Raw genomic sequence first — 144,179 nt, forward strand, 5'->3', positions numbered from 1 at the left:
TATTATTATTAATTAGCTTAAATTAAAAGCTCTCTGGACCTAGTGCATTGGCACAATTCCACGAATTAAAAAGAATGTGTTTACTTCTCATGTAAGTGTAGAAGGACTTAATCCCTGTTGCTTTCAATATACGAAGAAAGTGTCCAACTTTCAAATGATATGCTACCTAAAATGCCCTATGCAACATAATGTAGTATAGAGTCATCATTTCAGGTTACCTAAAGAACACTTTCGTTTTAGCAAGAAAGGAAGAAAATAGAAAATACTGAGTTTTAACCTAATAGAAAGTTTGCAGATTTAAGGGAAAGTGCACAGAGTTGTTGGATATAAAATGTAGTTCGGATTAATGGAGTAAGACACCGTAAATAGTTTATTGTTTGAAATATACTGGGAGTGACCAAGCCATTACATATGGAAATATCGAAAGAGATACGTTAATGGTGTTAGTTGCAAACTGTTTTAGAAATGAAAAATTTAAGGAAATCTCTAAAACTGATATCACAGATCCAAGTTGGCTGACTGTTAAGTAAAACTGCTAAATCTGAGTAAAGCAAAAAAAAGTATTAATGACCTGTGTTACAGTTTCAAACATATCATTCTCATATCAAAACTACGATAGAAATAAATTATGAATAAAAGTGAATTCACAGTTCTGGAATACCAACAAATGATTTTCCTAGATGTAAATTTCCGGAAAACTTTTTTTTATAAGGCTTTAGATTTATTATTTTGTTTGTTTATTAGCTTCCCCATGCCGTAAACGTCGCCAACTCCTAGAGGCCCACTTGCCGGTAAATGACGATCGTCGCTATAGCGACGCGTCGAAGGATTGCCGCTAGTGTGCCACTAGTGGCAGGGTTTCGTCGAGTCAAAGCAGATATCTAGAATCGGGGGTATTGGGAAGAAAATATTTGCAACCCATCGAATTGACGGCAGAGGAAGATATCGAACTAACGGACAACGAGGAAGTTGAAACAATAATTAAGAAACTAAAAACTAAAAAAGCTCCAGGATTGGATGGTATAGTAAATGAGATCTACAAAAATAAAAAGGATATTTGGACTCCATACCTAACAAAATTGTTCAACACCCTACTTAAGAAGCAGATATTTCCTTCGTTGTGGAAAGAATCGAAATTGCTAATTTTGTTAAAAAGTCAGGATAAAGATTTAACAGAAGTGAGTTCTTACCGTCCAATCTGCCTTTTGAGAAACATCTCAAAATTATTAGAAAGGACAATAGCAAATAGAATTCGACGAAAGCATAGAAATATCGAAGATGATAGTTTACAATATGGTTTCAGAAAAGGCAAATCTACGGAAGATGCCTTAAATGCATTTGTGTATCAAGTTAAGGAAAGTAGCATGGAAAGAAAATATGCACTGGCCCTGTTTTTTGACATAGAGGGAGCGTTTGATAACTTATGGACACCATCTCTCATTGAAAGGTTAAAAGAGCTAAATTTATCACAATATTTAGTAAATATAGTTAGGGATTACTTCTTGAATAGACAGATCATCATCCATGAAAACCTGGGAAATATCAAAGTTACTGCACAAAAAGGATGTCCGCAAGGATCGATCTTAGGACCATTTATGTGGGATTTGGAATACCAGCCGTGTTTAGAAAGACTAAACCAATTAGAGGAAACTGAATGAGTAATTGCTTTTGCTGATGATTTGGCTGTAATAATCTCAGCAAACTCTAGAATAGAATTGGAAAGAAAATCAGCACGAATTATAAACGAATTACTTGATTGGTGTGGAAAGTCTAAGCTAAAAATCTCTGAGAGGAAAACGAAATACATGATTTTTGGAAGTAAATTATTGAGAGGACCAATAATTAAAATAGGCAACAGTAAGATCGAGAGGGTATCAGTATTTAAATATTTAGGGATTATGATAGACGATAAACTGAATTTTGGAGAGCATATTAATTATGTTACTCAAAAGAGTCATAAAGTAACTAATAAACTCATTTCATTGGCTCAAACAAATTATAGGCTACCGAGAAAATTAATTAAGACTTATCAGCAGGTAATCCTAAGCGCCTCGATGAACTATACTTCCAGCGTATGGGCACATTGATTATTAGAGAATAACTCCTTAAAAGCAAAAATAAATCGCCCACAAAGAAACCTTTTAATTCGGCTCATTGGTGCTTTCAGCACGACACCGCACAGCGCGTTGTGTATTTTGATGGGTTTCAAACCAATGTATTTAACAGTAATCCAGAGAGCGGCAACATATTGGTATAAAAAAGGAAATTTAAATAAGACGAAAGAACTTTTAGGGACCAAAGCACAAAAACTCGATGAAATAGAAAGACAAATTCAACAAAAATGGATACGTTAGCGAACTAAATTAAAAATATCTTTAAAATTAAATACGTTATTCTCATCTCAAGATATTTATTATGAAACATTCATTCAAAGCAATTCGTCTTTTTGAATGTGTGATGTTATTTCCAAAATATTAAAGCAACATCATTCTTAACATATTTATCAATGTCCTTGGTACTTTTCGTAATTCTTCAAAGAGAATGTTTCCTGAGTTAGATTATGTATATATGTACTTGTACAGTATATATATTTATATATGTTATCTCTATTGAATTAAAAAATATGAAGCATGTTATATTTTCGTTATGTAACACTATAACGGAATGGTTATTAGGTTTTCGGAACTTCATACTAATAGATCAACTCAATTTTATGGATTTATGTATATGAGTATATTTAAATGTTTCGTGTAATTTTACTTTAACATTATTTTTCTTATTTTTTCATAAGTTCTTTTATAGGTATTGAGATTCTCGTAGGCATGGTCGTTAAGACCTAGTATTGTAGAAAAAAAATTCGTTAAGTCCTAGTATTTGTTATTCAACTTGTTACTGTTTGCTGTAAACACATAAACTACATGCACACAACCTACTGTCTGTAATTAATTTTTTTGCTTCGCAAGAGATCACAAAGCAAGTTGGAGAATAATAAGCATAGGAAAATAATAACAATTTATAAAGTTTGTTTCCCAAAACTACTTGCAGGTGGGAGGGAAAGAATAAGGTTGACACGACATAGGTGAATTTGTTTCTTGAGAAAAAAATATAACATTGCATTGCGCATCAAACACATGTAATTAACTTACTTGCAAAAGAATACTTAGTTAATGCTTGTAGTCTCAAACTGTATAAAGTATTTAGTACAACATTAGTTTCCCATTAGTATTGTATGAGAAGAAAATATTTATTAGCAGACACATAAGAAATAGAAGACAATGGATTTGGTTATTTTGCAATAACCTGATTTTTAAATAAAAAGATTAGATGAAGTATAACAGTATAATATAAAACATTTCTCGATTTTTGTAGACTCACTGTTGCCACACTTGGTACAATTGTACCACATTCAGCCTTTTTTGTCATTCAACGGCCCGTGGGTACCAAGTTAGCATTTTCAACCCCTTTTGTGAAAAAGTTGGTACAATTCTACCCAGTTCAGCACCATTTAACAATATTCTTGTCAAATTTTCAAAAATGTCAGTAAGACTCTTCCTACATCTCTTTCTTGCGATGTCTTTCAGAGAAGGTTCTAGGACCCTGAGCCGGTTTTATATTTTTACAAATGTCAGTTTACTTACCATAAATTCTTCTTACAATCTACTATCCTGCTTCGGTCGTGAAAAAAGACAGAATAAGTGAAATAATTTATATTTTAATATTTAATTATAATATACTGTTTACACAAGAACTCGGAGATGATTGATTTGTTCCTACTTTTATGTATTTTTTCATATATGGCCATAACACGATTTTGGTGTATTGGTCACTTTGAAATAGAGGCGTGTTTTGTTTCCTTACAATACATACCGAAGATGATAATTGTTTTCCCCTTTAATTTGCGGCTTCTGTTATACTTTCTACGAGCGGGAAAAGTTCCATTTATTTCCACGGTTGTTCGGGATCCTCTTGGATATTTTTAAAAAGTAATTTTTAAAAAGAACACTTTCCTTATTTGAACTCTTGGAAGAGGGGGAGAGTGTTCTATAGCTTTGCCTCTTTTAGTTTCGTGTTATAGAGCCATGTACTACACTGTTATAGGATTATGAATTCGGCCCTTTTTCTTTCAATTTGGTACTATTTTTCAGCCCACTCCAGAGCTTGGACTGTGGCAACACTGTGTAGACTACTTCGTTTGGAGTTTAAAATCTCTTTAACCTGCTATTATATGGTAGGATGGCCTACAACTTAATGTGGAGTAATAACCACTTGACTTTCAACCAGGAATCGAATGCTGGATATCTCTCACATTCTAGGCTATTAAGTTCTAACTTCTTGAAAACAGCTTTATCATTACGATCAGAGATATTTAAAATATGTTTGACACTAGAACAAAGGAACTGTAATTCTTCAGAAAATCTTATGCCAATTGCCATGGTAATCTGGTAAAACGAAATTACAAATTAATCCTAATTCGTCCGTCAAGCATCGTGTTTTTTAATACCCTATATATATAAATCCTGATATAAGTGATCTAAGAAAATGTTCTTGTAGGTCCGATCGGACCCACAATTTCTAATTCGTCGAATTGACGTTAGAGTACTTGTATCGTAAAATGCTGTCTCTACTGTTAATGAACTGTAGTGTTTCTATTACACATAATATATGAGAAATTTACACTGTAGGTTGTGGTCTTTGATATTGGTTATTAACGCCGTTAGGGGCGCTAAATACCAAGTAACAAGCATTTGCTGCTTTTGTAGACCCGATCGGACCTGTGTTGCTTTTTCAATGACATGTTAAAAAGTTTAACAATGGGTTCATTATTTATTCTAATTTATTTTCACAAGATGTCAGTGTCCCTGTCATTTGCTGAATTTTCAGAAAAGTCTAGATCACTATCACTGCTAAGATGAATATATCCACACTTCTCACTTCTGCACATGTAGTAATAAACAAATAACTTTCTAACAGAGTTGCCAGTTCAACTGTAATTTATCCCCTTGCCCATAAACAAAATATACACACGTAGGTCCGATCGGAACCCCTACTTTTATGTACGCGGATTGAATACCTTGCCTTAGATTATGTTTCAACATTAATATTATGTTTAAAAAATATGAACAAAACAAGAATGATGTAAGTAAGTACACTTGGCACTCTACCGGTGAACAACAAAATTCACCATTGGCAGCTAACGTGTTAAGATCTTTTCAACAAGCTCGAAACCATTGTTCTACCTCTAAGAATAACGGAGCTAGACAATTTAATGTAGAACTCACAGTGACCGACTATCTTTAAAAATGAGCGCACCAAAATCACTTATGACGTTGTAAATGAAAGTAAACAAAGCTTGTATTGCCAAATAATAGTTGCAATATTCGGGATGACTTCTGTTATATTTCTATCATAAGTAAGTGTGAAATATCTTACAGAATGCTCTTAAGAGGCAGATATATGTTATGATTTTTTCAAGAACATAATATTTCAATACTCAAAAATATTTCTTTATTTAATGATTCAACTGATCCATATTGTTTTCTTTTGAAACAATTTCTCTTCAAAATAAATATTCAAAGAATAAATTATATTTTCGCTTCAATTCTTTGAGGAAATGTTTTATGCAAAATACTAGCAGAACTGCTATCAAGTCTTCTGATGTATAGGTTATAAAGCAATATATGTATATGATTGTCTTGTGAAACAAGATGTTTATAATTATAAAGTGAGACAAGTTAACCTTCAGCCATGAAAATCATCACATAGCAAACGATAATTCTTAGACAGAATAATAATTAATGAGCGTGGAACTCCTCATGACACTGTTTATAGTCCAAGCTGTTCAGTGTCATCGTCCTCATCTAGAATGTGTGAACATTTTTCACAGCCATGACAAACACAATAACCATACATTTTCGGACATTTTAAGCCACTCCTTCGACATTCACAATTTCGTTCGCAACCAGGCTTACAAGGCATTTTCAGGTGCAGGGACATTTTCACTTGGAATAAGTTTGTAACGACCGTCTATTAACACCCATCCCCAATCCGTTGATTATTAATTCACGCCGTTTCACTGTTGAACCTGGTGATAAACTCGGTAGGAATGTTGCTTTGTTCCAGCTGATGTTGGTGGAAGTGAAGATAAGTCAAATACTGACTTAACAGACAGTATTGCCACAGTTCTCATGTATTGACGGTACCTTGCTCAATCCAGGTTATCATTTATATCAAAGCCATATAACTCTAGAAGAAAGGATTTTCCAGCATTAAGAATTTATTCGTAAATTGCGTCTGATCTGTTAAATACACTTACACGTTTTCTTAAAAGAGAGTCCTCTCGAAATTTTCTAAAAGCTAGTTTTTCCTCTCCTAAACGGCCAGAAGTTGTATCACACCCAGTTGCAGCATGGAGGAAAAGAATATTAGAAAGAAATTCTCTGAGGCTAGCTTGAAGTTTCCTCTGCTGTAAACTTTGTGAGGATTGTCTCTTTCTCCTGGTATTAGCTTCCAAACTTCGAAATCTACATCAACATGTGCATCCAAAAAACTAACAAATCAGTGTCTTCTCCTACAAGAACTGAAGATACTACGCTACGATAACTGACGTTGAAATCGCCAAGAAGTATGTGTCAGTGGAAGCATGAAGAACCTTAATACTTTTTGTTGATTTTTGCCAGAAACAGTTCTTTTGCCACAATCGATGGTTTGAAATCGTAGATTATTTTCTCCTTTGCTGATTCTTTACACCTTCGAATCTCGTGCTCTTCATCTTTCGTGCGTGGACCTCAGTAACCATCAAAAACGACATTAACTCTGTATCCGTAGTGTTGCAGAACATATTTAACATACTGAAAACATTATCTGACGGAAGTTGGCAGCGCACATCACGTTAAATGATGTAACAGAAAACTTCTGTCGTTTGTATATACGGCATCTGATGTTAATATCTTCTCGAAAGGAGCAAGCTCCCCCAGAATAGGATCAATACAGATTTCTTGCCTTTTCACATTGAACCACCATCAAAAAGAGTAGTTGCTCTTGTGGCCAACTCGTACCTCAAGTATTCGGCCAACTCCTCATTGCTTTGCACGACACATAGAATAAGATTAAAAAGTTGGTTAGGGTCAACTTCAACATCTCTTTCTTTAAATTTTATAGTTTTGGCTACAGTTGCAAGCGATAGAACCTTGTCTTCTCGTTTCAGATGGACGTCACTAAAGCGTTGACCCACAATTGATTAAATCGCAGCTGCACCTAGATCTTGGGCTCCATCACAATTCACACTTTCATCGACCAACAAGCCAGTTCATATGGAAACCAAAAGACTTGATGAGGTTTTAAAACTGTTGTGCGAGTGCAGGCAGGTCACCATTTCCTGAAGATCCTTATTGTACCTGGCTTTCTGAGATTCTCTCAGTTCCAAGTGTTGTTCGGACGTTGTAATGAAAACATCGGTGAAGGTTTCGACGGGGTTTATAACATATGCTGATGCACGCATTGCACAGACACAGCGCGCAACCACATTTTCGGCCATTCCTCGACCATGTGTTAATCCACTTGCAGTCTTCATCGTACGCACTTACCCTTGTTCGATTGTCATATCTGTCCATATTCCTGATCAAAATTTTTCTGTCCTTCTAATTGTGAAATAGCTATGCCTCACAAATTTGTCAAATTCTTCAGGACTCATGATTGTTTCTAGTTTAAGCATTTGTTGCAAGTAAATGTGGGCAGACTTTGCATAATTGAAGTGGCCTGCAGCATACAAGTAAGGGATCAAACATTGGTCGCTATAATGGTGAAGGTTCCAATCACCTGAACGTTCTGCTCTAATGAAGATACGCATAATTGTAACCGTTTCGAAATATTGCACCCATAGTTTTCCGGTCTGATTTGAGACAGATACATTGTGTAATGTTTCGTGTAACATATTTTAATGTCCAGTAGACACTCAAACGTACTTATATTTTCCTGTGACAATGTACCTCCAAATACATCTAAGTGCACGGTTTCCAGTCTAAGATATTCATTTACATTCAATTCATTTAGAAACGCCTTTGTAAGGGAAACCTCAGTCAGAAAATTCGCAAGAATAGAAACCGAAACGCTCTACTTCGGAAAGTAATTAAATCTCCTTTGACATTTTCTGGCCTCATAGCGTTTTTTTTTTTTTTTTTTTTTGTATTCTTTTTTTATTTGTAAATAATAGAACCTCTATTAACTAGATTTTATGTCACGAAGTGTTAACAATATTTGAGCTTTAGCACCATCTTCTGTTCAGCTAATACAGCGTAATAGTAAATTGTGGCATGCTATAACTGCTAGCTCAACATAAAACTGATTAGCTGTGTTAATTTTAGAGATAGAACAATGGTTTTGGGCTCGTTGGAAAGACCTTGAATCACCTAATAACGATTACTTCAGAACATTGTCCCGTATGCAATTCCGTTTGAAAGTTATTCACAGTTATTCAGTTTAAAGATTGTGATACAAATTGAAGATACACACTCCTTTCACTTTAAGACGCCATATTTACAGACAACAATAGTGTATGACAATAAGTCGTTATAAATAATGATCTTGAATCTATTCGGAGTAAAATGAAGCAAGAACGAAGTTTCTACGTTAAAATATCGAGAAGATACGACGTTTTAAAATTTAAGGGATAAATTCTGTTTTCGGCCATCTTGATGACGTCATATCTTGGTTTCCCAAAATGGGACTTTTTTTTAGGACTTTGAGTGTGTTATTCAGAACAACAATCTGAACATCTCTGCCAATTTTCAACTTGTTACTATAAAATTCTGGGTCAAAACCTAAATGCACTGAACTAGTTGTAGCGGTTATAAAAATCATTTCGCAACTGAATAATTGTTGTGATTTATGTGAGTGTCATAGCGTTATAAACTAAATAACAAATTATATGGCCTATTGAACCCGAAATTTCAATACCGCGTTCACAAACCTCCCCACTGACTTCTATTCTGGATCCAAGTGGATCAAGTTTCTATTTTGTATTCTTATTTATATGTCACCCTTCTTAATATTGTCCTTCCATCTGCGCCGAAATCTTCCTAATATTCATTTTCCAGTTACGACTTTGAAAGCGTTCCTACTTTCTTCCATCCTGGATAGATGCCCTGCCCACCTGAGACTCCTAGATTTGATGGCCCTAACCAGTGGCGTATTTAAGGGGGGCTTCCGGGCTTAAGCCCCCCTCGAAATCTTACTTACTATAGTAAAGTATATGAAATATCTTGCAGAATTTTCACATTTACAGGCAAAGCCCCCCCCCCGAGTTAGCAAAGCCCCTCCCGAAACAAAATCGTAAATACGCCACTGGCCCTAACAATGTTTGGTGAATAGTATAAATTATGTAGTTCAACGTTATGATGTTTCCGTCAGTCCCCATTCCTGGTCTTCTTGGGTTCGAATACTCGTCTCAGGATCTTGTTTTCAGATACTTTCTGCCGACGTTCTTCTTTTAGAGTAAGCAACCATGTTTCACAACCTTGCATAAAAACAGGCATAATTGTCATTTTCTACATTATAAGCTTCAACGTCCTCGACAGAATTCGCTACGACAGGATATTTAGAACTGAATAATAACACGAATTCCCTGCTTTTAGTAGATATTTAATTTCTTTGTGAGTATGGTTTTCCTATGTTGATACCGATAATAGATATTTGAAAGTATCCACTATATCAAAAGTATTATTTGAAAGCTTAATGCATCCATAATTTGCAGTATCTTAATGCATCCAGGATTCCGAATAACTTCCATATATATAGTTTTCTCTGCATTTACTTGTAAACTTATGTCCCGGCAAGCGTTTAATAGAACCTCTGCATATCTTTCTATGTTCTATCATTCCCTAATAAATTTACATAATCAGCATACGCCATAACCTGGTAAATACCATTGAACTCTAGACCCTGGTTGCTATCTTTGATTTTCCTTATAACATACTGCACGACAAAGTTGAATAATAAGGGCGACAAGGCATCTCCTTATTTCGGACCATCCTCGACGTGAAAGCTCGTGGACCAAAACTTTCCTACCTGGACTTTACTTTGGCATTTATTTAAACATGCCTTAATTAATCTAAATAGCTTTTTCGGTATTCCAAATTCTGTAAGAATGATGTACACTATTTCTCTCCTAACCAACTAGTGAGGCTCATAGAGTTATTAATAGTAGTCTTAATTATACCCAAAACACATATGTGTCCTGAAAATGTTTTCCGATGTACTCTATAAGGTACGCTGTGTCATAAAAGTGTTCCCTGGAGTGCTGAGGAAAGTGGTCCTGGTAAAGAATGATTTGTTCAAGAGCGGATAACAGTAATTGATTTTGCTTCTAATTATCTAATAAATTATCTATATGGCCTATAGCATCTTGTTCTGAAATTGTAGTATATTTTTTTTTATTTCTGTATCCGTATCCCCAGGCCACACGTGAGCCTCAATTTCGGGAAAGTTTGTTGCTGTATAGACCAACATACAAAATGAACCCCGAGATGCTGTTTCCAATCTACTAAATATCTCCAAGACAACTGACTAAATTAGAAGAGTAAGACACTGAACTCGATTATAGAGTACTTTAGAAGAAATTATATAAATACAAGAGTCTAAACATATTTCATGACACTATTAAGAAGATAGAATGCAACTAACATTTAGTTATTAATCTATTTAACAAACTCCTGAATGTAGTATGTAGAGCAGAATTCTTTCTGGAAGTATGATGTAAATTTGGTCCTTCAGATCTGTACAAAACCGAAGAAAAGAGATGCAAAATTTCAAAACTGTTTTCATATTTTCGTGTTTCACTAATCAAGTGTGTTAAAATAACTTAATTCCCTTTTATCGTATAAAGTATCTAAGAGAACCAATTATCCTTTTAAAAACATATAGAAATTCCCAGATGTGAATAAAAATGTTAAGTTTCAATCAATTAGTGTGAGGTTATGAAAATGAAGAAATTTATGAGCAAGAGTAAACATTCTATTGTTCCCTTACTATTCGGGATATGAGGAAAGAACAATTAGTAAAGAAAGAGTAGGACCCCAACATATTACCAGTGTTTAGTTATATTATTTTTAAAGAATAACCCACAATAATACTGAGACTTATTCGGAGTCGTTATTACGTGTGATTAAGGTCATATTAAGAGTTTAACAAACGATTCAATCATGCTGTAGTCAAAAACTTAGTATGACACTAATCGCTAGGAATAATGACTGAATAAGGCCATTATTTTTCTAAGGATGATTAACTACTGGTAATATGAAATGTACCCTACGACTACAAGTTACACTTGCAAATTTGGGGTGGAAAACTCAATGAGAAAGAGATAGAAAGACGCATATGGCTATGTTCTTCAAGGTGTCTGAAATAAAACTCACGATTCGTTTTTATGTTGTGTAGCGCCACCAATTTGTGACTCGGGGGTTGGATTTGACAGTGAAAATATATGCATATAAGAAGAGGAGAAATATCCAGAAGGACGGATATTAGTGGAAATTGATTGAAGTTCAAGGCCCTTTTAGCAGTAACACTGTTTGATACGTGGACCTGCTGCCCAATGGAGATCTGAACCGCGTTCATTGTCGGGAATCAAAATCTGGTTTCCCACGCTAGAGGAACATGCACTAACAAGAAGTTTACGACGCAGCTCCCGACGGATATTAGTCTCAAATCCATAGTTTTCCTGATCACTGAGGTGCATGCTGATTTTCCCGAAACTGTTCAAGTCTACATTTACCTTCCATCATCATGGAGAGATGAAACACAAGTCGAAAATAATTAATATTATAGTCAAATAATTTAATTTAGGTATTAATTAACCAATTGGTAAAAGATCAGAGTTCTGATAACATTTAACCTCAGTTTAGACAAGAAGAGATACGTCAGTTAGCCCAGAAACTGACAAAAGGAACTTCAAAAATGTTGCTCTTTGTCGTTTATTTATTTCACTCATATGATTACAAATTTATCAGTCATGTTCTGACAGCTAGAGTAGCTGACTGTGACATTGACCACAAGCTTATAGTAACTATTATAATAAGATATTATCATTGTGAAAGGAAATAATTTCAGCACCTGAAAACATAGAAATTTAATTTAAATATATTAGAAGAAAATTAGAGGAGGGTTAGGCGAATGGGAAACATGATTAAAATGTCGATAGGGTCCCTTATTTTGGAAAGGTGACAATGTATTGGTGTGAAGACACATCGTTGAAACTAGTGATATTTATAAGATCACAGCAATGAAAAATAGGAGTGTACGGCCAATCAGGAATGCAGAAGACTAGCACGGAAGAGGAAATAGGCAAAATTGCCTTGGTTACAAAATCCGAACAATTGAACTGGAAAATTTCGCTGACATCTGATGCAGTAGCTCAAAAACTTTTGGAACAAGCAAACATTAATTTTGAAAACTAAAATTATTATTGAACTGGACGAGAAGACCCGACTTTGATTTCCGGTTCAAACACATATACTTCGGGTTCCACGTTAATCTATCGGTCTATGTCTAATATAAATGTCAAAAGGGACATTAAGCTCAAAATATCCATAACGTAACACAGGAAAGTACAGCAACATTACTTTAGTAATTAAGATACGTATATCACATTCGAACGTCTAGCAGGATACAGATTCTAGCGTTCGTTTTACTCTCCGGTTTCCTCTCTTTCAGCCTTTACTTGTATAAATAAAAAGTAAAATTTTCAGTACTCTTAATTGTACATGGATAATGTCACTATTAATAGCATTACCATTTACTGTACTTTAGAAACATGTATAGTTCATTTCAAAATGACACGAAAAATACTGTTTAAAGAAATGATTATGGTTGATTAAGAAAAAGATTATACATAGCCTTACCAATAAAGGGAACGTATCATCGCTAATGATTGAGCTATTATTTCATGATGATACCCTTGCTAAACCCTATTCAACATTGTAACCAGTAAGTAATCAATTGTGGAAAGTCTGGCATCCAGAACAGTCATATATTTACCTAAGCGTCTGATTTACTTACTATGCAATTTTGTAGGATATGGTTAGCACTTTCTATACTGGTTATGTAGCCTACGTAAACTATTCTGCTTGTAGCAGGGTTTGCATCCATTTTGCCTCTCTTAGCGAATGTTAAGCTTTTCTATATGACATACTGTGCGGTGTCAACTGTGGATTTTGCGACAGGTCAACTACTTCAATGAAGAGTAGCAATCTATCGTACACCATATCCAGGCATGAGAAATCAAAATCATATTTTTATAACAATATCTTATTGATAATTGTTGCGTATTGTAGTAAAGCTCTTAAAAATACGAAATTTTACAAATATTGTGTCCACAATATTTTTAGTCTAAGCTTAACAACACAATAGGTATCTACCAACACAATAGGTCTACCTAATCCTAAAACTTTTATACTGATAAAAGCAGCAAAACAAAATGAAAAACAAACAAGTGGAAAATATTTGAATGAACATAAAATGGTAACATTAAATAAAAACATAATGGAATAGATATATTCTTACATTAGGAATCATAAATCAAATGAAAAAATAACTTAACTACAAACATGTACTCACTACCCCAGGTAGAAATGTAGAAATGTTTCCAGATAGAAATGTTATTTGTTTTCAGGAAAATATAAAACTTCACATTGCTAATGTCAGCAGTAGACAATTGTCCGATTAAGCAGAAAGCATTGATTCACTGCTCTTTTCAAGTACATGTCTTATCTATTGGGACAGTGATTAAAAACGATTGAAGAATTAATCCATTCGTTCAAGAAGTTCTTTGGCTTTCGTTTTCCAGGGTTTTAACAGCATGGTATATATATGTGTGTTTCTGCTGCCGTTAAATAGCCCATTTTCTACTAAAGTATTAACTTGACAAATACTACATATTGGTACGTGATAGTTACATATCCTACTTTCATGTAGAGAATATAATCTTACCAAACTAAAAGTTATTAATTATGAGTCCGAATTACGCTGACAGCAAAATCGACGTAGAGCTCCTAAATGGCTGAGCGGTTAGCGTACGCGACTTTGGGGTGGGAGACCCTAATTCGATTCCCGGCAGGATCCCAAGTGGTTCGGATTCCACGATAATCAATAGGGTCACATCTCAAATAGCCTCGCTTCTGAAAAGAACGTTACACTCAAAATCAACTCAGCTCAAAATCGACATAACGAGCTGTTATAAAATACTAACTATCCAACTTTGGAGTAACTACCCAACACCAATACTAGTTATATTAATTACATAAGCAACTCAAAATAACAGTAATTTACAAATACAGTTTCTACAACTACTACCAATGTCTAGATATCTGACTACCACAGCAATATATTTCATTCATCTAACTAGGTTTAAAAACTTTTAAACAATTTCAATCCATTGAAGATCTGTCACCATTTCTTTCACAGCAGAAATGTTGCATAATGATATAATATACTAATTCCTTTTAATCATTAACGGGGATAAGTTTTCGTGACAACGCTTTAACTTCACGCTGAAAAAATAATAATATTAAAAAAGCCGTACTATTTCCTGTTTTTTTTTTTTTTTTTTTTTTTTTTTTTTTTGTGAAACATTCCAACTTTTCTTATTATTTGAGGTTGAAGCTATTCAAATCATAGGAGAGAAATAAATTACCATACAAAAATAAACACACCTTTATCGCGCATATACTTGTGACTTTAAATTTCGTCTTCGCTAATAGATGACAGGCATGACAAAATATATAATCTGTAGAGGAGTTTAAATCAAGATAATATTGTTTCTATAGATTCTTGAGATAAAAATATCGAGTGATATTGTTTATTAGCGTTTGTATGTCCAATTTTACTAAAAGCAAAACATTGGGCTCCATTTTAAAAAAATAATCTTGCATCTTCTTTTATTCGTTGAAATGTTTGTCTTGAAAGTTCAAATTGTGAAGCTTCGAATTGGTTACGTTGCAGATTTTGAGAAATATAAGTAGTTTTTTTAGAAAGGCATAAAGGAACAAATCATGTTCATGCCTTGAATAACATTTATTATGATGATTTTAATAAATTTTAAAGTTCAACATTTTCATACGAGGTACAGGCACAACTAAAAGTATACCTCTAAGTCATTTGTAAGATTACGGCAACCAGTTGCTGGATGATACGGTTAATAAACCGGTATCACCTGAAAAATTATTTTACTTCTCTACAATCATATCGAAATTTTCCGTGTCTATTTTACTACTCCTGCAATGCACGACCTCTTTAAGTCTTTAGAATAGACATAACACAAATATTCAAGTATTTGTTGGTAAGACCTTCTTCTACAATCACTGTTAATAGAACATAAGTTTTCAATTTATCATCTTCTAGTGGTGATATTACAATACAGAATTTAAGTAATTTTTTTGAAACTTCAATTCTTTTAATGGAAACGTGTTCATTCGAGAACAAACATGTCTTCTAGTAAGAACATAGCAACGTGACATCGCACTCTTTTAGAACAATTACGTCCATTTAGACAGCCCCCCCACCTTTTCAGATTCAATCAGAAATGGTCTCAATCGTTTGTACATCGTTTGTACAGAAATGTGCAGGCGAAATTTTCGTTTGTACACAATTAGGGGCGCCGCCAGAACGAAAACAAAGTGGGGGGGCTGTCTAAATGGTAGCCCCCCACCCTTTCAGATTCAATCGGAAATGGTCTCAATCGTTTGTACATCGTTTGTACAGAAATGTGCAGGCGAAATTTTCGTTTGTACACAATTAGGGGCGCCGCCAGAACGAAAACAAAGTTGGGGCTACTATTTAGACAGTCCACCCACCTTTTCAGATTCAATCCGAAATGGTCTCAATCGTTTGTACAGAAATGTGAAGGCGAAATTTTCGGTTGCACACAAATGGGGCGCCGCCAAAACGATAATAAAGTATATGCTGCCTAATTGGTAGCCCCTCCCCACGTCCGATTCAAAAGAAAATTATCTTAATTTTTTGTACATCATTTGTACAGTAATGCGCAGGCGAAAGTTTTGTTTCTACGTTATCAGGGGCGTCGACAGAACGAACACACATGGGAGCTGTGTAAGTGGTAGCCCCATCATGTTCGATTGAACCACAAATTGTCGCGATCGTTTATACATCGTTTGTGCAAAAGTGTGCAGGTAAAATTTTCGTTTGTACTAAATAATATACGGATGTGAGTATTTTTAATATTTGACCTAGAATTGAAGAAAAGGGTTGGGGATTGCAATTACTATAATTATGTATATATCTCGGGATTGCTCAAATTTAGAGATATGAAAGTTGTTATTTCGACTTCACATTTCAAATGTTAAACCAGTGTATCATGGTTTAACGTTTTCTGATACTTAACCTAAAATGCAAGAAAGGGGGTTCACTAAAATGCTCACGAAATTTGCGATTTTGGATTTTGGATTAATTCTATATTAAAGACTCAGGATGAAGACAAAATATTGCGCACAGTTGCACGTTGGACCATCTGCTAGTCCTAAGATAATAATAATAATAATAATAATAATAATAATAATAATAATAATAATAATAATAATAATAATAATAATAATAATAGTAGTAATATTATAATAGAAGCAATTAACTTTGAAAGTACTGGTTAGCGAAACATTAAAAAATGTGTCATATACTATGGAGTATTTACTAACAAGACATGGGATGCAAATACAGGGGATATACAAAAAGAGTGGAAACACCTGGTATAAAAGATTGAGCCATTTCAAACACGATTTGAGTCTGAACATGATGGTGTCGCTGTGGTCACCGGCACATCTCTTGAGGTAAACAGCCTGGCCAATCGAACAGAAGGGCCAATTACAGTTCAACGACCAGTCCGTGCAGGTTATCGTGAATCATGTCTGAACTGATAGTTTCAAAGAGGGGAAATTATTTGTGTACGTATTGTGGGAGTTTCCGTAACGAAAATAGCGGAAATTTTTAGTGTATCAAGAGGTACAGTCTCGAAGATCATGTTTGCCTACGAATGTTTTGGAAAAACCGTTTCAGCGAAGCACCAGCGTGGGCGCAAGTGTGCGTTGCGTGACAGAGACACGCACATTGGGTAGGATTGTGACGAAGCAGATCACCATGGCGCGAAAAGTCAATGCTGAGCCGAATACTGTGCTTACAAAGCCTGTTAGTGTTAAAACAGTCAGAAGAGAACTCCACAAGTAAGGAATTTATGGCAGATTTTGCATTCCCAAACCGCTCGTTACTATTGACTATGCTGCAACGGAAACAGTGGTGCAACGCCCATAAAAACTGGACAATGGAGAGGTAGAAGACTGGCATCTGGTCGGATGAGTCTTCCTTTACATTGTTTCCAAGTGCTGGTCGAGTTTACGTGTGGAAAACGCCGGCACAAGCGTACAATACAGACTTCTGTTACCAATAGTGATGATTTCGGCAGTTTTGGTGGTCCAGTGATGATTTGGGCAGCCATATGCTGGTATTCTGCCAGACTCATTATCACCTTGCATGAACATGTCAATGCCAAGGACCAAGTAACCATTTTGAGTAACCAGCTGCATTCCACGATGCAAATCTTATTTCCAGATGGTAATGCCATGTTCCAAGATGACAGAGTCCCTGCTCATACAGCTCACATCGTCCAGAACTGGTTCGATGAGCACAAATATGAAGTGTCGCAACTTCCATGGCCCCCAGAATCGCCACACCTCAATATCATCGGGTCCTTGTGGTCAGTTTTGGATACCCGCTACCCACCACCGTCCTCTCTATAACAACGTTCCGCTACTTTGGCGGAAGAATGGTATAACGTCTCTTTGACAACCATACGCGACCTATATTTCTCCATTCCCCATCGACTACAGGGCGTTCTGCACACGGTCCTACTTGCTATTAGTGAAGGTAATATGCATGAAGGGAATCCATATTTTTGTCCATCCCCTGTAACTTTTATTCTTGAATTTGAAATTTAGTAAAAATGATAAAAAGGTATAATCTGAAGGAAAATATACGGAACTGTGGGAAAATATATAGAAATAATATTCAATTGAATAATTGTTGCTTCAAATTTATTGTAACTTAAAAGAATGTCTTAGTGAATTTTTGCTCCATGTTCGATTAAATGAATGTACTACATTCATAGATGTACAATATGAACACAATTTAATAAATAGATAGAAATTGATATGGATAAGAAATGACGTAAATATTAAGAATAATTTTTAGCTCCCGCCGTATGAATATGGGAGCTTATAGGTTCCTACCAGATGTTTTGTAGGTTTGTCTATCTCTCTCTTTCTCTCTGTGTGAATGTGATGTTTTATTTCTCCGTAAATACTGATCGGATCTGAACTAAATTTCATGAGCAAGTCAATAGAATATAGCTATATTTGGTACTTCCTCTGACCCTTCTATGGGTGCTGATATGTGTGTATACGATACTCTATTTCTTGGTAATTTCAGATCTAAATCAAATTTGGTGATTAGGTAACCTAATTAATAAAGATCGCTATATTCTGCGAACCCTCTCTGACCTCCGAGGAGTGATGGGGGTTACATGTAAAAGTAATGTGTCGGATCCATAGTTCAGAGGATCTGAAAAGAATAGTGATACTTCTGATGTCATTTAAATACCATTTTAGCCCCCACCGTCATGGGGGTTCAGAGGGAGGAATAATCGAAAACAGACGATATTAGTGTCGAAGGAACAGTTTCCAGGATGACTGAGATGAATAGTGACAGATTAAATGCCGTTTTAAGTTCAAGTTCAGCCGTTATCGACATAGAGTGGCATATAGAAATAATCAAATTAATGTTCAAATGGGAATAATAAGGACCAACACAGTTTGTGTTTCACGCTTTGCAAATCGAGAGCTTCTGAGTTCGGTTCACAGACTGTCCCTCAGCTTCTACTCTTTCCAACTACGGTATTTTTAAAGTCCGTACGTGTTTCACCCACTCCACTTAATACATTTACAGTATATTGACGATTATCGGAATAGGAGATAGCGAGAACTGGTGTTTTGCAATCTAGAGTTCTAATAATAGGTACCATTTTCAATCTCAGCAATCGCTATTCAACCGGTTAACGTTGATCGCTAAACTGCAAAAACAGTAATACACAGCTGTAGCCCAATCCTCTTTCTTGCTTTCTAGGCTAAATATCAAAAAACGTTAAAACACGATACACTGGTTTAACATTTCAAATGAGAAGTCGAAATAACAACTTTCATATCTCTAACTTTGAGCAAATCCTGAGATATATACATAATTATAATAATTGCAATCCCCATTCCTTTCCTTCCATTCTAGGTCAAACATTAAAAATACTCACATCCGTATATTATTTGAACCACTGATTGGAAAAAGGAAATAAGTACAATTTTTTGCGATTTTAACCTGAGATAGCAGATGTGTTCCTTTGAGATAGTTACATCGTTGAGTAGAAAATAGGAATGTTTGGGCAACTCTATATGACCAATGTAGAAGACAAAATATCTCGCTGATTAGAAAAAGGAAATAACTACATTTCTTATTTCCTTCTTCCAATCACTATAGGATATCACCACAACGGTGAGACTGTGTGTATGTAGACAACCATTAGAGCCCTCTGCTGACGTTACGATACTTCGCATTGTCTTTGCATTGCACAATATATAGAGAAATATTTGGCCCAATCAGTTACAGATTTACGTGTTTTCAGTGATACAAGTGGTGATCATACAATACCAAAACTGGAATCATACAATGACATTAATGCTTTTCAGTCTGATCGTGTCATAACGCTTTACCACTGTACAGCAATATTTGCCTGTCAGAGGTCACAGTTTTTAACATGTGACCGAAATTTTGTTATAATCAAACGAGAACTCAAACGACACAATCGCATTTATTTACCAGCACAGTATAACCACATGATTACGAATGCAAGAAATACTGATACTCCATTTCAGGTTTACGAAGTTGTCAATGAAGAAATCTTAGATTTTAAACATTGGTGGTAACCGTTTTACAAGAAATCTTCAGGTAGCATTGTGGACAAAACAGTGAAATTCCAAGTAAGTAAATAGAGACACTGTTTATAAAGCAGATTCTCTAGGTTATGTGCAAGCTCATAAGTTTATCAATGAAGTAAGAACTGATATTTTTCGATTACTCAAAAGTAATGTCACAAACGTTCCACTGCCAACGTCAAAGGCATACGATTGGCAAGTCCCGATCAATCAGAAAAAGATAAACGATTCTTCACAAATCATCAAATGCATACCTGACCAATACAAAAAGTTTTATAGGATGATTTGTTCATGGAAAACGACTGACCAAGAAACTGCAGAAGACGAAGATGCAGACGGATAGGACCCTATGTAAAGTCATTCTATTTTGACAACGTATTTTGCTACGTATTTTTTCAGCTGTCTATTGTATTACTTTTCTTGCTGTACGAATAACATGTGCTTTACAAAAAAAAAAAAAAAAACGAACGGTGACAATAACAGTGTTAGAAGCCTAACATAGTGAAGTTCGGATACATATATCCAAGATTAACATACAACATTGTATTCAGCATGTATATTTTCATAGCTTTCTATCATAAACTGCACATTACATGCCATACACACAATTACAATTGCGTCCAACTCTAATTGATTGGAAAAAGGGAATATTTTTTCCATTTTTAAGCTTATTCAACCCATTGCAGTGCTGCAATACAAGATTCTCCTTCTTGTCTTAGTGTCTGTTAGTTCTTTTGCTACAAGTAATCAATTATACACTTTTTGCAACAAGTAAAAACAACGCCTCGGGAAGGTTTTTTAGCGATTTTGAAAATTTAGGTCTGATGCACTTATTCCCTTTTTCCAATCAGTGATTCATTTAGTACAAACGAAAATTTTACCTGCACATTTTTGCACAAACGATGTATAAACGATCGCGACAATTTGTGGTTCAATCGAACATGGTGGGGCTGCCACTTAGACAGCTCCCATGTGTGTTCGTTCCGTCGACGCCCCTGATAGCGTAGAAACAAAACTTTCGCCTGCGCATTACTGTACAAATGATGTACAAAAAATTGAGATAATTTTCTTTTGAATCGGACGTGGGGAGGGGCTACCAATTAGGCAGCATATACTTTATTATCGTTTTGGCGGCGCCCCATTTGTGTGCAAACGAAAATTTCGCTTTCACATTTCTGTACAAACGATTGAGACCATTTCGGATTGAATCTGAAAAGGTGGGTGGACTGTCTAAATAGTAGCCCCCACTTTGTTTTCGTTCTGGCGGCGCCCCTAATTGTGAAAAACGAAACTTTTGCCTGCACATTTCTGTACAAACGATGTACAAACGATTGAGACAATCTCCGATTTAATCTGAAAAGGTGGGGGTTGGGCTACCATTTAGACAGCACCCCACTTTGTTTTCGTTCTGGCGGCGCCCCTAATTGTGTACAAACGAAAATTTTGCCTGCACATTTCTGTACAAACGATGTACAAACGATTGCGACCATTTCCGATTGAATCTGCAAAGGTGGGGGGGCTACCATTTAGACAGCCCCTCCACTTTGTTTTCGTTCTGGCGGCGCCCCTAATTGTGTACAAACGAAAATTTCGCCTGCACATTTCTGTACAAACGATGTACAAACGATTGAGACCATTTCCGATTGAATCTGAAAAGGTGGGGGGCTAAGACAGCCCCCACTTTGTTTTTGTTCTGGCGGCGCCCCTAATTGTGTACAAACGAAAATTTCGCCTGCACATTTCTGTACAAACGATGTACAAACGATTGAGACCATTTCCGATTGAATCTGAAAAGGTGGGGGGGCTACCATTTAGACAGCCCCCCCACTTTGTTTTCGTTCTGGCGGCGCCCCTAATTGTGTACAAACGAAAATTTCGCCTGCACATTTCTGTACAAACGATGTACAAACGATTGAGACCATTTCCGATTGAATCTGAAAAGGTGGGGGGCTAAGACAGCCCCCACTTTGTTTTTGTTCTGGCGGCGCCCCTAATTGTGTACAAACGAAAATTTCGCCTGCACATTTCTGTACAAACGATGTACAAACGATTGAGACCATTTCCGATTAAATCTGAAAAGGTGGGGGGGCTGTCTAAATGGACGTCAATTCTGGTTGTCTAGTTCTAATAATTAAATACACATCAATTGGAAATGCATTTCCATAAATGAAGTACAAAGATTAGAAGTAATTGCATAATTAGTTTTACATTTTTATTTGAAAAGCTAACACTGTGAATGATTTGTAATACATTATTAAAATTTTAATCGCTATTCTGAGTTCGTATTTTAATACATGGTTAACATTGAGAGAAAATGTGCATTCGTAACATGTGCTATAAACATTCTATTAAATGTTATTCTGAAATGGTTTATTTTCCATATTTGAGAAAGAACATCTCTTCATGCCACAAGAATTAGTTCCTGTGTTTGATTAATTCTCTAATTGCCTTTTTATACTAATTTGAGGTCGCTCAATCCGAAGAGACTAATCTCTCATTTATCGGTAAACAGCGTCACGAAAAACATGCCCTCCAAGTGGAACTCTCTAGTAGCATTAGGATAATAGGAAGGGTGCCCTTTTTAGATATATATCTAATTGAACTTTGCAAACTAGTTTCTGAGTGATAAATTCAATGGATCTACATTTACACTTATCCGTCAGTGGAGCTAAGGGAAAATTACCTTAAACTTGAGAATCTTTGTACTACCGCTTATGCCAATACAGTCGTTAATAAGCCCATGTTTTGATAAGTTTCTAATTACGATTTTAAACTAATTTTGAGGTCATTGTTTCAATTAAAGTGCCGTTAAACGTACCTGTCCATGCGATTGGGCAAAAAATGACTTCAAAGTTGGTTGGAATATCCCATTGCATTATTGGTAATAGAGAAAAACTATATTAGGTGTATGGTTCTACAGGTCACACACACATACACACCACGGATACACACACACATATATATATCGTAGATAGATAGACATAGATAGATAGATAGATAGATAGATAGATAGATAGATAGATAGATAGATAGATAGATAGATAGATAGATAGATAGATAGAGAGAGAGAGAGAGAGAGAGAGAGACACAGAGAGAGAGAGAGAGAGAGAGAGATCTGTGGCTTGGGTGTAAAAGTTCCCAAGTCATTTTTTTGGGGGGAGGAATGATATACTCTTCAGTTTTAACGTCTATAAATCGACGTTTTCTTGTGCAAGAAGAGCAAATGTCAATATAAAATAATATGGAATATATACCATTCATATTAACATTTGCTTTTCTTGCACAAGAAAATATCCATTTATAGGCGTTAAAATTTGACGAATATCTCATTTTTCCCAAAAGGTTACATTGGCCTTTTAGATCCAAGCCACAAGTTAGAAGGTAACAACACCGAAAAACTTTGGAAGGCGATTTCTCATATGAAATGGAAGAGAAAAGTCCATCATGCGTTCGTTTCGCTGCTACCAGTGAATTCTGAAACATGAATACTTAGACAGAACGCATACTACTTTCTGTGTAATTCCTTAAACCGCTTGAGATATGTTCTGTATTTTCTAAGGCAGGACGTTTTGAAACGAGATTTTTAGAATATTTCGTGGTTCATAACTCTTAAAGGAGACGTGTTTCAACCCATGTTTATTAGAAATTTTGTCTTTCATTTGATATAAGAAATCACCTCACAAGTTTTTCGGTGTTGTTACTTTCCACTCTGTATATATACTTGGGAGATTTCGGAGGTGATTCCTGACATCAAGATAAGAAAGAAACTATAGACCAACCTGGGTGCACAAACGGTTCCTTTTGAATTATAGGCTGCCGAAAACATGAAAAAATGAACTAAAGATCCATAGCTCGGAAACTATGGGACCTACCGTAGTCGGGCCTAGACTTCACTTAGGAACTAGTATGAGACCTATATAAATATCCATGTTTCAGAATCCCGTGGAATTTCCACAATTTTGGTAGAGATAGTTGGTGAGTAGTTCAAATCATATGCCTGTACCAAAACTCCCTCCATAAAAATTGAGTATCTTACGATTCTGAAACGTGGGTGTTTGGATAGGGCACATACTGTTCCTAACACAAGTCTTAACCTTGACTGACTACTTCAGGTTCTACAGTTTTGGAGCTATGGACCTTTAAAGTTCATTTTTTCATGTTTTCAGCACTGTATAACTTTGTAAGAAAGCATTTGTGCACTAAGGTTGGTCTATACTTTTTCTTATTTTGGTGTCATTAATCACTTCCAACGTTGTCGATTTATTTGCTATATATATATATATAAAATGCCCATGAAGTCCGGTGCTACCCTGTGTATCTTCAAAACGACTACGAATATGGGCAAAAGCATAAACAAGGGAGCTTGTATTTTGAGCTATAAGAGATCCATCCGAGACACCCCGATATAAGAGTACAAGGGGTCAACTTGAAAATTTCAGATGGCAAACTTGATTTAATATGTCGTTGGAACGCTTTTGGTAAGGGAAATATTTTGCCGAAAGTTTCAAGTAGCTATATTAATTTCATCTAAAATGGCGGGCTTCACATTTCGTGTCCATAAAGAAGGTTTTTGCCCTGTACCTCTGCGAAAAGACTGTGAATATGAGAAAACGCAAAAGCACGTCCATCTTTATTTTAAGGAGTTGCAATTATGTTGTAAAAGTTCCACCCCATACCTTTCCCCCAAATATGGGTACGGGGGTAAACTTGAACATTTCTAATGACAAAAAGGCCGAGTAATTTGAACAGGACAAAAGACTCTTTGCTGTAAGTCTTACATTTGCTAGGTTGCTGACACCTAAATTGGTGGTGAAATCAAATTTCGGAATGAAGGCCTTTGGTGACTTTTATATATCTATGGCTTAAAAATGGGGTCTTACTACGTTTTTGTGATTTGTAGGCAGGTTGTAAGTATCGTAAATACGTTTGTAAAACGAGAAATGATGATTATTGCCGGGAGATTTTGTTTCTGTGCATGTTGCTCCTAGTTTGGGATACGGATACCCATTTTGCTGTTATGTTGCGCGCTTTACGAAATTGTTATGCCAAATTGGGATAAAGAGTTACGAAAATATCGACATCAGAAAAAGAGATCAGTATTACCGGAGTGTAGAGAAGTCTAGACCAGTACTCCTATTTGGGGGGTCTGGGGTGGAACTTTTATAACACACAATTGTAACCCCTTAAAATAATGACACCCGTGTTATTGCATATTCTCATATCCGCAGTACTTTTGTAGATACACGGGGTGGCAACGGACTTTATGGACACCTTGTATAAGTACCGCCCAAAGGGATATGTCCTTTATCTAGGATGTGAAGTTGACAGGAACTTTCGTTGTATTTTCATAATACTATGTCTATTAACCATACTATCAAGAAAGGAGAACCTAACTGAATCTATAAATGCACTTACAGCACGATGCTACTCCTTTTAAGGAAATTTATAAAAGTTTCTTATAATACACACTTGAAGTAACAGATTTCATATTGCATGCGCTCTGTTTCAGAGTAATATCTCAAATTGAATTTGTACTCTACCTTTCAGAAAATTATTTCAATCCCTTATTAGTCAAGCTAAGTATTGATTCCTTACATTATTACGAGATGGTTTGTTTTAATCGAATTTTTTTTAGCCCTCCATCTACTTATAATTAAAAGAATAAGTAATGTATTTATTAATAGTAGATCAACTAATTATACGAATTCAATTTTGTGAATATAATCAATGATTACCTACTGTAATTGAAAAATAAAATCAAACATGCTTTTAGGGCGTTCAATCAAAAGCAGCGTACCGTTACCAATTCTAGACAGTAATGAGTACGGAAGTTGAACACTTCTCGAAATTATAATTGCGCGCTTGAATGTTCATAGGTGCCAATATTTTCAGCTTGAGAACAAGACATTCGCAGTAATAGGAGAAAAAGGTATGGGAAAAATAAGACGACTTCCGAACACAGCTCGGAGTCACAGTCTGGCCTGAAATAATCAGCTTCTTTTTTGATACTTAATCTAATGATACTGTTACAACAAAATAGTGCCTTAGCAAATGCATAAAAGGTGGTTCTAAGTGAATCACACAAGATTTTTACTAGGCCTACACAAAACCGTTAAAGAAACAAGGAGATTTTTAAAGATGTTCGTACAACTGGAGGAGAGCTTTGTTTTTTCAATAGATATACCTATTAAGTTGTTTTTCGTAGGATTTAATAATTTCTAACAGGTTCGAATCTCACTGGGTGATTTTATTTATTTATATTTTGTGACTTTTTCACTTAAACTACTCTTATCGTAAAGTTTTATGGTATATACTATATTTACACGGGAGTGATTGACAAATTTCTAACCAGTCTAAAATGACAAGTCCCAGAGTCTGTAAAACCTTTTCCTTATAGCCTATGTCAATATGATTCCTCCTTAGTTCAAATCACTTCTTACATTTAGCTATAAGATTTTCATAAACTTAAAATAAATCCAAAGTTCTAGAGCTCATGAAATAGCATTACCACTACTAGAACATAGTACATTATTATTATTATTATTATTATTATTATTATTATTATTATTATTATTATTATTATTATTATTAATTTATGTAATAGGAAAAAGATTAGATGGTACTAATATTTTGAAACATCATTTTATTTCTTAACAATTTGATTTGACGTTTCCTAAAAACGTTTTGTTGTTATGGTGTATCTGGCCAATTTTAGGGCCCTAGTCACGAAGATCTCAGATTTTATTTTTTGCACTTAAAAGCCTTGGTAGTCCTTAATATTATACTACAATCACGCATTGTTTCCTAGAGAGTCTATCATAATAATCCCCTCTCAGTTTCATAAAATACTTACAAGCACTTTACGTCAAACAATCTCACATGAGCATTTTGGGAGAAGAGATTAAGTGTATTTTATACTGCTTTCAAACCTATTTTCTCTGGTTCAAAGCCCTCAGGAACGCAAACAATTTCGAAGGGTAATTTACTTCTGGGGACGAGTTTTCTTCCAATGATTTTCTAGAAATTGACTCATGCGATTTTGTGAGATTTTATAATACATATTTCGTTAGTAACCTTACAAATAGTATAATTTCTTTGTGCTAAAAGAATCTACGACACTAATTTGTTTTTGATATTGTTCAAGTGATTTTGTTTACATTTCGCAAATAAATACTCCATTAACAACCATACGATATGGTAATTCAATTATGATGAAATTACCTACGCGGAGTAGTGTTTTCTCTGAGTGTGACTTTTAAAGAACAATTTTCTCAATAACTTGTCTTGTCTTTTTTTCATATTTCATTAACAACTATAAAATACTCTGCAAATTATTTCTTACAAAATAGCACAGGTATTAATCTACTCTTGATGATGAGTTTGTTTTTTGAATAATTTGTAAAAACGACAAAGAAATATGGTGGTATTGCATAAATGAATACTATTTTATAATTGAAGAGGGTGTGTAAGAGGGAGGAAAAATCGGCAAAAACTCCTCGTACACCACTAGCCGTCAGAAGAATAAAAGTGGGGAATCTACCTCCAGATGATAGGCACTAGCATCGGACGGCTGTCCTCTGAGGTAAAAGCATATTTATACAGTAAGGAATTGGCAAGATGATTTTCTAAAAAAGAGAGACTGGTTTTGGGAAGGAGATTAGGAGAGTGATGGTAATACTTTAATCACGACGTCTGGGCGTATAGCTGTCATTCCTCGATGATCAAGACTGGTGTCCAAAGGCTCGGCTCCTTACTCTCTCAAAGGCTCTAATCGTCAGCTGCTCTCGAACCGTTGTCGAATTTCCCTCTTGTGAATCAGACTCTCGTCCACTGGCCAGATGCAACAGCCATCCGCCAGCTCCCGATGCAACTCCAACAGACGCTTCCCAAAGCGGAAGTCTCCGGTCCTATTTAAGGTCGGGCCCAGGGTTCGGCGACTATTACAGATGAGACGAGAAGCGTGTCCCAGACGTCGCGAGAGGTGTGGTATGAGGTAGTGGGAGGAGTCAAGAAAAGGTCTCTCACACATTTATTACAAAACGCAAAACAATTACTTACATTAAATCACATTTACAAAGTGCTGATTCAGCAAAACACAGAACAGTCGTTCGTGGTTCTTAAAAACATTAGTCCACTGTTACTCGTTTCTTGCGACGTAATATAAACACATAATAGTATAGCAAAGGTCTCTGTCCTTTCCTGAAATACACTAAATACCTCAAAACACAAACAGCACACACAAAAGTAGGCAACCCACATCATTGTTCACTGATAAATGTTTTATATATATATACAATCAATCAATCAACGATATATCGATCAGCGACAGTCTTTAATGTGCGCGCCAGCACAGACACACAAATCCCTTTACATTATTCTTATAATGGTGCATACATCACTCTCATTTGGTTCTCCACAAAGGACTGTTTACTCTTAGAGTTTTTTTTACATATTTTAAAAATACAGCACACAGGATTTTATTATTATTTTTTAAACAAGTATATCATAAATAATATAACGTACAGCATAACATGTTTCGTATCGAAAAATTACAAGGCATGGTTTACTTTTGAGAAAAAGTTATATTTCGGTGAAGTTTTCCGAATTTTGTTCACAAGAAAATGTTTCATTAAGTGTTACAGCACAATGATTTATTTTATGGAATTGGAGCGAGAAAGTTAAAGTGGTGACTCCTTCATCTTATTTGTATTGGTTTTGACTTTTACAAGTTGACAATACAAAATTATTCAAGTTCATATTCAAGTCTTTCGCTTTCTAGAGTTATATGTTATAGGCATGTGCACATACCAGGTGTGATCAAAAACACGGCGAATAATTTTATTAGAAACAAAGTATTAAGCTTACATGGAATTTGATTTAATCTCCTTCAGGTGAATAATTTTATTAGAAACAAAGTAATAAGCTTACATGGAATTTGATTTAAGTGAATTATTTTATTAGAAACAAAGTATTAAGCTTACATGGAATTTGATTTAATCTCCTTCAGGTGAATAATTTTATTAGAAACAAAGTAATAAGCTTACATGGAATTTGATTTAAGTGAATTATTTTATTAGAAACAAAGTATTAAGCTTACATGGAATTTGATTTAATCTCCTTCAGGTGAATAATTTTATTAGAAACAAAGTAATAAGCTTACATGGAATTTGATTTAAGTGAATTATTTTATTAGAAACAAAGTATTAAGCTTACATGGAATTTGATTTAATCTCCTTCAGGTGAATAATTTTATTAGAAACAAAGTAATAAGCTTACATGGAATTTGATTTAAGTGAATTATTTTATTAGAAACAAAGTATTAAGCTGATATGGAATTTGATTTATCTTCTTAAAAGTACTGTCCTAGGCTAGCTATGTACTTATTCCGAAATTTAACCCATGAGTGTAATCATTTCTTGAAAGTTTCTTTTGGAAGGGTGTTCAGCTCCTCTGTTGTGGCCCTTTCAATATCAGGAATGATGTCGAAACTTTTTCCTTTAAGCACGGTTTTAATGTTTGGGAAGAACCAGAGGCCACATTATTATATGCCTGAAGAGTATGGTGGATGTGCACAGACACGAATAATTCTTTTGGGTCAAAAACTTCTGTTTGTCTGTGACGGGTGACGAATTTCACACTCACTCTTCTCATTTCCAAACTGGTGGTTAAAATGCTTCGTACGGATCCGTACGAGATGTTTAGTTCTTGGGAAGCAATCGAATAGTTATTCACCTGTTATTAACCTAATAGATATTGGACGATCACCCGAATAGTTTATTGTAATTTTTGTGCGTTCTCTTGTTTTGGAGATAAATGGACGTCCCGAAGGTTGCTCGATTCCACCGACTCATTTCCGCTTTTAAATAGCTCATACCACTTGTAAACAGTCTTCAGAGTTACAGCATTATAGTCATACATCAATTTTCATGAGCTTTTTTAACATGTTCTTGCAACTTCAACCAGAACTTAATGTTCACGCATTATTGATGCATTTTTGATCAAACCTTTTAATTTACTTTGGTAGCTTGCTCCTTTCTGACGTGAGGTGTCCTACGTGTTTGTGGAGGACAACGCCCATGTTCAAGACTTTCAATATGGTTTCCCCGTTTCTCCCAGGTGTTTATTCCACCAACTACTACATAATCATGTCCCTACTTTAATTGTCCGTCTTCTCTAGCATACACGCCATAACTGGAAAACAGGAAACTAGTAACGGCATTTCATTTTTGAATTCAAATGTCTATTATAACCAAAACTAGGAACGCATGCAAGAGCTGGGACCTTGGGATACGGATCACATCCTCGAAAGTTGACTTTTCTGTAAATTTAGTGTAATTTAAAGGGCGATATTAAAACTTTGTTTTATGGCCATATTGAATTTAGACATTCGCGAAAACTTTTGGACCCGGGCAATACATTTCTGGGTAAATGCCTGGCTGAAGTTATGTATCAGAATAAGCACGTAACTTTAGACATAACAAAACCAAAACGGCCCTATTGTAATGTCATGAATTTCAAACATTCATAAATATTTAAGGATTTATAAACCACATATTGCAAAATATTTATTGCAAATATATCTTTTCCGGTTTCTTAAAATGAAATATATTTAATGTACAATTCTTTAATATACTGTTAAAGTATAATTATTCTTTAATATAATTATTATTAATTTAATTAATGTAATGTGCAAATTATTTCTAAATCTGTACGATTTCTATCAAGTGTTGTGTTTGTATCTATATAGGCCTAATTTAATTTTTCTTTTAATTTTCACTTTTATTTACAACATTTAATAATAGAGGTCAGGTCATATCAATCAAAAATTTCTACGGTATTTCATATTATTCAAGTTTTTGTTGTATAATTTCTGTTTAGCTTAGAGGATGAGGAGGACTGAAAATACATACCGAAGAAAATGTTACGAACTTTAATAAAGTACATGAAAGATATTTTGAAGGAGTATTTAAATTCAACTTGTGCAAGCTTGTTAGGAAGTATATTCCTCAAAACATCACACAATCATGATATTTACTGAATCTTTCACGGAAGCATTATCAATATAAACTAATATTTGAATAGGGTACTGCAGGTCCGTAGCCAGCCATATGAGAGTTCATCAGCATATTATAGTTCATTTGCAAGCCTACCGTGAAAAGTTTAAGGGGGCCAGCAGAAATTTAGGGGGCAGGGCCCTTTAGACCCACTGGATACGGGCCTGGGGCGGTGTATGGGCGAAGTATGTCTGTGTCTTAATTTACTTTCCTACAAAATAGATAATTAAAGATGCTTAATTGTGCATACCCTGTAGAAACTGTTTGTGAAGACTCAATGACGTACCGAAGTGTGTGTATTGTGGTCCGGACACCGGGAGTTTCTAACTTTGGTACAAAGTGTGGTCGCATGAGAACTACAGGAACGTAACTCCATTTTCCTAGGTTTACAGGCGAGAGGACAAAAATATTATTTTCTTAGAAAGATATGCTTTTAATAAAATGGTAATTGAGCTACAACAGATGATTGACAAGTAGAATATATGCTGTTACGTTACATTTATACCAAGTGGGGTTTCAAAATTATGTCCAATCTTGAAGAAAACGAAAACCGCATTTTTTGGAGTTACGTTCCTCTAGCTCTCATGCGGCTGTATTACCTTTCTCTCTCTCTCCGTGGAGTGTTTTTTTTTACTTTTCGTATTCTTAGTTTCTTTTAGTCTCAAAAAGTGATGTCATGTTAAACCAAAGTAATCCGATAGAAAAATTATATCAATTTTTAAATGGTATCCCAAATTACCTAAAGTTTACAATGCATTACAGTATGCAATATGAGGCAAAGCTATCATGAAAGTTTGAAAAGGCAATTGTAAGTAAATAAACATAAATACTATAAAAGTAATTATTATCAATAATTGGAAATAAGTTTAAAATAAATCAGATGTGTAGTTATGGTGAAAAATTATCCAAAAAAAAATTATGTCTGCAAACCTATTAAAAGATTTGAGCTTCAAACCAAGATAGTGGATTTGAAGATGACACCAATGGTGGTAAAATAGATGAGATACTATCTCTATTACCGTCGTTCGAAACATACGGTACAAGAAACCATTGCTCAAATTGTGACTATAAGTATATATATTCATGCTGAAGTGTCAAACTCGTGATTCTTTACTACAATACGATTACTGGAACACGGATATACTTCATCCATTTGTGCCCATACAAAAATTATTTTTTCATTGTTACGTAATAATTTCGTTTTAATCACCAATACAAATATTTTGATACATTTTAAAGTTATCTAAGAATACATAGATTATCTGTAGCTATCATATTTGTTCCAAAATAAACATCGGACAAATAAACAATATCATTCGGGTCTTTAACGATTTTGAGTAACAAAGTAAAATCTGTAGATAATGTTGCTACCACTCCCAAATTTACCGGTATTAGCCATGACATCCAACAATGTATATTTATCCAAACTGGATTCAAAATATTCTTCATGAACATAGTCAAAGTGGTTGTCAGTCTCCTCGGATATGTCTCCTTCCGTCTTATTGTGTGTTATAGAAGAAAAATCTCGTCCAGTTCTTTACCAGGAGGTAATGTGTTTAAGATCGATGACACATTCCCGCGCTGGATGGCGATGCTGATACGTTGGAAAAGAAATGCAGTAATTCGGGGGTCACCAGTTTTGATTGCTATTCGATGACCAACTTCATTAATGAAATTAGATCCTTCGTGACCCCAAGACCCACTGGTTTCTATTGCTACTGTTACAAACCAATATTTGTCCAATAGGTTTGAGTATTTTAGTCTTTTGTCTGATTCTTTGTGAGCGGCGACGAGACCTGCCTGAATCGAAGAATGGGGTAAGTTGGAAGGAGCAAACGTATCGGAACATGTGAAATCCCAGACTAGTGCTTTTCCATTTTTCCACGGTACCAAGGTCATGCCATCAGGCCTTTTACCATCAGAGCGGCAACAACCATTTGGTTCTTTTATTGAAGGAACTCCCGTTTAAACGAGGGCTCTACAAATAATGTCGTTTACAATATGATGTCGAGATTGTCTTCCCGCACTTTTTTTACATGAAAGGCCATGTAATCCTTTATTATCAACATGTGCGTTGCAAGCAGGACAAAAGAGAGGCTCACAAATATTAACACCTAAGCGCAGAGCTGTAGCAATACGAAAGCTCTCATTAGAAAGATGTAGGCCTAGTGTGTGAGAAGGTAGGGCTTGAAGCCATGCTCCGTTTTTGGAGGAAGAGACAGCTAACAGCCTGGCTTTGTCATCTGGGTTATTAGTTGATGATAGGAGTGAAGATAAACGAAGTTTGACTATAGGTTCATCCCAAACAGACTGAACATGTCTTTTGTCGATAGGTGGGGGATCCATTCCAACCAGACTAGTCCATTTATCGGTGCACTCTTGTACATCTCGAATCGAGTCTAAGTCAACCTCCTGTTGAAGAAGAGATCCAATTAGTTCTCGTGAGCCATAGAATGATGCGAGGAAAGAAGGTATGGCGATATCCATGGCTCGACGAATCCCAAGGCCTCCATTCTCAACTGGTAAGGAAGCTTGTAACCATGAACTGTCTTTCAAAGAACAGTTTAGAATGGATTCCAGTCCTGTTCTAAGAGTGTGGTCGAATTTGTCAAGTAATTTATCATCCTGCCAAGAAGGGGAGCAACGGAGGAAATACAGTAATCTTGGAAGTGAGAGTGAAGCTCGTAGTAAATAATAAGCGGAGTGTGCAGAAAGTTTTGACAATTGAGAAAAGAAGAATTCTAATTTTGATATCTTGTCCAATAAAATTTTGCTCCTTGATTCGGTAGAGATGGCAGCCCCTAAAAGTTCCGCATTGGTAGGTGATAAGAGTTTGATACCAGGTGCTACTTCGTTAAACTTTTCATAAAGGTCATGGACTTCATCAGCTCTGGCGCTCAGGAAACTCACTTCACATTTGGCAGAGTTAAGAAACAATCCAATCGATGAAGCTTCTAGAATAGATGAATAATTTTATTGTCAATCTATAGACCATTAAGGAATCTAATATATAAATACCGAAATATTCATAATGTAAACATCAATATTTAAGTGTCAGTGTTATTTCTTTCAAGGCAATGTCTCAGGTTTAACGTATGTCACTAATCTAAATATATATTCTTCAAAAGATGGTTGTCCTGTTGTTAGCGGCAGGCTACTCTGATTCGAAATAATTTAAATGACTTTATTTACATTTAGTACTATCTATCCAGCACTAAGGAAACAAACATCGATATTTCTCTCTATTTTTCCTCTTACCAAACGGGCAAAATAAGTAGTATACGTAAAGCTCAATACATTGCAGGAATTACTAATATATTGTTCCAGAAAATTACTTCATTATTGACTTAATAAAGTAAATTAAGTGTGTAGCATAAATATACTTATCTTACATTACGCTACATTGTTTACAATCTTGTCTCTTTCCTCCTAAGGTTACTATTTGAAACGATACATAGCTTGAAACCTGCCTACATTTTTATTAGCTTGTGAATAACAAATAACAAAGTCTGTATCAACAAATAAAAATCCTGATGCCCATCTCCCAATGAAACTACCAACAAATGAATGCTAAGGGCCCCAGAGAAGGCGTTACGTTCTGTGACCTGCCCATCTTTGGATGGAAATGAAATTGCCCTTAAAAATGTAGTTTGAAATGGCTAAAAGCCATTACTTCAAGGCAAGGGTGCCGATTCCAGGGGGCCCGGGCCCCCCAAAGCTTATGTGGACCCCCGCATTGTATTTATGAATATACAAAATTTGATATAATTTGAATGCATAATTTGTCTTAATATCCTCATATATGCCTTCTGCATATGAATGCCGCACCCCCAACCCAAATTTACAGAGAAATCGGCGCCATTGCTTCAAGGAGCAATTGCAAGAAGATGACATAACTTGACGATTCTGGGTTGCAGTTTTCTCCTGTTACCTGGTGACGAGGTCACCAAGTATTTCTTTTCTGTTTTCGATGACGATTATATTAGTGATGGCGATGATGACAGTCTCAGTTAGTATACAATGCAGTAACATATTGTTTTCAAGTGTATGTGTTTATAATTTCTGTACAACACGAATCATTACTTATTTTTAATTAGAGTCTCTGAGGGACCCCACGGTATTTTCGTTGCTATATTTTTCACCTCAATGCACAAAGGATTAAAAGAGTATTCTATCTTTGTAGCACCAAGTAAACTTCATAAGAATGAAAGTAGTTTTCGAAGCTAGAAGATGAAACTCCTCAATGGCTGAGTCTTCATCAGTAACGTTTATTTGTATGATCACTCATACCTTCAACAGAAGGGCACCAATTTTAATATTTTATTGTTTAAAAGAGTATTCCTTCATTGTAGTCCCGTGTAAATTCTATAAGGATCTGGCGATGTCTCCGGAGCGAAACTACGAAACGTGTAAATGGTTGATAGTGTTCATACCGCGATTATGGATTTGACTACGCAGAACTGCAAGATATGAAGAATTATGTGAAACAATGTTGTAGACTGGAAGAAGACAGTTTGTTATAGCGTTTCTTTTTCAGCGATAAAGGCTACCGAACATCTAAATATCAAAGTCAACCTTCAAAATTTAAGAAACTGGAAATAGAAAATCTACATATAAATGAAAACATAAGCGAGATTCATCGAAAGTAAAAGCATACTTTCTTATTTATGCAAGAAACATTTACGGCACTTTATATTTTTCGCAAAACAGATAGATAGCTCCTTGCAAACAGTTCCTTGATTATCTCATGATGCAAAGTGAAGGATGTTAGCGTCTCTGTTTCACCTAATAAGACATCTATATCCATTTGACAACGTAATCGATGCGCTCTTTTCAATTTTCTTTTGTATGTTGTGTCTTGAACGTCTATCTGAACGGGGCCGCGGTGGCTCGGTGGTAGAGCGTTCACCTCTGGTGCTAGGGGTCTCGGGTTCAAACCCTGCTCCCGCCAAGTGAACTTTGTGGTGGACAAACACCGTGTGCGTGGGTTTTCTCGGGGTTCTTCCGTTTCCTCCTACTTTCATCATTCCACCATGTCATTCATCTCTCATCATCACCGTCTCCTTTAGCCTAACCGGCATAACCGTGGGACGTAAAACTCAAAAATTTCATATCAGTTTTTCTATCTGAACAATTATAATAATTTTAGTATATAAACGTTTGAAAATATAATCACTTATCATTGTCCTTTAAAACAGAAAGTAAAAATATTGCTAATAATGTTTGTTTCCAGTTAAGAAATGATTTTGAACTTATATGTGAAGTAGAAAAGGACATCAGTGAGATTACCGAGTTTATTCATTTTGTTTCCTTTTATCTACTTACGTTTTTAGTGTTCCTCAAAGAAAATATTTAATTAAATTCGAACAGTGCTAGGATATACTACATCCATGTGTATCCACATAAAAATATAAATTAAAGAAAGCAGTATGTCAAAGTTATTAAGTAGAAAAATTAATAAGAAAATATTTATAGTATTAAATGCAAGAACGTGGGTTTGTAAATTAAGGACGCGTTTGGATTTGAAACATATTGCCCTTAGTCTCTCAATCTCTTTCACAAAAAATAAGGTTTTGTTTGAAGATAGATCTTCTATAATTTAGGAAGTGTTTAAGACTTAAACCCCACACATATAATTATTTAGTACCATCTATGAAACTTTTGACAGGAAATCTCTCACACTTTTTTTTATGAACAGCATTGTGTATTCTAGGGTGCACAGCATATATTTCTGGAAAGTGTTAGGGCAAAATATTGTTTGCAAAGCTTGCTATTTTAACTGCTATTATAATTATTATGGTCATTATTTTTAATTTAGCGGGCACCACTGTTATGTATCTGTAGAAAAAATACCTATGCGTTGGTTTCCCACCTACTTTTACTATTACTTTTTAAAAATAGAATGACCAATACTAAATGAGGGTACTAAGTATTGACTAAAATTGTCATATGTACACACTAAAGTTTTTACGAATAGACTGTTATAGTCTATTCTACCTGAGGTGTATCATATACTAAAACAAGTTAAATACAATCTGCACTTTCGTATTATCCCTCTTTACATTGTGCATCCTTGTTCCCACGTCGATTTTGCTCCTATGCACCATGTACAATTGTGGAAACACATTGACAATTTCATCTTTATAGTTGTCTTTTTCTTTCTTTTATTGCAGAAAGAACAGAAACCCTTGTGTACCGAAGAAGAAACGATAGTGAATATACTACAAAAGATATTATTTTCGACAATAGATGTCGCGGTTAAATGCGAATTGCTGGGTTCAGGTTATTGCGAAACAAAATACAGTACATTGCAGAATGTATTTTGTAAGAGTCCATTTTAACTCTAGTTTTCTAGTTACTAGTGTATTTTATTCTTCTAAAGATATCTATAACACCACTTTCCAAATGTAGATTTAAGTCTTGCAATTCTTTTTGCACAGAGATCATTAGCGTTTGTACTCCACACTTGTTCTCTGGATTCTTTAAATCGGCTCATTGCTTTCTCGCTGAACAATGCTATCCGAGCCAGAATGTTCTTTTTGGAATAAATGACAGATAACCGGAGGAATTAAATAAAACTGTCATAACATTACCAGAACAGTATCCTTTTAACATGAGAGAACAGAAAGAATTTATAAAGAGATAAGATAAAATTCATTACTTTTTAAATTTATATTGTATTTAGTATTAAAAGTAACACATTTCAATATATTTCTGACTAAACTAGTAAATGAAATTTGTAGGTTCAATAACCGTATTTCTACATAAATAGTGGTTGTAAAGCAGTCACATTGAAGTCTCAATAAATAATACTAAATTAATAGATGCATTTACATAAAATGTAAAAACGAAATTAATATACTTATACGCATCTCCCAAAGTAGTTTAGTAAGTAAACGAATTTAGCAAGAGAGTTTCAGAATCAGATTAGTTGACTTGACTTGAGTTTAGCTTCCCTTTCAGCAGCAAGACTATATGAGACGTGAACTTAATGACTGACGTGGAAAGCGAACCACATGATTTCCCGCCGGAATGCGAACCCTGGTCTTCTGTCCTAGAGGGACATGCTAACTTCTTATCCACGAAAAAGCTCATAATAATATTTCCAAATTGTTTTTAAGATGGTGGTTTTGAAGATGATAATATTGAATTTATTTGCCATAAATTACCACATACATAATATTGTGCAACACTGTTTATTGTAGATCAAAATGTGTTAATGCATTAAAGGATATTTTCCGCTAAATTCTTAGCCAACGTTCAGGCAGTAACATTTCGCACAACCAGAGACAAATGTTTAACATTTACAGATGACAATATGTCATCCTTTAAGAGTAGAGACTACTAAAGTACAAAGCTGCGACACCTGTTTTTAAACCATAAAAATTGAAACATTAGGAAAATCTCAGATGAAACCAATTTTGAGATATACCCTTAAATTAATAAGACTTTATAGTTTTTTGGTCTATCCATTGCAGCATCTAAAATAGGTAAGTATCAGTCTGATAGTATCTACAAAGTCCTACTAAATACACTAACAAATGAATCCGAACTTTTGTTATAAATCTTATATTTAGATATGTATTTATGACGCCAAAATTGCTGAGCACTAATTTTTTCCATTATTTATATAGGTATAGAATCAACTATTAGCTTATTTGTGGTGCATGTAAAATTTCCTGGTCTGAGAATTGAGGCCATTGGGATATCTTACTGTGTTTCCATGGAAAATGTCTTTACAGGCTAACACAGTTGCTCTTAGGCTTATATCTGAATATTCCATTACAGAATGGGAGCATTATAAGAGAGAATAAATAGAGAATTATTGGTTAATGGAATTGAAGATTGCTTAATGGAATTGAAACGAAAACCAGATAGAGTAACTTGAATTGTTTATTTTAATGATACCGTGTTTCAATTATTTAAATGTCTCTTAAGAAGTGAACATCACAATTTGTTATATACAATTATAATATTAACTTATGGAATATAGGTAATATAGGTAATGCTAATTTTATATATAATAAAATTTAATTTCGAAATGAATGGGATATCTCAGTAGATTAAGAAATCACATACTATAAATGCTTGTTTAATTTCAAGGAATGCAGAAGAAGTAATTCGTCATATAAATCAATGGATGTTAAATATTTCTAAAACTTAGAAATGAAACTCAAGAGTCGAAAATCATGATGCTATTATTATTATATTATTATCTCACTTTTATCAATGTTAAACTATATGAAACCTATATAAGTTCATCATTCCATTACATAGAGAAAATTAATAATAAATCACCCAGAGGTACACTCATGTCCAAAATGATTGTCGCATATCTATTACGACCTTCTTGTAAGAATGTAATTTGATAATGATTTTGCAGGGTATTTTTAATATTGATACTATGAATATAATCTGGAAATGTATATTTGTGGTAAATTACATAGGAAAAGAATTATAAATACGAAAATTAGAGTGAGTGAAACAAAATATTGCTAAATGGACAAGAAAGTTTTATTTTCGTTTTGTTGTTCCTATTCACTTCTCTTTTGACATTAAATTTGCCACATGCATATCTTTGCCGATTATACAGATACTAACATTATAAGAAATACCGGACAAATTCGTTACCAAATTATATCCCTACAACATATTTATAGACATGCGACGACAATTTTGGACATGAGTGTACGTTTCAATCTTCGCCTAGCAGCACTAGGATTAGGATTTTACATTTCTAAGCTTTCGGTATTTATGGTTATGTTAGCTCCTCATGTATTAGGGATGACGTCTCTCGGCGAATACGCTATCCGGGGAAAGGGAAGGGAGGTATATATTAAGTATCACCAACCCGGCTTTTGCCTGGTGTGAATTAGAAAAGCCCAGGAAGACCTCATTCAGGATTGTTGGTCTTAAAAAGCTTCTTACACCGAGTGTTCATAGCGGTAATCGAACCAGGGGTCGCTCGCATCAAAGACAAGAGCGTTAGCGACTACGCTAAGCGGGACTACGCCTCGCAGCACTACTATATTCTACTATTAACTGTTTCACCGAGTCTTTCTTCATCAATGCTGTCCTTTCTTTACAACTCTACGATATTCTGAATAATCCCTTGTTTTCCTTTCACTTTTAAAATAATGAACAAAGATTAGAAGCCAATAAGTCCACTCTGATATTAATAATTCCCTTACAGTAAATAGCATAGTCTTCGTTCAGTCCCCATGGACTAAAAGTGTAAAGATTAAACCTCTATGTAAATCTGAGACAATTACCCCTCTAAGACACATTTCATTTCACAAGAAATAATTGGATATAAATAAAAGTTGTTTTGTACCCAATCGATCATATAGTGTACTACTAGTAGTAAATCACTGAATAGACATATGTGTTGCCCGTTTAAAAATCGTCTCTTGTCCATTTTATACACCTTTCGGGAAATCTTGTTTTTCTTTGTTATCATCTTATTTAGTGCATCTGAGAACAAATAAAAATAAGTTTTATAAACTCTAAAATAGATACCTGAGCCATTAAATGGGATAAATCAGCTGACATTAAGTATTAACAAAGCAAGAATCACGAAAAAATTACATTTCAGAAAAGTGGAAAACAGATGTTTTGAAATTGCATGACACATATAAATTAGTATTCATCCTTTCCCTTTTATAACAAATACCATGATTTCAAGACCCTTGATTATCAAATCAAACAGAATTCAATTAAATTGTAAATAAAAGTAATGTAATGTTATGTTTTGCCAAATATATATTTTATGAATTTGTTAAAAATTGAGAAGGCTTTCTCTGAGGTACTTTAAAACTTAAACAAATGTATATCTTTTAATTAAATTAATCATCTTTGACGTCTAAACAACATGTCATATACACATTCTACGCCTTAATTTTGGATAATGTGTATCCTCTTGGACCTACTAAGGATACAACTAAAAATCGAATATAGTAGACAAAGACCATTTTCTGCCTAATAATTTCAATTATTTCATAATTACTGTTTATTTCTCAAGTAGATGTATAGCCATGACAGCTTCCTATCACCGTCCGAAAGTGATTTTTCAAGAGTTGATTCTGGATTGATTAATGGCAATGAATATTTCGTAATGATTAATTCGAATAGATAGTTCACACTATAATAAGCAAATGAATAATGACAATTCAAAGTGGCCCCGCGTAGCATAGTCTCAAACGCTTTCTCCTTTGGTGCGGAAGGTTCCGGGTTTTATTTCCGGTGGGGGCACTCAAAAAATGTGCAAAAACGCTTTTTCGGGTCAGCCATCCTGAACGAGGTTTTCCTGGAATTTCTTAGTTCACCATGCTGGGGTGGTATCTAATTTATAGATCTCAGGTCGCTTCCTTCCTTCTCTTTCGCAGGATAGTGTGCTCGCCAAGGAACGTCATCCCTCAAATGTGAGTTGCTGAATGACCATACATGCCGAAAGTCCACAAATCTAAATCCTAAATCCTAAATGACAATTCAAAACAGCGACTTTACACCAGAGATTATAAAGTCACATACTAACGTGTTTTAATAAAGCCTCCTATGCTTCTAATACACACCTGTCACTTAACGTCCTTCATCTTACCATGACCCGGCCATGGTTTATAAAATTGTGGTAATGACTCTAACACCGAATTGTTGTGAGATCTATTATTGGATTTCATGGTAAATATCAGAAAACATTTTGTTGTCTCGAGTTAGCATATTTGCTCTATCAAAATCAGTATTAGCACCGGAAGTGGTAGTCTCTTTCTTCTAGTTTTGATTGCCACAAAGTAATAATGTCGGATATTCTACATAGTCTTGCTATACTTAATTTATTTTTTAAAAATCTACTTCTTTTCTTACTACTTCTTTTACCAGTTTCCTCGTTTAAGTATGGTGATGAGTGTCGACATTGGGAGCCGTAGATGTTCACCACATCTTGCTTGAATAAACATAGAAAGGTCGAGATGGTAGTTACTCTTCGGATACTCGACCTACATCCAAATAACTTGTCCCGCTGTCCCTTATGATTGTGCAATCTTTGGAGGTCAATATTGAAACTGGAAACAGTTGTTTATTTATACCACTTCTGGTTCTGATAGAGAGGTGCATGGAGGATAGTAGCTTTCCTTGAGATGCTAGTCGATTCCGGAGGTCTCCATGTTACTATATATTTCCAGGGATTGAATCGAAAGTTAAGACAAAAAGATGGAACCTATTCGTGGAACGCTAAATCGATTTGATAGATCGCTTCTTCTGATCTCTTACCCTCTTCCTCTATGAAGGTCAATATCAACTCGAAGTAGTAGTATTTGTAGCATTTCCAGTTTAAGTAGAGAAATTCAGATGAAGTTGATATATTTTCTTCAGATGCTGAATCGATTTCGAAAATCTGTTTGTAGCTACTTACTGAAGTTTTGTTCTACGTCTATCAATAATAAAACTGGAAATAGTCAATTTTTAAGACTTTTAATTTGGATAAAGTTATCAGATGATGTCAAATGCATTACTGGTATCTATCGTAGCTATTTGTTTGTAAAACGAAGAAAGATAATGCATCGAACATATTTTCAGGTGTCCCTTAATATAGGAACAATAAATAAACAAGGGATTTATTTAAGACAAGTATGTAACAAGTTTTATTAAATGTTAAGAGAATAAAATTAACGAATAAAAACTTTAAGTCATATGAGCAACATTTATTCATAGGCATGCGCAAATTTGTTTGTCCGATATTTTTAATTTAAAGTATGGCAGAAGTATATAATTTCTTCAGTTGAGAATTATAAAGTAAATGAATGCCAATTCTATTCCCAATCAAAGAACTCCAAAAGCAAGAAGGAAAATAATAGTTTTCTATCAAGAATCCAGAAAAAAATATAACACTGTTCCATTCATAATTTTCGAAAGTAAAAAGAAAATGTCAATTTCAAACCCGCTTCCGCAAGACCATAATTTTCCGTAGGATAGTCTAAAACTGTTTAAATAGCAAATTTACAAAGAATATTCTTACACTGTGTATACTAATTGACTATTTTCTAAACAAGATATACACTACTATATCGTACTGATGTTAGCAGCCAACACTTTTATTTTTTAACAGGTAGACTGCCATAAGCATCATATGCGGTGCTCACCTTATTTTTCTGTGGGGCCATGAGCACCACATATGGTGTTCATGCTTGATATCACAAATTACTAACCTATTCAGGTTCTTGAGCATCATATATGATGCTCATTGTCACAAATTACTGTGAGACCATGAGCATGACATATGCTGCTCGGCTCCCATTGGTACATTTTCGGGAGAAGCAAAATATCGCGACAAAAATGTGACATGACTATCCATAATTCAGCCAAAGGTAAGAAGAAATTTGTGGCCTCCTTGGACCAGTACCCCAAAATCACCTTGGCAGTCAGCCTGTACTACCGCATTCATAACTTCATGTTTTCAACTTATAATAAAAGGTAGTAACAAAAACAATCATGTTGAAACATTTAGCTGTTAAATATATATAAAAAAAACTTTATATGCGTTTTACTCACGAGGAATTCTAGCTCTTGAGGTCTGATCCTGTCAGCGTCTAGGAAAATATCAGGTGTTCCGTTCTGCGTTAATTATCTTCACGGTAAAGAGTCAAGATTATTATTGATGATTGATGATGCCAAAGACTAACAGTTCTCCAATTTATATCTGAATAAATAAGTACATATTGTGACAGACAGTAAGTCTATTCCAAAAATTAAATATACAGTTTTCGAAATCTCTTATCGACTTTACTCTGATTCCCTTCGACGAATCGATGTACAGACTACCTGACGTATACGTTATACGTAGTGTGGTCTAAAAATCTAAAGATATAGTTAAAGACTAATCTTTATATTTAGGAAATTTAATACTTAGACACTAATTTTGCTAATTAGAAACTTTACATTTTCTAGTGTTTTCTATTGCCCAGCAACAGTGGATTTTGCATTGCATTTTTCAAATTATTGTGATCTCATCTTTGTTAAGCAAAACTTAAGGACTTAATCAAACTATTGGACTCTATCTAATACAATATATTTATACTCGCTGCTGGTGTCATTTGAGCATATAGGAAACCTTCTCGAAAGTAGGTAGCCCAACCATGTAGGAGTGGAAGCGGAGTGATGAAATTGTACAGTTTTGTGGAATATATCTCTGTATGTTCAAATTGAATTTCCCATATTAATAATAACATTCTTATTGTGTTTTCTAGGCCCCTGAATTGATCATGTGTGCCCAACCAGAGAATATCGTAAAGACTGAGATCAGAGGTGTCAACAAATTTTTGTTCCACAAAGGAAAGTCAGCGAAGCAAATTCATGAGAAAATCTATAAAATATTACAAAACTGTACACTGTCATAAACAGTGCTAAATAAATGCGTAAAACAGATTAAACATGGAGAATGCCCCATGTGTAACTTATGATGCCCCATGTGTAATAAGAACAAAAACACCAATTGATCCCGAAATTGTTTATAAAATTATTTCCATAATTTTTGAAAATCACAGAATCTCATGAAAACATACAACAGAGATTGTAGACAATTCTTGGGAACGCGTCGGGAGCATTCATAATGACTTGGGCACCTGTAAGGTATAGACAAAATGAATGTCCCAAAATATTCAATATTTTATCAATAGCATGAAAGAGTGATGGTACGAAGATAATTATCTCCCATTTTAGGCGCTCGACAAGCGTAACTATGAACAAAACGTGATTGTAGTATTACTATTCCAAAACGAAACAACTGTTAATAGTGTGATGACACGCAAATTCCCTCGCTATCTCTCGAAGTTCAAGAGATTGAAGTCTGATGGGAAAGTGCATCATTCTGCTAATATTAAAATTGAGCCATATTCATAGACTTCCTGCCAGGAGGCAGATATTTAATGCAGACTATTCCTTTGCATTACTCACAAAACTGAAAGATATACTGAAAATTTGACGGCGAGGAAAATTAAAAAGAAGGAATTATGTCCTCTGAAGACAATTCTGTTCCAGTCCATCGATCACTGGAAACAGAACTGACACTGAATATTCTAGGGTTAAAATGTCTAGACCATCCTGTTTATTCCCCATCATACTATTACGTTTTCCACATTTGAAAGGACGTCATTTTGGTACTAATAAGGAAATGTTTACAGCTACTGAATAGTAGAGCGAGGAACAGCCTTCAGAATGTGTTTGACTGGTGCACCTTGGAAGGAAATGTATTTAGCTTCGGGAGGAGAATGTAGAACAACTGTAAATTTTAATCATTCTACTTGGTGTCCTTGTGAATTGAGATACAAATATTTTAGCAGACCCTCGTACTTTCCAAGAAGTACACCGACGTCGAAGAGACGTGCTTTTCTTGGTGTAAGAGACCGTAAAATCGAACATGACGTGATTTACACTCCTTCTCCTACTTGGAAATGTCCGGGAATATGACGTGATTCTTACGCCGTCTTTTATGCGTCATACAAATTAGGTAAATCTTCACGTGATTTTCATGTGTAAATCACGTCTTTTTTTTAGGTCATTCAGGCCCTTCATATGGCCTTAGGGGAAGGGGCAGTTTTCGAAATGGGGCAGCAAGAAGCAAAGGAAAAGTTACATTTGCAATAAAGTAAGTAGGTCTCAAAAATGGATTCTCCACAGCTAAATACATAAACTGGATATTGAAGATTTTCGCAGTCCACTATAGCATCTACCCATGAGTGCTCCAAGACGGTCTTCATAATCCAATTTGTATATTTTCCGGTGGAGAATCCATTTTAAAGACATACATATTTTATTGCAAACGTCACTTATACCTTTGCTTCTCACTGCCTCAAATGTCATGGAAATCTCAAAGGATTGTTCAGTTCCAAATGCCAAAACGACACATTTAATGCCATACATTGAAAGGAAAACCGAGAACCTTAGACCTACTTAAAAATGAAAGAAAAAGGCCTCAAATGTAAGACATACTCTTCGTGAAAATGAAAAAATGAAATGAAATCTTTGAGTTTTACGTCCCACGCTTATGCCGGTGGAGCTAAAGGAGACGGTGATGATGAGTAATGAATGAAATGGTGGAATGAAGAAAGTGGGAGGAAACGGGAGAACCCCGAGAAACACTTGAAGCTGAAAAACAAATTCCTAACTTTCGAGATTCGGTGGGGAATAATTGAAGTAAAAGAGTAATAGTCTTTATTTTCATTCTCTATAAAAGCTTAAAAGTTTTATTCGGTGTTTAATTTTTCGTCTCTTCCGGGAGTTCAGTCCAAATTCGGGCAAAGTTCGCGCTTTGGTTACGCTACAACTTTCATTTTCCACCGATGCCGATTACACTTGTACGCCTGCAATTTCATACGCTTACGAGTACTTTTCCAATTACATTTTATGATTCGCGGGGCTTTTCTCCTTTTTGCAGCGCATCTACTGAACTTCCACATAGTAACGCGTTTTCGTTTACGGCGCTTAAATTTAGGATCATGCACAACTTTTCTTTTAAGTTTACACTTACTACTACTGTATTTACCATGTAACTTGCTGCACGAGACTCGTACGTATTTACACTTGCGCCTTTTAGCATTCTTCGGAGTCGACATACACCTTTTTCGCGTCTTGGCTTTCTCACGAGTTTGTTGATATGCCACTAACTTCAATTTACACTTAAATTTCTTTCTCCCACGATTACTTTGTGCCAACTTTCGTTTTTAGAACGCTTTTGGTTTACTCTTGCCCTGCTTTTCGCTGCATACCTACTGCGGGGTTGTGCGCGCTGTGAGAACGTTTTGCATTGAAATTGATGAGCATGAGCATAATCACGAACGATCAGCTGTTTTCGAGTAGATTTACGTTCGAACCTTCGTTTTCTACACTTTCGCAATGATGACGTACTAGCTTGATAAAAGGTGACCATACTAGAATCTAATTTACGCCCTTCTACAGCATGTTTATTATTGGTGCGCATTGAGACCGAATTCAGATAAACTACCAAATCAGCAAAACCCAACTGGTTACCGTGGACTATCTCACTGTTCTTCTTGACCTCGGTATTACATTTTAACTTTTTCACTGATGGCCGTTTCCCTTGGTTTGCATGCACTTGAATAGGAATGTTATCTTTAGGCCCGATTACCGTGAACGTTTCTGACAAGTTATTCACAAATAAAGCGCTTAGCACGTAAAACACAATTCGCTGGATAGGCCTACACTTCAAATTATCAATCTGGAGTTGTCTCTTACTACCGTACTCGAAGTTAGTAAAGTCGGAATGGATCTGCAGTATAAAAATGCAATTCACGTTGGCCGTGTATGGTACCAAAGACAAATTTGAATCTGTTAGGTCGCGCAAGGCCACTTGCCCGCGACGTAAAAGCGACAACACTGTAACTACATCTTCACACAAAAACAACAATTCAATTCTCAAGCCTTCCCTGGCTTCTTGGAGAGGATGGGTACGCGTATTCCCAACGCTACCATTCGTTGTGTGTGAGCCATCGGCATCCCTAGCCGGTAAATCAATAACGCTAAGTATACTAGAATCACAATTGTCTGCGGATACACATAACAAGCTTTTGCTTACTGCTACCTCCACACTACGTATTTCCTTTTCCTGACTATAACTAACTCTCTGACTTATGAGGCATCTATCTTCCGCAATGGGGGCCTGCGCGCATTCAAGAGTATTTACGATTTCACTTTCGCCTTGCACTTTTTTGCATTCAAGTCCTGCCGTCTGCATGCATTCATGAAACTCAACGAGACTTTCCTTACATTTTGCTACACTATTTTTAAACTCAACAGTTCCTGCCTCAACTTGATTGGTCACATCAATTAGTCCAGAGTGTACCTCGATAATGGAATTATTGGTGGTTGTAATACCGGTACTCAATTGGTCGAATTTGCAATCAAACTTATTTCCTAACTCTAACTTATTGTTCGTGCACTCGTTTGCCAATTCCTTTATTCGCTCGTTAGTACTATCAATTTTATGTTCTAATTTCTCTGACTGTTTCTCTAATAATGCTTGAATTTGTTCTAATGTAATACTACTCTCCATGTTTACTTAACTTACAAGTAACTAAATCACAATATAAAACATGCAGCAACAAACACTTGAAGTAAATAACAATGTAAACAAACACCTTTCTCAAACTATTTCATTATTTCAATTGCACAAAGTTTTTATTTTATTTCAAAATTTCATTTTGTAAAAGTATTTGGATAGACAATTAACATAAACAAACGAATTATTCGTTCATTACTCTCTAAGGTGCATCTGTGATTATGAGTGTGTGTGTGTGTGTTTCTGTGATCAGCTGTTCGGTATGTTCGCTTATACGTACTATGAAAAATTAGCGGAAGAAAAGTTCGCGAACAAACAAAATGTATTAATTTCTTACACAACAAATTATACTAATTATATTTCCGTGGTAATTGAATTTACTTTCTGTTTTCTTTTTTCAAATCCTATTTATTATTTTCTTTTTCTTTTCTTTCTTTTCACAAGCTGAAGCAATCTGCGCATGATTTTGTACTGAGTTAGCTATCTGTAACTACGTGGTTCAAATATTTACTATTTTCGTATTTTAATAAATGAACGCTGAAATAATTAAATGCAGTTCTATCTGAAGATTAAAGTGTGTTCTGTCACGGTTTAGCCATTTCGGGTGTAATCGTTATTTACGTCGTGGTTCGGAACAACTTTTATTTCTCATATATCCCCTTTTCTTAATTGTGATTCCCAGTCTTACCATGACGTATACGATCACTTGCCCATGCCCACAGTTTCCACCTACGATAACTGGGAATATGGTAGATGGAAATGTAAGCAACGTAAATTTTGTTGTTTAGCTACACGTATAAAGAAAATTAAGTATTAAACATGCAACAAATGATAAAGTCGCTTTTCGATAAAAGAAATATAATGTTACTATGAGAGCACAAATATTACATGCCAATTCCAATATATTCACCATTATTTCCAATATATTCACCATTAACAATTTAATACTATTGATACGATGATGGCTTTATTTTAATAATAAACGACGTGGTGGCTTAAATGTTAATAAACTCACGTGTTTCTTCGGCTAGCCTGTCGATGTTGCGCCTCCGCTGTCCTGTATTCGAATATATGCGTAGTTTTTGAAGTTGAAGTCCTAAGGGTACCTCTTGAGCGCTGCTTCCTCGGTGAGAGTTCCAAACAGATGCGATGATTGTGAGTCCTGTTCCCTAAGGTTGTTATCGACCATCAGACAATTTCACTCATGTAAATATTATATCAGACAATTTCACTCATGTAACTATTGCATCGGACAATTTCACTCATGTGAATGTTACTGTACGAAAATACGAACTACCACTGTCATATTCAGAAAACTTCGTTTATTCTGGCTTAACACTGAGCGCGTCGACAAAATATTTATACGTACACAACCTTTTAGTAATATGATAATTGTAGGCAGCTGAAGCGCTGCTCTTAGAAAAAAGAAGGCGCGCCGTGCGCGAGTAAGTGTCGACGAGTCTTTCGTCGATCGTACGCCGAGCAACTGACTCTTTGTCCAGTCAACTATTGTGTATAAGTTCTTGGTGCTAGAGCGCCCCGATGATGACGTATACTACCAAGTTCACACTCTTTGGCTGAAGAAGTGCGGACATTTTAAATAATCAAATCAGTGTTGAGCAATGACAAGAAGTAAAGTGTTTTTGCGACTTTCCCGTTCCTTTCGGGACTGAGAGCGTTCACAAAGGAAATCACTGTCTCTGCAACGTATGTCCATACATGGTTACGAAATCTAACGGAAGTCTACTAACACAGATGAACAGACATTCCAAAGCGATGACAAAGAGTTTCTAGAACATTTGGGGTTTATACGAGGGTTAGTTAATAAAGTTCAGAATAAATCTATTTTCTCAATGTTTCTTTTAAATCGCAAAAATGAGCTGTAGGGCGGTGACAGGTAAATAAATATTGAACATTCCGTAATGAGAAAAATCCATTCATTTCGGCGCTGGAATTTATTCATGTGCATTTACTAATACTTTCTTCTCATACAACACTTGCTTCCGTAAGGTTTATAGCTATCCATCATTACCCCTTTATACAACAATGTGTTCTACGTATTAAATGAACTTTAATCTTGTCTAATTGGAAATATTAAGTAATTATTATAAAATTATAGCAGTTTATATTCATAGTTTGATGCGTTCAATGTTTATTTTTGGCTACTGTTCAACATATAATGATCACACATAAAATCAGTATTTGCGAACTATAATAAATAATTTTCTGTTCTCTACCTAGTTTAAAATAATTCTGCGCTGCTGATTGATTGTACGGATCCACACATTTGTAAAATTTAGAGAAGAAATTTGTAAAAATATTTTAATAATTCTGTGTAAATAATAAAAATATGGTGTGTTCTTACTTGTGAGATGCTTACGTACGTGAAAATACATTAATGAAAGTCGAACATGGAATGCACGTATTCGCCCATAATGTAAATAATGACGAATGGACAATTTCTAAAGTTTACAGAAGAAATTAGTTGTAATGCTCCACCATTTAGTGTACGCATTACAATCCTGCACCTACATAAATGTGTTAATGTTTTGCTCATTGTTCGTTTAAGTTATTATATTTGTCATTAGTTCTTTAAAATGATGTTATTCTTAATCTGTGTAAACGTAACTTGGAATTTGGTCCAAATCTCTTGAAACTAAATAAGAAAAAGAAGAAAATAATATACTTAACTACGCCGATACAAGAAAATAGACAGGATTTTCTGAGGTTTTGAAAATTAATCTTCTAAATAACATGAACCTGTAAGTACTACATTTAGGGACTCTGTCCCTTTTCTTCGAAACTCCAGGGTCCAATATTAAATTCAAAATTGTTGTAAATGTAATCGCTTTAATACTATGTTCAAGATCTATAGTATAAAATTCAATTTTCTCAACTGTTCAATCTTGCAACCAAGCAAGTTACTATCAAAGGTTTAGTTGGCATACAGGCTGCATCATTTAATACGTCTGCAGAAATACATATATTAAGGAGTGCAAGATTGAACAAATAATCAATGAAACGCATAATATCAGGCGCCGTTTATTAACATTAAGATATATAGTTATTATACAGAAGCTTTACACTAAAATACCAGGATACCGGTTGCTAACGTCTCATGCCTGAAAGAGAGAACATTTGATTTTGTAACATAGGTAATAATAATCGCAGTACTACAATAATTATTATGAATATAAAATGATTTAAGAATATTCATGATAAAAACTAGGTATTATTATAAATGAAATACAAATATGAGTGATGGATGAATTAGAATTAGTGAATTATTACGATAATAATGTTTATTAAAAGAATTTTATGATTTTCTACGAAGGCGATTTAGCTTACCTGTGTTTATTCATGTATCACATATCAAGGCTAGAAGATAATTCATTTTCAACTAAATCTCCATGGTATTCTACTCATGAAGCAAGCTTATAATGATTACTGGTGCAAGACAAACTTTTATTGTCCAGTCTTACTAATTCCCAGATGACCTAACTAAACTAAATCTAACCCATGGTTTATTCTTTCTTCATTGCTGCTCATTTGTTAATAAATCTTGTATATAATTACCTTTTCATGCTCTATATTGTCTTTGTATGATTATTGATTTATCAGAATTTTGTTTAATACAATCCTACTATCTCAGGAATTGATTATTCGTATTGAAATAATATTACTCAGAAAAGTATTTGTTAAATTGAATACTGAAATACAACATAACTGATTATATACTCCTTGCTGCTGCTGTTCAATTTCTCGCATCAATTTATATATATATATATATATATATATATATATATATATATATATATATATATATATATATATCAAGTTAAACGCAATCTCCATCTATTATGTCACGGTAATACTCCTTTAATCGACCGGGCGTTGTGATTATGTGGTTTCCATCATGCTAGCCTATTATTCAACGAACTTGGAATGCGTTACCTGTTTTGAACACACACCTCAATGGCGACCATGGGCCTACAGTTTCACGACACCTGCCATGTCGCCTGTCGCGGGACTGTATCAAGAATAAATTTGTTGATCAATAAGAAGAAATAAAGAAATCCGTAAGCACGGACGATTACGTAGTAATAATATTCAAATATACCAGAGTATTTGACGTTGTGTTCTTTCGTCTGACACAATTTGTACGTAAGAAAGCATAAATTGAAATTAACATGTTGCAAACATTCTCCTTTCTGTAGCTATTGAGAGTAGTTTGTAAAGTGAAGAAAGGTGATTCAGGGTAAACGAAGATCAAGACTTAAGAAACGGAACCATTGAAGAGTTGAACAAGTTCCTACAAATTTCTGAAGTTGTTACCGTCTGTATCGGTAATTCAACGATGAAAGTAACAAAGCACATCAAGAAACCCTAGAGATGCTGAATTTTACTAACATAACAGCGCTAAAAAGGATTTCCAACTGACTTTGTTTTATGCATCCACGAAGTGCTAAAACACATTCACAAACCTCTACTTAATTTGTCGCCTCAATACAACTTCTTGACTTGATCTTCACTTGAATAAAGACCCACGATTTTGCAATACAAATGTCAGATGCACACTCTTCGTGCAGGGATCAATCGCAGCATGCACTGCTCAAACTGTAATTCCAGTACCTTGAACGACCGCGCTTTCAGCACCTAAAAAGACGTCTATTTTTGGTGATGTTCGAGACATCTATTCCTTGTATCATTCTCGCACGTGATGAACACGTACAATTTAGGTCATATTTGACACGTCATTTTTGGTACCATTGTACGTGATCAAGACATTCCAAATTGTCAAAAGACATCATTTTGTATTCGAATCGCATATAGACACGTGTTTATGACGTAACTATGCTGCTTGAGTTCATATCCGTTCTGTCTTATTAGATGTCGTTATGGTCGTGAAGTAGATTACAGAAATATGTTGTCCTATTCTTCCAAGAGCTATGCACTACTGTCCGCATAATCATTTGTTCAGCTCGATAAAGTAATTTTAGTTCCACTTCTCATTTCTGAACTTTTTTTTCTGAAACGCTAGTGCAATAGTGTAGAAATCTTGAGGAAGTTTAGTGTTCTCTCTGGATTCCAATGATATATTACGATTATTACGGCCATATTTGTTAGCGGGCTCTTTAATTCCTTTCAACTAAATTCAGATACGGAACTCCTCCTCTTTTACAGATCTGTGTATATTGTGCACTAAGAAAGAAATTGTATGTGGCGTACGTAAAATCGTATGTTACATTTGTAAATCCTGTATATTTTGGACATAACGTACAGCAAACGTATAACTGGAAACGGATGTTTTATAATACTTTCTGTATAAGTGATCCATCTGTACGCACTTTCCGTATGAAACAATATAGGAGGTTAAGATCTCTCATACAAATGGACGTATATAATATATAGCTGACGAAGGTACATAATATATGTATGTCAAATAAGAAAGACTCCGTTTAACGTGGGTTCCTGTCTAAACGGCATGGCGCGTCCTCAGGTTGCGGATTATAACGATATTGTGTAATTTTAATATCATTACTTGTATTTTTAACATCTTTACTTATATTTACGGGCAATATGTGCTTTTAAAATATACACAAGCTACCTAAAAGAAGAAGAAGAAGAAAGAAATAGATTTGATTTGTTTCTGATATTATGATTGATGTTCTGTTAACATAGGAATCTGACGAGATGTGTTATTGGTCTTCATAGTAACGAGTGATATGAGATATAACAAAGGATCCATCTTGTATAATCTACATGTATGTTATTTAAAGGGTGTAAATGTTTCCTTCACTATGTATTATAACAAAAGGTAATATCAAGATGGAGTGTTTATGTGGATTTTGGTAAAATAGTAGATTAGATGTTAGACATATTCGAACTTTGGCTATAGTGTAACGCTATATAAAGATATACAAAAATAAGCAAGCACATTATAATTTGCTGGTTTCCGCCTCAGGATTTCTGAAGATTGGTGAGAAGATAAGTAAGCAATCTCCTAAATAAATACCTTTAGATTGATTTTAAGATTACGTAGCAGTTTTATCAAATCTATCAACACGGAATATACCTTGTTAAGAAATGGAATAAATATTTACAGAAATATTAAAATGAGTGTTATTGGAAGTGGAAATACACATGAAGCAAGTAGTAATATAGAAATGAATACATTTTCAGACTTAGCTGATCTTATCAGACACCTGAGTGAGCAAACGAATCAGCAAATGCAACAGTTGGATATTAAATAGGATACCCTGATTGCGTAAATGAAGCAACAAATGGGCACAGCATATTACACAATAGTTATCACAATAGATAGAACAATTGGATATTAAATGGGATACCCGGATTGAGCAGACAAATCAACAATTATCACAGCAGATTGCACAGACAAATCAAGATCTGTCACAATCGATTGAACCTGAGCGATAGCAAAATGGAGCAGATTTTGCGCAGGTTCACCGAGGTACAAAATTCTGTTGAAGTTATGGAAACTGTAATTATTGAACATACAGAACAGAGTGTAATTGATCAAACCAACGAGAATGCGGAGAACGGTGTTTGTTCCCAAGGCAATCAACACAATTCCGGAATTAGTCTCAATATTCCATCCAGTGACTGTTCACAGAAAAACAGTAAATCACTGCTTTAATTCTGTTCTTGTTTTGCAAATCCTTGAAGCAAATGGAAACAAAGAACTTATTTCTGATACTGTTGCGAGGCTAATAAGGGAAGGCAGCGACGATGAACATGATCGCAAGCGGAGAGATAAGGTCCGAGGAAAGAGGACGAAGTACAGAAATGGAAGTCAAAACGATCGGCGAAGAGAAGAGTGGGTTGACAGAAAAGGAAAGAAGTCAGATAGAAATTATCCACCTGACAGCGATGAGACTATTTTTAAGAAGCAGGACAGAGACACATCAGATGACCAGAAGAAGCCTTCATGGAACAGAAACCATGATAGGATAGATTACCGTGAATATTGCGCTAAGAACAAGTACAGCGCTGTTAGAAGACACGAGATTTCGTCAAGAGTCGAACGGATGAGAACTGAACCTAATTTTACCGGTAAGGTAACCGAATCTAACCCTAGTAGCAAAAGTAATAGTAATCGTACTACATTTATGAAGCATGCAATTATTAGATCTAATTTCCCTCGAATTGAATTTCGTAGAAATTTCATAGATGGCGAAAATTCTCAAAATAAGAAACAAAGAAATGCAGAAGTAAATAACGCGCAAGACTGTATTCCGATTTATGGCTTTCAATGCAACTAAAATGAATTTGTTGGTCGCGTAACTTAAGCTAAAGCTATGGCATCTGAGAAAACCGTACTCAATTGATTCTCGTTTTATTTCACTGTAAATATCGTTATAATTTAGTTTATTACTTGTAGTTTGTTTGAATTCTATGAAGATATTATAAATAATTATCACTGATAAGAATTGCATAATATATAACAAAAGATTTAGAATATAAATCATGCTTATCATAGTTCTGAAGTCCAGCGTAAGAACACATTTATGTATCAAACAAATTAATCCTAAAGTTTTCGAACTAATGGATGTAAAAACTGGTAAACTTCTGGGTTTACGCAATATTGATGAATTTACGTTATGGCGACCTTCAAAATATACTAAAAATAAATGGATGCAGTTAGTTAAGACATTGGTTTCTTCTGAAGTTATATCCAAAGTTAACATGAATGACATTTAATCTTTAAATTAATACTTAATATGGTAATTTCTTTATTTGTGTTACTTTTTGTTATGATGTTGAATAACTTGATTCGTTCTAAACATTGTCGATATTTCGTTTGCAATTTGAATGTTGTTTGAATATATAATGTATTTGATCCTTTCTCGTCCAGAAGAACAATTATACGAACGTCATAATAATATTTTTCTTAAAAAAAAAACTTCTTAATTATGCCCGAGAAAATAATATGGATTTTGTTAATTTCTAACTTACGATAAGTATTAATAGCCTCGAAAGTACTTTTAATAACTTTTATAACGTATTTTGAATGTACCTTCACTTTGCGACGTTGAATTGTATGAATATTTAAAATAAAATTAATTACGAGAATTAGAATAAGAAAATGATATTAATATAAAGAAATATTATATATAATTATATGAAATGGAATTTTTATATATACGAGGGTCATTCAAAAACTTAGGTAATCAATACGTAATATCTAACGGTCCAAGATTTTTTTTATTTATTGTAAACAAAAATGTCCTATTGTTCGGGAGACATTATATAAAGATATTGTGTAATTTTAATATCATTACTTGTATTTTTAACACCTTTACTTGTATTTACGGGCAATATGTGCTATTAAAATGTGCACAAGCTAGCTAAAAGAAGAAGAAAAAAGAAATAGATTTATTTTTTTTCTGATATTATAATTGATGTTCTATTAACATAGCAATCTGACGAGATGTGTTATTGGTCGTCATAGCAACGATTGATATAAAATATAACAAAGGATCTATCTTATATAATCTACATATATGTTATTTGAATAGTGTAAATGTTTCCTTCATTACGTGTTATAATAAAATATAATATCAAGATGGAGTGTTTATGTGGATTTTGGGAAAATAGTAGACAAGATGTTAGACATATTTGTACTGTGGCTATAGTGTAACGCTATATAAAAATAGACAAATAAACATTACATTTAAAATGGTATTTTCCGCCAGGGATTACAGGATCGAGGAGAAGGCCTCTAGATATAGAGGTTAGCTGCGAATATACTGAATAAGCAGTCGCGGGCAGACGATTAGGAATGGTCCTCCAGCTTAGGGGTTTAGGTATGTCTAACAACATCATCTTGTAAAAAATTAAAAAAGCACTTGTTCAGAAACATTTACAAAAGCCTCGGACAAGGCCTGATAACTTGGCACCACCTCAGCAAATATGGGCATGAAATTTGGAACATGGAATATTAGAAGTCTTTATAGGACAGGCGCGTTAAAATCCGTAACGAGTGAGTTAGAGAAATACAGCATAGACCTAGTAGGAGTTCAGAAATTAGGTGGGAAGGAAATCGATCTCTGAATTCCGGAAATTTTACGTTCTTTTACGGAAAAGGAAGTAAAAACCATGAGTTAGGAGCAGGGTTTTTCGTTCACAAACAAATATTACCAGCAATTAAGCAGGTTCAATTTGCTAGTGACAGACTTTCTTTTATTACTCTTAAGGCTCGGTAGTGTGATATTATTGTTTTAAATGTACATGCCCCAACAGAAAATAAGGATGACGATATAAAAGACAGATTTTACGAAGAAGTGGAAATGATACTTGACCAACTCCCTCGATACAATATGAAAATTCTATTAGGGGATTTTAATGCGAAGGTAGGATGAGAGGATTATTTCAAATCAGTTATAGGCAACGAAAGTCTGCATAAGGAAAGTAATCACAACGGTGTTAGATTTCTGAACTTTGCAACATCCAAAAACCTAATAGTGAAGAGTAGAAAATTCCCACATCGCGACGTTCATAAATACGCTTGGACCTCACCAGACGGAAAAACACATAACCAAATTGATCACGTAAATAGTAGATAGAAGAAGGCAATCTAGCATAATTGATGTCCGGTCATTTAGAGAGGCCGATTGTGACACTGATCACTACCTGGTGTCATCGCTAATAAGAGAGAGATTATCGCTTAATAAAGGAAGTATTCCATACCCGAAAACGGAGAGATTTAATTTAAAGAAATTAGAAGAGAGCCAGATAAGAGAGGAATACCAGATTGAAGTTTCGAATAGATTCCCGGTTTTAGAAGATTTGGAGTGCACTAGTGTTCAAGATACTTGGACTGAAATTAGTGATGCCATTAAAATTTCAGCTAAAGAGAAACTGGAACACGCAGAAATATGTAGGAACAAACCATGGTTCGACCAGAAATGCATTAAACCAGCAGAGAAGAAAAAACAGGCAAAATTACGCTGGCTACAAAATCCGAATGAAATAACTACACAAAATTTCGCAGACATCAGGCGAGAAACTTCGAAAACTCTTAGAACAAAGAAACGCGATATTTTGAAACTTAAAATTAAGGAACTTGAAGATAATTGTAAAAATAGAAACATTCGGAACATGTATGTAGGGATTAACGAATTAAGAAAGGCTATCAACCTCATGCTCATATATTAAAGAAATCTGACGGAACAATTCTCACTGATACGGATAGCATCTTAAATAGATGGAAAGATTTCTTTGACGACTTGCTGAACGCGCAGCCAGAAACTAATGTGCGTGAAGAAAAGGAGATAAACACCACATAACCATATACTCTAGAACCCAACCGAACAGAAGTAGAAACTGCTATAAAGAAATTAAAGAAACACAAATCTCTGGGTATAGACGAAATTCCGGCTGAGTTAATTTTAGCTGGAAGCGAAAACTTGTGGAACAAGACACGCAATCTCATTCTACTTATCTGGAACAAGGAAGAATTGCCACAAGGGCGGAAAGAATCAATCATTGGTACAATTCACAAGGAAGGAGACAAAACTGACTGTAATAATTATCTAATAGTGCTCTTGGAAGCTAGACAATGAAGAACCTATGCCAGCTTAAGAGAAACAATTTTGATTATTTCGAACATAAGCTTTATGATAAACAGATGGTGATGACTCAGCGTAGTAGCGTAAGGGAACGATGGTATCCCCGGCATCCCCTGTTAATGAAGAAAAAGTACATATTTCATTGTCTATAAATTGTTTGCTTGTACGCGCAATAATCACAATTGTTTCCACTGCAATATTCTGGATGCGCTCTCTCGCTTTACTCTGACAAGCGGAACCTACGCATACGCGTCACTCAGATGCACACTTTCTGTCTTCCCTCCTGTCGTATGCTATGTTCCTTGGGCTTCCAGGCCTACTGCATCCATCAGGTTTCGTCTGCTTTCTATCGAATGCGCATGCCCAACTACTTGCTATTTTACTCTCCTCATCTTTTGCAATTCTGCATTTTGCTTTAGATATACGCTGGCATATTCAAGTATGCCAACTTTATATATTTTGAACTAAGCTATAGTTTCTGTTCAGAACGTACGAGAGCTAACATCAAAACAGAGATAGAACAAACAGAAATTGTTAGCTTAAAACCTTTTTCAAGCATGTCGCTTATGTAAATAATAATATAAAAACAGTTATGTTTTAATCGTAATTAAATGCATCGTAATTGTAATCGTAATTAAAGGAAAACTATTAATCTCCATCACAATGTCCAGTGGTGTGGCCAGAAACTCTTTGAGGGAGCTCACACACACAAGCATAAATTTAAAGCATTTTATAGAATCACGGTGACCGATCTGGAAGACCAAGAGAGCCAGAATTCCCCGCCCCTCGCAAAGATTGCTTGGGCCCTTCAGTCATTGGCACAGATCCAGCGGAGATGAGGGGGACATTGTTACCTTATACATGGTACAATGTAACATGACCCCGAAGTTTTGGGCAACCAGTATATATATGAATTTTATATTTATTGAACTTTTGAAAAAAATATAATTAGTTGTTTGCTAAATTTTATGTAGATCGCAAATTTTGCGTAAAGTTGATTGAAATAATAATTTTAGTGTATTTAGATGAAACTATATGGTTATAAATATCTAAATTGGACAATATTCATATATTTAGACAAAATCTAGTGTTATTTTAGAAAATAATGTCATATCCGGTCGTTTTGAATCCTTTCCAGTTTATTTTCATGGATATTTTTGGTTTAGGTGATCATCTAAAGAAATCAAAATATTTATTTCATAAATCTTCTCTAAAATTTCACATTTGTAAAGTCAGCCATAATAGCTTCTTGAAGCATCTCTTTGTTTAATCTAAATTATCTGTGATTGGATCTTCCTCAATCACAGTTGTGGTTGAGACTTTCGGGTTTCTTTGATCTCGGGAGATAAACCTATCATCCTATAGTTACGTCACAATAATCCTCCAATTAGGGATCTTCTTCCCATTGTCTTTGTCTTTTACCGGAAGTCATGTTAAGAGGTGGACGTAAAGTTATCTTCGTCGACATAAAACGTGGGAAAACAGAAATTGTAAAAGCAACAACACAAAATAGTTGAAGCTTTCCATGTCTGTGGACAGTATATGAATATAGTGAGTGGTTGCTATGCTCAATGAACTATAGAGTTGCGACAGTCAGAGCAAACTAATACGTCAGAGCACGTGTGACTGACGTAAGCCATCTTGGTGAAGCCTCGTTGTCTGGAGTCGAAACAGCGGCCAGAAAATACTATTTTTGAGATCACCTGGACCAACTCAGCCGAGTAGGGGTGAAGAAACTTTTCTTTGAGAAGTCTGGTAAGGATTGACAGACCAGGGAAGTAAAGATCATTTTCTTGTCTATGGAAGATTTCAACAAGTAAGGGTGGTAGACGGTAAATCCAAATTATTGTTATTTTGGCCGAACTAAAACCTGCAAAATCTTATGGTTGGATTGAAGATGCATTATTCTTTTGGTGTTGTGAGGTTTAACATAATGTGTTAATCTTTGCGTCGTTTTCCCTAAATTACATAGTATACAAATATGAGATGTGACAGGAACTGCTCGTTCAATGTTTTTTTTTTTCTTTCTTTAAGTTTCAGTGTTGACGATTGTCATAAACAGTCCATGAAATGTGTGTACTTTTCGAGTACATACATTCTCCCAAAATTATATTTACATATGTAAACATCGAAATTTTTCCGTACTGCTAGATACTACAATGCAAATCAATTCTCTGGTTTTGATTCACCTTTACTTTAGATTGGGTATGATGAGACAAATGTTTATGAAAACTTTCGGCTCACATTGATGACAAGGGTGCCACATACGGCTATTGGTAACGGGAGATGTTTGTCAACGGTAAAATATTCGCTTTGTATTTTGAATTCCCATCACTAGTAAAACAAAAGTTCAGATTTTAAGAACATATTTTAATATTTTTGATTGCAGAGAATTTAAAACTAAACGAGATGCGTTCTGTATGTCCTTAGTAGAGGCTGTGTATGCTATATACTACAATATATGTCTGATGGGAGTGATTTTTATATCTATTAGGTTAAGTTAGGTTAGATAGTTAGGTTTAGGGATTTAGGTTAAGTATACATTTCATTTGAATTTCCTAGTGTGTATTTTCTCTGTATCATGAAAATTTTGTTGTCAAAGGTAAATGTGGATAGGCCTAAGCTTATGCAAAGAGGTCACCCTACCAGTATAAATCCACTAGCACACTGGCACAACATCGACCGAGAGAAATACGAAAGAAAGGAAATCTAGTATATAGCAACAAGACATGACAAGTGATACATGTACGTAGTATAGAGTATGTATTATGTGATTAGTCGGTTCCTTGTAGCAAATGTGATAATATACAAGTTGTTTCACAGTCGACAGAAATTGAATACATGTAAACATTACTCACGAGATGTGAAGAGAGAATGTGATTCTATTCAATTTTTTATGCAAACTTACCCATTCAGCTGTGTTAAAGTTTTCATTCACAATTTCCAACTATTGCACCTTTTATCCTTTTGTTTATTTTCTTGTCATACAGAAAATTAGCATAAATAAAATGTGCGAGCCGAAACAAAATCTTTTCAAGTGCAAAGCTCATTCTTTAGTATTACGTAGAAATTAAATTCAGTGGTATTGTTAGTATGTAGTATACAAAGTTTTGAAAGCAGTACGTGAACAGTGTGACAAAATCATAGTTTATCGTTTGAAAACATACGAAATTGATTCCACTTAGTGTGACCGGGGTTGAAATCACAGACGTGACAGAAAAATTCACTTCGTTAAAAATCAACTAAATTCATTTTAGGCACTTAGTGTACAAAATTCAATTCCGTTGCGCTATTCAGAATTCAGTTTGTGATTTTTTTCTTTCTTTATCTGGGTTAGTAAATACAAACATTCAGATCTCCGAAGCACTCATTGTCAGTTTCACTCTTGGATCGGTGTCTTGTATCAATTAGATTGTGGTCTGCAACCTAAATCGCAATGGGAGGCAGACGATGAACTGCAGATCTGGATACTGTCCTGTGAGTGAGAATGAAGGAGGCTTGGAAATCTTCACATTTTGGGTCAATTTTAGTTCGATTTTCCGGATGATTGGTTTGGTGGATGGGTCAGTGAGTGTTGACAGCTTACCCGTCTGTGCCCGGTGGGTTCGCGGTCCCCAGTCAGTGACACATTCACGCAACCATAGTCTTAAGGAAAGTGAACATCATACAAAACACACCAGTAATATTTATCATCATTTAATTTTTTATTATTTTTATTTTTATTTTTATGATTATTTTTTTAAGTAAAAACATGTCCTCTGCAATAATCCGGTTTGAAATTGTGATGATTTGTATCCGACTGGCACAAAGAAAAGTGAAATGAAATTGATGCCCCTTGCTTTGTTTCACTTTTAAAAAAGAAACGTATTCTTTAATATTCCAATGGGATTAATTATTTTAGTCTATTTTCAACTATTTGCTTAATTCCTGTAACGATTCCTATAACGCTATTGTGACCATCATAATTTTGCTCAAATAAGAGTATTATTGCGTCATACATAGTTGATTTTCTTTCATAGTTTTGGGGAAGCAATTTTTTATAATATTACAAAACAAGTGTCCTAAAATTCTAATGGGAATTCTAATGGGATTTCAGAATGTGTTCACTGCACTGATTTGTAACACAGATATGTACCAATTTCATCTACATCGCCTGGTTGACAATATGCCTAGTTACATCATAAATATTGTCACAAGTTCGAATGTGCATAACACAGAGAGTATTAACTCCAAGGCAATTTGTTTTGGTCATGTTTTACATTGATATGCTGTACACCTGACGCACGAATCATTTTTCGAAATGTCCCCGCTTGGCTTTGATGCAGGCACGAGGTCTGTCCGGCCACTGGTCAATGGCATTACGCACCACCTAAATGGGAAAATTGTTCACATCTCGGGTCAAGGATTGTTTCAGACTGTCAACAGATGGATGCCGTTTATGGCAGACCTTTGCTTGAAGGACTGCTCAAAGTTAAAGTCCGGATCCAACGGGTTAAGGTCCGAGCTGCTAGAATGCCAATCAGCGGTAGAAATGAAGTCGGGGACGTTCCGTGCCAGCCAGTCCTGGGTTGTTTTCACTTTGTGGCATGGAGCGGAATTCTGCTAGAAGGTCCACCTTTCTCCAGGGAACATGGTAGCAGACTTGGTTTCACTATAGATGTTAGCACCGTGTCCTGGTACATCTTGGCAGATGTTTTAACACCTTGTTCGCAAAAATGCAGCTGGGTTGTGCCTGAGTAGCTCACTCCCCACCAAACCATCACTGAGACAGGATGATGAACCCTTGGAGCTGCCTTAGCAGCTGAAGTAGATGACGTGGCATACACACGGTTAGATTGGACGTTGTAGGCCTGCTCAATTGTGAACACCTTTTCGTCAGTGAACAGAAACTTTCTGCTCAGATTGTTGGCGTAACGCCGCAACAGTCTCTTTGATTTAAGGACCCTCTGGGATATTAATGTTTGGGTCAGAAAGTGACCAGTCCGTCTCTTATACGCCCCTAGATGTAGGTCACTTCTGAGCACAGGGGACATGAAATTTCTGCTGATGTTCATCTCAGCAGACATCACACTTTGTGTTCGAACAGGATTTCTTCGAATTCTTGCTGCTACTGCCTTCTGGACCTGCTGTGTTCGTAGGGCTTTCAGGAGGTTGAAAAACTCACCTGCTGTCTTCCCGACCTTGTGTAGTGCAATCACTACTACACGATTTTCGTAATCTCCCCACTCCATCAGGACTCTGTACAATACTCGTATCAACGTATGTCATGAACAGTCAAACACACAGAACATGCATCTTTCGCTTTATACACAGATGGCAGCACTATGCCACTCGGGATGCCCACAGCGCCACTCCAAACTTTGTATCAGTGTTTACGATATAACTAGGTACAACAGGTTCACCTCCGAAATCAGATTCATCTACCGTAATATGAGTCTCATCTCTCCTCCCCGCACAATAAGCCTCAAATATGTCCTCCTCCCTCAAAGCTGCCCTCCTTGCAATGTTGAAGACAATCCTGATTCTCCACAGCATTGTTTTTCAACTTCATAAATATTTTGAACATCGCTTAAAAAGAAAAATATGGGAACGGTCTTACCCGTCCTCTGAATGTTGAAGACAGATTTCCTTCCTGCCTTTCTGCGCTCATGCCTTCAGTATCTGGATATCTGACAACGAAATACATACACGGAAGCTGGCCCCCAAAGTGGTTTAAGTGCATTCTATTTTCATCTTCATATGATATACGTATACACTCAGACCCATATGTTCATACGACAGTGGAGGCGAGTTTTTGCGTCACAACAGTAGTGGCAAGAAGGAGCTGAGACAATTGCTTATTGGCTTCTAACATAATCCACGCATTTGCTTCTGTATGCCGAACAAGGCCAACAATTAGGGATCCCCCGTATATATTTTATAACCCCATATTTCTCATCGGAATAGTTATGTATTCTTGCTGATTGCAGTGGTATTGTATCGCACAAGTGACTAAATTTGGCATACCATTTTTGGAATTCCATGTTACGCTACTGATGACAATATTTCCATTGCCCCTGCATGAAAAAAAAACTTTCTTTTAGTTTCTCTTTTTTGTTTATAGGCTAACGGATATGAATGATTAATGAAAGTGAGCTATTGTGAAAAAAAAGGTCCAATAAGAATCTGGAGAGAAACGCAAGAACTTGCCAAAAACTACGAGCAATATATTCACATGAAATGGAATTGAGCATTACTGCTGTATCGCCGGACCAATTTGAAAATCGAAATAAAGTACCAAAATGTATTGCATTCAGTTATATTTGGTTGCATTAGATTACGTTACGTTAGATTACATTATTGGGTGTGTAGTTTTACTAAACGGATCCATAATATAAGTAGTAACGGGTTAACGGGTTATAAAACGGGTAACGGGTAATATAAGTATAACGGGTTAGAAGCCCCGCAGGGGTTAGTTGGGTTCTGTTCTCGACATGAAATGGGCAAATTAAGGACTTGCCCAATTTTTTCTTGCCCCTTTTACAATCTATGGATCCTTATAGTAAAATAAGTGTACCTCTCAGCGAAATAGTCCATCTGTCTCCACATACAGTGCCGCTTATAACATCAAAAATAACCAAAAAATACAATCATTTTCTCAACTTTTACTATTCCCCTTACCTGATTTTCACTCATTCTTCCTCACAAACTTAAATTCTCCAATTGACCCGGTAAATTTCCTACAATTGGTCCAGCGATACAGCAGTTAACCCTGGAATTGAACCAGACACTTCGGAGCAGAGAAGTATGCTCAACACTGAGCCACAATCTTTTCCTAGTTTCCATTTCCTTTCAACTTTCATATGGCACTCTTGGAAATGTAGAAAAGCGACCAATAACAAAGTGAATTTATAGCAGACCGTAGACGTGTCCAGAGAACTATCTTTGTGTGTTAGATCTTGATGTACCATTAAAAAGATTGTAATTAGCGCCTAACTGAATTAGTATATGAATAATAGGACAAAACTTGATTATGTAGAAGCAGTATGCGTCTGGTTAGATACCACCTTTCCAAATCCCAATTTGGCAAGCTTGGGACTAGCCTATCTTCAACAATTTTCGTAGATGTCACTATGATTGTTAAATGCTTGAGTTACAAATACTCGTGAAATGAAATAACATGGGCAACAGCAGCTCAGGATTATTGCGTGTTGCATGAAATTCAAATTAGCAGGATGGAGGGTTTTATCAAGTATTTAGAGTATGATATTAAAGTTGGTAAATTATTCTCTGCATTCACTATTGACAATACACCATTTCCAAAGTTATAAGCAGTGGCATATGTAATTTCCGAACAAAATGACTTTATAGTTCTCATCGAAATAGTATGAGCGTAGGAAGATATTTTCAGCGACATATCAACAAATCGCCTTAAAATCTTCTCTTTTAGTAAATGGTATTTCACTTATTACAATTCATTAATACTATTTTTACCTACCAAATATTTTTGAATAGATTGAAATGGATGGCCTATATCGGTCTCCAGCATTTTTATTACTGTATGTCAAGCTAGAATGACCAATTTTAATAATTGGGAAACAAATCATATAAGTTGTTCGTGCAGGATAGTGCAACAAAACTTTTGCTTATTCTACCAGTCAATGTTGTACTTTAACTACTGTACTACTTTACACCGACAGCCTAGATAAAATATTCTTCGGCTACTGTCTATAATTATGGAAAAATTTTACTTTTAAAAAAGTTCCTAATATCTACCCATGTTATCTTAGCAACTTCTAAATGTCTTTTACAATCATAATTTCTATTAGAAACGATATGGATTGAAACGAAGCTTGTTCTTGTTGCAAATTGTTCTCTATTCACAAGGTTTTATATTGTCACTTCTTCATCATGTCATCATGTCATCATGTCACTTCATCATATCATCATTCCATCTTCATCATCGCCAGAATATCATAATATGATATTCTTATATCATATTTATCATAATTTCTCTATTTAAATATCTTATGGAATTTATTGTTATATGTGGGTTTATCCTCATTTTGTTCGATACAAGAACGAATAGCGCAATGAATCATTTTAATGTAAAACAAAAATAATGATCATATTGATAACGGGTATATACAACATCGCGTTTTCACTCTGAAATTTATAGAAATGAGAGTAGAATATTCACGAAACAGCTAACAGTATAAAGCTCATATTTCTGAGATTGGAGGCCCCTGATCGATTCCCGGCGGGAGCTCATTTGGTTCGGATTCCACATTAATCAGTAGGTCCAAGTCTCATATAGATTCGCTGCTGAACGGGATGTTAAACTCAAAATCAACTCAGCTCATGTTTCTGAGAATATTTAGGAGTATTTAGGAGCGAAAAGTTGATTGAATTTATTTGGTGATGTTTGACTATATTTTTATTAAATTAACAGTCAAAGTTTATAATTTAATCGTTTATTGTTTTTTTTTAATAATAATACAACGTTATTATTATTATTCAAGATATCACTGAACTATTAACGAGGTGTGAAATATAGATGATTGGTTGGATTAATATTTAGTTTAACTTTCACCGATGAATCTATTTGCCACTGAAATTGAGTTTAAAATGGAATCAAAATAATAGTAATGCATTCAAATTTGTATGATTTCTCCCCTCTGAGAACCGAATAAAAGGCATTTCAAATCGCCATTAGACTACGTCAGAAGAAACAACACAGAGGATGGGTAATGTAAAGACGAACGTACTGACTTTATTGTTTCCTTTTTAGACTCACACCTTATAAATTTCAGAATATTTTGTTGTATTTCAAAAGCATTGCATATGCAATTATTTCCGAAAAGGCATTGGGGTTGAGAATAGAATTGAATATGAATATGATCAAGGGCTTACTTTGAATAGCATAAAGTAAACAGACGTTACAGTGGTATACATTAGTAAGTAAATAGACCATCGGAAACCACGACATGAATATATCTTCTTTTTTTAGAATTTCCACAAAATGTGAAGAATGTATCTTTCAGCATATAGAGGTCATGTGAAGTTAATTAGACGAATATGATAGACAATTCAGAGAACGTCGTTTAAGTATATTGAGGGTCTGAAACTGAGACATTGATATGGAAGACTTAGGCTAATAGGTTATGTATGAAGAATGGAGGCACTTAGTATCAAAAGCTACTTTTTTTTTTTTTTTTTTTTTTTTACTGAAATTGAGTTATATATCGCTAGTTATATGTTTGATCTAAAGGAGTTCCATGGAAACAGAATTTTGTTTAAAAGCTTAATATTTCATACTAAGAAACTAGTTCAAATATGGGACTTTGCACGCGTGTATATACAGAGCTTCACGGCACGTTTTGCGAGATTACTCGAAATGGGTGTGGCCGATTTTGATTCTAGGCACCTCAATGGAAGAAACTAGGAACTGGGAATGCAATCGGAAGGCTACTATTAGCTATAACTAGGTATCTATAAAATGATAATATTAAGATAGATCTCGCAAAAATAAGAGTACAAAGTAGAAACTGGATCCAGTTGGCTGAGAACAGAAATGAATCCAGAACTTTGGTGAACGCGACATTGAACTTACCGGTTCCATAGTGTATTGAGTTAGTTACTTAACCCATAAGCAGGCGCGTTGGGGTACAACGTACCCCACTCTCAGTGTTTACAATGTGGCAACACTATCTAAGTAGGCTTTGAAATTCTGCTCGAGGTAGTTGTCCATTTGTTGTCTGACAGTTGAGCTGATGCAGTCCTGCTTGTTTCATAAGAGTTGGATTGCCTACAGTTATTGGTTGATTGCAAGTGAATGCGAATGGGGAACATAGTACCCCACACGTCTGCTAACGTAAGTTATCTGCATTTATGGTTCCGAAGAAGAGAATTACATTTTAACTGCGCGCATATTGAGTGTTTTTGATTACATTGTGTTGTTCACTTTATGAAAATGTCAACAGGATGTGAAGGGTGTGAAATCGTTAGGGTTGAACGAATTCTCCCCCGTCTTGTAGTGAGTGAATAAAGTTACACTCTTCTAAGAAGTTACCCTGCTCCCGCCAAGTGAACTTTGTAGTGGACAAACTTTGTGTTATTGACTATAATCCTCGCGTTTCCACAATGACTCTACTTCATTTACATTCAATTGATTTTCTTTATATTATCTTCCACTTGTGTTATTTCCATATTCAAGCAAAATCAATCAGTTCAAATCAACATTTTTACTTAGAGCATTGTTCCGAATTTTTTACTTTAAAAACAGCCATACACAAAGCGGGAATTACAAATAACTGAATAATGATTATATTGCAAACGTTTACAATTCCAAAATATCACGAGAGCAAAATAAAAGGAAACATTCAGAAAAGATGGTATTGATATTTGAAAAGATGTGACATTCGTTCATAAATCTTCAGCAAAATTTTCCATCATTTACAGAGTCATCTGCAACTTAAATTCTATATTAGCAATGATAAGTAGTTTACAAAAGAGCAACTCATATTGTTATGAATATTATCATAATACTCTGAATTCTGAATACATCAAAATTTAAAATAATACCTTCTAGGAACTGGATACTTTCATATATCAAGGAACAATATTAACACATCAAAATCATATCCATAAAGAAATTAAATGTCAACTGAAATCAGTTCACAATTAGTTATTAACCGGTTCACAATCTTTTGTCGTCGCGAACTCTGTCATGGAATTTGAAGCATAATATATATATATATATATATATATATATATATATATATATATATATATATATATATATATATATATATATATAAAATGATAAAATTACCTGTTAATGGTTACGAAACATGGTCCCTTAATTTGAGAGACTCAAAATATTTGAGAAATAAAATTCTGAAGTGAATATTTGAACCCAAGATGAACAAGAATGTGGAATGGTGGAAACTTGATAACGAAGTACTGCGTAGTTTATACCGTTTACTAACCATTGTTAGGGTCAGCAAATCTTGGAGGCCAAGATGATCAGGTCATCTAGCTAGAATGAAGAAACTAGGAACGCTCTCAAAGTTTTAACTGAAAATGCAATCGGAAACTATTATTAGGAAGGCATATGCGCAGATGGGAGCATAATAATAAGATAGATCTTACAGAAATAGGAACACAAAGTAGAAAGTAGATTCATCTTACTACGGACACAAGTCAATGCAGAGAATTTTTGTGAACACAGCATTTAACCTCCAGGTTTCATACGATATAGAGTTAATTAGGAATTTCTATTGAGCCTATGTATTCGGTACAATATGAAAATCAATCGATTTAGGATAATGAAACAAATCGATTGATACCAATTTTGACTACTTCAATAAAATCATTTCTGTTATGAAATCGCAAGATACTTTTAGCTGCCTGGGCATTTCTAAGGATTCCATACAAATAATACTGTATATAATAAATCGCTTCAAATTGACGAAATGAATCGATTTGAAATCATTGTTACTTCCGGTTTAATTACAATTCACTATTCATTGTCCGAGCAGGTGTACAGTCTCCACTTACAATAGTACAGGCAATATTAAAATTAATTGATTCAAAGTGAGGAAACGAATGTACTGGCATCAATTGTGATCTCTTACAAGTTCGGTTTAAAACCAGCTTTACTTTCTTGGACCCATGAGCGGAGGGTGTATAAAGATGCTTTAGACCTACTATGTAGATAATACCCGATGAAAATTTATAAGATACGAACCGTCAGTGTTTTGTTTCAATTGTTAATCAAAATAGTTACCATTAGTGTTAACCTTAACCACTTATTAAACATTAATCAATTATCCTATTAAAAAGTTTTAATATAAATATCTATATTCACCTATGTGTGTGTGTGTTTGTGTGTATATATATATATATATATATATATATATATAAAATATCCAGATGCGGTACACTTGAAAAAATAATTTTTACGTTTCTTTGCACTTAACCATTGAATGTTACAGAGGTAATTTTATGAAGATAGTCATATTACCTCTTCAAAATATAAACTACAAGACACAGGCATACTTCGCCTATTCGTGCCTCTTAAAAAAATGAAAGAAATAATTATGAAGTACTAATTTTCGTTGCCTGGATAAGTGCTTTTATTGTATGAAAAATTAACAACTGGCTCAAGTGAGAAAAGACAGAACGATGTTATTTAATTTCTTATTTTGGTAAGTATAAATTGAATGCAGTATGCAGTCCCATTCCCGTTTTATTTGCATATTGTTTTCTTCATACTGTTTACATAATATTCAACGTGTCACAAGAGCTTAACAGAACAAAAAAATGTAAACCCTCCGCCACCAATGAACCAGAAATTATCTTACTAGAGTGTTACAATTTGAGGGTTAAATTCCAAAGTTGGGCGTCCGTTTCCAGCGAAATTTTTAAAATTTACAGGAAATATATGGATAATTTGATCGTTTGTGTGCTTGATAATATATAAGAATCTCGAAAAATATGTTTATTTGTTATATATAAGCGGTTATAAACATGGGACTATATGGCGAGCGGAGGGAACTACTTGGCGCAAGGTAACCGAACAGTTGCATTGTGGGAAAGAAACTAGCATTTATGTTACAAACATGGCGAATGTACAAGGGCAATGAACTAGCAGTTTTAACATTTGTGAAGGAATACATTGATAACGAGCAAAATATTTTAAAAGTTTGTGAAGAGCACGGATTAATGAACCTAATAACAAATTGCAGAAAGTGTGGAAAGGAGATAACAGTGAAGAAACTTGACGAAAGCGGACGCCCAACTTCGGAATATATGCCCAATTTGATGGTGAGGAACATATTCGTATAATTGAAGGGCCCTCTGCAATAACAAGGGAAGTCGACTTATCTCGATTCCTCGTAATACATACATAAAGAAGGCCTGTGGACTTATGTTTCTTTTCATCACCACTAGTGAATATTCGAAGCGTCTGCTGCAAGAAAAACACAATTCATCTGCACCTTGCACATTGCACATTAAGTTTATAAGCTTTCTAACTTAAAACCTCCATTTTTCACTTACCCTGTTATTTCAGAGGTCCCTTCAATTGCATAAATTCTGTTAACTTTTGAGTAATGAAAATAAATATGTGATAAGTACAGTTAAGTAAAACACTACATGCACATGATAGTATCGAGACTTTAGAAGTAAAAATTGAAAATTCAATTATTGTTATTCGAAAAGAACATTATAAAAACACACAATGTATCATTTTCTCGACGATGATCTGTCATTTCCCACGACAACAGCATAATCTTGTGGCTTTAAAGTTGATTTCCATATGCCTTTTCCGAAACTAACTTTTTCATGAAATTGTGCAGAGACCGAAACAAATAATAATCTGTTGGTGGCAGGTCCAGGAAATTTATGTAGATGTATGTATCTTACACCTCCAAGTTCTGTTGAATTCTAAGGGGTCGTTTAGATCTATTCAGCCTGATATTGTCAGCGTGGTATAAAACATCCTTACTGTTAGCAAATTCTAAGAGTTTCTTATGAATTCCTGAGTTTACTTGCTCTAATTTCCGTCACTACATTTCTTAATCTTTCGTTTTGCCAGTGACAGCAACTTGTGATTCACAATGTGTTTTACAATCCCACCAAAACGTATAGCATAACGTTCCTTAGTATTAGAGTGGGTTTTGCCAAATTCTGTGGAGCTTCTCCTCGCTTCGACTATAATGTTCCTGGTCCATCGTCGAAGTAGTAGTAGGAATTAGATTTCTGGGCTGTCAGCATATAAAACCATTTAGCCCGTTATGTAAATAAGGAATAACGTCCGTGGCGAGCACACTATCCGATGAAACGGAAGAAAGCGACCTGGGGCCATTACGAAAGGTACCATCCTGGCATTTACCCTGTGTGAATGAGGCAAACCCAGAAAAATCTCACTGATGATGGCTGGTCTGAAAAAGTTGGTATACTTTTTCGACTGAGTGTCCCCATCGGGAATCGAACCCAGGACCGCTGCACCGAATGTGAGAGCGATAGCGACTACGCCATGCGGATACACTCGCACATTGTTATCAAAAATTATCTAGTATTCATCATTCATGACTAACCGCTTCAGAAATGGGACGAAATCATTATGTTAAAGTTGAGATTGATGGATGGCAATTTGAGCGAGTAAACGTTTTTGAATCAGATCATAAGGCGCCAAAACGTCGAGCTTCTTTCTGCAGTCATCTTTCTACAAATACTTTGATAGTGTCTAATGATGTATATTAAGGTATTTGGTGATGTCATGCCTGCTTACATGACTGTCTTCCTTGACTTTTGTAGTTAGTAACCTACTATTACTGCGAATGGTAGCCCACTGCGAAAAGCACTTTGACATCAAAATTTCCAGAACGTGGGCGACTGAACTGAGTTTCGACTGTTGCTTTTGATACCTTATTCTGCGCCTAACAGCAAGGTCTACACAGCATTTATGCCTATATTGAAATAAAAATGTAAAATACAGTGCAATTTTGTGGAGAGTTCTTTTGTCTTGCAACACATTACCTAACATTTAAGTATAGGTATTCCAACACCTTTTGAATAGACCTATCTACTGATTTCAATTATCACAGGCACATTGAGGTCATTCCTAACTCGCTGAAATTCATGTACCAGAGTTTTAGGAAATTAATGTCATCTCGGCATTTATTGCACAATATTTTTTAGCTATTCATATAAATGTTCATAAGTCTGTCATAGTAACACCACCTCGGATACTAAAATCATAATAACTGAAATACTCAAAAGAAGAACATTTCACATACTATTTAGGGAAAACTCATTTTATAAGCCATACAAAAGATATTTATTTTGTTCTAGCAATAGCACAATAGCAATAAACCTTGAACACGTTCTACGTTATATTTTGTTTTTTTAGAAAAAATATACTTTTCTAAGGAATTGGCATTATTTATAAATAAAATGAAGAAATTACTGTTGCACTCCCCTCTGTCTTTAATGTATGGAGATTTCAAGACTATGCACAGGGCCGCAACTAGGGGGGGGGCAGAGGGGGCACGTGCCCCGGGCGCGTGGTTGGAGGGGGCGCCAGAAAGAAGATAGTATATCAATTGTTTTAAAAATCGCACCTTTTCCCTTGAGGAACTTATTCTAAAGGTTAAAAGAAATCAAAAGTTTACTTGGCCTTTTCCATGGGACCTCTTTTAGAAAGAGAGAGAGAGTCTCATCTAAATAGGTGTAATGTCATACATTAAAAACCTAATATTGCATGCATTTGTTCCCTTGGGCGACCACAGAGAATCCGCCCCCCTTTCCTTTTTCTACCACAAGGAGCTGTTTGTCTGTATAATTCCATTGAGTTGAGTTCAGGGTTGAATTCAGGGGGTAGCCCGGGGGGGAATGTCCCCCCCGAAGAAAATTCATTCCCCCCCGGAAAAACAAAAAATTTCAGTCACAAAATGTAGAAATTACTTCACCCAATTATTTGCTTTTCTTTTCGTGCACGTGCAGACGAAATGCGATCTCTCAATATACATATAAATGACGCAGACCCATTCTATATAAATATTAAACATATAACATCTAAGACAGAATACCAAATAGTTAATAAAACTTGTATTTCTTAACGCTATGATCGAGTTTGGCAGAACATGAAATTGTTAACTGTTGAAGAAAGGTTTGTATTTTAGTAGGTGCTATACTCTCGCCCTATATTATATATCAGTAAATAGCACTAGCAGAGATTGAGATTGGAAAGGAAAGATCCATATGATCTCTGATATCAGCAGACTTCAATTCTTGAAAATGTACAGTTCTTGCATTATTTGAAATAGAACACCTAAATCCTATTTCTCGCATCGGAAGTAACAGACATAAATGTGATTTATGATTGTTAAAGTAAACACACCTATCTTTAATTAAAAATAAGTCAGTTTAAGGGTGAGATTCAGAGGGCGTCATTTAGAGGGATCAGGGAGGATCAGTTATCCCTCCTGGGTTAGATATTTATATAGAATTTATCAATATGATAGTTGTATATAAGTGAAAGATCGCTATTGAAGGTGATGAAGATCCTGCTCAGTGCCGTGCTATGGGGAGGGGCAAGCGGGGCGATGGCCCCGGGCGCCGAAGTAAGGGGCGCAAAATTCGGGGGGAAAGAAAAGGAAAGAAGGAAAGAAAAACAGAGGAATGAAACACATGTGCACATATATAAAATGAAAGGAAAAAAGTAATGAAAAGTGCTCAAAATCAAGGAAAAGCAGGGTTTAATTTTTAAAATTTTCTCACCTTTCGCGGCTGGTCTGTCGACCTCACTCATATATACGGGAGTGCCGTCGTATACTCTCGCGCCAAGCGCTTATTTTCCACGACACGGCACTAATCCTACTGAAGATTTCATAAAGTAAACTATTGATGTGTATGCAGTGAAGAAACCAAGGCTAATATGCTTGATTTAGAATCAGAAGTGTGAGAAAGAATGATAACTTTTTGTTCAGATATTCCTATGTATGTTTGTTTTGGACAAAAAATATTTGAGTTAATTTAAATCTTTTTAAAAACTTCTATATTAGTAACAAACAATAACTACTGAATATAGGAAATAATAACAAAAATAGCTATTGTAAATAGCAGTTAAACTTTAGTGTAAAATATTTTTGCCAGTGTTTATTTAATGTTTTAGATAAAATTAAACGATTGTTTTTTTTAATTATAATCTCGCATTGAATATTTATCAGCAATTAGTCTCAATATTAGGTAAGATGTGCATGTGAATGGAATTGTTAAATATGCTGCTTTCTTGCAAAAATACAGAAAAACAACTCTGCCCCCCGAGGAGTTGACATTCCCCCCCGGGTGAAAATGTCTGAAATCAACACTGGTTGAGTTGATTTTGAGTATAACGTCCCTTTCAGCAGCAAGGCTATATGAGACGTGGACCTACTGATTAACGTGAAATCCAAACCACATGAGCTCCCGTCAGGAATCAAACCCGGGTCTCCCACGCCAAAGGCGCGTACGCTAACCGCTTAGCCACGAAGAAGCTCTATAATTCCATTGGGAACAGCTCTGAAGTTTAAAACGCTGTTATCAATAGGGGCGGGGGCGAAAAGTTACCGATTTTTGTTGTTTGCTGGTGGTTGAAGACTTTAGCTCAGACGCGCCCCCTGTAATGTTACGCAATTGCTGTAATGTTTTTAAACTAGAGGGCAGTTTTGTGGCGGAAAAGATAAGTTACACGCCTCGGTGTATTTAATTGTTTCTTGTACGCCTACCAAGGGATTTTGCGAGTGAAGGCTGTATGAAGTTTTATCTATTAGTTTTGCTTGAGAGCTTTTCGAGGCATTTTGAATTGTTATCTATCAGTCCAACTTATGCTTTCTTATGCTTTATTGTTAATTTCAATCATTGTTTTACATTAATCGTGTATAATGTATAATATTTACTATACATTAAATAATCTAAATATCTTGATCTATTTATTAATATTTTATGAAGCAATTTCTTTCATATTTAATGAACTTTCTAGTTAATGCACTGTAAAGAGATATGATTTGCTCGAATCAGTTTTTTCTATCACTTGTGTGCACCTTAGAGGTGCATATATACAGAAAGAGAAAGTATACAGAAAGGTGCACAGAAAGTGCTCAAGTTCGAGAGGTACACACAACAATATAGTGTGGAGTTCTTGTGTGCTTCATTGTTGATGGAAAGTTTTCTTCTTTTCTTTTCTTCTTTTCTCCACATCAAAGGATTACACCGAAAAATTTACAGAAATAAAAATAAGCTTTTCATTGTTGCATTATGTTCTCAATGATTTTGCATTGTAAATATATTTTTAAAAATATTAATATAGTATATGTTAAACTTGCAGTTAAATAGAATTTCCAAGAATTATGCTATATATTTTAAATTATGCTTTATTTTCTAAAATTATGCTTTATTATTCTTTAAAATTAGTTTCTTCTGGACCCTTAGACAACCACACCCATGTTCAAGGTACCAACCATATGTCTAAATTGCTATTATGCTTTTGGGTTGCTCTATTTATAATATGCCAGATATTTTCAAGTTTATTTTGTATTGTTTTTATATTTTTAAATGAAAGCTTATATACAAAATTATTTTTGGGTTTATTAGAACTAAATGTTATTTCAATTATAACTTTATGATGTACTAGATATTTTCTAGTTTATTTTGTATTAGTTTCTTATTTAAATATGAAAGCGTATGTTCATAATTATTCTTCGGGTTATTAAAACTAAATGTGTTATTTCAATTAATAACTATATAATGTGGCAGATATTTCTAGTTCATTTTGTTTTGATTTCTTCATACAACATTAAAACAAAATGTATGTACAAAATTATTCTTAAAACTTGTGAGCACATAACGAATGTAATATATTTTTGTGGTTAAAGTAAGTTTGATTAAAGTACTTAAAAATCGATATAACTGGTTTCATTAAGAATGTTATTTACAGTTGCAATCCATAAGTAAGTGATACTTTTCGACTAAACCTAAAGGGGGGGCGCCGAATTGTGTGTTTGCCCCGGGTGACAGAAACCCTAGTTGCGGGCCTGACTATGCATTAGGGTGGGCCGAAAAAATCGAAAGTTGATGAATCGACTTCCGATAGTGCGGTAAACTTGCCTCATGACCTCAAAACAACGTCTGCGAGATTTCAACGAAATCAGTTAATATCTTGAGGTTCCTCAGAGCTGCCAAAAATTTGAAAATTAATCAAAACACGATTTTTATTTTTTTTTTTATTTCATAAAAGTTTTACATTAAACAACTTCCGACAGCAATTAAAATTCACTTTTAATAGTCTTTAGCAACAGTAAAAAATTTCAGATATATCAATGAATATCTTTAGGTTCCTCAGAACTGCCAAAAAATTACAAAATTTTACCAAAACCCCAATTTTTTGACAAATTTTCAAAATACTGTTTTTGGTGCTAATTTTATTTCTTAAAAGTTTTACATTAAACACTTTCCGACAGCATAATGAATTCACTTTAATAGTCTTTAGCAACAGTAAAAAAATTCAGCTACGTCAATGAATATCTTTAGGTTCCTCAGAACTGCCCAAAAAAATCACCAAAATCCACTTATTTGACAATTCAGTTCTTAACGTTCATTGTTCATTAGTTTTTAGTTTGCACTGTAGTCAGATTTATGATCAAACTTCGGAATTGCCGCCTGACTAGCCAGTTTTGCACGAATGAATCCGTCCCTTCTCTGGGAACCACATACCAATTGGGACGCTTCTGTGACCACCTTCACACAACGCTCAACGGCCTGGGTGTGGCACGGAAAAGCTGAAAATTCCCAGTCCATAACTGTTTCCTTATTTTTGATTAATGACTTGATAAAGTCTGTCTTCACATTCTGTATGACTGGAGGCGAGGTAAATTTGCAGTTCATCCAGTCAATAATATCCACATAATCTGTTCCATCAAAATTGATTTTAGGAACTTCAAACACTCTGATGACACTCTCCTCTTGCTCCCTTGCTTTCAGAATTCTTCTGATACCCAACTCTCAAATGTGTGCCCTATTGTCGGTCACCATGGAGAGGATAATGTTTTCCAGATGAGCAAAGAACGCGTTTCGGGAGATGACCTTATCCACTACGTTCTTCAGGTTCATTGGCAAATATCTACTGGTCTGAATGATGATCCAGAGATTACAGGCTCCGTCTTTGATTGAATAATTGCACTTGATTGTGAACCATCCGGGTACGTAGCACTTCATGACGAACTCTGCCAGTGTCTTCAACTGAGGTGTTGGATTCTCTGTAGCTATGTATAAACGGAGAATGCGGTTGGCTGTCGTAAGCCATCAGGAGTGTGACAGGTGCCCTGGAAAACGCCTGGACAAATCGTCACTGCGAACTCCGGATTTCACTACTTGAGAAATTTCTAGCAGATACTTTTGGTCAGAGCTAAGGTCATTCGCATTGACGTTAGGTAGCTCGCAATCTATGGCTTCGAAGGTCGTTACTCCCAGGCTCTGACATCCCTCCACTTGCTGATCAATCTCACCCCCATAGGATCGTGGACCTCTGGTTGCACCATCCAAGTGCTCAAACAAATGCCTCAACGGAAGCTCGTTTAGGTGCAGAAGGCATATCAGCCACTGAAGGGGTCTGTTAAGCTTCTCTTCCAGGCTGCGAATGATCATATCTTTCAAACCTGTGTTGATAGCCGTACCATCACAACCTACAGCGATAAGGTGTTCCAGATCATCCCCAATATCTGCCGTGTAAACAGTTATGCTTCTGAAAATGCTATCAGCTGAGCCAGATGAGGGTGTAGCGTCGCCAACATACTTCGATCCTGGCTCCTCGATAAGAGAAATGTGCTCTTCAGTCTTGCTCCTCCGATATGACTTCTTCCGTCAAAGTAAAGACCTTTCACCTTGGTGTCGTTTCCAGCTTGAAGCGAACCTCTCACTTTCATCTTCTCTCTTCTAATCTTATTCTTATCAATTACAAGTACTGTTTCACCTGGTTTCACGAGCTTTAGATGTTGCAGAATACTTGTGGCAATAGCTGCCGTGGCACGGTCCGAAACGCCGAACCTGTCGCTCGCCAAAGCTGTTTTCGCCAGATCGAAGCGCATTTGTGATGTCGATGACGATATGTTTTGTATTGTGGGACTGTTCGTGCGTGTAATTGTAGCGGTGCTGGCAGAAGAGAAGGGCTGGTCGTCAGTTTGCTCGCTTACTGTTAGTGCCTCAGACAGATCCATTGCCTGCATCTCCTCTGAATGTGAATCGTCTTCCTGCATGTACATAGTTTCGCATTCGAAGTCCGGCTGATCGGTAGCCTCCATTCGGAGAGTCCTCTCTTCCCTTACGGAATCACAGTTCCTTATGTCTTCTCTACGCTGAATCCTTTTAGTTTCATTCCTGTCCACGAAGCCAATCTTCCCTTTCCTCGAAGTCCTCTGGTCCAAAAGGAAGGGTTGTTCAAGTGGAGGAACCTTTTTCATTTTTTCACAAGCGCAGGTTTTGAAATCCTTGCACTTGCAAGTAGCTATGTCAAAAAGTTTTCCCCCAGCTTCCCTGATGAATTCATCCAGTTTAGCGGCATATTGCGGTTTCTCATTATCACGTTTGTAGTTCTTCTTTACTGCCCGATACTTCACGTGGAAGCCTTTAATCATCTTGATAACTCTGTCGTGACTAACAAATGGGATGGAACACTTTTCGTACAGTTCCTCAACTTTTACTGCAACTGTTTCGGCAATAGCAGAAAAACTTGGGTCCTTCTTATTGCCTGCAGCATTTATAATGTTGAACCTCTCTTTTAAGCAACATCGCAGTACATCGAGGATAGTTGAAAGTTGGCAAGGATTCAAGTCCTTTGGCGGTCCGATTATTGGACACTCCATTTCGCTCCGCAATACTTTGCTTGACTTTGGCCTAGAGGTCACGGACTCGTTCTTGTCTACTGGTTTGCAGGAGGCCATTTCGACGTTAACTTTAATTTCTTACTGTACTACGAGTAAAATAACAAAACTTTTTACCTCAATTCCTTGGCTTGCGCTCAAAGAAAATGGAACAGATCGACACGTTTTATTTTAATGTTGATTTAATAATTAATATCTAACTGCACTAAAATAAAAACAAAACTTTTAACCTCACATTGAACGCCGCGTATTAATTGTTTCTGATTTGTACGTACAACACTCTTCTCAACCGCTCGCTAACAATTACCAGTTCCAACTAGTTTACTCGTTACTACGTACTGTGTTGCCAAGTGAACAATTGGCAATTTACTTTTAAAAAAATCAGAATTTGTTTTATGGGTATAATTAAATTATTATAAGGATTTTCAATAAGTAGGAGTTTGGTGAAATGTCATTTTTTGGCAGTTCTGAGGAACCTAAAGATATTCATTCATATATCTGAATTTTTTTACTGTTGCTAAAGACTATTAAAAGTGAATTTTAATTGCTGTCGGAAGTTGTTTAATGTAAATCTTTTATGAAATATATATTTTAAAAAACCTGTTTTGAATAATTTTCAAATTTTTGCAGCTCTGAGGAACCTCAAGATATTAATCGATTTCGTTGAAATCTCGCAGACGTTGTTTTGAGGTCATGAGGCAAGTTTACCGCACTATCGGAAGTCGATTCATCAACTTTCGATTTTTTCGGCCCACCCTACTATGCATGTATGGAAAGTATTGTTGACACTAACAGAGACATATAGTTTAACGTGGAAACCGACAGGCACGCAGCTAAGTGTAGATAGGGGCCTATATTTTTCCAAACACGCTGTGGTTTCAGACCATTATGTATTATATTAATACAAAGAATTAATTGTAACAGATCCATTATTTTAAATTTATTTTAATCCTTTTAAGAAAATACGAGAAAAAAGATTAGAAAACTGTAGAGAAAGAGTAGTAAATTTAAAAAAATCCCTTTTCAGCAAGTTATATACTTTTTTCTTGTTAACTCCTTAATGACGTATAAAATGCAACATGATTAGTTAATTAAATGTAATTGTATTAAGCAGATTGGCTGAAACACGTATGGCTTTAAGAAACGCCAGCGTTATTAAGGATAGAAACAAAGACCCAGAATCTGCGCTTTCAGATTTGCATTTGAAGGATATTTTTGCGTTTCTAGATAGACATCTAGGAGCAAGAAAGTTAAAATGATTGGCTACTCAATGAAAGGAAAATTGAAGATATGTTTAACAAGATAGCAATAATATAAATTGTTTAGTTTTTCGATTGGTGGATGACTCGAAAACATATATTAATAACTCTTTTTTTTTAGAGATTTTTGAAGTTTTCCAATTTGTGTCCACATATTTGCCACACGCGCGAGCACACGCCCACAAATTTGCATAACTTTGGAGTAAGTTTCTTACTTTATCAAGGAGTGATAATACTGTATTGAAGTTGCACAGATTGATATGAGTAAGAATGCATGATTTAGGAATGATTCCAATTACTGTTAGGCCTAAATGACCTAAATATCTCCTTCCATGGCGTGGATACCCATGAGCGTGCTGTCTAGGGCTCTGTTCATTTTCATTTCGAAGGGACGGGGGTCACAACCCACAGAATTATGGGGCTTCTCGCCATAGAAGAAATGGTCAGCCCTTCAAGAAATATAATAAGATCACTTTTCTCTAATTCAATTATGGGATTCAAAATATTAATAGATAATCAATCGACAGTTTTACGACTGTATAGTAATATAAATTGCACTCATACTGGGCGACAGCGTCATTTTAAATATTAGCCCTGGGTGAGAGTAGGGAAAATTCTCCAACAATATGAGTTTTATATTTTGTATTAATATTGGTTAAAACATATGCATTTCTCACACTCAGGTGTGGTGAAAACCCCCTCCTCTCCAAAAAAGTGCCTCTGGTAATGTGATACTCATATTACTAACACGAACAAGTCAAAGCCATGTTAAATAATTTATTCAAGCTAGATTTCAAATTCTCACATAACTGCTGGTGTCCAGTCTTTCTTGGAGGGAGGGAGTATTCCAATTCAGTATGACGGTGAATTATACGTATTAACATTGGTATAATCGTGCCTAAGTTTACACCGACACGATTCCCCCCCTGAATACGTCCCTTACCACAAAAATCGAAATGATTTCCTTTCCTTTGAAAACAATCAATTACCATGATGTAGTAGTTAGGTGAAGTTATTTTAACGTTATAGTAATGAATACTTGTTCTTTGTGATAAACCAATTTACAGTATATTAACTACCTAGTCATTAAATTTCAAGTTTTTTTTTTGTTTTGTTTTGTTTTGTTTTTAATACGCAATATAGTAATCAAACCCCAGCATCATGTAAATTTTATGCAAAGTGAATGTACTGAGTTTTGTATACGTACTCTTGTAAAGAAGATGTAGAGTGGAGATTTATACATTCCCTTTGTATGCCCAGTATCCTTTCATATGATATTGTTTTTCTGAGGGATTACGGTGACTCAGAGATTGCTGATGATAATAGCCAAATGGTCTCGGACCTTTGGTTTCAGATCGACATTGGACAAGATGCAATCTTTCGGGGATTCGAGAAAGGGTGCCGATCCTGGGGGACGAGGGGGCCCGGGCCTCCCGAAAGCACATGTGGGCCCCCCTATTGTATTTATGAATATACACTATTTGGCATAATTTAAATGCAATTTGTCTTAAAATCCTCTTATATATATCTTCTGCATCTGAATGCCTCCCCCCCAAGTTTACAGAGAAATCGGCGCCCTTGGGTTTGAGTCCCTCTGAAAAGCATAAGCGTTTTTTATATGTCCTAAATACGTCTGTGGTCACGTCCCTTTACAGTCTGGTAGTGGCAATATGGTAGGAGGTGAAGATAGTTTAGGACAAACGTGCATGAAGTAACAAAAAACGATCGAGCGCTCACTTAATCATTTCAATTAATAAATCATATTCTTTAGCCTAAGTACATAGTAATGGAACAAAATACCTAGGAATTTAGTTTATATCTCGGCATTTTTAATTTCGAACCACTGTAGGAGAGAAAACTGTAACAGTGTTCGTGAAAAAAGTCGAATTAGGTATTTCTACAGATGTCTATATATCATGGTACCTACACGTCGAAAAAGGATTTTTTCGACATAAGGCCGCAAGGCCGTAACTTGTTTGGTACAGGAGGGGCAACCGCCTCGAAGCGAAGCTTCTCGCCGTTCGAGGGGGCCCACTTGGAGACAAAATTTTGTTACTCCACATACGATACGAACATGAAGTTATAAATTAAGAATAAACAGCACACAAAACAGCAGCAGCAAAACCTACATAAACAAAACAGCACACAAAAGGTAAATAAAATAAAAATGTGTCGGACCCATTTTAATTTAAAAAAAATGTCTACTGTTACGAGCCCTAGAAATAATATTTATTCGTTTTTTTTTGAGATTTGTGTATATTGTCCCTTAATTAATTTGTCATATATGGAACAGGTCCAAGGGCGTGCGAGAGGGCCCACAGGCTCCGGAGGCTCACAAAAAGCAAGAGAAAAATATAAAGAAGGGGCCTATTTTCGAATTTTGCGGGAGGTCCCAAAACAATTTTTTCTACGGTTCTCAAATATTAATGCTTCCATCCAAGAAAAAATCTAAGTTACAGCGCTGTCTGCTCGTCTGCTGATCTGTCTGTTTGTACTAATGTAAATGTGCATCCAATAGATCACGAAATTCAAAGTATCAAAACCAAATAAGAAATTTAAGGTTCTTGTAAATTTTTCAGCGTATTTTCTTTTTATAAAAAGATTTAAGGTTAATTCACAAAATCAAAATTTGCAATTTTCTCTAAAGTTGCTCTATATTTTTTAAAAATATTTTTATAAGTCAATAATCAAATGTGACAATTCTATAATATGGTATAATTTACTCTTGTAGAAACATTTTACAAGAAGAGTTAGTCCTTGGGAATTGGTTATTTGTGAATACTTTTCTCAAAAACCACTCGAACAATTTCATAAACAAATAATTCATTAACAAATGTATAACATTTAAAAGCTCCTTTTTGCTGGAAATATTATCCACAAGAGATAGTTACGCTTGGCTTTAAGGTTTTACGGAAGATTTTTAAAAAATATCTGAGGTGATTACGTTCATATTTCTTAAATATATATTTTACTTATAACATCACGCTATGGCGTAAGTAATTTCTTATTTACAATTCCCCCCAAAATATAGGCAGTTTGTTTGGAGAATGAGTTTCTCCTGCCGACTTTCCCCATATACGAGACAGGCCAATTTGTTCATATTTCACAAATAATTATTTCATTAATAACGGTATAATTGAGGGCATTACTGCTGTACCGCCGAACAAATTTGAAAATCGAAAAAAATACCAAAATGTACTGCATTCGGTTATAATTGGTAGGATATAGTATATGTAGTAGTAGTAGTAATAATAATAATAATAATAATAATAATAATAATAATAATAATAATAATAATAATAATAATAATAATAATAATAATAATAATAGTAGTAGTAGTAGTAGTAGTAGAAGTAGTAGTAGTAGGAGGAGGAGGAGCAATGGTAGGAATTGGTTAGAAACCCCGCAGGGGTTTATTGGGTTTTGTTCTCGACATGAAATGGGCAAATTAAAGACTTGCCCATATTCTCTGTACATTTTACAATCTATGGATGGTATAGTAAAACAAATGTACCTCTCCCCGAATTAGTCCATCCGCCTTCACATACAGTGCCGCTTACGACATCTAAAACACAAAGCAAATAAAACTACCTTCTTAACTTTTATTATTACCCTTACCTGACTTTCACTCATTCTTCCTTACAAACCTATATAAATTCTCCAATTGACCCGGTAAATTTACTACAATTGTTCCGGCGATACAGCAGTTAACCCTAAATTGATATACATGTACGTTATATCTCATAAAAAGACGAACAAGGGGTACTTTGTTCTACAGGGTGAAATCCTCGTATCAATTTTCTGAAACATTACTCCAACGATTTTGTGCATATTGAAAAAAAAATATATTTGTTTTTATTAACTTATTGTCTTTATTAACTTACATCTTTTCTTCTTACAAAATCCATAAGGGATGGTTAATTCTTATATTTGCACTCTTTTTATCGGCATTTTGCTTTAAAAACACACAGACGATTTTGTAGTTATTTGAGAAATGAATATTTAAACAATAACCGTACAAAATATAATGATATACACACTATTTTTTTTCTCAGTGTCTGATGAAGTCAAAGAGTTGGTTGGTGAAACTATAAAACATGTCTAATTTTTAATGAAATTATATAGCTTTGCTCAGCAAAAAAAAACAAAAAAGAAAAAAGAAAAAAGAAAAAAAGAAAAAAGAAAATAGTGTGTATTTAATTATATACAAGGCAAAACTTCTAGTTATGGAAAATATAGTGGAAGTCATTTCTAACGAAAATGTCAACAAAGGCCTGTGGGATTGAGATTTCCCTCACAAAAAAAAAAAACAAAAAAAAACGTAATAACTTGTACAGTTTTTGCTCATAAATATGTCAGTAATAACTACAGTACGATTTGATTTACTTTAACAAATAGAAGCAAGAAGTTACTATCTTCTATTATTTCCTGTTAAATCAGCATTTGTATGAGATTTCTAGGATATTAGTATTCAATTTTAAGTATTTTTTTCTTTAAACTAAAGATTGTTGTGCTTAACTTAATTTACTCTGTCTCCAATTTACAATCACGGAATTAATAAGACTAATAGTAAGTTACCTTGCACAGGCCAACGAAAGAAACACTTTAATAATATTTTGTACAAAGAAAATTTTGCCAAAAAGCTAAAAATACATTGATATATAATGATTATGTAATGTGTAATAGTTAGTTCATTTTGCTAGAAAATGCTGAACTATTAACAACGTAATTACTTCAATAATAACATTTTATTATAAGACCTCACTTTAGTTCCGAACAGGGGAGTTAGTCTTTGTACCGGTACAATCTTTCTGCAAAGATCATAGCAGGCTATTGTGTATTATAAGGCCATATTGTGGCAAACGTGGGTAGGAAAACTCAAATACTCTACCTGAAAATCAAGGTCGACACTTACAAACCAAAGAAAACTAATCATTTAAAATTAGATTCGAACTGTAGGCAAAAGTATCAGGTTTTTCAAAGTGCAGTAGGGTCATGTTTCTTTCCCAATGTATGACAAGTCAATTCAAATTCTTGAAATATCACTTATTATATTATTGTTATTAGTTTAGAAGCTAGTGTAAACAGATATAAAGCGAATTGTGGTTGCTACTAGCATAAAATGTGAGTAATTATTGATGTATAGAGGATTAGATATTTTAATAATGTGCGCTACCCCACGTAACATATTTGTGGGTGCCACAAACTTTTTTCGCTGGGTGCGAAGCCTGCAACCTCGTAAGAACAACTGCCGGGAATCGAACCTGCCTCATAAAAAGAATAGTAAATATTTTGTCACTAAGGACTTCACGACAATAAGGAGAAGTCTGTGGAAATCAATCTATTCACTTCTCTGGAGTCATTTTGAAAAATATAGGGTGTTCAGAAGTGATGTCACACCAGACGTTGGTCTTCAATCAAACCGGACCTGTGAACAAATACAAATACCTGAGGTTCAAGGTTCAAATATGGTTCAAATATGTTAAACAATGGAAAATGTTTTATTAGTAATTGACAATCATATCAGTCACCACTTAGGACACCACAACATGCCACTACATAGTTATTTTCTGAACACCTGGTATAATAAATAGCTATATTTAAGAAGGTCCTTAGTTCCAACTCTTCAATTCTATCCAGGTCTGTATCCACGGAGGCTAGGGGGTCGCCCGACAAAGTTTTACTGGACTCTAAAATTTTCACAGTAGGCTGTCAAATGAACTATAACATAGTGATAAACTGCAGTATGGTTTGATTGCTCTTGCCCCCCTAATTTCTACCTGGCCCCCTACATTTTTAGGTTGGCTACAGGGCTGATTTCATCTACAGAAAAACAAAATATTTTTAATGAGAATACTTTTTATATATCATTTTCTAGTTATACTTCGCAGTTGTTTTTTTTTTTTTTTTTTTTTTTTTTACTTAAAACACTAATAGAATTACTCCACTAACGCTTCTGCACGTGAAATTACTGAACACGGATATATTTCATCCATTTGTGTCCATACAGAAATTACAATTTTAAGGAGTGATATGAAAACGATTACTTAAATAGAATGAGGGAATATTTAATGAAATGTGTTGAAACTGTAATGTGAGTCTTCGTACTTCAGAAGTACCTTGTTACATTTTTGTTGCAGATATTTATCTCCTGTTTAAATCATTTACTAGGAAAGTATATATTCAATTTGTTGCGATCACAGTTGTATTGACGTTTCCTAGCAAAAACATTGGATAATTCAAAATACTTATTGGAGTTTATAGCCCTATCTATGGTGAATTTAATAATTAATACAGCAAATTTACAACTTTAGTTTCGAATGGTGATACACACTAATGTGGTGCTTTAACTTCATGAGAAAGTTAATGTGATTAAATATGTTTTATATCAGAACAAATTTTGATAAAATTCTCTGTCCTGCTCCTTTGTTCATAACGAGGAACTACATAGTTTATACGGTTTACCCAACATTGTTAGGGTCGTCAAGTCGAGGAGGCTTAGGTGGGCAGGTCATGTAGCTAGAATGGAAGAAAGTAGAAACGCTTTCAAAGTCTTGACTGGTAGACCCATAGGAAAACGACCATTAGGAAGACCTAGGCGCAGATGGGAGGATAATATTAAGATGGATCTCGCAGAGATAGGAATACAAAGTAGAAACTGGATGCAATTAGCTAAGAATAGAAGTCAGTGGAGAGCTTTTGTGAACGCGGCACTGAACCTCCGGGTTCCATAGGCCATAGAGTTAGTTAGTTAGTTAGTTAGTTAGTTCGTTAGTTAGTTAGTTAGTTAGTTAGTCTTGCTCCTTTGAATTTTCCTTAACACACGTAAATCCAGGACATTCATTCTATGCGTTAAATCATTGAACGATGTTAATTTAGTTTACGTATTTAGAAGTAGTAAACTCCAGAAACGAACAGAACTAAACTAGAGTGATGGTTGTCATTTTTCTGTCCATCCTCTATTGGTGTCATGTGCGACTTCATTAGCGTTCAATATAATGGGCAGGGCCCCGAATGTTTTATGATAAAAATTACTAAGTCATAATGCAAAAAAACTATACATGTTATCAATAGAATAATATTTTATCACAAATGCTGGCATAGTAAAAAGATACTGCAAAGTGACCGCCATTTTCAGTTGATTCGAACTGCTAGTGGGACATTGGGAATTAATAGTGTACGTTTTATAAACATCTGATTGTCAAATGGCTACCTGCAAGGGTGCCCATCAGGAAGGGGCAAGGTGGGGCGCTCTCCCCCCCTAGAGGAAATTGTACTTGGGAATATCAAAAACCCAATATATTTTTTTACATTAGTTACAGCAAAATTTGAAACTATATTTGAAACGTCAGTTATACTTGCCCCCCCCCATGGAAACCACAACATGGGCGCCCTTGGCTACCTGCGTTTATGTTTATTCCATCGCGCGATCAAAAATGTGTGTATCCCAATAACGTGTTATCTGTTTCTAGTTTTTTAAAAGGCCAGTGGTGTATTTAGGGGGGCTTCCGGGCTTAAGCCCCCCCGGAAATCTTACTTACTATAGTAAAGTATATCAAATATCTTGCTGAATTTTCACATTTTCAGGCAAAGCCCCCCCCCCGAAAGTTAGCAAAGCCCCCTTCGAAAATAAATCGTAAATACGCCACTGTAAAAGGTAGTACATAGAGGTAAGGTGTAAGCATATTTTCGTACCTTAATCGAAACATTATTTCGTACCTTACCTACTTATTGTCTTCAACATGTTAGTTAAAAAGCCTTTAAAGTCATTTGTAAAGGGACATTTTTTTTAGGAACTGTTGATTTCATGTAGCAGCGTTCAAGTATTCATCACTCAGGTCCACCTTCGCGTAGGCACATGAAACAAGAAGACCAAAACACAGAATGAAACAAACGTTAGAAAATGCATGACTTACGTACATTATGTGAACTATCGCTGCAAACGTAGCAAAGGAAGTAGAAATTGTTCTTTAAGTATCATTATTATTCTGTGTCGGTCCGCTACGAATTATAAATTTCTATCTAATCTAAACTGGTATTGTAACTATATAAGCAGGTCTGGATGATACTGTTTAAACATGAGTTGAAATGAGCAAGTTGCAAAATTGGATGAATTATGAATAATTGTGTACTTGTGGATTACATTTTTAACAAAAATGTTATGCTGATTTGTTGCCTTCTGGCCCGGAGTCAAATCATGTGGGACCCATCCACCCAACTTTTAGTGTTTCCCAAGTTGATGGAAGTGCCGAATGGTTTCTCCTCTCACACTGAATTGTAGTCTGAATTCCTCACTGTTCGCCTCAATAATAATAATAATAATAATAATAATAATAATAATAATAATAATAATAATAATAATAATAATAATAATAATTTTTCTTTTGTACAACTGTTTAACATCACTAGTATGGAAGAATTAGGTTTATCTGTACGTGTAGAAAACCAGTACTGCGATCTTTTAAACGAGGGTTCCTGTGTCTTCAAAGGAATAGAACTTTTCTCTATTTTTTTTTTTTTTTTTTTTTTACTTATAATGCTTTTATAGGTGCTTTAAGAACTCTAAACTTTATGAAGATCAGGCCCGTAGCCAGCCCAAAAATGTAAGGGGGTCCGGCTGAAGTTAAGCAGGGCCCGATCCAACCATATAATAGTTAGTCACCATATTATAGTTTATTTGCAAGCCTACCGTGAAAATTTTAGGAAGGCTAGTAAAAATTTAGGGGGGCCCGGCCCCCCTAGACTCCCCTGGATACGAGCCTGATGCAGATTATGACTAAAAAATTATGTACAACACCCGCTGGTGTCAGTGTATTTTAGTTATGTAATTGTAAATAATGCACTATAGAATTGAGGAGAAAATATTTTGCCTTTCTCCTTATCTTCATTTATTTCAAACACCAATAACACAAAGTCCGATAGAGAGAAATGAATTAAGAGAAATATTGACAGTGCTTAAATCTGAAGAGGAAGGGACAAATTAATGAAGTCTATGGCCCATAGAATGGAATTCGTACTTTCAATGTCATCTGCAGAAAAACTCTATATTATCTCTTACTCAACTGGATGCTGTTTTTATCTAAATGAGATCCATTTGAATATTTGTCATCCTCTCTGCGTATAGGTTTAACTACTGATCTTTTACAGATCGAGTTTTCAGTTAAAATTTGAAAATGCTTCTATTTTCTTGCGTTCTGAGTGCAAGACCTGCCCATCTACATGCCTACAATCCACCGAAATACTGTAAATTCCAATATTTAAGAAATAAATTCCTTATTTCAGAAAAAAAATCACCTTCATTGATTCTAACACATAGTTATTGTAAGCAATATACATTGTATTTCAAATAGCTAATCAACCGTCTCATTTTCAAAAACGAATATCATCAAGCTAGTTCCATGTATGTGATTTATGAGATTTACATGTCTAACTAACATGGATCATTTTCAATGACCACGACAACGAAAACTACAATTCCTAGTTAACAAAACTATTCTCCGAATTCCATGCCAAAATAAGTACTCTGTCTGCAATGAAAAAAGTTCTGATCGTCTCGTTGGATCTTCCGGTTATCATTGGATTTCTTACCTGCCAAGAAATGTTTGAAATGCCTCAAAAGGTTGTAATCGCTCATAGAGATATTCGGATGGTGAGGAAGAATTTCATACTGAAACTGATGGAGAGTGTGCACCGTCCTTTGACATGCATTGCGTTACAATATGAGGATACAGTATCTTTTGACCATGGATACTTAGGCACGAGTTTATGATCCATTTCAAACACTGTAATAATCTATTTCTGATATCTCTGACCTAAATTAGATTAACTCCGAAAATATTCTGGAATTATAATTTTTGCAGTGTTTCGTCACCGTAGATTATACCGGGTGTGTCAAAAGCACGGGGACAAAAGACAATTCTGTTATGAGTACATATACGAAAACATTGAAGGAGAATAAAGTTATTTGAAATAGATTTTCAACCTAAAATGATTGGACTTTCTCTAATTAGGGACATGTATTATTGAACATGATTATTTTTGTTTTGCTCCATTACAATACACAACAAACAAATCATATGAATAATTTTCTCCATTAGGACTTTGATAAATTATATGCACAAGTTACCGAGACATTGTGCAAGAATGGCTACCTTTGATTCTCTTTATTAAACTTATGTTACAAATTATCAACGGTCATAGTTGTCAGCTGTGATGTTTTAAATAACTTCGCTTTTCATATGCAAAGGACCCTCACAACTTTTATCACTGTAAGCCTGCTGAAACATTTTATTATTGCAGTTTCAGTTTCGTCTTCTGACAGTGAGTGAAACTATCGCCTTCCTGAGTCTCTTTAAACAATTCAATACGATTAATTCCCATTCATAATTATATCAGTTAGTTAATTATATTGATGAATTGTTTTGAGATGTTTAGCCAGTGGAAACTCTGATGTTTACTTAACTGTGTAAGAAGATGCATTATCGTGATGAAACAATAGCCAAGAATTTTTGTTAACCTATTATACCATACCAGTACATTGTAGTTTCTCTGTACCTAAAGTATGATATTTGCAGCCATACAGGTGCTACATCTTTTAGACTTTCGAACTATGTATTTATAAGTATGGGAAATCTCATAGAACTACTATGCCTGTGTATGGGAAATCTCATAGAACTGCTATGCCTGTCTATGGGAAATCTCATAGAACTGCTATGCCTGTGTATGGGAAATCTCATAGAACTGCTATGCCTGTCTATGGGAAATCTCATAGAAATGCTATCCCTGTCTACGGGAAATCTCATAGACCTGCTAAGCCTGTCAGTCCGTCTGTCGACAGGAATCAGAGCAAGACTAATAGAATGAGTCAACATTAATTTTGATTTGAAAACACCATCACAAAAATATGTTCATTGTCCTCGTTTAACACTCGTTCTAAACGACACTTATACAAATAACATGTTTCTCCTTTCAACATTGAACTCCATACATCAAAAGTGGTGAAAATAGCAAGGAAATTGTATTTTTGGGAATAGATAAAATACCTCGTTAATAGTGTTTACCTCCGTCTTTGACCATCCACTGCATTTCTTTTTTTGAAAGTTGTTTATAGACCAAAAACAGTAAGAGAGAACGACAATTCTTTGTTTTTTGTGATATTGATTAATCATTTTCAAGAATAAGTTTAATCTATTCCTCTATTTTAACAGGAAATGGTAGAAATAAAACGAATATCAGTTTCAATACTGATCAGAACAAAACGGAAGGGTAATAGCAAAAATTCATCTTTTGGTATTTATTAATTATCGGAAGAATATGTTCTATTTTCAGTTCTATTTTTCTAAAACACAGATGCTGCAAAAACGTTTACATCGTTTGGTTTCCCTTCCGACCTTCATAGAGCAAAACCATAAAAAGTAGCGAGACTTTAATTAAAATATGAATTTATAATATTAAAAAAACAGGTAAAATTTCCGATCTTATTCCACTTTTGCAACCAGAAGTAATAGATGTGCACATCCGTTAGATCTTCCGTACGCAATCAATTGTTAATAGTTTGAAGCATTTTGCTCATTTTAAGGTACTTATAAGATGTACACTGATTTCATTGATGAATTGGTGAGTTTGTATGTTGATCTCGTTATCTTTGAAATAATTTGCTACAATCTACGAAAGGCATTGACCTATTCAATTAAGCTGATACACAGTTTGATTTCCTTTCACAGAGTTCAACTTCTTAGCCTAAGAGCACATTAAGATTGTTTCACATTCGTAAAATTCATATACACTGGGCCGTCATCTTCGATAGCTTCTCCCTGACGTTTATAGTAGTATTCGTCGCTAAGACGTACATTAAAGTCGTAGAAAATACTGATCTCATACGCTTTCTTTGATAATTGCATTCCAACTTTGAAAGCAGCCGCATATGTAACATATTCTTTCTGTCCTATATTCACATAACAAGTTCCCAAAAGTGTTCCATACGCTCTGGCCCAAGGTCTCATAATACCAATGAAAAGCCGAAAGAAGGCCTCACCTTCACGTTGATACCGTTCCAAGTGTGTTCGAGTGGCATCGTATCGCAGCCACTTGTGTTTTTCAGTGACATCATGTGGAATCCATCTTGAGGCGAATTTACGCAATCTCAGGTTCTCCGTCAGAATTTTCAGCACAGTCGAATGCGCTAATATGTATCGGTGGCCAATTGACGAAATATAGCGTTCCAATCCGCTAGCACTAACGCGTTCACGTTCTGCACATCTTCTTCACTTAGAGGATGATGGCTGGAGCGAGGCATGTATGTAACATTTTGTCGTCCGGTATTAAAAGGCTTTGACTCAACTTGCTACTGTGCGGTATGGTAATGCAATTGCACCTGAAACATCTTGCAATACTTCTTAGAACTGTTTTGCATTCCTACCTCTAGCGCATTCAATTTTCAGCCAGCTTCTCTAATCTTGCTTCGTAAACATGACTGTATTCCACAAGCATTCACACAACGTGACTGTAGTCAACGAGCACTCACTCAGAACTGCCTTCTAACTCCTGGTGCTGCGCGTGCATGGAATGGAGGGCAGGGATTGGAGTCCACATACTCTGAGGGAGGGTCGACATCTAACCTACAACTGGTATGAATTATAATGGATTACTTTGTTCCCAAGTATATGTGTAGCAGTACGTTACTTGATCTAAATTGGAATACACTTCAAAGAAGGCTGGTAGAACCATCGGGTGGTCGTTCTGACCATTTTCCTCTCTAGAGTCGTCATTATGTGGTGTCCATATTAAATGTTAATAACTAACTAATGATTATTTCATTGATGATGACGATGCCGTTAACAGCTACCACTACACCATATGAAATAACAACTCAATTTCGAAACAAGAGAGTTGTATCATGGTTTGATAACCTGTCGATATGACTCATTCACAGGAGAATGGGATCATGTCCATATTTGGAAACATTGGATGTGTTTCACCTTTGAGATCTCGCACAAACGATGTGTCTATCTCATAACTTAAGCTAATGAACTTGATTTCCTTGTGTTCTGAGTGATCCATATCAAGGAAACTTTTGTACTCATATATAAACCCTTTCCCATCTCTCAACCTTCGTCATTCGAAAGGTTTCTAAAGTTCTACTGCTCCCAAACGAGTTGGAATAATCGAGTGATCTCATGTATTCTGATCTGCTTGTTACAGGTTCGAATCCCACTCTCAGTATGGATGTTACATATTGTTAATTCAGTATTATATTTTTTTCTCATAATGTCCTTTAGCCAGAACGGTAGAAATGTAGGTCATAAATCTCAAAATTTCAATACAATGAAACAAAAGTTCTCAAGATCCAATAAAGTACAAACAACTTATGCGATTCGAAGACCAACATTGAATAAAACCATTCAACCAATTACTCTTTAACGACTTCATACTCATCTAAATAATTGTGATCTTGTACTACTATATAAAACAGGCTTTCTCCCATTAAATTCCAACAAGCTTTACGGACATCGTCTGCATTTTTCTGAAGAAAAAAACATCATTAAATTATTTTCATATTTAATGCTTTCTCCTCGAAAAACTTTAATATAATTTATCACATTCTATGGGAAGTGTCGGAATATTATCCTTGGCGCATACAAATGCGAGGACTAGCTCAAGAGAATAATGATCCCGGAAGTAGGAACGAAAAACACAGTTCTGATTGGTTGGCGTTATCCACTTCTTGCCACGTTGCATTCAAATAGCAGGAAACAAACGATTGTTTTTGTCGGTCTTCGTGGCTAGAGCTATATGCTAGTAACTATAATCTTTTTTGGCGTGAGTTCAAACCCTGCCCGAGGAAAGTTTTTTTTACATTTTTATAACACTTTTTAAATTAAAATAATATGAAAATAATACTCAAGAAAATGATTTACTTACTTTTTTGCAGATAAGTAGTAGTAGTAGTAGGAACGGGTTAGAAGCTCCGCAGGGCTCGTTTTGTTCCCCTTGTACTCCATGATATAAATTTTGTGACCAAATTAAAACAACTGACTAGGATAGCGCGTAAAACAGCTGGCTAGAGTAGCGCGCGAAAAAACGTACTTCCGGGAGCATTACTCTTCCGACCGGGTCGTCAAATGCGTTATAGACTGAGAGTCACTCTTTATGGAGCATTCGCTATTTTCCCCGGGTAATAATACGAGGAATTTATTCCACTTTAGTAACTAGAGATAGTTTAATGAGATTACAAGTTAGGTGCCAACTCGCCATTATATAATTGCCAGTTAATATTCGACTAATTTCGACAATTTTGGAGCTACTTTGTACAGAAACTTTTATTTTCCTAATGATAATTTTATTGATGATATGAATAATATGAGGTAAGATGCAAGTACTGGGAAAAAGAAGGTTTTTAAAAGATAAAACTAGAATCCTTTTCCGCGTAGTTTTTTGTCTGGAAAATGTTGGGGGTTTCAAAAATGTTTCTTCTTAAGTGAAAAGACACCAGTACACTTCACCTTGGTTTTCCTATTGCAAAACGAGAAAATATTTCATTACTGCATTCTGAAAAGACAAGCTTAAACAAATTCAAGGGCCAAAGAAAATCGGTCATTCGATAGGACAGAAAATTTGCAAATCGATGTAATAAGCCCTCTGGTTCCAGTGAATTGTTTATCGTTCTAAAAGCTTTCCTAAAATATTTAAACGTGTTAACAAAGTAGCAGAAATTCTTGTGAAAATGTAGTAGACATTGTTCTTCAAAACTCTCTTTAGAATATTTATGAATAAATTAATACTTCTTGGTAACGTTATATAACACGTTTAAAACGGTATCCACACCTTTCTTACTTTAAAAGGTTTGACACGATACCACAGTAAACAAAGAAGAAATTATGTGAATAATGATCTGATTCTGATATTATACCAATACTAGCATCAACTAGCCACTTCGCTGGGTTAAATTAAGAAAAAAAATAGTAATATGTTTCGTTAGTCAGCCACTTTTTACTATTACTAAAGCTCTCCTTGATATTGGTCATTTTGGATGATTTTTATATATCCCCTCTTCTCCCCATGTTACGGGCCATGGCATCGGAAGTGTCATTGTTCATCTCATCGACCCCGGAAAGTATTAATTCGACACTGATATCGGTAATTTTGATTATATATATATATCCCCTTCCCCTCCCACAATTTTTGCGGCTCTCAATTTAGATTTAAATGGCATCAGAATTTTCACTGTTCATCTCAGCGACATCAAAAAGTATAGACTCGACACTAGTATCGGTCATTTTCGATCATTTGTAAATGTCTTTCCCCTCCTTTAAGTTACATCATCAAAGTGACGACAAAAATCACTATCTCCTCCCCTAAGTTCTATCATCAAAGTGAATAGATAAATACCATCCCAGGCCCAAACCTCATCTATGTTGAAAATTTGATCGAGATCGGTCAGGTGGTTCAATAGTTATTAAGTTTTACTTACTTTATAGATTTCTCCTCTACCCTCCCCCGCCCTAAGATCTACTGTCAAAATGAAATGATAAAAAACCTTCCCAGGTTTGAACTTCATATATGTTGAAAATTTGATTGAGATCAATCGCGTGGTTCAAAAGTAATTAATTCACGAACATAGTCACTTTTATTTATATATTTATTGATTTTTGTATATCTCCCCCTCCATCCCGTTCCTTACTTTGCTCCGTCAAATAGAAATGACAAAAGTCATCCCAGTTCCGAACCGATCTACATTGAAATTTGATCAAGATCGGTCGAGTAGTTCAAGAGTTATTAAGTTCTATTTATTTTTCTATGTCCCCCTCCTAACCCTGCACTAAGTTGTACCGTCAAAGTATAATAGATAGCTAAAAACACTCCCAGATCAGAACCGCATTTACGTTGAAAATTTGATCGAGGTCTGTTTAAAAGATTAAGAGTCACAAACATAGTCACTTTCAATTTTATAATATAGATTAGTCGTTTGTAGCTTTTATTTTGTATACTTAGTCTCTGAAGCTCAGGATATTCTTTTTCTGAGCAGAGAACAGTATGTAAGCAAGGAAGATTGTATACAAAACAAAGTATCTTATCTGTTCTATTGTTTATCGTACTTCTCCCTTGTCCGTCAGACTGCATTTAGACAACCATATAACAAATAAAACATAAATTCCAGGAACTTCTGTAAGACGTCCAGGCAAGCAAAAATGGTTGCATAACGAACACTTGCTTAAATCAAGTATCATACCAATTTGAAAAGTAACAAAGACAGACAGCTCCGGACTAAACCTAAGACTTGCAAGACCTTTTTTGCAAAGGCATTATCTTAATTGTAAAGTGCACTTCAAATAAACAAACGTAGTAATAAGTAAGTCATAAAAAGTCAGAAAGCAAAATTCCTGTCTTTTTCCCAAAAGAGCTGACTTTTATGAAAACAAACTTCGGTCCTAAAATACTAAAGTAACTGGCTAATTTGCATACCTTACATTAATGTATGGAAAAGTTGTGCAACTTTAAACACAATGAGATCTTTGTTTCTTTTGTCTTTAGGCACAAGAGCTATAATTTGCGATTTATTCGTCGCAGTTCACATTGGGTTTTTAACGTCTTCATGTCATCGTGTTCTAACGAGAGAATACGTTATTTGTATATATTTTATAATAAACGAAATTACTGTTCTATCATTGAACGCCCTGTAAAATGGTTGACTGGAACAAGCCAAAAAAGAAAGAATTATTAAGATATATATGTATCCAGCGATGTATGTTAATATCAAAATATAGTACAGACTCAAAATCTGAAGTAACCTCAGTAATTGTTTGCGGACAACCGATCTTGGTAATGCATAACGAAACATCAATAGTATTCAATCTCACCTTCAAAAGTACTTTCCCTCATCTGAAGTAAATCCAAATACCATTCAACAACCTTTTAGTTAGTGAGGCACTAAGTTCGTTTCTACTTTAGTACTCACAGCATATCTTTACTTTTTAATGATAAATTAGGTCATTCATAGTCGACAATGACATGTACCGTACAGTAGATACTTGAAATGGTAGCGGTAGAAAGCCTCAACCAAGTAAGAATTTCATTTGCTATAATAAATAGATAGATACTGGCGAAAATGTTATGAATATGGCACGTTGATATGACATGAGTCGCTGAACAAGTGGGAAAGAAATTATAAAAGCTTGGTCTGGATTATCAAACATATGAGAAGTTGCATACTAGTGTAGTTGCCAACAAATGCAAAGAAAAGGGAAACTGTAAGAAGAAATGGATTTTTTAAAATAATTTAAATGAACAGCAGAAGCAGAGGCGGGTATCACTTAGCCTCAATCTTATAAAAGAGAAAGTTAAAAGCCTGTTTAGAGACTTAAACCCAAGACTGAGAAAGGTGGAACTAATGAGATATTATCAGCATGCAAGCATTCAGTAATTGCTTTATTCGATACAACTAACTTGACAATTTGTACTGTATATCAATTAGTGATAAAACAGTAAGTGGCGACGGGGGAGAGGTCGTAAATTTCCCGGAAACGTTTAATTACCTAATCAAGTAGGTAGGATACATATCTCAACAAAATTTTGATACGGACTGAAATTTGTTATTCTCGAAATAAGTTACTGCACAAAAAGTATATCTTAAAGCTGTGATGAGTGGCAATGATTCTGGTGACTTTAAATTGAAATATTTGTTTGCTTACTGAGCTAATAACCTGCGTACTCTGAAGATTGAGACAAGAGTATACTCTGCTCCTAATCTGGATATTAATTGCTGTTTTTGAGAAATGGTTTTGTCATCATTTAAACAAAAAAACAGGTTGTCTCAAGAACGCAGTTTACAGAACTTTTGGAAGGGTTCAACGTCTACAAATATATATCATAAATATTGACGCTCCGTGCTATAAAGTGAATATTAAACATATGAACGGTTCCTCTTCCGGTATGGTCAAATATATTTCATAACAGCTTTCAATAATAAACTGGTTAAAATATAACCAAAAGCTAAAGCATACCAAAGTAAAAATAGCAAGAAAACATCAACTTCAGAACTTGCAAAGCATAAAAGAATGGCTTTATAATCCAAATGAGCAATGATCGAGAAAATGTTTATACTATATTGACCGAAATCAAACACAAACGGAAAACATTGTTTTGATTTTAATCGAATCACGCAAAAAAGATGTCAAACACTTGTCATGATTTTTAAATATAGTTATCAATTACCTCGACCTCAGATTTTATCATGTAATTTTGAATACAGATCCTAAAGAAAGAGGGAGACATAATTGATTATTAAAATTAAATCTCTCACCAAAAATTTAGTATCTCCAAACTTAACATTCCACCAATACTAGTATCTTGTAATAATTGTAATGTTCACTCCTTCTTGTCTTTTCAGAACTTTTCTTTCGTTTTAAACTAAATATAAAGAAACAGTGAAACACGTAACTAATTTCAGAACTACAAATACTAAAGGTTTAGTTCACTTAGTTCACTTAGTTCATGATTTCTTTTTGCTTGTTGCCACATGTCTTCATTCTAAGTAAAAATCAAGAAATACTTAAATTAGACTTGTATTTCGAAATCTAATTATTTTAAATGAGAAGTTTCTATGTTCAACTTTATGATTCTAACTTTGAAATATTCCAAAGTAGGAAAATTTTTATATAATAATAATTGCCATACGTATTCCATCGTCTTATGAATTTTTAAAAATCTTCCTTGGTGATTCCTTATATGGCATCCCAATTACCCAATTTTCTTAAATTTCCAAAAGATTCCTTAGTTGTACTTTACACTACAAATCCTACACTTTGGCCAAATTTGGAGTCTCCTAAGTGTTTTGTTCTGGGAGGTGATCACTCAATCAGTAACATAGAACTCCTTCTTTCATATACTATACAAGTATATATACTAGCTCTTGGCCAGTGAAACACTTCGGCCCCTGACCCCACACATGTTCAACCAACGGTCTTTCTCGATTTTGTCATATCTTGCTGCCAATGCCAAATTGTGTGAAGCACATCGAGGGGCCAACCAAAGATACAACTATCAGTACATTACTGTACATAAAAGGTGTCTCAAACACAGAATATAATGCCTTACTTTCTTCTTCTTCTTTTTACTTTCTTAAAATTCAACCAACATCAACTAACTAACTTACCATACAAACGCATAAATAGTTGTTTTCAAAATAAACAAAATGAACTCACTATAAACAATAAGAAAGCGAATCATTTATTACACCAATATTCGGGACAATTTCACGTCATTGTTGTCAACACGTAGTGCTCTCTGGCCCAGGGCCACAAACACAGTGTAACATTCTGGGGCCAAAGATTATTTTTGATCCGAATAACAAATAGTAAGTGAAACCTCCGTGCGGGTATCAAGGCCTGAATCAGTAGCTGAGGTGATACCCAAAGTGGGTATCACGGCTCCACGTGTGACGTTCACTGAGACCCGTTTTCGGGTCTCATGGCAGCCAACGTGTTAACATCTGAAAGGATGTCAAGGTACGTTTAGGTTATTATAACAATTACTTTTTCTTACATTCTATCCAATTAAATTAACTGTAATCTCACTCTTTATTCTTCTGGTGTTTCTCTTACATTCAGGAGCATTTTTTTAAAGCTGAAACAGTTTATACAGAAGTATTATAAATGACAATTTCAAACACCAAATTTCATGTCCCTAGCCTTCTGAAATTAGAAGATCTGTACACCTTGAGATAATAATTGTAACCCCTCTCTGCACCCCCATCCGTAAAATTTCTGAAAATTCTTCGTTAGTGAGATATTTTATCAACGTCCTATATCCTATCGAAACTTTCACATTTCTATATGTAAGCGATTTTGCCTGGGCCTGTATCACTCCCTTACTCACTCTGGACTGACAAACTGATTTTGACATCGAATCACGGCTAAACCCTGAAGCAATTTTCGATATGGTTTTTGACCTACGTTCAACTGGGTTTATATAGTGTCATATTGACTAAAGAACTTATTCTGAGGAGCGAGCAGGGTTCATAATTTATGCGAAAAATTAAGTATTTCATGAACTCCTCTCAAATGTGTTGCTCGTCAATATTTATTCTACTTGTCATTTTTAAAATTTTCTCATGGAGCAATACTGTGGTTGTATACCGTATGTGTGTGAATGTATGTATTTTCCAGCGTAAGTGCGGAACGCCTGAAGAAACTTCTTCATACTGTCATACTTGGTACACATATGAATTACAACCTGAGAAAAAATATGTGAAACTAAAACCTCTAACGTCTCTGTGTATGTGGATGGAAAAGGGGTGACATGTAAGATAACGCAACACGACCGGAATCATTGACGAATCCATAGCTTTCAGAGTGATAGATTAATAATGGTACTCTAAGTGCTGTTTAAAACTAAGTTAAGCTCGTGTCAGCATTGGTTGTTAAAAGGGTATAAAAATATTATGTTCAAATTGTATTCGATTCAATGAATTATTACTTCCTAAAATGTACAAAATAAAGATAGTATTTTGATTGAATTCACCTGCAAAAGGTTAGCCTATGTGGCAAATGATGTGTCTTGCACTGAGGTAATGTATCTATTGTGCTGTCAAAATGTCTTGAGCCGTGGCAAAAATGCGAACTAAAGCTCACACCTTCACACACCCATGCGTTGAGCCAATAAGGGTTCAGCTGTTGCTAAGCGAGAAAAAGTGAGTGGAATCAGGACCGTCATTTCAAATTTTGCTTGGGGTGGCAAGACCCCTTGATATAAGTAAAATTTCGCGTTTTTCACTGATTTACTACTATTCTATTGATAAAATCTATATACATCTCAAACTCGGGGGGCAGATGCCCTTCCCTGCCCCCCCTAAATGACGCCCCTGAGTGGAATTCCTCCAGCCGATAGCAGCGTTTGCAACGGAAGCCAATGTGGTATTTCTTTAGCACTGAAATGATTACACATTATATATAACTTAACCGAAGGATTATAGTAGAACACTCGTTTATATACACATTCAGCAAAACCTGTTGACATGTATTTCGTTATAATGGTATTTTTTTAAACTTTATATAAGAACATATTACTCAAACATTAATTTGGTAATTTTTTATTATTATTTTAGGCGCTAATATACATTATGAAATTCGTGTTTGGTTCTTTTCTTTAACACAATTGATATCTAAATATATAATAGATGTCAGAGAGTAAATTGGAAAGATTTCATTGAATTTTCTAATCTTTTTGTCTTATATTTTGTATGCTAAGGAGAAGAAGAAAAATGGTTTCAATACTCCACATATAAAATGGTACAGTCTTAAGAATATCATGTAAGATAAGTCTTGAATACTTTTTAAATATATCGTTCTCACCACTAAGGATCAAGAGTATTAATTTGCCTTGGTGTCAGGTAAATGGGACATCATTCTGTGTTTAAATTATAACGTAATATTTGAAAATGCAATAAATGGGCGTAATATGTCCGTGCATTGTGTCTCATCTGAACTGAAAAATTGGTAAGGGCCTAAGTCAGTTTTCGAAGTCTCTATTATATTTATGAGTGTGCTTCCGTTGGAAAGAACCAAGAAAGTTTTCGTAACAAATTCGGGATAAATATATCTCAAACAAATAAAATTTATTGAACTACGGCTAACCTTCAGCTGATGGCGGCCTCGGATGAGACCCACATATTCCAACATTGCATTACTAGTTAGTTGTTATTTTAACGTACTTTACTCACAATTACCTCCGTTTTGTTTTCCTCCTTCATTCTTAATTGTTAATCACAATATGTCATATTATCATGTTTTCTTTACTATTCCCTCAACTATCTATGATTTTATATTGCATTACTTAGCAAAATTTGTACCTTTAGACCGTTAAGTATTGCAAACTACGTGTAGGAAAACAACAGTTTATGGAATACCATTTCTCTCTCTCTCTCTCTCTCTCTCTCTCTCTCTCTCTCTCTCTCTCTCTCTCTTTCTTTCTTTCTTTCTTTCTTTCTTTTACGTATCTGAAAATAACTGTCCGAGAATACATGTTAAATACATAGTTAGTATATAGACTTGAAGGATATTTAGTTAGGACTATAATATAACAACTAGAAGTTCCTAGCAGACACAGAAAGAACATAAAAGTAAAAATACTAAGTATAGTAAAACGTTAGGGGTTATGGAATAGGGGTACGTATATTGAATAGTAGCGAAGTCTATCAGAAGTAGATGTCTTTCTAGGAAAAGTACATATACATTGTGCAGCTTTTCGCAACTCGCACACTCTTCACGTTGTAATTTGTAGAAATCGCATATATAGATGTCCTTATCGGTCCCAGAACACTCTTCATGAGTCCACATTGTGCAAATCACAAACTTAACCCACACTTCTCCACTGACATCGTCGGAAAACTTACTGTCACATTTTCATCTTCTGGTTGGATACACGGAGTCACTACCTCTTCATCCGTGAAATCTTGAAAATGCAGTTCATCAGATTCAATGCTAGAGTCAATAGTTGAAGATGGTTCCATTAACCTCTTCGCCTTCTTCGGAGGAGCACGCCTTTAAGAAAAACATTTAGCGAAATGCCTGGATTCTCGTCTCTCACGCGAACGTGCTACGTGTTCTTCGTATGGTGAAGAAGTCGAAACATGAGCTGAGACCCTTGGACATCCGCGTCTAGATAGTTTGCGTTTCTGCAATGGCGGTGGTGAAATGTCATAGGGAGTGATAGATAAGCTTTGTCGATGGTCCTGAAAATAAGAGAGAAACGCTTTCAGCAAAGTGATACACTGTTAAAAGAACTGTTCATGAGAAGGTTTAACGTCCAAAAGAATCCAATCTAATCTACCGCTTATAATAGACAGGTCTATAATCTATTCTATTTATTCAGAAATATGTCAAATAGCTACCTACTCTACAGTTCATATTTTTGTTGAAATCCAAGTTAAACTGTGATCCGATTTCATTAATGGCAATCGCCACACTTTTGTAATGCAAAATGTTTCTAGGCATGAAGAAAAACAACGTCTATACTAATCAATTACAGCTGTAGGTTTCTATGAAATGGTTGGAGCTTGATATTTATGCTTCATGATGTTTCTCTTTCTCATAGAATTTTGCTGTTCGTATTCATTGTTTCTTGGAATACAAGATATCAAATAATGATACTGATGAACCTTTTCCAGTTACAAACACTCTCGTTGTGTGGTCTTGAATATTAAAACAATAACTTGTTCGTTTATATAAAGATTTCTGATAATTTTTGTTTCTATAGTAAACTTCATTGTTCATGCTTTAGCTTAACATTTTTTGTAATTTTCATTACCATTTTCTGGTTCATTCTAGAAGCGAGTCTTTCGTAGATCAATGTACGGTACTTGCTTGTATATTCTTGCTCTTATCTATGAATTCAATCTCTTGCTCTATTCTATAATCTAATGATTAAAATTCATTTGGACCCATCTTCTTTATTTGTCCGTTAATCCAAATTTATATTCTTTATTCCACTGTAAATACATTAGTTGTCAGTCAACTTAATAAACACTGACACTGAAATTGAATTCTTCAATGCGTTAAATAGTTGACTAATTTAAACTGAATCAAAAGAAGTTCCAGCAGGGGCGGACGATGAAAATTTTCTGGGGGGGCATATCCATGGTTGATAAATTACGTATGATATTTCTCGCATTTAATATACGTGGTTTGCTACATTACATACACATTTTCGTGAGCCAGGAGGGCCTGGGTCCCACCCTGCTTCCCATTAGTGCCAGCGATGTTAAAACTGAAGGAAACAAAATCGACATAGCGGATCTCAATTGTGAATTTCTAAATAATATATGGTTATGTATGACAGGAAACGTTTTGGTTTTAGTCTGGTAACGAGTTGTTATACGTAATTTAAAAATTCAATTTATTGGTGTATTGTAACATAATCGTCGTCATAAATATCGGTGCTTCCTGTAGTCTGAAATATTGCATTACCAGATAGTATCAATTCTTTCTTCTGTTTCCAAATAAAATCTCTGATTATATCAATTGGATGTTTTTTAAACGAAGTCGCTCATATAATGTATATTAGTTTCCCATACCATTGCGAAGTTCATAAAAAATTATGAGCTTGCCTTAGGTAAACATTCATTCATTTAATCTTGTAGGCAATGAAATTTATTTCTACTGACAAGCGAACCCCAATATAGAATATCTATGTTCTTTACAAGCTCAATTTGATTGTTGTTTCATGGCTGAATTTCTTGCTGCAAAATTTGATATTCCATTTCTCTGGAGCTACACTAGTACATCATAATACTATTTATCAGACTTGTATAGGAGATCAAGGTATATCAGAATGGCATATTTCACCTGAATTTGATTAGTTCAGTTGCACTCTTACGATAATAATATCCTCGATATTTCATGGAAAAATCACTAAAGGGTGAAAGGTGACAGGAAATTATCACCCTAATTTAGAACATGACAATTTTTAAATTGAAATATTATATATATATATATATATATATATATATATATATATATATATATATATATATATATATATATATATATATATATATATATATATATATATGTGTGTGTGTGTGTGTGTGTGTGTGTGTGTGTGTGTGTGTGTGTAGTTTTACTTTCTGTTATTGCAAACATACACACGATACCATGATGAAAATGAAATATTAATAAGCATTTCAGATGTTAACGTAACTTTTTAACTATTTGGGCAGAAAATGGTGGGCAGAAAATTTGCTTAAAATTTTCAAAGGCATTTTCAAAATAAAATTATTGTTCAGGTAATTGTTTGTACCAGTCTTTATTAACTCTGCTAGTAAAGGAGGAAATAAATTTGATCCATGATACTTCTTCCGTAAAACTTTTTGATTCTCAGTGATGTGTTTGTTACATATGCGGACAAAATTTTCGTTGTCTAACCTAAGTCTGAACTGGAAGTTCAAGTTGTCTTCCAACAACGAATCCGAATTTCGAATAAATTTTGAATGGGCACAAATGGGAAAAGTATATCTGTGTCCAGTTGCTAATCGTAAGTGTGTAAATGAATGCAATTCCTTGTTCTTCGTGAAATATAGTTAGCATAACATTCTATTATGTGTTTAGGCTAAAGGGAAAAACACTAGTTTATATCCTTGGGTTGCTCTGTAGTCTGAACGAGATTAATTACTAATAGAAATGAATGAATGGGAAGAAAATAACAGGAGGAATCTGAGCAAATGAGGAAGCAGTGTAACCTGGAAAGCTATAGGGTTACTTTTTATTCACTACAAACATGCTCGGAATCGGATAGACTCAGAGACATTTCGTTCCAAAGGTGAACTACTATTCAGTCCTCTATTTGTTACTGTATTAATAAGGTCTGTTAGTTGTACTAGGTATAAGACACTTACAAACAGCTTTGGAATACAAATTGTTCCACTTCTAAATACGTGCAGCTCTATCAAGGAGAGACTATACCTTCTGCTAAGTTTATATCTAATGACACTTATTATTACCTAACACATTATATCAAAAAGACGGTATTTGTGATATAGCATGTACTGTTTGTTACTCAGATATTTCTCTGATGGATTTCTTGGAATAAACAGTTACGCGGTAACTTTTTCAGAACGGAACGTTATCTTGAGGAGCAATTTGAAAAAATCACAGCGATTTCTACATATTAGAATTGTATTTTTTTTTGCGTGCACTTCTCAATGTTTGACGATTAAAAGGTTAGGATAACATCCACACAGGTGACCAGGATGGTATTTCACGCAAACAGTGTTAGTATATATCATCTAACCAAGCAAATACGGAGGAATTTATTTAAAGATGAGTTCAGAGATTTTGGGATGTCCAAACTCAATATGAGGAGAAATTATATTAAAATCTAAAAATCACCACTAAATTAGACATTTGAAAAATGTCGTCCAGACACCCGCATCTAATCCCTATCTAATGATTTCATTGTTGCATCACAGTAAATTAATAATATATCTATGCAATATTTTCTCATTGTGTCCAACAAAAATATTAGGTTAGAATTGGATCAACACTTTGGAACCTACACTCACAACCACATTTTCACCTTTTTCCAACGAGATACATTAGTCACACTTCTGCAAAGCTGTCATGTGTATTTTCTAAGTATGGCTATTGTTAGCTCACTAGCGTATTACTTCACACTAATCAGGCTACTGTTTCTGTATTATTGTGCCAATGTGGAATATTCTGACTGGTACACTGTAGGAACTAGAAGGTTGTTTAGATGGCACTACATCACAGTTGAGGGGAGCTGCAGCTCTTCAGTTAAATAAATGCGGGTAGAGAAACCTGATACAGTTATTTTTTTTTTACCTTGGATACTTTAATTTTATTAATATTATTAGTATAATTTATCTTGACTTGGCGATCTTATTTTTAAAACTAATATATTTAACTCTAAAGGAAGAATGATCTTTCCGCTTTATATACCAAGCGGAATATGTATATTCGATTCTGCCCTTTTGGTGTTCTTTCCGTCAGCGTTTACTCTATATCACATGAAATTCAGCGGGAGTCGATGTCGAATGAGGAATGGAAATATATTGTCTATACAATAATTTGAGATTAATTGAGAAAGAATGGAGTGGGACACAAACATTCGTCTTCTTAAAAAATTAGAGGGTGAAGAACTGAATCTTAGGTATTTTGCAACGTTGCAAGCATAGAATACAGAACCATCTGCTTTAGAATTTAGAGTGTTATATTTAGGAGAAATGAGTTAAAAACCATAATTTCTAAAATGTACTGAACAACACTGTGTCTAAAGGCTGAAGACTGCAATTACAGACTTGACCGAATCGTAGTCATTAATTCAAGGTAAATTAAATGACCATTTGTCATTAACTTACAAAAACAAAAAGTTCTATCTAAAATATCGTCAACGTTATCATCTAAAATTGTCAGTAAAACAGTTGCTTCTTCCTAGACAGAATAGTGATAATATCACAAAGATCTGTTCAAACTCATAACATTTTGCCTTTACAAAACCCATATCGTGGTGTTGCTGGTTGAGAATAGAGGTTGTTTAATTACATAATACATCAGTTGCATTTTCGAAGTAAAACGGAAAAAAAATATTAATTTTAAATTGACGCACGCTCATTTGCTTTAGCAATTCGAAATATTTTTCTGTATGAATTAGCTTTCCTGTCTCTCAGTTTTCGTGACTGCCTGATAAGTTTTGCACAAATAAGAAAAAAAATCTTCATATTTTGAACACTAAATAAGTATTAGTCTCTTCAATATTATGTAAGTTGTAAATAGTTTGAAATTTATACATGTACTACAACATATTAAGTAAAACTTTGAATAAGAATTTTCAACAAAACTCTCGAAAAAAGTTTAATTTTGAAGTCAGGACCTTACTTCATACTAAAATTAAAAATAATTGATTTATTGTATTAAAAGTTAAAAGAAAAAAATATGGTTCAATTAAAACAACAAATTATTCGAATTTTAGTAATTGTGATTAAACGCTGACCCTATTTATGTTATATCTTAAATGTCATGTGTCCAATATCGAAGCTATGATATACAATAATCTATGAATGCTTTATAAAAAATCACGCAATAATATAAATGTATGTTTTAGCATGACTGCTGATATCTAGTTGAATTATTATTATTTTTTTTTAATATTTTGACTTTCGTTAAACAAGGTTGCATATTATGTAATTTGTTACTCGCAAAACGGATCTTTGTTTTCCTAACAATCAATTTTAAGAAGGAACATTGAGAGTACAAACTAATGTGCTTAAATAGGTGCTTTATCTAAAATATTGTCACGAAATATAGATAATTCTTTGAGTAGCATATGTTACCTAGTGCATCATGTTGCATTACATGTTGGACGGATATTGATATGAATTTCGAAAGAATGGGTAGAGGGCTCAATACTATATTGTATGTTGAACGAGAACACAAACTTTCATTTATTACATCAGACAGCTTTCTAAACAACGAACGTAGCGTTTGAATTATGGAGAGATGAATGATACTATTACGTTGTTAGTTTAGTAGAGAAGAACAAACATTTTAATTGAAATGGAAATAAAAACGTACAATTCCTTCGAACTTCGTATAGACATCACTTAGTCTCTGAAGTAGCCCTATGTAATTGAGGATTCTTCACTGTTCAGTATTAATAAAAGTAATGAAACACGAATCCTGCCTACGTGAGAGAATTGATACGAAACAAGACACGGATATACACCATCCATTTGTGCCTTTTTAAAAATTCTTGATTTAGAAAATAATATGTGAAGAAGCCATATATTTCATATCACATTCTTGTATTAGAAAGAATTTATCACAGTTTTTTTCTCACGGTTTCCGACGTGGTATTTTATTGATGTACATCATTAATATTATGTATTACTTAGAAGTATCGGTACTGCCAAAATACAACTAATTTTATCAGTTATTTTCTGTATGAAACATTGACTAAACTTTTGCGAATAAGTGGAGTATCTTCATTGATTCTAAGGTAGGCCTATGTGTTAGTGACATCTGCTAACAATCGACGGATACGGAGGGAGAACTTGATTCAAAACTTTTGCTGACAATTTCACATTGAAGAGCACAACCGCTTCTTGTATTCTTTACCCGCTAATATCTGACACCTACTTAACATTTTTGATGGCTTACAGTCGACTCCCAATGCCTTACTTATAGGATTACACTTGTTCTTATTAATTTATTTCAAGTGAATTTTCACTTCAGTGAATGTCAATTAACCACAAAAACTTCAGTTTTTACTCAGCATCTGTAAATTAGTTACCTGAACATAAACACGCAAAATCAAGAACAAACAAACATTCAACCAGCTAAAGCAACTCCATATTATTAATGTCTTATTGTAGGCAATGCCATTTGTAAATATCATGCTTTTTTTTTAAAAAAAATATATTATTTTCTGTAGAGTTTTTAGAAAAAAATATTCCATATAACCAATACTTTACATATGCACCATTAGCAACTCTGGAAAATAATACAAAAACGACACCTCCTCAAAATTCAATATGATCAGTAGTGTATTTAGGAGGGTGGCTATCGGGCTCAAGTCTCCTCCGAAATAGTTTCGTTATTACACTGTAAAAAATCGTTGTGTTATATAAACGACATGCCTATGTGTTAACACGATTCTGTTAAAATATAACACAAACAAATGGTTAGAACAACTCACTCTGCATTTGGAGTTGTATGTCAAATGCCGGCAGTTGAAATGACACACAGCCTGCGTGGTAAATTAACATAAGTGTAGAATCTTCGGTGTTTTTTTCTGCGTGATTGCCAAATATGTTGAGCATCTAATTATAAAGGCTTATGAATTGAAGCTACAGACAAACACAGCAAAAAGAAATACTTAAACAAATCCAGGTATACGCAAAATTTCAAAATGCAAACCGCGCGATGTGTTTTCAATTGTTTTACATAATGTTTCTGAAGAAACCCTAACAGCACAAGATGTGCTAGGCATGTGCCATTTAGGTGTTCTAAATTCATCTCCCACATTTGATGCATTTATTGCTTCTTTTTCTAAGCGATTGTGTACTAGAAGCAGCAAACGCATCAACTTTATTAGATGGCAACTGGCGTCGATCATTTGAAAGTGAATATGAAAGAACTATAAAATAAAGTAAATAGACAGTCGTCATTTTGTTACAAAATTAGGTCTACATGACCAGCAGATTTTATCTTATCGCAAACGGTTATCGTCGAATATACGCGGCTTAAAGGAGCACTCTGATTAGCCAAATTCAAAAGACCTCAATAATTTATCCCTCTACAAGCACCGTTTTCTTTATAGCCTCCTTGGCCAAGCAGCTAGTAATTGAAAGGTTGTTGGTTGGAGGCCCCCCCCCCCGCCACTTGAGTACATTTTTTAAAATGGTTTAAAATGTTTTTTTAGACTCAGCATAATGTAAACATATTACTCATATAGGCGATTTAACATATTTTGGGGGAGTAATTTTGGGGTTTATTAACGCTTACGGCACGGCTTAACACCGGTTGAGTGTTAAAGACGTAACACACCCCTGTTTTAAACGCCAACACCGCGGGGTATGTGTTGAGCTAACACCGCATAGTGGTAGTCACGCTGGAACCACTACCCTGTATTAAAATTGAGTTGAATTAACACAACCATTTTTTACTGTGTATTTTTTGGCATTTTACATACAACACAAATGCTTCTTACTGGTTCTCAAGCCCCTCGCGAAACAAGATCCTAAATACACCACTGCCTATGATATAGGTCTAAGTGCGATGTATCTCTCTTCGGACCTATCCATTAGAAGGAAATGTACTATCGTGAACAAAAATGCATTAGCACCTGTATTCTAGATATCCTTAGGACATTCACTAATAAGTTTAATAGATACATTATTCTAAAAATCAGACATTGATCATTTTATTATATTTACCAGTAACTGCTACTTCTTTAAAATTATCGAAATAGATGGACAAAAGTATATTAGTCTTTACGTGACAAATTTGGATTTGGAAAATGAAATTTATTCTTTGAAGTTGTACTTCTACTACAGGAAAGCACATGGGCAACATATATTAATCGTTGATAGATGGTGAAAGGTGATCTTTTTTTTTTTTTTTTAATTTACAGAATGAAAGTTATTTTTAAAATCTAAACTTCGAACTAGATGAAATTGCTTCGAAGTGGATACAAACTTGAAAAAAAAAAAAACGGTCATAGAGGGGGCTGGTAAGAAGTTTGTACCGGTCACCGGCTTTAATCAAAATAACAGGAAGTTTTCCGGCCAGGCCGGTGAGTATCCGGTCAGTTGGTCACCCTAGCCCCATCTCGTCTTGCATTGTCATTGTCCAGTGTCTTGACCAGGGCTTTGAAATCCAAACGCTCAGTTCGTTTTCTGTACGCATTTCCACAAATATTGTTACATGACACTATCGTGAGAGGTGATTCTCATTCCAAACAATAATCAGAGTCACTATAATTTCTTCTTATAGTAAAAACAGCTCTTTTGATATTTTAATTTTATTAATTTCTATTTTTACTCAAATATTATTATTATTATTTGTAATATGGTACCAAATCATTTTGAAAATTTGAATTTGAAGGACGCAGGAACGGATTAATTCAGTTTCTATTATTTTGAAAAGAAAAATGTCTCAGAATTCGAACCATTTTGAACACAAATGAGTTCACGAACGGATTAACTTCCGACTGTGAAGCATCACTGTACTACTAAAAATAAACTTCGAAAATATTTTACTATCGAGTTTAGGCAATAGTGTACATCCATTTAAAAAAATATTTTATTTTTCATTTCACGCAATGTGACTCTCAGGATTCAAGTAATAACACGTATTTAGAGTTGTACTTTATGAACATAGAAACAAACGTACCAAGAAAACACAACTATCACTGTCATGTAGAGAGAAACTAGTATTTGTGTTTTGAGATGCGGATGTAATTTTAGTCATCGACTCTTCTACCTAGTAACAGATAAAGCAAAAGAACATGCATCCCCACAGACAACCAGAAAGTTTCAGAAATTGGGATTTACATTGTCGCAACATCCAGCGTATTATTCTGATTTAGCCCCCTCAAATTACATACTCTTTGGCAAATTAAAATAGTCTCTGCTGGGACAGACCTTCACCTTTCCCTATTCAAATGTCTTACATATTTGTCTGTGAGTGCAGTAACACATACCAACACATACAACATACATTCGACCAGACAATCAAAAAAGAAGAAGTAGAAGAAGAAGAAGAAAACTTCCTCAACGATGACGACTGAGCATCCAGGCAGACGAAGGTGTGCAGGAAATGTGAATATTTCAACATTCAACCTTGTTTGTTTACAGTCACAGTGAGGTTAGTCTCAACCAATATGAAAAGCCTAAAGTATAAGAATTTGTCACATGTAGTCTGTATTACATAAACAGTGTTCAAAACTATTAGTTTGAAAGGATCATCTTTTATTTAAGGCAGTCCCTTTTCCGTTTTTCTTTTTTTCTTTAAGCAAACCCAACAAAAGCTGAAAATTAATATTTGTTGTTAAAACATTTTGATCTGAAATTAGAAAAGTATTGAAGTATGCTAAGCATATTATAGATTAATGTTCAAATCAAGTAATGTTTAATGTTGCTGAAGGGTCAAAATAACTTTTTTGTGTTTCTTGTAATAACATCTTTATCATCTTCTTTTACTTTGTTTCCTGTTCGACGCTTAGAGTACTTCGTCTACGTTCACTAACAGAAAATTAGAGTATAAAATCTTCACCTTCTTAATATTTTGTTAAGGTAATGAAAGCCCGAAGTAGCCGACGGGAGGTGAGGATCAAGGGATGCAGTTGACCACATTGAATCTACGAAAGGTATTCAGTTTTCGGAAATACTTATCAGAACACACAAATTTGATCTGACATCTAAGTGTGTGTGTAATGACGACTGTGCTTGTATGACGGTCTTTTACGCACTACCCCCTTTGAAGCGGTCTTTTGCCGTTCCTTGGAATCGGTCTTTTTTGCCACCCACTATCTCCTGGGAAAAAAAAAGATCCTGCGGGTGTCTGGTTCCGGCTCCTTGCTGTATTTTCATCTTTCTTTTTCTTTCTTTCTTTCTTTCTTTTTTTTTTTTTTGTTATTATCGTTACTGTTTCCCATGAATTTCTGTTTCGTTTCACTTCCTCCACAAAATTGTATTCAAATTTTAAGCTTCGTCGCCATGAAACATAAGTATGGCTACCTCAGTTTCATCTCAAATGAAATCTCGGTGAACTTATTCATTTCATTGTTTGGAGCTACTGCTCCAAAAAGAGTTTCACCTGTTGAAATAAGACTGAACTCTACATATCATTTTTTTCCTATAGAGGTTGGAATAGATAGTAGCCTACTTCTTAAAATATAATTCTAAATATGAATTTGCCCATAGGTGTCTCTCGAAAAATAGTTCTAATAAAATGAATACAAAACTGAAACTAAGTAATATTGTTGCTAATCATTTACAGAATATATTTGTAGATATTACTCAGTAGTAGAATTCAGTATAAGGCATTATTTAAAAAGTGGAAGCATATATTCAAATTATATTAACGTTCCTATACGTCATTTTAACTGCTTACTAAAATTTAAATATTACTAAGAATTTCTACTCTTCCTTGTCTTATTTATTTTTATCGATTCTATAAATATATTATTTTTGAATGGACAGGTATGGATGATATATATCCGTGTTCCAGTCAATTGGAAATAAATTTGATTTTGTTTCTCTTAAATGTTACATAAGTTATTAAATTGTGTAAGTTTAATTAACTTTAATTAACAGTTTTCATTCGTTCACCAGTACCGTAATCGCTTCAAGATCATTTGAATAGTTCTACTTATTTACTATAGATTTTATCTACTTATTAATTTTAATTCCCGTTTAGTAAAGCACAAGAAAGACATGAATTTAGTAAGCTGAGTTGTAGTATATTTGCGATAGTAAGTCAATAAGTATCTACAATCTATTATTTATTACCACAGAAGTACAATGTTCTTATTCACTTTATTTTCCATCATAGTCACTTTGCTTTTCAGTACACCTGGTCCATCGTTACACGAGCTTTCCAATACACTCTGAAAAAAAAAACTTTTGGTTACACAGTAAGCCACGAATGTGCCACTTCCTTAACCTAATAAGCGGAGTTAAATCGACGGCATCTGAGAGCATTTTTAAGCCAATCAAACAGGTCGTAATCATTGTTCCAGGTAAGGTTACAGCATTGGCTCTTGTGATTTACAAAATATTTTGAGAATCACTCTCCCTGCAGAAGGACGACTCTTGAATTTCTTTTTGACGGGAGTTTCAGGGTGCTTCCACTCAGGACAGTAGCCAGCCCAAAAAGGTGTAAGGGGTTCGGGGGGCCGTCCTACTCATATAATAGTTCATCACCATATTATAGTTCATTTGCCTACCATGAAACTTTTAGGGGGGCCGCAAAATTTAGGTGGTGCAGTTCCCCTAGACGCCCCTTGGATACGGGCCTACTTCCACTCCATTCTCTGGAGTTTGCTCTCTGATTCAAAGTTATGAATTTGCGTTTAATCTCCATTGATGATTGGTCTGAGAAACGCTTCTCCTTGTTTGGAATAACGGTTCAGTAGGTGCTGACAGACACTTACAGGTTTTACTTGCGCTGTTTCTCCAGTTTTTTTCGAGAGACTTTGTGAAAGTTGTGCCTGTTATGCATGATGTTATATGCAGAACCATGAGTAACCTGCATATGGGTTGTTCCTACATCTATAATCACTAGTCTGTTACTCAAAATTAAGTCACGGACTCGTTCAATAATGCTATCAGCTGTTTCTGTAGCTGAGTCACCTGGCCTTTCATCATCCTTCACGCTCGTTTGACAACTTTTGAACTGTTCAACCCACTGATAAATACTTCACCTTAGTGTCATATTGTCCCCGTATTTTGCTGAAATTCTTCTCCAAATTCTTGTCCGGGTACTCCTTCATATCACAAAAACGGATGACAGAATATTGTGACAGAATATTAAAGGGCGTACTCCGAGGGAATGGGGCATTTCAAAATGTGTCGCAAAAGTGAAGTATCTTATAAACTTCATTATCTCATATTCATTCAAATGCATATCCTAAAGAGTTAATAGTCTTAACTATCTTTCATAAATCTACTTTCCCGAGTGAAGAACCTGCGTTTACGTCGTAGTAATCAAAATAACTTTACTCAATATTTCATTCATTTCTATATTCTCGTAAAATATATCAAGAAATATCATTGAGACTCATTTCACTTGCTTAAATCTAATTGAGACTGATTGAATTTTATATAAATGTATACCACTATTACAATCCTGTTCACTGTTTTGAAACAAGTAGAATACATAGTATACTACATTGTTATATTAAACTATATTTCGATACCCAGCTTTTAAAATTACGAGTTCCTCAGTTCGTAGGATCAGAATCATTTCCGTTACTGATTTCAGTGGGACAACTTGAAATAACTTAATTCTATAAAAACAGGAAATCGATATGATTTCCATGTAATATCCCCAAACTTTTGCAGATATTTGTTACATAATGCCAGGAAATAGTGTAGAAATGTTAATCTTGTTTATGTCTTTTTCCTCTTCCGTTTCAGTAAGATTTACGTAAGTCTTCCTTGCGTTAAATGTAGGTATGTTTGATGTTCAGAACATGTAATGTTAAACAAAATGCTAATTAATTTTATTTTTCTATATATTTGGTGTTCTTTCCGATCCCTATCTTCAGTATTTATTCTGCTACCAAACAAATCTGGTGAGAAATTTTCTTGTACTTTCTATATCTCCTATGTAGTTTTATTCATCTTCTAACTTTTTAATTGTTTCTTCTTATATAAATTTGTAATCACTTTTTCTTCCATTCATTACACTTACTCTTCGTCTACTAATTTCATTAATATTTCAGAGTTCGTTCGATCAAAATCTTATCAGGATGAATTGACGTAACATCCACTTCATTATATTTTACTATAAAGGATTCATCGGTTATCATGATAGTTACTCAGTTTTTGAATTTTTCTCTACAACATCTTAAATACTAATTGCATCTACTAAAAATTGCAAAGTAAATTACTATTTTAATTTACTTTTCGTTTCACAACAACCTTATGCTTAATCGTAAATTTAAAAACTGCCTGCTACTTTTTTATAAAAGGTGATCTAAATGGTAACTACAATTAAGTAAAACTGAATAAAATATAAATTTAACTGGCTAATAAGGCACAATGTAAAAAATACAAATGGACTATTTGGTCATTTAGTTTCTGTCTGTCTAATATTGCTAGGTCTGTATTATTTGGTTGATAGCAAGTTCAGTAAAGATATTAAAATCTAGGTGCCAATCGTTTCCCAACACCCAGTAACCTGTTGAATGATCAAAGGAAAAGCAAACTTAAAACAAAGTACTTAGGTAAAAATATAAATTCAGGGTGCATAACTTCTAGACCTAGAAAATTTGTAGCGTCTGGCAAGAGGAGAAAATAATCATTCTAAAAAATCACTGTTTTAGCAGATGAGGGTAGGAACAGATGACATTGGCAATGAATTATTCAGTTGAGAATCTTGAGAAATAAGAGAATTAACAACAAGAAATATAATGAATGGAGTTCTCTAAATGATTTTTCATAGAACAATGTGACGTTTATGAGGTATTTACTAAGAATAAATAAGAGTGTCTGTTTACATAAACTTGATTAACGCATTGCTTAAGGATGTTGCTGCCAATTTGACTCAAACATTGTTTGATAATAACGCCTCCGGTGCTGAGAAAGATTGTTAACTTTATAATTTGTTGGGGAATACAGTGATACCATTGCAATAATGTATCATAACTGACTTCATTACTATGATACTTAATACTATCTTCATTGTTATATTAATGAATTCGCATGATACAGTTGCTGATCAGTTTAAGCCGTAATTATTTATATAAACATTATTACAAGCTGATAATTTGATAGAAGTTTATATGTTTTACAGCATGCAGATAGAACAAGCTGATGAATGTAGTTTGATTCTTCTAGACATTCAGAATAATTTTCACCCACTTTATCAGTACACAAACTACAACTTGTAACTAAATATGAGTTCGTGTAACAAGAGCTGATATTCATGATATAATTTTGGGTTCCAGAACAGACCGTGAGTAGTAATATTTAATGACAAGGAACATCTGTAACGAAAATTGATGGCTTAAAATTCATTATTGACAAAATAATTATAACTATGCATCATAGACCATTGACTGAAAAAGCAGAGTAACAATCACATGCTCTACTTCCAAATTAAATACTTCTTAATATAACTGTATTAAAGTGATAGGTATATCTTAGGTTCAATACAGACTAAGTCAGAATTTTTCACTTTCATTTTTGAAGTAAATAATATTACAGGCACATCACATACACCATGTGCTAAACGTGCAATCATTTAAAAAAATCACTTCGATTTCACCATTGTATATCGGTACCGGTACTCAACTTGCTGGAATCAGTATGCAGCACCGTATGTATGAAATTTCTCTATGCGATGCATGATTTGAAAAATGATTTTTTTTCAATTGCATTGTACCTAATTACTGAATATTATACAGGTATTTTTTTTTATGAAGAAAGTCCTTAACCTCATTAATATTTAAACTCCAAGACACGGGCATAATTCGCCCATTCGTGTCTTAAAAAAAAAAAAAAGAAACACATAATTATGAACTGCTAATTTTCATTGTCTATCTAATTTGTTTCCTGAAATTGCAAAGTAACAACTGGTTCAATTTAGAAAACAAAGAACAATGATACTTAACTTCTTATTTTGGTAAGTATAAATTGAACACTGTACGCAGTCCCATTCGTTCTTTATATGCATATTGTTTGCTTCATACTGAGTAGAACGGCATTCAACGTGTCACAGGAGGTTAACAAAATAAAAAATGAAACGCTGTTCCACCTATAAACCAGAAATTATCTTATTAGAGTGTTGAAATTTAATTTTGAGGAACACATTCGTATAACTGCATGAAACGCTTGTAATTTAAGAATAATGAAAATAAATATAAGTACAGTTCCTCGTTTGATTGTTGTGATTGGAAGCAGACATGTCTTTCGCGTTCTGCGCAATTCTCTTCGTTTAGTGCAGGTGAAGTGAGGTTTTGTGCTCTTTGTTATGAAGTAAAGTGTGGTTGAAGTTCTGATGGGACTTTTGGTGAAATAAGTTTTCGAATCGCTTCAGTGGTTCAGATGATTGACTGAAAATTTGCTATTTTCAAATTGCTATTTAATGGTCGTTAATGGATTTCAATTAATGGTCGTTATTTTTCAAACATTGTTACATTTCCAACAATGTAGTTGGGTGTAATTTAAATTTAAAATTCAAATTTAAAATTTTATAATAACTATGGAGGATGATCGTGACTCTTCTAATGATACCAGTAATCCTTTCACTGGTATTAGTGATGATGTCAATAAAGACTGCAGGGCCATTAATGCAGATTTCTCGCATGTAAGCAACGCATCAGGATCAAAATTCAACCAAAGAAATCAAACCCAAAATGATACCACATTAAACATGAGCATTGATTTTTCAAACAGGCCTAACGAGACTACCTGTAAGCTTTGCAACAAATTATGTGTTAGTTTAAAAGGCCTAGCAATTCATAATAGCAGGTGCCATTATGATATCAATAAAACCAAATCATGCTCGCTTTCACGGAAGTCGCAACCATCCACTGACAATGTCGATCACCCAAGAAAAATTTTGATCTCCAAATGCAATAAGCTTCTAGCAAGATTAAAGTCTTCTATTCCAATGTTGCGCAGGGTACCTCGAGGGGCTAGAGCTACAGTGGCAGACTCTCTGTGTGAGGTATTGCAACAGATTGTACGTACAAATGACTCAGAAGCTTGGATGGATCTCTTCTTTTTTTCCTTACGTTACACTGTGCGTGCCATCAAAAGCTGACAAAGTGAATAATTTAACATCATGGGTTAAACAAAGAGTGCGATGTTGGTCTGATTCTCGTTGCGAAGCCCTTCCTAACCACAGTAAAAAATCCTTCAAAGCTCGACGACCAGTAAATTCCACTTTTAACATTAAGAATGTCGAGAACAAATTAGTAGATGATGAGGTCCGCAACGCAGTACGGCTTCTCATCTCAGAAGATACTATAGCTTCTCCGAATGGATCTGTATTAGAAGCATTAAAAGAGAAACACCCGGCTCACAGCCACCCTTTTGAACCTCTCGATCTCATTGAGCCCAGTATGAGCCCAGTGCCTAGAGTATCAGCTGACGAGCTTAAATCATTTCCTTCCGGGTCATCAGGAGGTATGGACAGTCTCCGTCCTTCAATATTAAAGGACCTCCTACTCTCCCAGGACTGCAAAGCTAAAGAACACCTGACTAACGCCATCTGTGATTTTCTCCACTTGATTATTTCGGGTGATGTGCCCATGGAAATTAGACCTATTTTCTTTGGAGCATCACTAATAGCTTTGAGGAAGAAAAGTGGCGGCATTCGTCCTATCGCAATAGGCAATGTGTGGAGGAGATTGTCAGCCAAAATTATTTGCCATAGAATTAGAGAACCTCTAACACTTTTTCTATCCCCACACCAACTGGGAGTTTGCGTCTCACATGGAGCAGAAGCAACAGTCCACGCTGCTCGTATGTACTACTCTTTTCCACACCATCAGGAGAAAGTGTTTCTGAAGATAGACGTTAGAAACGCATTCAACGAGCTGAATCGTGATTCTATGCTCATGCAGGTAAAAAACAATTTTCCATCAATTTATCGATTCGTACATCAGTGCTACTCGCAACCGAGCAACTTATACTTAGGAGATGAAATAATCCTCTCTCAGCGTGGCGTACAACAAGGCGACCCTCTTGGCCCTGGTTTGTTCGCACTAACTTTACAATCCATCGTTAATAGTATCAATACAGAACTGAACATATGGTATTTGGATTACGGGACTATAGCTGGAGACAAGGATACAGTACTAGAGACATTAGAAATGATCCGTAGACGGGCTAAGGAGATCGGATTGCAAATGAATTTCTCCAAATGTGAGGTCAGCTTTCTCGGAGTTTCCAATGAGCAGTCTAATAATCTCTTCAAGCTGTTTGACCAAGCCGCGCCTGGAATTCAAAGAATTTCGTCAGATGACGCCAGCTTATTAGGAGCAGCATTATCTAATGAGGCAAGACGAACAATATTAAAAGACAAAATTTCTAAATTAGAATTCTTCTTTACACGTCTTTCCTTGATTTCAGCTCACTCTGCCTTTTACCTACTACGTGCCTCATTGTCCATGCCAAGGCTGCTATACTTTCTTCGCTGTGCTCCTTCTTGGCGGGATGCTGATCTACTGGAATGCTATGACAACACCTTGAAAACCGGTCTAAAATCTATCCTGAATTGTTCACTTAACAATAACTCTTGGCTGCAGGCGTCCCTTCCTGTTAACCATGGAGGTCTCGGCATTCGTCGCGCCATGGATCTGGCTATTTCATCTTTTCTGTCTTCATTCTATGGCGCTAAGCCATTGATCGAGACCAACAAGATCTTAACCTAGTATCGGATTCGGATGTCAACGATAGCATTGCTAAGTGGTCATCTATAGTGGGATCAGATCCCCCTGACCTTGATAAGAGAGGATTACAATCCTCTTGGGACGATCCTCTTATAAATCATAACTTTTCAGCTCTACTTCAGTCATCCGATAACCCAGAAGATAAGGCCAGACTTCTAGCTACATCATCTCCAGAAGCAGGCGCTTGGCTCCATGCTATCCCGTCACCTTCTTTAGGATTACATCTTCCCAATGACAGTTTTCGAATTGCCAGTGCACTGCGTTTGGGAGCAGATGTTTGCGAGCAACACAGATGTCCTGCCTGTAGAAGTGTCGTAGACAAGAAGGGCCTTCATGGACTCTCCTGTGCCAATAGTGCGGGCAGACATTCACGCCACTTCAGCGTCAACGACATTATCATGAGGGCATAATTTCAGCAGGAGTTCCTTCTATATGTGAACCGTTGGGATGCAGTCGTGCAGACGGCAAGAGGCCAGATGGTATGACTCTAATACCGTGGAAGAAAGGAAAAGCACTTCTATGGGATTTTACTTGTTCCGACACCTTCGCCCCTTCAAATATACATTCTTCCTCAGCACAAGCTGGCAACGTGGCTGCTCGCCGGGAAACAGAAAAGCGCAGGAAATATAGCAATTTACTCGACAAATATCATTTTGTCGCTATAGCTGTCGAATCGGGTGGTTCATGGGGTCCCGAAGGCCTTAACTTTATAAAAGAAGTTGGTCATCGCATTCGTTTATCGTCAGGAGATGCTAGAGCAACCTCGTTTCTACTGCAACGCATCAGCATGGCAGTACAAAGAGGGAACGTTGCATCAGTTTTGGGAACGCTACCCTCTGGTAAGGAACTGGAGGAGATCTTTTGTTTGTAATCTCGGCGAAGGTTTGAGGATGCTGTTGTGAGGCTTATCACAATATCGTGTATTAGTGAATAATTATATTTTAATAATCTGTAAAATGTAAATTGTGCACTGTTCAAGGAATGTAATATTTTGTAGTTTTGCCAGCGGACTTAATGCAAAGTGGGATCTTATTGTTGTCTAATTTCTAATTTCAATTAACTTTGAATGTTACAAATTTGAATGAGGCCGTCGGTTTTAACAATATTTCATTGTTAAATTTTAATGTAAATAATTAGGCAAAAATTGCTTTGTTGTTACAATACATATATATAATTTGATAGTGTTGATTAAGATAATATTTACAAAATTAAAAAAGTACAGTTAATAAAACAGTACATGCACATAATAATATTTAGCCATTGGAGGTCAAAATTGAGAATGCATCTACTGTTATTCGTAAAACCTTTATAAAACACATATGTACCACTGTGCAGCATAACCACGTGGCTTGTTATATTTGATTTTCACCCGACTCTTGAAACTAATTAAATTCATGGAATTCTGCTGTGACCGAAACGAATAATAGGTGGCAGGTCCAGGGAAATTATATGGATGTACACTATGTATACCTCACTTTCAACTTCTGTCGATTCATGAAAAGCTCTTAAAAGATGTATGCAGTCAACGTAATATACGACACCTTTACTGTTGACAAATACTAACCATTTCTTTTGAATCCTTAAGTTTACGTGCGCTATATCATCCATTGAGGATTAAATCTATCGTTCTACCCTGTGACAATATCTTGTGATGCATGATGTCGTTCTAATCGCACAAAATATTCGTTAGTATCACTCTGTGATTTTCCACATTCTGCGGAGATTCTCCTTGCTTCAGTCATATTATTTCTAGCACGCTGTTATCCATTTTTCATCATTCAGGATGAACAGCTTCAGAAGTGGTTCGAAATCGTTACATTTCAGTACAGATTGAGAGATGGAAATTTGAGTCAGATCACTGGCTAAGAGTTTCTTTTTGCAGCCAGCTTTCTCCAAATGCTTTGATACCAACTTGCTTACATGACTATCTCCCTTGACTTTTGAAGTTAATAACCTACTTTTACTTATCGCAATGGTTAGTCCACTGCGAAGAGCATTTTGACATCGAACTTTCTTGAACCAGAGCGACTGAAGTACATTTTGACTGTTGCTTTCGATAACTTATCTTACGTATAAACAGTACGCACTTCTTCACGGGTCTACACAGCATTTCCACCTTTGTTGAAATAGTATTATAAAATATAGTGCAATTTTGTGTTATGTTTTATCGTCTTTATGAAACAATATTGTAATGATTTTGGTAGAGTCAATAATGGGCCGAGATTTATCCCCTTCACCAATTTATTATAAAAATTTGTTAAATACAAAACGTCTTTGATTACAAAGAGTAAAATAGTGTCTATCACGTTATATCCAGATGAGAGGAAATAGGTGTTTGCATGGTGCCCCTTTTCTCAAGGCAGTACCCAAGGCACCTGCCGGTTTCGGTGAGTCTTGAAGGATAGCCCCCTCAGCTCAAGACAGCTTCGCGAGGCCGAGTAAGGACCGCTAGTCCAGTGCGACCTGGGGTAAGGATAGGTGTACCCCTAGTCCAGTGCGACCTAAGGACGGTGTAGGTGTAGGACAGATGCACCATTTCCCCGCTTCCGGCATATCGCGCACACCAAAATTTGATCTTCCGTCGGTGTAGCCTGCTGATTGTTCTGGGCTTGTTCCCGCTTTTTCTTCCCGTTATTATTGTTATTTCTCCTTCTGTTTCCCTGGTTTCTGTAATTCGTCTGGGCTATCACCAGCGATAATTCTGCCCATTTATTGGCCAAAGTAGAGAGGTCATTTTGTGGAGAATTTTGCTCTTGGTGGGGAACGGTCTTGGGTTCTTGACTTGGGGTTTGAAATTCTTGATGATTAGGTTGAGAAATCACCATGGAAGGATTTATTTGTTGTTGATATGCAGGTGCATAGCTGTTCATTGGTTGTGTAATAGGTACCGTTTGTACAGGATAGTTATGGTGATATAACTGTTGTCCAGGGTATATTGTCTTTGGTTCGGTTGGTAAGCCATAGGATATTTTTTGCGGGTTAGGTCTATGATTCTGGCCGTATAACATGTGTAATTTTTGTGATAGCTCTCAAAAGAATGGCTTAGAAGTCATAATTAGAAATAAACGAGAAAATCAAACACGAACAGAAAACATGATTTAGTTCTTAATTGAATCACATAAAAACATGTCAAACGCTTGAAATTACTTATTTTCTTACACAAAGTTATCAATTACCTCGGTCTGTTACTTTATTTTTTTTAATTTGATTAAAATCCGAATTCTAAGGAAAGTGGGAATCATATTTGATTCTTAAAATTAAGTCTATCATCAAAATTTAGTATTTCTGAACACAACATTCCACATTATTGGCATCATATTATAATAATTGTAATAATCACTCTTTTTTTTTTCTTCTCAGAACTTTTCTTCTCTGTTAGATCAAATATAAAAAAACTGTGAAACACGTGACTGCGTTAAAAGAGAAGAACAAATCCCGAACGTTATGTCAGTATCGCTTAGAGATTTACAGATATAGTAATAATCAGCATGTTTTTTCACATCGCGCCACTTTTCTTCATTCTAAGTAAACAAAAAATCAAGAAATAGTGAAATTAGATACGTATTTCAGAATCTGATTATTTTAAATGAGGAGCCTACATGTTCAAGTGTGTTTCTAACGTTCGAATATTCCAAAATATGGAAATTTTTATATAATAGTAATTTGCACACCTATTCTTCCATTTTGTTGTGATTTCTTTAAAAAGAAACTTTCTTAGTGGTACCTTACATGTCATACCAATTTCTCCAACTCCTTGTTGAATTTAGAAAAAGTCCTCGTTACACCTTACATTACAAATCCTATACTGTGTCTAAATTTGGAGTTTCTAACTTATGTGTTTCTTTCTGAGAGTTTGTTAGTAACTGTTATATCAATCACATAGGACTTCTACTTCCATACATTATATATATATACTAGCTCTCTACCAGTGGAACACTTTTATCTCAGACACAACACTTGTTCGGCTTACTGCTTCCCTCGCTCCTGTCATATCTTTAATATATTTCTAATCTTATGGGAAGTCATGATATGGCTAGCTTATTATAAGAATTACAATATTTTCTTACATTCTATCTAATTAAATTAATTGTAATCAAACGATTTACTCTTCTCGCCTAATTCGTTCCTTCTGGAGCAAATATTAAAAAAGACATAGGAACATGTTTATATTTTAAATGAGAAGTCCAAATACCGAATTTCATGTCCGTAAGCTTGTAAAATTCTGAGATTTGAATTTTTTTTGTGATAATAAATGTCACCTCTCTTCCCTCCCCCTTGCGTTAAAGTTCGAAAAATCCTTTATTAGTGGGACCTTTCATCACAAGTCCTATACCCTCCCCAAATTTCAAGTTTCTAGGTTAAGTGGTTCGCCTGGGCATGCATCAGTCACTCACTCACTCCCCAGACCGGTAGCGAGCCCAAAAATGTACGGAGGGGGGGCTGAAGTTAGGGGGACCCGATCCAACCATATTATATATTATTTGCAAGCCTACCGTGAAAAGTTTACGGGGCCAGCAAAAATTTAGGGGGACCGGCTCCCCTAGACCCTCCTGGATACGGGCCTGTCACTCCCTCAGAATTGACAAACTGATTTTGACATCGAATAACGGCTAAGACTTGAACCAATTGAAATTATTTTTTGGAGATGTTTTTCACCTACATCCAATTGGGATTATATAGTGTAAAGTTGACTAAACAGCATATCCTGAGAAGTGAGCGTGCAACCTCCAAAGTTCGTCCCCCAATTACTAATCATCATTCCTCGTTCAAAGGAATCATCCCGAGAACCGAATTTTTCTCCACAGATTAAAAGCGGCTCATTTAACATCTGTGTGCACCCAAGAGGAATAGCATAGTTAAATAAAACAGAAAAATAAACAAAACGAGCCCACAAAGAATCTCTCTCTCTAAGCAATGTACCGAATCCGGTTTAGATGTATCAGATTTAAACAAAACTCAACACACCAAAAAAAAATCAAATAGGTAGTTCCAAAAACCTTAATGGGAAGTTAATATAAGAAAGGAAAACGCCCAAGGATTAACCTTTAGAAAATCTTTATTCATACTAATAGAAAAAAATCTTCAATCATTTATCTGGAAGTAAAGAATCCAGCCCTTTATAGGAGAGAACCATTTATTGCGCATATCCCCGAAAATTGGCAGAAGAATACTAAACGAATAGCTATTTTAACGAAAAAAATCAGATAAGTCTAATTTCGCCTCCTAAGTGAGGTGTTAATCGGGACTTGAACCCCTAGCCTCTCCTCCCTCTAAAGGAGTGGCGTGGCCCCAAAGCCAGTAAAAAAAAACGGTTCAGCGACTTAATTAGCATCCCGCTTCACACAACTCTCTTGCTGTGTGGTACAGTTTAAGATCAACAATCTCCGTAGCCCCCAGACTCTCTTCCTCTTAGGAGAGTTTGGTCTGAAAATATATCAAACTATATTTTTTGTATCACGGCGATACAACCCTCTTGCTGTACCATATCAATCTCCAGCCGCCTCTTTGACCGAGAATCTGAGAATTCCAGAAAAGAGAACCCTTTCCCCTCTTTGGACAGAACCCTAACCATCTACCTCTTTAGACGGTCAAGCTGGAATCCTTCCCTATCTATGATTCTCCTGGTCTTATATAGTAGATACAGCCAACGGTCATCAGCCAGACGCTTGGTTTAAATATTTTAAAATTAACGAAAAAAATATAAAGGGGCAAGATTAGCGTTCGTTTCTGGCTCTCCCCTAAGTGAGCTGTTAAGAAAAAACTTTGGGAAAGAAGAAAACTGCTGTTAGTTAACAAGCTACAAAAAACAAAATTATACAGAGACAAGAATAAAAATATAGATTATATGAACTGTAATAATAATTTACTTGGCCCGGATTTCTTTCCAAATCTATATTAACTAAGAATATAATATACAAGGATAATGAACAAGATAATAATTACAAATATTAATAGCAGCTAACTAAGAGGGAACAGCAAGCGGGGCTCATAATGTACGTGAAATGTTTTCATGAACCCTTCGTGACTACGTTGTTTGTCGTTATTTATTTTAATAATTATTTTATTTTAATCATCTGATCAAGCAATATCTATGGCTGTATTGTATGTATTTTATTTTCGATCGTAAGTCTAGAACACCCGGATAAAATTCAATCAATCTTTATACATATATAAACCTAAGCAAAAAGTGGAGCTAGATCTAGCGTCTACGTGGAAATGGGGGGCATGTAAATGTAATTGAAATGGCCGGAATTAGTGTCGATAGTAATGTAATGTTAATACTGATATTAATAGCGACATTTTCAATGTCGTTTAAGACCAAGTTTAGCTTGTATCAGAACTAGTTGTGAAAGGGCGTAAAACTAAAACGTTCAAAATGATTTAGATTACTGACGAGCCCATAGTTCTTGGAGTCGGGAGAACGACTGACCTGTCTGAAGTGACTTTTGGAACCTAGTACTAAGCTCAAGCCAGGACTTTATTCTATTACTTTGATTAAGTGTATTCTCGGAAATGTATATAGAAAGATGTAAGGGAATCGATTAATATTTATAAAGCTATTCTTTCTGTGAGACAAATCAACATTTCATCCATAGTTTGTAAATGTACAAGAAAGATGTTCTAATGCATTTCTCAAATGTTCAAATCAAAATTAATATTTTGTGTTCAATTCAGCTCCAAAAATGAGTCAGGCTGTGCATGAAGTTATGTGACTTGCAGTGAGGTAATGCTTGTCTAGCACTGAAAAAATGGCTACACATTACATATTAACTAATTTATTGTAGTGGAATACTTATGTACATAGAACACATATTCCGCAAAATCGATTGGGATTATTTCATTATAATGCTTTTTAAAGTGTTACAGAAGCACCTATAATCCTGACACTCAGTTTCGTAATTTATAGCTATTTTTATTACTTTGATCACTGAACCTTACAAATAATATATTTCTTAAAGTATTCTGTTTCAGAGCACTAAAATACAAGATGAATACGCGTTTGGTTCATTTCCGTAAAGCAACCGATATCTAGATATACTGATAATGGATGACAGAAAGTAAATTAAAAGGATATGATTGAATTTTTTGTTGTTTCTCTCTCACATTTTGTGCGCTCCGTAAAATAGAGAGAAAGACATTTATATTCCAAACGGAAAATATTAAAGTCTTAATAATATTATGTTAAATATATCCTGAAAGTGATTTTAATACGGAATTCTCACTACTCAGTTGTAAGGTAAAGGTTATCAATTTTTCTTGGGGTCCAGTAAACAACATTGTGGAATAATGTAATCTTTTGGGAACGCCCTATACGGACGAAACATGTCAATGCATTGTAGGTATACAGATCTGAGCTTAAATAATTAAAAAGAGACAGTCAGTTTGCGAAATCCGCATCTATCATACTTGAGTATGTTTCCATTGAAAGGAAAACTGGAAAAGTTTTCTAACAGTTTCAGGATAAATATATCGAAAAGAAATAAAATTGTCCTGACTATGGCTAACCTTCAGCTGATGGTGGCCTCGGATAAGACCCACCTGAATCTGTCTCCACCGTTTTATTACTAATTAGTTCTTATTTCAATATACCGTATTCACAATTACTTCTGTTTTATTTCATCCTTTACTCATAGTTGTTACTCACAAACATTTCCTATTTTTATGCTTGCTTTACTCTTCATTAAATATGTATGCATCTATATTATATTATTTCGCAAAATTAAAATGACGTCATTAAATATTTACCTTATTGTGATGCGGGATAACACTTCGAAACTGCCACAAAGAATTCTTGCGCAATATCGACCCTTTTAGTTCTGTGTTTGAATAGATATTCTGACAAATATCCATCGAAGTGTTCTGCTTTTTTGCCTACCGTGGGGATATAATTGCAAACAGTTCTCTCCATGGACTCAATTGTCTGAATATGCACTGTCAGTGGAGGTTGGTGACAATATATTACGTGTCAGAAATCTATAATAATATTATTATTATTATTAATAATAATAATAATAATAATAATAATAAGAAGAAGAATAAGAATAAGAATAAGAATAATTGGAAAATGTTTATTGGAAGCAAACAGCATCACACCCACAAGTGCCCCTTCCCCCCAAAAAAAGTGTTAGTAGTAGTGGCCCCGTTATGCCCGAATGACTCATCCTCACTCTCTTTTATGACCGGGGTGAAAGGTCAATGACCTTGGTCGGGGTCAATGACCTAGGGGTACCTAGGACCACCCCCTCTAAATTTTGGCAGGGGTACCTTGGCCCACCCCCTAAATTTTGGCAGGGGTACATAGGACCACCCCCCTTAAATTTTGGAAATTGCCAAATCTAAAAATTTGGTGTGGTAGCCTAGGACCATAGTATGTACCTCTATTAGTATTGGGTGTCTATGTCGTTCCCTTTCATGGGTAAAAAATTGCCAAAAATTCAAATTTCGGGGGTTTTTGACCTAATTTATCCCCTTTGATGAGGTATTATTACCCTATATAGTTATTCCCAAATTTAAAGAATACTTCTCTTGATATACCTAAGTCTTAGAGTTAATATGTTCAATAAGGTCAATAATGTCCGTCAATTGTTTACCTGAGTAGAACCAACTGTTTTCTAGAAGTGTGTGTGTACTCAAACTTAAGAAGTACCACAACAAAGGAAATGAATCCCTGTACACTACCTCATCAAGGACAATCACGTGGTACAACGTCTTGCTTACGTTTATATTTGGCGGGAATAATCAAAACCAATGACGCATTATCAAATTATCCTACAAAGTTTCAATGTTCCAATGTCCTGGACTCCTAATCCCATCATAGGTCAATAACCGATCACGTGATCATAATGATTTACCCAATGAATGAGATACTATCCAATTTTAAGAACAATTACCAATTATTGATACGACAATAAGAAATGTACCCCTTCCAAAATTTAAGATTGGTACACAAATACACCTGTGTCTTATGAAAAAAGTAATAAATCCTGTACTTATTCAATAATAAAGCCGGTCAATAACATTTAAATTTTGAATATTTGGCCATAAGAGGAACATCAACATCTACAATGGGTCCTAGAAAACGTTTACCGAATTTTGTTATTTGATAATTCCCAAATTTAAAAGGGAACATAAACATATAAAGGTAATAAACCTCTGTACATATCCATATAACATGCTAAATAGGGGTCAATAACCTCCGAAATTTGATTTTTGGTAGTTCTTTACCTATGAAAAGGGAACGATGTGGACCATCCAAATTTATAGTGGTACATATTGGAGACCTGTACTATGATATCAAATGCTTATATTAAACAATTTCTAAAACCGAGTGGATGAGCCAAGATACCCCTCCCAAATTTTTAAAGGATGCATCAATGTACCCATATCTTATGATAGGAAATGAACCTATATACATGACCATATAACCATATAAGGTAATAAAACCTCATCAAAGGGGAGAAATTGTGCCAAAAACCAAACACATGGTACAACATATTGTTTATGTTTATATTTTAGCAATTTTGTACCCCTAAAAGAGAACGATGTGGACCACCCAAATTTATCATGATACATGTTGAGTCATGTACTATGATACCGAATCCCCTCCCGGGGTGCATCAATGTACCTATGTCTTATGATAGGGAATGAACACCTATACATTACCATATAAGGTAATAGGACCTCATCCAAAGGAATAAATTAGGTCAAAAACCAAACACGTGGTACAACGTAATGCTTACGTTTATATTTTGTCAATTTTGTACCCCTAAAAGGGAACGAGGTGGACCACCCAAATTTATCATAATACATGTTAGGGTCCAGTACTATAATACCAAATATATAAAATGATCAATTTCCAAAATTTAAGGGGTGGGCCAAGGTACCCCTCCCAAATTTTTAAAGGGGTGCACAAATGTACCTATGTCTTATGATAAAGAATAGACCCCTATACATAACCATATAAGGTAATAGGACTTCATCCAAGGAAATAAATTGGGCCAAAATACCAAACACGTGGTACAACGTATTGCTTACGTTTATATTTTGGCAAATTTGTACCCCTAGAAGGGAACAAGGTGGACCACCCAAATTTATCATAATACATGTTAGGGTGCAGTACTATAATACCAAATGTTTAAATTGGTCAATTTCCAAAATTTAAGGGGTGGGCCAAGGTGCCCCTCCCAAATTTTTCAAGGGGTGCACAAATATACCCATATCTTATGAAAGGGAATGGACCCCTATACATGACCATATAACCATATAAGGTAATAACACCTCATCAAAGGGGATAAATTGAGCCAAAAACCAAACACGTGGTATAACGTATTGCTTACGTTTATATTTTTGGCAATTTTGTACCCCTAGAAGGAAATGAGGTGGACCACCCAAATTTATCATAATAGATATTAGGGTCCTGTACTATAATACCCAATGTTTAAATTGGTCAATTTCCAAAATTTAAGTGGTGGGCCAAGGTACCCCTCCCAAATTTTCCAAGGGGTGCATTAATATACCCATATGTTATGAAAGGTAATGGACCCCTGTATACGCCCATATAACTATATAGGGTAATAATACCTCATCAAAGGGGATAAATTAGGTCAAAAACCCCCGAAATTTGAATTTTTGGCAATTTTTTACCCATGAAAGGGAACGACATAGACACCCAATACTAATAGAGGTACATACTATGGTCCTAGGCTACCACACCAAATTTTTAGATTTGGCAATTTCCAAAATTTAAGGGGGGTGGTCCTATGTACCCCTGCCAAAATTTAGGGGGTGGGCCAAGGTACCCCTGCCAAAATTTAGAGGGGGTGGTCCTAGGTACCCCTAGGTCATTGACCCCGACCAAGGTCATTGACCTTTCACCCCGGTCATAAAAGAGAGTGAGGATGAGTCATTCGGGCATAACGGGGCCACTACTACTGTGTTTTTACAAGCATAGGGCGCATGCAAATAGATTTAACAGCATACAACTGATCATACAAAAATAGGGGAAATGGATAAAATATAAGTTCAGAAAAATAACATAAAAACATGCAGTATCTGTTACAAATTGGGAAATACAAAAATAACAATAGTAAAAAGATGCATCATTAACATGTGTAATGTACCATTACAGTTAAGGTAATGAAATTTTTGTTTGGGGGACCCAATACTTTTCGAACGTACTGCGTACTGTAAATTTTCAACACATAATTTTCGGTCTATGTATTAAATTCATTTGTTCTTTACTCAAACCAAAATTACTGTGGGAGCTTCGGAATGATCTAGGAAGAATTATATTTCGGGAAATAATTTCTTTATTTATATACTACTTCATTATAAACTGTATATGGGCATTTCAAATGGATGATTATTGAAATTATACATCTTAATGCGATAGAAAAACATAGGTCAGCAATTGGACAGAAATTTTTTAGATTGTCCACCAATCTGATATTTGTTAGAATAATTTAAACCCTCTTCGTTCCTCTGAGATGCCCCTATCCTCCCAAACTCCGGTTTCATCTAGTTATTACTATTTTTCATTCTCTTTTCATTTTCCGCCGACAAAATCCCCTTGCTCTAAATTGGAACTATATTTTCCGCCTTAGTATTAAGGCGCGTCTTCACATTATTCTACTTCGGAAGAGCTTCGAGCATGACCAGGCTAGTTCCGCTCCCAAAAATATTTTGGAATTTGAACGGAAAAAGGAGTGTTATCAAGGTAAAAAATGTGTTAGTTAAGGAATAAATAATGAGGAAGCATCTGAGGGTCTCAACTGAGCGACATTTCACTCTAAAACAGTCTGAAAATTGGTGAGATATGGATGTCCAAGTTAGGTTTGCCATGTTTGACATCAAGAACAGGTTTGCAGTATTAGTGATTTGACTTCTGAATTGTGTGACGTTTTCAAACAAAGATTTGGTTGCGTTGGAAACGTTTAGGGTATCCTCTCCATCTCCTAAATTTTCCATTAAGTTACCATCGGCCTGTCCTGGTATAGCTTTTGTCTGTGTAAGTAGTAAATGTGATTATTTTTTTACATGGCGGTAGGTGTAGGTTTCCTTGTAGTTAAGTTAAAATTCATTGTGTCAGTGTAAGTTAGCACAGGGACTCATTTACCGCTAAATTGATCACAGCTTCCAACGCATCATGGGTTTAAAAAATCAAAAAGGGTTCTTTTCCCCACAGGAAAGGGACCTATCTTTGTTTTCTTTAATAGTTTCAATATGTCCCTCCTGGGACATTGACAATACTCTTAAAATTGAAAAATGAATTAGTTAATAAAGGGGCCATTTGGCTCTGATTATTCCGTTCTCTTTTCCAGTTCACAGAGGCGATTGTCGATCTGGTGAAATTTAGTGATCTGATTCACATATAGTTGCGTTGTGTAATAATATGGATTAGTATGTATAGTGATGTGTGTTAATATGTGCTTTCTTAGTTTAAGTGTGATATAGCATGCATATGTGTAATTTAGTGTGTTGTGTGTGAGTATGTATAACTAATTTATTTAAGGGCAGTGTATTGTTGTTTGATTATTCATCTCTTTTGGCTGGTTCAAATAAGAAAATTAGTCCGTAATGCGAATTTATAGAATTTCCGTACTGTTATTCCATAGTATACTACTTATAGTTAACCGATAATAGAGTACAAAGCGTGTTTGGTAATGCAAAGTTTGTTTTCATACTATCAACGCCACCTCGTGTCAGGCGAAGAACTATTCGCTGCTAGTGTTTTGTTCCTCTGAGACTTAAGAATGTAGCCAACTCGAAAATTACAGTTTTTTGTAATTATTGATGCATACATAGCAGTTCTGGTCTGTATGAATAGATACGTAGACGAATTACATTACTAATTAGCTTCCCTGAAAAGCACAATATGTTATGTAGTTCCATATTTAAACGATTAACAAAATTAAACTTTAAGTTTATTCTTAAACAGAAAGTTGTATATATAGCATTATTCTACCGCCAGACTGCAGTTTCAAATTTTCTCTATTCGTTACGTTCTGTGAGCGATCGCGTAATGTCGTTTCCAAATTTTATCGCATTTAGTTAAGAGGATAGTCAATGATATTGAATTCTCATTACATATAAGAACAACGTGAAGCCGTATACTTTGGTTTGTACTGAAAGAATTTAGTATTAGTTCATACAAATTCTCGCGTATTGATCAGTATACTATAGTTCATGTAGTGGTTTGTTGATTTTAATATATATACATAATGAGACTGCCTTGAACAGTCTAGGGAGAATGATGGAATAGGGTTTCTATAAAGGAGTTTATGTCATAAATGAGAATAAATATTGTTTTCTAATTGTTCCGTAAATGATTATCGTGGAAAAGAAATTAGGATGTTTTCTGATCTTTATTTTTACACATAGCAAACTCGTCGTGATTCAAGATAACATTTAATTGGTTGATTGGAGGATTTATGTAAAGATTTACTATTTATTCTGAGGACTTAATAAGCCAGTAGGGAGTTGGAGATAAATGCTGTACCTGAATTGAAAAGGACGAAGTACTGAACTTTGAAGAACGCTATGATGTTTAATATCAGTACAAGCTTTATGGATTTCTGTTAAACATAGGCAAACAAAAGCCGTATAAATGTTGATAATTCTGTCTGTATTTAATCCCCAATTATAGGATATGTGAATTTCCAAACAGTGCTGTACTTTACTCATTTGTCTTTAGTATTTACGAAATGTGCTTTCCAGTTAAGTTTTGAATTAAAGATTTTTCATATTTATGCTTCGTATTTAAGCAAAGAGTTTGGACAAATTTGTACACTTTGAAATTTAACTTCGAATAATTTTGTACTTCGTTAACTTCGAATGGCTAAGATTTGTACCTTAGAACTATTAATCTTAATTCAAATAAATATATCAGATATAGAAAACAATATAGCCTATTACTCATTGAAAATTATTATTTGGACCGCTTGGATGCCAAGTGGTATAACTCGTAAATTGATTTTTTTAAATGAGAGAGCTTTGAAGTTCAATATCTCATCCAAAATTCATACCTATTTATTTTTATGGCTAGAACAAAACAAAAACATAGTTGAAGACTACAAGGAAAAAAGGAAGTAAGGCAGTTTTTCATAAGTTTACAGAATTGCCATGTTTTCAACTGATTTACCTACCCCTGTAGGCGAAATCTTTAGCATTAAACTTCTTAGTGACTAACAATCTTCTTACTGTGAGATTTAGTTCATGCAAACTACACCTCTCAAGCTACATAATTCTGCTGTTAATTCATTTTCTGCCAATTCTTGACTCACCTCCTTCTTTCCCTGTAGTTCTCAGTTATCAAATTTATTCTTTGTTGCTGATAGTGAATATCGTTTACTTGATATGATGTACCTGAGGTTTTAGACCTCAAGAGTTCTCTCCTGAAAAAATTTAAATTTCGAACTTGAGCACTTGGCATTCAAATGGTTCACTTATTCCTTTATTGGTGTCCTATAAGAGAAAGATGAGCTGTGCCATCAGCAAAGGTTCCGTACAATTCGAGTCGAAACTCGGATGGCATGATTCGCATGTTACTAGTTCTGAAAACTAAAATGGAGGAGACAAGGCAGAGTTTTCGGGGACTCCAAACAACGCAAAACCAATTTTCCTAATCTAATTAAAAGTCAATCGCACTAACATAAAGAATGTGACCTTCTGTTTCTGAAAACAAAGTTTAACCACCAATATTAATATTTCTGTTTATGACTCTAGGTTGCCATGTACAAACGAATGATAAATATCATACGAATAATACATTTTTAAAAGAATGAAAGATGGCGGGCATAAATATAAATTTCCAAATAAAATATTAGAAAAATTGCAACAAAATATTGGTACTGAATTTAAATCTTTGTTTGAAAAAAAAAATGTCGCAAACACTGCCCGTGTTTGAGATAATATTTTCCAATTGCAATCTATATATATACATATATACATCCAGGACATCCAGGTAACGCAAGAACTTCAACCATAAAAATGTTTTTAAATTATCTTCGTATAATTACACTTACGTTTTACAAATCTTCATTTGTTTTTGTTTTTTAAATTTTTGTATGGACACAAATGGATGAAGTATATCCGTGTTCCAGATATTTGAAGAGAAAATGGAGTTTATTGCTGCAGCCAGTGCGGTTAATTGCATAAACTTGTGTGGTAGGCAGCGCCACCACATTGCCTAGTCCCTTCTGCAATATCTTTGGATAGTTTCTAAGCTTTCCCCGCAGGTGGCAGCACAGGGACCGGCCGAGAGAAATATACCTTCACAAGAAAGGGAGAGTCTTCTTTACGTTAGAACACTCTTGCCACACTTGGTACAATTGTACCAGATTCAGCCCTTTTTGTCTTTCATCGGCCCGTTGGTGCCACGCTGGCATTTTCAGCCCCTTTTGTGAAAAAGTTGGTACAATTCTACCCAATTCAGCACCATTTAACAAATACTTGTAAAATTATTAATAATGTGTTGTGATGTCTTTCAGGGAAGGTTTTAGGAACCTGGACCGGTTTTACACTTTTTACAAATGCCAGTTCTTACCTTATATTCTTCTTACAGTCTATTATTCTTTTTCGGTCGTGAAATAAGCGAGAATAAAGTGCAATAATATATTTTAATATTTTATTATAACGTACTGTTTACACACGAACTCGGACATGATTGTTTCTCGTTATATATAATCTACCGTATAGCCATAATACCGTTTTGGTTTATTGATCACTTTGAAATAGAGGTGCGTTTGGTTTCTTTACACTACATGCCAAAGATGATAACCGTTTTCCCTTTAAATTTGCGACTTATGTTATACTTCCTACATGTGAGAAAAGTTTCATCTACTTCCACGGTTGTTCGGTGTCTTCCAATTTAGATATTTTTAAAGAGATGACTTTCTTGGTTTGGACTCTTGGAAGAGAGGGGGGCAGCAGTGTTCTAGAACTTTACCTCTTTTAGTTTCGTGTTATGGAGCCATGTATTACAGTGGTATAAAATAATGAATTCAGCCCTTTTTGTTTCAATTTGGTACTATTTTTCAGCCCACTCCAGAGCTAGGACTGTGGCAACACTGCGTTAGAATCAGGAGTACAGTAGCACAGTGTTGTCAGATGGCGGGAAAACGGGAAATTCCTTGTATTGGCGGGAATGAGGAATATTCTGGTTGAAAATGGGAAATTCTGTCAACTTTTCTTCTTTTCCTCGTTTCTTTCTCCTTTCTTGTCTTCATCTCTTTGTACATGGAATAATACATGGATTAGAAGCGTCTTTGAAGGACAAACGAACCAGAACCTCAAGAAAGGTTTTATAAACCGAACCGAATGTAACTGATTGTTAATCGCGCCAATATTCATTTTCTGAAAGTAGAAAGAAGGGAGGGGAGGTTTATGGACCTTTGCTTACTATATATGTATTTGTTATGGCCAGTCATTCATGAAATGTTAGGCTGAAGCGAGGGCAAGGAGGGAAGGATATAATACTTGGAGCTAGCACACAGAAACAAAAAAAAAATATGTATATTTCTCTCTATAACAATTAAATTGCAGATAGAAAATAGAAGGATGGCACTTATAATAGATTTCTCCTCTCGTAAGAAAAGAAGTACTTCTGATTGATTGTTCATAGTTATTTGATTTTAATTTGAAGTTATTGATATAATTATTAATTAATTAACTAATGATTGATATTCTTTCTTGAAGGGAAATTTTGCAACTGATCGGGAAATTTCAGAGCTTTGAGCGGGAAATATTCTGAAGCTGACAACACTGCAGCAACAGCAGCAGCAGAGGCAGAACCGGCAGCGGAAGTCAGGCTCTACCTTCAAACTCATCAGTTTATAAACTGTCCAAAGGTGAAAGCCGGGGCAAGAAAGCAACAAGAACAAGAGGTCAGGCTAGGAGAAACAGGGGCAACACGTGGAAGAGAGTGCAAACAACGCGTACCACATCAATACGTGATTAAGGATTTGATGTGAAGCATATGTCTGAAGTGCAACCAGGGGTGTAGCCAAGGGGGGACCAAATGGTTTCCTGCCCCCCCCCCCAAATGACCAACTTTTAAAAGATCATAGTAAAATTATCTCGTTTCATTCATTTAAAAGTAACAAAGTTTATTGACAATTAATAATTTATGGTAAAATAGTATGGAGAAATATTGTCTTTCCATACCGATCGAAAAATAGGATACTTTTTTGTGACAGCAGATTACACAATTTACTGCAATTTATATTTGACAGTTTGAAGCCAAACGTTTTAACAAGGTAATACAAATACAGCCATAAAACAAAGGTACTAAACTGATTTGTAAGTACAGTTTATTTTTATATGCTTTAACAAGTGTTTTAAAAGACATAGAGGAGGGAAAATTTGGTGAGAAACAATGCTTTTATTCAATTTGGATTTCATTCGCCCTCTCTCTTATTTCTACTCAGTGTAATAAAATAATTATGTTTTTTTTAGTCACGAATAATAAATAAATATTTTTGTCAGGAAACCATAAAGAAATTAAGTGAAATTTCAAAGAAAATCAATCTTGTGTAGATAGGTTCTGTATACAAGGTCTTAAATTTAAATGTAAAGGTAACCAAGAAAAGTGTTGCTTTTTCACCCACCACCTTCGAACATCGATATGTCACCTAACCTGGGAGATCAAACATAGTCCCCATCAGCATCGACGATCTTCTGAAAACGTTTTGGAAGGCCATGGAATCCATCGCGGTAGAACTTGGTGGGCCGTGAAACGAAGAAAGTATCAGGTGCATTTTGGACTTTTACCAGGGATTTGAACTGGCTTCCTCTAAGGTGAACTGGCTTGTCCAAAGAATGGAACAGGTGATAATCGGACGGTGCAATACCCGGGGAATATAGTGGTTGCAATACTGTCTCCCATCCAAGGCGGAAAATGGTGTCCTGAGTCATCCTAGCCACGTGGGACTTAGCGTTGTCCCGAAAACGAGGACCCATTTGCAATTCAGAAGTGATGGCTCCCGAGTTTTGAGTTTTTGTTGAGCAAAGCTCAACTGCTGACACTACACAGTTGCATCGATACTCTGACCAGCTGGTAGCAGTTCCCGACGCACGATGCACCAAACACACAGAAGCACCTTCTTCTGGTACAGTGCTGGTTTCGGCTGTTTTGAAATCGGTTCATGGGATGCTAACCAATGATGACGGCGCCGTGGAGCTTCGTATAGGACACACTTTTTATCACATGTCAACACCCTGTCCAGAAATGGCTCCGAAACAGTAAATAAACACAGGCGACTGCCGCGTTGCCTTCTGGCCCGGAGTCAAAATATGTGAGACCCATCGACCCAACTTGCAGTGCTTCACAAGTTGATGGATGTGCTGCCGAATGGTTTCTCCACACACTGAATTGTAGTCCCAGTTCTTCTTTGTACGTGTGTTGGTATTCTGGCACGTGGTGTTTTCGGGTGTTTCGTCATCGTCCTTAAACTTGTTAAACCATCGCTGCACTGTCCGCGTCGTCACGATCCCCTCACCAAAGGCCTGGCATATCTTCTGTCCCGCTAGAGCGGCGTTTGACCTCCACTTGAACTCGTTCAGCATACATGCTCTTATGACGCTCTGTGGATGTCCCATGTTCCCTCTGTCTTTACACAAGTTCACGGTGTGTCTGAATTGCCACAACCAGGTAGTATGTTGGATATACCCACACCAACAACTGACGTTCGCCTTATCTCCACTCGCATTCAACTCACGGTGTGAGGTCCAGTTGAACAGACCTCCACGAAAAGGGACAGAACTTTCTTGGTTACCTTTATAGTTATGCACAAAAGTATAGCGTTTGGTCCCGGGTAGTAGTTCTTGATTAAGCATAATAAAAACTATCATGAATATAATTTATGGATAATAATAATAATAATAATAATAATAATAATAATAATAATAATAATAATAATAATAATAATAATAATAATAATAAGAAGAAGAAGAAGAAGAAGAAGAAGAAGAGGAGGAGGAGGAAGAAGAAGAAGAAGAAGAAGAAGCTAAAATAGTGTTTCTAGTTTTCCAGAAGGAAACCAAAATTTTTCTTCTTTCAGGCCTCAAAAACACTAACAGCAACACTTTTCTTTTTTGGCTTTGTACATTGTAGCTGCCCCCCCTCAAAAACGACGGGCCTTTCCTACACAAACCTGCTGGCTACACCCCTGAGTGCGACCTTCCGTTAAGTAACCAACTTTCTTTTTTACCTGTGTATTCTGAATTCATGTCATCTGTGTATATAATTTTTGTAAAATATATGAAAAATTTAAAAATCTTAATTATCATTTCAGAAAATAGAAACCACCTTATCATTCCACGCAGCATCGGCACAACCAATATAAAATGCAGCCTCACATTAGCTCAAGCGCAAATGCGACGGTGACACTTGAGCTATTACTAACAATATGTTTGGATACACTGATCATGGTTTTAATAGCCATACCGCTGTGTGTCTACGTGTGTCTAAACGTTTCTTTAAATAACATTTGTACTTTGGGCTGCTGAGGCCAGACACGTATGCAATAATTTATTTCGGGAGGGTTCCATAGGTTTTGAGGTAACCAAGTTAAATATGAGGATACATTACAATAAAATTTACAAATATCACCCCTGAAACTATAATGTTGGTATTTCCCGTGGGTTCTGACCACTAAAGTCCACCCTTGTGTACATCACTGGATGAGGCCTACTCCTGTCTCTAAATGAGCTGTTTTACATTTTAAAATTAAGGGTGCTATCGAATCATTCTTTTATTGGATTCGATATAAAAATAGTGTAGTGATTCAGCAAATATAATGTGTATCATTTGAGAAACTACATAAATAGAAGGAAGGACTATACATTAGACACCTAATGCAATTGCTTGTCCAAAAAAGGATTCATTTGTGAACTCAGAGTTATATTCCTAGTTCAAACTATATAAATATACGTACGAGTATATGTAAATATTGTAATTGGATAGGAAATAATAACTTAATTTACTAATCCCCATACTATATTATAGTTTCTTAAGACATTTGGTGCTCTAATTTACGTTGCTATAAGTTGTTTCCTTGGCAACGTGATCTAATATTATAATAAGTGTATTGACACAGAAAAATGAAAGTAATAATAGTTTAGACTAGAGATCAATACAGCCTGATGTCACTATTGAAGACATAATATCACTTCAAAGGAAAGAAATCTTTAATGTTTCAGAGAAAGTCTGAGTTTTTTGACCTCCCACATCCTGCAAAGTTTATACCAGAAGCAGCAGCAGAATTTGAAGAGGAAAATCATGGATCCATGGCCCACATATCTTTAAAAAATCAATGTTAGTAATTTCTTTAGAATATCTAGTCAACTATAAACCTTTCCTATGCATTAAATACAACTTTGTTGAAAAATAAGAAATGAAATCTTATACTTTAACGTCTCACGATTATATCTTTTAGGCTAAGGAAAACAATGATAAGGGAAAATGAATAATAATGGAAGAATGGTGGAATGAGACTGTGGAAGAAGCGTGAGTATCTCGAAGAAACCCAACGAGCATAAAGTTGTCCATCCCAAGCTTAGTTGGCAGGGATCGAACCAAGGACCCCAAGCAGCAGAGGTAAACTCTGTATCACGCAGCTACTGTGCCTCTCCTCTACAATTTTGTTGTAAAAAAAAAACATTATTTATCAAGATATATGCTTAACGGCTATCAACGTTTATCATGTATTCATGTAAGAACAGTGTGAAAGAAACAAAGAAACTTACTTGCTGTAGGATGGAATATTCCCAATACTACTGAGAGATTTTTTATAAGATACTACAGTAATTTTTTTAAAAAACAAAAACGTCAAATTTTCAATCCCTTCTTTGTTTGTTATAATTCGAAATTCGTCATATCGTGAGCGTAATATTAGATACTAAAGTGCTTTAGATGTGTATTTCCTGGCTGTCTCATTTGTGTGATTACTCCTGTAGAGGATATCAAAATTTGCATGCTTGTGATACTGTAGTGTCTTTAGTTTACAACACTGCATCAAAAATATTCTATTTTTATGTTTTGCATGTGTATTTTTAACAGGCTGACGTAGTGCCATTTGAAAAAGCACAACTTTATGTTGAGGTGGCAACACTGTTAATGTTCTAGTATCACAGAGTTTAAAAAACAAATGCTTTCCTATTGATATTTGAACAGTACAAAATTTGAACGTTTTTTCATTAGTTAGGAAGTTACAAAAATATCAAAAAATGGTACATTGTGTATATAATTACCTGTTAAGTATTTTAGTAGTTAAGTAGAGTATTTAAAAAGTAATGTTATTCTTCTATTATTAATGGACATAATTTAAGTACGAAAAATGTTACTGTAATATATTTAATAATGAAATTTTGATTACTACGTTCTCGAACTCGACCTCTGGTGCTTTGTGTTCTTGGTTCGACCCGAGTTCTCTCCAAGTGACCTTTGTAGTGGACAAACACCGAGTGCGTGGGTTTTCTCGGGGTTCTCCCGTTTCCTCCCATTTTTTCGTCCTACCATTTCATTCATTTCTCATCATCACCGTCTCCTTTAGCCTAGCCGGTATATCGTGGGACGTAAAACTTCATTTCATTTCATTTAATTTCGACAGTGGATATGTTTAAATTTTTAACAACTTAGTTTCTGAATTAAAAATAACATTTTACAGTTGATAATAGCTGTAAATAACGAATATGCATTAATTATATACTTTGTCATCTGAAAGAGAACTCATGTCCCACCACCAGAGTATCAATTAGGACTTTTCCCTGCGAGTTTTCATGCGATTTCTTTAGAAAATCAGAAAACATGCAATGAAATAACAAAGCTTCTTCCAATTTATCTGCATTTTTACAAATTACGAGGGTCATTCAGAAAGTAAAGAACGATTGTGCATCGAGCACGGAGTCGACCCCCACCACTGCGATCGTCTACGTGGCAGTTAGCTCTTTCCTTCACCTCAGTGTGAGCCGACTCGCAATCCTGTGCGGTTACGCTACTTGTGTTTGCATCGATTCAAAATGTGAAGTACGTAGTTCATGCCAAGTGGAACAATAATAACTTAGAAGCCTATTGTGAAACTCCATAACGACTTCCATGCGCTATCCAAAACAAGAGTCGTGCAATGTTGTAAACAAAAGTGTTGTTGATCCATGACAATGCCCGGCTCCATGCATCAGCACGAACTTCAAGTCTAAAGTGATAAACGTTTCGTCATCCTGCTTACAACCCTGACTTGGCACCAAGTGATATTCACTTATTACCGAAACTTAAGTAAGTTTTGGGTGGAAAACAGTTCGCAACCGATGAGGAACTCAAGCAAGCATTGACAGCTTGACTCAAACCTTTGGCGGCAGATGTGTATAACATGGGCATTGAAGAACTGTTCCCACGTTATAACAAATGTCTTGACAACTATGGCTATTACATAGAAAAGTAGAGTAGGCTTCTGTGGCTTTGTAAATACATTTTTGTGCTGATATCTTTTTGTCTTTGTTTAACCATGCCAAAACATAAATATTTAGCACATACATATTTTCGACAATTCACGCGTGTAGCGGCTGCTTTGTTATTTGTCAACAAATGGATTTGACATTGTTTAGGTATACATGTTGCTATCTCTTTTCCCTTCAGATATT

This window comes from Thermobia domestica, chromosome 11 (genome assembly GCF_964235325.1).
Source record: "Thermobia domestica chromosome 11, izTheDome1.hap1.1, whole genome shotgun sequence".
NCBI classification, from domain to species: Eukaryota; Metazoa; Arthropoda; class Insecta; order Zygentoma; family Lepismatidae; genus Thermobia; species Thermobia domestica.